The sequence below is a fragment of the Echeneis naucrates genome, chromosome 9, assembly GCF_900963305.1.
Source record: "Echeneis naucrates chromosome 9, fEcheNa1.1, whole genome shotgun sequence".
NCBI classification, from domain to species: Eukaryota; Metazoa; Chordata; class Actinopteri; order Carangiformes; family Echeneidae; genus Echeneis; species Echeneis naucrates.
The window spans coordinates 1,797,056-1,941,234 of record NC_042519.1 but is presented as its reverse complement, the minus strand read 5'-3'; the positions used below and the strand labels follow the sequence as shown (position 1 = coordinate 1,941,234).

Genomic DNA, 144,179 nt, shown 5'->3' with positions numbered 1-144,179 from the left:
GATTTGACAAAACCATCAATAACAATTAATGTGAAAAATCCATAACCAAGTGTTGGTATCATCACCAAATCTAACATTTTTGAGCAATACCTAGTCCTAACCAAAGGACTTAAAGCAACATGCTAATTCTGTTGGTGAGAGTGAAGGTAAACGAAAGCTCTGCATGGACAACTATGTGGGGCGATGCAATGATGTTTAGAACAACACAGATTTTTAAAAATAGATGTGATTTTGGTACTCCTTTTATTTAACGGTGACACTTGAGACAGACTGGAAAGCCAGGACAGAGAAAAGGGATGACATGGTTTTCACAAAATGTCACTCAAAATAAGAAAAATATATGTCCTCTCACTCACCCACAGTAACTGATTATTTGGTTGTCTGGATTTTCAAATAGCCTACCTACCAATACATCGGAGATCAATGGGAACAGAAATGAAAACTACCCATGATAAAATCAGTACTGTATCCAGAAAAACAAGTACAGTCCAAATTGAAGCAGAAATCTCAGGTTACCTCCACCTTAGAACATTTTCATTTGAAAGCCAAAATGATCTCCTAAAAGAACATCTCACATTACCCTTCACATTCACTGAATATGTTTTAGCCAGCGAAATTAGGAAGCAGATTGTCTGGAGGAACATTAAAGATAGTTCTAGGACTAAAATACAGAATTACGTTAGCAAAAACAAGGGAAGTGACATTGCGTTCACCACCACCGACCCAATCAGGGAGGGCATGGAAGTCTATGTCATGTCACGTTTCCAGAGACAGCAGTTTCTATTTGTCCAGACTACACATGATTCTTGAGTCTCGAGTGTGTACTGCTGCTGGGATAAATAAAGGCAAATCAAATCTAACCTAATCTAACATTAAAGGCAGAGGAAGAGATTAATTTAAATATAGAAGAGAAAACTGGAGCATCACATTTGTTTGTTGGTCTTTGTATGGTGCTTTGTATTTCTTTAAGATCCCAGGCCAGGATACCCCCCCCCCCCCAAAAAAAAAAAAAAAGCAGAACGTATGTTGATGCGTTTCCATTTTACTACACCATGTGAAGACAAAATTCCATCTGTTTTCACCATTAATAAAACGTATTCGTTGTTTTCATGTAGGATATTGGACATTGATGAGAACCACACATCAACAGCATGTCTCTGACCAATGTGCATACACACCGTGCCTGTGATGAATGAACCTCATCAGCCACTCCTCATGTCTCTGCAGGTTGGTTTTTGAACTATGTGGACTGGATTTGAATGGAAGGCAGCAGCAGCCTGAGCTGTGGACAATGACATGTTTGAACACCAACAGCATTATGGTATGCGTTGAGTTGTCAGCTGGAAAAAGATGGGGACTTTGGGGCATTTTTTCAAAATTTAAAGCCCTGTTTTGTTGCTAATTTTGAATAATAGAAATGCGTTTTTGATTTGAAGTGATATAAATAATATAATTGTATAGAGGATGTACCCTTGAAGCTAATTGTACTTGCCTTGTATGGACACTGAAGGGTGACATGATATTCATACAATATCATGTTCATATTCAGACCGCAGTCTCAGCACTGTCAGTTTTACCAGGTAGGTAGGGGTGTAACATGCCTTCCCATTGTGACCCAATTAATTCCCTGACTTCTCTCAGATTTTCCATAACAACCTGGAACTGGCTCTGACCTCAACTGACGTCAAACTTGCATTATATTCATGTCTGTTTTCACATCTATTGCAAAGAAAAATGTGTGAAGCATGCTGGAAACCTCTGTGGGCAGTGTGCCATAAAGCTGCTGTTCTTGGTATTGTTTTGGTATTCTCATGTCCCCCTGACCTGAACTCGCCAAACTACAGCTTCTCTCCAAAGCCAGAGGAAACATGTCAAGAGCATGTTTTAAGAGAGACAGGCAGCTTTGGGGTTTGCACGTGGAACATTTGTAATTCTAACACAGCTTCTAAGCAATTGCAAATGACCAAATTTGAATTTTACTTCACACGCACATTACATATATATAAATTGAAATGTGAAACAATTTGTGCCCACAAGTATTAGAAAGTTAATCAGCCACATAAGTGTGTCATTGGATGACTGGTGGAGATCTACACATATGGAAATAATCTCATAATTGCCCTGTACATTTACACTAACATACTGGGAAGTTTCAAACTCAAAACCAGAACAGACCTAAAAGAACAGTTACTTTAAAGTGCAAAAGCGTCACGGAGGGCAATGAGAAGCAGCCTATGTTGAAATTAACCATGATCCTCCCTAACTTTTGTCTTACAAGCTAAAATGAGAGTAGTATGTAGTCACTGAAACCAAAAACACCTGAAAATCTAAAGGTTTGTGTTATTTAAGGATATTACGATTTAATTGTGACTTCATATAGGGGTTTAATCTAATCTAAGAAATAAATGAACGGCCAAATGAAATGTCAGCATAGGTTTGCTGCAGTTTTGAGTTTAACAACAAAGCCACAGAAGGCTATGTGTGGTGGATGAATAAAATTTGCTCATACCAGGGCCACACAAAAGTCTACTTGTTTATCCCTGTGGAGTTGGGCTTTGTCATCATACACTGTGAAGTTATAGGCACTGACACTCAGAACAGCATGACCCACTTCTTCCTGACCTGGAAACACTCCACAGGCTGACCCCCGAGCCTAATGCCAGCATGAGTTGCATCAAGCGAGACTAAACAGGAAAAAAAAAAAAAAAAAAAAAAAAAGGGTGAGTCAAATCTAGGCTAATCATGAATTATAAAAAGTGAAGCTTATAAGAAAGCCAAGTGGTCAGCAACAGTGTGTTCACAATGAAGAAGACTGAGGCACCCACTGGAGAAACAAGAAATATCAAGCAAAACAAATACTGCTACTGATGATCTTTCATTCTTGATGTGCTTATCTTTATATTGACTGGAGTAAAAGAAAGTCCTAAGGCCTTAAGTGATAGCACATCTTCCATGGAGGAAATGCACCACCGAAGAACAAAGACAGGAATCTGAAGCAGCGTCAAGTGTCACTCCTTTGTGCAGCATGTAGGAAATGAAAACCTGGTGAAGTCAAATGATTGTGGACAAAGCCATATGAAGTAAACCTAGTAATATGAGGACAAAGGAAAGGCATGTGATGGGCTCCTGCCAAGCAGTTCCATATGGGTGTTGAGTTCACTGGGTCCAGGTGGCACGTGGAGCCTACCTCAAATGGGAGCTCAATCAAGGCTCTGCTGCCCCCTCTTGGCCTGGCATGTGTAGTGCAGCACAAGGCCGATGCGCTGATTTAGGAGTTGGGTTGCATAACCACTTAAATTTCATGGTCCTCTACGACATCCTGTTATCAAATTTATTATGGGCCTGCCTTGTCACAACAGAATATTACAATCACATTAACTATACTCATCTCCTTCGATAGATTTAGATAGATATAAAAACATTAATGAAATCACGTTGACATTCTTTTTCATGTATTAAGACACCATGATTGAAGTGACTGTAAAGAGCATGTAGGGGCTGAGTGAAAAAAGTCATTGACATGTAAGCTGACCAGAGCAAGTCCTATCCTCTGCTAGTAATGATTAACCATGGTACACAGAGGGCTGTGATAATTCTACTGACGAACCACTCTGCTGCAGCCATTGGTCAATTCTGCAGCAGAAATGAATGGAAGAGGTCCAAAGGGTAAAACTTGACCCATACAAGCTGTAAACCTGGATTTCATATGAAAAATTGAAGTCTCAAAATCATCATTTGAATTTTTTGGACATAAGCCAAGACAAAGGCCTGAAAAATTGAGGATAAAACTTTAAATATGAGTAACTGGATGTGTGACTCATTAAGTGACTGACTCCAGCCTTTATGAACTACATCTGTGCCCAGGACAGCTCAGTTTATTGCCCTATGAAGCACAGAATAATCCATAATAAAGCCCCATCTGCAGATTCAGGAAGAAGGTGATGCTGAAGGGACACGAACAAACTGTCATAGGAAAATGTAAATTAACAGTAGAACTTTATCCACAGGGTTAGTGGTGAAAACAGCTGTTGCTAACTCAGCTATTTGGCCCCTGACCTAGGATTTTTGGACACTGAATGGAGGTCTCTCAATTCCCACCCCTGTCAGAACATTTACAAGCCTGAGGAGACCTGCCTCAGCCCCCTTGACCCCAGCGTCACCTTTGCCCAGTGTATGCACTGAGGCATCCTGGGAGCAGAGGGAGAGAGAGTGGCTGCGGCCGTGAGTCCACCTCGTTCTGTTTATAACCCAATCAGACACACCATCATAAATCCACGTCTTCTCCTGCAGCATGCAACAATACCAGCCTTTCACTGTTTGCACAGGTTTAATAGTTCCTCTTGGGCCTTTCCACTTCTTAGCGATCACCCCCCACCCTCTTTCTCCTCTTGCAGGTTTATAAAGGGGGTGATGAGAAAGCCTAGGCTGGAGGAGCTGCACACAATCAGGTCAGCACAGAGTAACAGCGAGGTCAGCAGTTTCTGAACTGTGCCCGACCTCTGACCCTTTCATGGTGCCACCTGGTGCTGCGATCACAGCCAGAGGAGTCCCAACTGAACTTCGCCTGAACCTGGACCTTAACATTGGACCATTGCATCACCCCTAGCCCTTTGTTCCCCATTTCCTCTGAGCCAGGAATCACGTGTCTGACATTTTTATATCTCATATTTAAGGTTATGTTTCAGCCACCATAGAGGGACATTTCTGATGATGGCAGGAGAAAAAGTGCGGTATTGTAACTATGAAACAACCAACACCTCTGTGTCACAAAACACAAACACAGTGAGATGGACTTAAGATTTCTTATGCAAGAAAAGAGGTTTAATTTTTTCCAATCACAAACCTGAGGACAATTTCTTCAACCTTTTCAGTCCAAGTTTCTCAGCTAGCGAGACAGAAGTTGCTCCATTATTACTGATCTTACACTGCCCTCTGTTGGACATGATTGAAAATGCCGTAATTTATTGAAATACGATTCTAACCACGGGATGGCGCTAATTTTCTTTAATCTTATACACTGAAACTATTCTTAGGGAGTGGGGATGCCCATTTATTTGACATTTGACATACTGTAGTGTACTGAGTCGATCTGTAAGTGCAGCAGCAGAAGTAGGAACACAATGCACCAAGTGAAATTGTTCAGATTACCAACACAGCTGAGAAGTAAATACAAGAGTGTGAACTTACCCATGCTGTCGTTATGCTCAGACTCCAGTGGATGGTCACTGTAAAACCCTGAGGAAAGACACACAGAGGCAGGTCAGCAGTCAGAGACACACATAATTGAACATAAAGGTAATCTCACTTGAGACAAAGCGAAGGATATTATATCCATCAGAAGTGTCCTTGCTAAAAGTCAAAGTTTTTTTTGTTTTTTTTTTTACATTTTGTATTGAACACAGTGCATGTCAGCTACAGCTTCATAGAGTTCATAAGGTTATCTATTTCCTTCAGTGTTACACTGAAAGAAAAGTTACAATAAAGTGGGTTATCTCAAAAACATACCCAGTGCATTTCAAGCACAACTATCTTCCCTGTGTTATGTTGTCTCCTGCATTGCTGAACCAGACAGACAAATTTTAAATGTAAACAAAAGGAAAAATTCTCAATAGTCACAGTTTCCGAAGTCAGTTTCCAGGCCTCAGATAATTAGACTTGACACTATGTCTGTCTGTCGCCTGACATCTTGTATCTGTCATATGATAAAAGATACCATCATGGAAAAAAAATGTGGAGTCAAGGGGTCTACATCTTATTTTTTTTTTACACCAGGCTGCCTGTACAGGTTAAATAGGTTCATAACAGTCCCTCAGTATAGTCAAAAAAATTTTCCCCCCTAAAAAAACCTAAATAAATGACTTCTGCTTTTTAGATTGATTATTAAATATATATATGATGGCTTCCATATTGAAAAATGGATGTAGCAGCAAATGTAAAGGCTATGAAGGCTTTCGCATACATGTTTTCCAATGATCAAATGGCAAACCATCACCCACTGGTCTGTCAAATGCTATTTTGAAGCCTCAAGCTTGTGTTGTTGTTGTTTTATTTTTAAACCAGAAGAAACTATTTTTGGAGGAGAAATTAGAGCTGAGGAAGAGTGAGGGGTGGATTTGGCCTTATCTGTGCTCTGTCTGATTCTCAGGCAGGTTAATTTTTGCAGTAGTCACACCCGAATGCATACACTGCTATCTTTTATATGGAACTTTAACTTAGAAATTTGAGGTTTTGTTGTTGTATGGAAGAAGACTTCACTCAAAAGCAATTGAGGACATAAATGCAGGAAACGTTTTCCTGAGCTATTAAAGTGAGAAATTCCTTGTAGCCTTCCATAGAAACGATTCCTTTTGAAATAAGTAAAGTCACCCTCTGCTGGTCATTAAATAGAATGCAGGTTTTAGATATGCAATGGTTTCACTTTTCACACACTGAATTCTGTATGCACTTCATGTTGCCAATGGAAGGGGTGGGGCAAACTTGCGGACTGCAGAGCCAGACCAAAGGGGCCAGCAGATCAAATGTAAAACAGTAGAATGTCATTTTAAATATAGACTATATGCAGTTACATTTTCTAGAAACAACTTTTTGAAATGAAATTATATTCTTATAGTCTTAGGACGGTGGGAGGAAACCTGAGTGCTTGGAGGAAACCCACACAGACTCAGGGAGAACATGCAAACTCCACACAGAACCCGCAACCTTCTTGTTTCAGGGCAACGGTGCCACTATGCTGCCATGCTGCAAAATTCAAGTACCAACATCGTCTGTTCTCACATTCCTGTACATTTTCATTCTGTCTTATGGGAACAAATCGTTATTGCTTCATATTCGATCCCAGGTGGAAACTGGGGGCAGGACACAATAAATACAGCTCTGCCAGTGGGGTTCCCTATCACAACTGATCGAGATGGCCCAAAGACTCCCTGCTCAGAGGGCCTTGCAATCGATTTTGGAAGTGAGAGAAGCTATCAATAATGCTGTACAGGAAGAGGTTTCAAAATGTGAGGATCACATTTCAGAAAATCTGACAGCCTGACAGACACTTTGAAGAAGAGGATGAGATTGAGCACCATCTATTTCCAAAGCAAAGAGGAGCTTCAGGACCAGCATGTCAGCAGCAGGACCAGAACAAACCCATCAGCAGCTAGCAAGTGAAGTATGCAACCAGGGCCAATGCAGATAGCAGTTAGTCAAGTGTAGGACATCAAGACTTCTTTTGAGCTTTTCATCTCACATTCCATCCACAAAATCAGAACCATTAAGACAGTGTGGGATAAGTAGTGCACCACCTACCCCTATTTTATAACTCTGGGCATAATGTCACCATTGATAAGCAGCTGATGCCATTTAGTGGCCGCTGCCCCTTTACGCAGGATACTGTATACCATATAAACCTGCAAACTGACATATAAAGATCTTCCAGTGATACCACTTCCTCTGATGCTTGGAACATACAAGTCTACACAGGGATGGAGGCATCCCAGGGAAAGCCCAAGGAATGGAAGCTGTCCTGGACATAATTTGACTCATTTGACACATTATCATGTGTAAAAATGTTTTTACCCCGCACAGGCTGGGGCAGGAGCTGCTAAAGAGGAAGCTTACCATGGTGGGAGCAATACAGAAAACCAAGTCTTTACTCCCATCACAACTGCTGCCTACAAATAACAAGGCTTCACAGTTGTCCAGACTGTCATGGTTGCTATATGTGTTCAGCTTGAGTTGTGTAGACAGACCTGAATGGGTTAAATTTCTAATGAAGTTTAACTAAATAAACTAAATAAATAGTTATGAAAGACCTTGCTTCATTGATAAATTTGTTGAATATTGTCAACTCATATTTCATTTTGTTACGAAACAACAAAAAACAAGTGGTACTTTCATTCATAAATGTGATCTAACAAGGTAAAATTGCAAATATTAAACATATATGTTGTTTATATTGCTTAGAACAGGGATGAAGGAGGCATGTGTTAATGTATTTTAATTTAAAACTGTTTGATTGTGTTTTTAAAATCCCCAAAAATGTAAGTCCTTCAGACCCCAGAAAACTGCCTGAATAACAAAAGCATGAACACAAAACAAGTTAAAAGATTTTTAAGCAGGCCATCAAAGGTGGACCATAAGTATTAGATTGTAGCACATGATACATCTACCATGTGGGTCTCATTGGTACCCCAGAACAATCTGTTTCCTTCAGATTGATTACCCGCCCCCTGATGTCTGAGTTTTATTTTATATCCATTTCTTTCCCCCATCTCGGCTCCATCAGCAGCTTGGCCATCTGTGTGGCCACTGTGTGGACACACGGCATTTGCGTCTCAGTTACATGGAGCCTTGTGAGCTCCATTGCTCACATCACAGTCAACAGCTCTGATACCCGTTTCAGTATATCAGCCTCATATCAACAGCTGTAGACCCCTGACCTGACACACGCCAGCTTAACCCCCCCCCAAAAAAAAGCTCTGCTGCCCCACAATGAACAGTAGCATATGTTCTCCCTGGAGCATATCCCAACACACACAAGCTCTGTTCCACATCACACATGCCTCGCTCTCTCCTCTTCAGACACAATCATATTGACCAGAATGCAGTCAATTATTGTGTATGTGAGTATCATTGACATGGGGTGCTTATTTACAAAGACAGGCATCATCTTGACTCTCTAAAAGAAAGATCAGATCAGCAGAGCTGCAGTGATGTTGTCCTTCTGGATGTTTCTCCAACACCATCCCTGGAGGCAAGTGTCACCATTTGGTTCTAAGTCTCCTCTCTTGTCAAGATCCATCTCCCTATGTCCATGTGTTAATTAGTTTGGATCCAGCTCTAGAAATCCTTGTGGAATGATGGAGGTTACTGAGCTCTTGAATCCTTCAGTTAGCTGACAAGCTGACAAGTCGAGAGACTTGCCCCTAGACTTTGCAGCAGCTCCTCCCTCATCATGGTTTCTACTCTTATCTGCATTTTCAGCACGGGTGGGTCACTTTTACACATCAGGTCCCATGAGCTGAATTTACCGCAGCTGGACTTTAGTCTCAAGTGAAGAAACAAATGAGAGATGTTCCAGACAGACGGAACCTGAGCTAAACTTCAGGAGTCATAGAGGTCTGAGTGCTTGTTTAAATGCGAGGTTTCAGTTTTAGTTTTTAATGCACTCACACACTAAGTGTAGAGAGATTTGAGAAAAAAAGATGCTTTGAAATGGTTTTAGCATAAAGTTGCAACATAACGTGAAGAAGATGCAGGAGTCTCAAGACTGTATGTCACTACTGCTGCAGCAGAGACTGACATCACTAAAACAAAGAGATCAAGGAGGATGTAGGGCAGCACAGTCAATCAAAATATAGCCAAAATTGCAAAACGGTCTGGTGCAATATATTAAATTATATCATAATTAGATGTTACTGTCAGTATATTGGAGAGTTGGTCTCCTACACCTTATTTTCCAATTTTCTCTTGCATCCCTTCTGGTGAGATCTTAATTGTAGCAGTGTAATCCTGCAGTGTCGTCTGATATTGGACCAGTGACAGAGAAGAATGTAGATCTCCAGTGTGTGGTCTCTGTGGCTAATCCTCATGACAGCTTATTGACCATTATAGCTTGAGGCTGGAGAGGCTTTTAGCAGCAGCCAATGCAGCCAAAGCCTACTCCACTCTGGCCTATTGTGTGTTGACAAAGAAAGACTGCATCTTTAACCTTTCACCTCTAAAACCTCTGCAACCTCCAGCACAATCAGCTCCCCATCAAAATACCATACCGCCTCTTGTCCTCTCATCTCCCTCTTGGTGGATGGAGACATGCTCTCCCTCAATAAGGCATTCACCACAAGGTACTCAGTACTGTATCAGCCTCCATCAAAGCAGTTCTGAACCAGAGCTGAAACACATGACAGACCCTAAGCTACAGATCATATCCTCAAGATGTAAAAGAACATGATTAACATGTTGCAGGTTTGGTTCCTGGATCTGGGGCCTTTCTGCAGGCACCCCGCAACCCGGAAATTGATAAGTGGTAGAAGATGAATGAATGGACATTGAAGTGCAGAAATTACCCCCAAACAGAAATCACAACTCAAATTGCAATGAGAAATCTTTTTTGATTCGATAGAGCAAGATATTATCCCATATCATCCGTTAATCTATAGTCATTCATTTAAAAATAACAACAGGAACTAACCCTAACCCTCCTCACATTCATATACAAGTCATTAACTGGTCACACTCCTCTTCCATTTGTACTCAAACAGAAGAGGAGTTTAGTTTAATGATGAAAACATGGTTGACACCAAGAGGACAATTGAAATAATAATCGGAGGTAAGGTTGAAACAATGAGTTGATTAATCAATTGGTTGACAGACAAATAACAGTCTCTAACCCTTACCCTATAAGAAACTATTTTCAAATCAGAGGTGTCTATGAGCACCATAGACACCTCTGACATTCTCATACAATACATAACCTCCAATAAAAAATACCGTTGTACCATTGTGTGGTCCAAATGAGTCTAACCTAACCTAAACTTTTACACAACACTGAGATCAACATCCAAATGTGAGGCTTTGATGCACTGTATTACTATACAGAGTAACCACATTCCTCCCTGGAAAGGGCCATATGTCTGGACTTGGGCCACAACCACGGAGGCTTTAAGTGAGATTTAACTTCAGCAAATACTGAATGTACACTAAGCCCCCCTCCCTCTGAAACCTCAACCAGGAACCATTAGTGCACCCTAGGAATCCCTCTCAGTCTAGAACTCAGTCCATCAATGTCCCTGCTCTTCTGGTCCAGATGGCCACAGTTCCACATGACCAGTGGAGGGCAACGCCAACGTGTCACCTGAGTCACTTGGCCTCTACCTGCCAGGCCCACACTTACTTCAGCACTACACCCTACACGGCCTCTATCTATCACATCACACTGAGAAGGCCGGGTTTACAACACCACTTAGAGAAGGCACATGTTGATAGAGACACAGCAAAAATGCATACTCTTTACTCCCTGCATGTAAAGAAAGAACCAAACATAAACAGCAAAGAAGCCACTCAGTAAGAAGACATGTTAAAGCAGGTTTGAACAGAGCCATAATATCCACAGTAATATTTTATACCATGTTTGGGCCAGATTGATGTTTAGGATTAATTCTAATTATTATCTTTTTGATATATATATATATAAATTTTGGGACCCTTTTCCATTTTTTTACTCTCACTTTCTCAAAGATAAATACATGGTTGAATAAACGTGTTATACATTTATATATATATATATATATATATATTTTTTTTTTTTTTTTTTTTTTTTTTAATTGTAATAGCAGCGTGAGCAGCAGGGCTAATCCAGACCCAACAGAAAATAACAAATTAGGGTGCCACTGTTTTGGACATGAAGAAGGCAGGACAACATATCACAAACGCAGCAGCAAGGACAGCAAGGATACCGTTTGGGATAGGATGATGTAAGATTTCAGCTCAGTGGATCAATCAAACCCCCTCCCCAACTGCTAGATGGATGGGAGGAAGAAGCAGCCACAGATAGGCCATTGTTTTCAGTCTGTAACAGGACAGAGTGAATCCTGTGCTAACTGAGGTCAGTGCAGAGAGAGACGCCCACTCAGGACAGTAAAAAGTTCCAGTGTGTCTCAGGCAGGCTAAAAGGAGCAGATGGGGTTATAACTAAGTGGAGCAGGGAGATGTGACCACCTGGCTTTAGGATGGCAGGATCATGAGCATTATACTCCTGCTAACACCTTCTTATTGTTCATTTTTGCTCTCAAAGCTCCAAAGGAAGTGGGAGGCCTGTGGATTCTGAGAGTGCTACTTTGCACCTGGTGCAATGGGTAAACCCTAAATCAAACATTACCTTCCATCATGCAGGTCGGCCCAATGTGCCTTCTCTTTAGCATGACAAAAAATCTGGGTCCTGATTAGCAGTCTGTTTTCAGTCTAGTCAGTGTCAAAACCCCTCAGTGCTGTTTGGTGGATATTACATGTAACAGATTGTGAAGGAACTCGAATGTTGGCTTCACAGGCTGCTCTGCAGTCATCCCTTTGACCTCTACATCTCACCCTTGACCTAGCTGTGTAACACAGCACAGCACAATGCCTACTTTGTCCTCCCCACTGCTTCTAGCTGACAAAGCAAATGGCTCATGGTGCTGCCTCCTAGCGCAACTCAAGTTCACAGAGCATCCTCCATGTTCATGAGATCGCACCTCAAGCAGCAGTGGCTGATCACCCAGAACTAAAACCGTTTTCATTACATCAATCAAATGTTATTCTTATTATCTTTATTTTATTCTTTTCTTTATTCTTTCTCCTTTCTCTGCCTTTTTTTTCTGTGGAGGGGTTAGGGTTTGGTTTAGGTAACAGATGAAGCACCAAAAACTTTTCAGGACATTTGACATGCAGAACAGAGCTTTGTAAACTGAATGAAATTTGCATGATAAAATACTCATACATTATCAGTATTAAGTCCCATTATAATGCTTTCATCAATCCTAGTTAAAAAATGACAAGACTGCTCAGATGTTTAGAAATAAATGGTTTCACACCAATGTGATTGATTGTGGATCTGTATTTAACTGATTGTCCTTCTCAGGTAATTGTTTATCCCTCTATTATTTAAAGCTGCCCTTGTGCAGAGTCTAAGATCAAACAGTGAAGGGGTGAAGGCCACTTTTAAAGCCTTTCAGACTTTTTCCTAGCCTAGTCATCAGTGTATGTTATGTTAACCTAATGAATGTACGTCTTCATCTGTGCTAATCCCAGCGGGCAGCTGGGTGGAGGGTCACACTGTGGTCAGAGGGGAGGGGGCTCTGTCACCGAAGCTTGACACGCTCAAAGGAGCAACTTCCCTTTCATCATACCAGGGGTCAGAGTTTTACTACCTCCCAGGGCTGGCAAGCGTACTGCACTGTGCAAACTCAGACCTGCAGCAGCCATCTGATAATCATCATCTTACAAAGCAAACCAGAAAAAAAAAAAAAAAAAAAAAACAGAGGAATCTTCTTCTGGAGCCACAGGGATCATCACATCAGATATTCACGTTAATTCATAATTAATTTAGACTGAATTTAAAAGATACTCATATTTCATGTTTTTTAACCATGTTCTCTTTTTTGCCTTCATCTCAAAATGAAAGTGTAATAAATCACTGTTGTAGAGTTCATTATTTTATTTTCAATGTGTCTTTGCTTTAGTTTCTGTGGCTTCTGAAGTTGCAGCAAAGCCTCAAGTGGGGACAGGAGAGGGTTAATGAAGGTCTCACAGCAGTGCTGAAATTTATGTGCTGCATTCCTGGCAATCGTTCAAAAGAACATAGGTGGTGTAAAGGTCCCATAGGTTAAAAATCTCCAATGCTGTATTGAGATGATATCATACAAAGATGTATTTGTGCCTTTAAGAAACAAAAACCACCTCAGCATATGCAGTTTTACATGCCCCTTCTCTGACTTCTCTTTAGACCTCTTCTAGCAATAGATTGTAAGGACTATTTTCTGAATGATCCAGTAAATATAAAGCAGATTTAAGCCGAACAATTAGAGAAAGCAAACACTGCAAGTTTGGATTGTGTTTAGGTGGGCTGGGCTTTGAGCATGGCTTAGGGGGTTTTGTTGTGACATTGCAAACTTCGAGAAATCTTAATGGTTCATTCTAAGACTTCTGAATACAGGCTGTGTGTATTTCACTATGGACTGGGCTATTCGATACTTTCACAGTATACATAAAGAATAACGACCATTTTCATAATCAAAAACTTTATATAGATTTAAACTGTTGTATTTTATAGATGAGGCCTTGGAAAATGTGAGTCTTCTTACAATTGAGCAACAAATTGGAAAATATTGACATAAGACACATAAGAGGAAGATATTTGAACTGTAGTGTCAGTCCAGCCTCTCCACGAGTCTGTCATGACTGAGGTAGTCAGCAGTTAAAAACTTGAACTCGTGAAAAGTAAGTAAACCGTTAATGTTTGCTCCTTGCAGTGCGTTTATGTGAGCAGAGTCAATGAAAATAATTACTGTTTAGCAGATTCGTTTTAAAGAGTCTATATGCACAGTTTTGTTTCTGTTGACTGTGAAATGACCAATGAGAATGGTGCCTCCATGGTGCCTGCGGGCTCCAAATACTAGGAGCATCTTTTAAGACAAATCACCCGTAAAGATCTTCTTTGATTCAAATATCAACTTGGGTCACACCTAACCACTATGGCTACAAAGAGTTGACCCCATCCTCCGCTCTCTGAAATGGAAATAGCGTTTTTGCACTGAAATGCTCAGCTGCTCTTTTACAACCTCCTGACAACTGCATCTTCTAACTCTGCAGTTACACAGGAAAGTCATCACTGCTCAACATACCAAGTTCAGTGTTTTACAGCTCCCTGTAAACTCAACCTTTGCCCAAATTCAAACTCAAATTGAAGACGTTTACGGCCTCTGAGCAGGCTCAGTGTTGGTTGACAAAAACATGGATTGCAGAACCCTAGCAGTGCTGCACCAGCTGTCTCCCATGCTTACTGTAATGCATCTCCCGAAAATAAGGTTTATGGCAGTGAGGTGCCATCCTCCCCCTGCAGCTCATTAGCTGTTGTTAGAGTCTCTGGTTTTCCAGAATCAAGCTCACCAAGATATCAGAGAGAGAGCAGGCTCACTGATATCCAGCCTGTAGCTCATGGATCAAGTGGAGGCTGTAAATACTTTCCTGGGTTACGTGGAGGTCACTTAAGAGCACGCCATTAATGCTTCAAGAGCAACATCCCACTGACCCTGGTCAGCGTTCCCATAGCGCTTGCTGCCACCTCCCCCATGTGTCCATCACATTTCACACAAAAACAAATTCACAAGCACTGCCTTTGGAAAAATGAGAGGGCAATGCTTTTTTTAATCATTATTATTTTTCAGCCGAAACCAGGACAATGAATTAACTAAGTTAATCAGTTAATTTCCATTAGTCATTGATTGACTTGAAAAATGTAATGGTTAATGAAAAACGCTAAATAATTAATTGCTGAGTTAACACTATCCTCAGTCATTTCTATTCCAATACAATTGAATCAAGTCAATTAATTGATTGACCTGGAGAAAATTAAAACTGAAACTGAATATCTTGAATTTGAGCAGCTGGATTAGAGAAATTCCAGTTAACTAGAAGTATGCAATTTGAAGAAATATGTGTTTGAAATACAGTACAGGCCAAAAGTTTGGACACACCGACACACTTTGGGCCTCTACTGTACATGTGCTCAAGCTATAACTGTCAGTAAAAGCTTCTCCGCTATAATGCAAACTTCAGCATTACAAGTTGACTAAGGTGGTTAGAAAAATGATAAATCATTCGCTGATTTGTTTGCTGCTGCAGCTTCTTAACATTTAACAAGAGAAAAGACTGGTTTAATTTTCTCATGGCCAGGAGCAGTTTTCATATTTATTTGTAAGTATATGATAATGATGCTGTATCATGACTGATCTCAAACATGTGGGACCTGATCATCAAATGTGTCAGCAGCTTAAGATAACTAGTCTCCTAAAGGTTTCATTACAGGAATGCATAAAAATCTAAAAAAAATGCTTGATGACCTACAGATTTTGTTCACTGAGAACGACCACGCCCACACAAGAAAAATTATCTTATAGTCTTATAGTGTAGTCTAATACAATTTTTTATTTTATGATAGAGTTGTAAATAATTCTTTTTTTATAAAGCTTGTACAGTTCACACTTTTGGGTTCTGTGTGTCCCATATTAACAGAATATAGGAGCAGCAGATAGAATTAAAAGTGTCTCTTGTCATACAGACATGGGGGAGGGTTCACATTTGTACTAGTTGGTAAAATGACAGGGAGGGACCCCTCCCATCTGTAAATGAACGGGTGTAACCAGGTGTCAGGTGATAGCATTAAGGTAGACGCTCCGGTCAACGTGGATCACACAACAATGTTGTGCCACCTGTCTCTCTTAATGGTAGTAAATAGATCGTGTTAAGATTAATATCAGCATAATGGTGTAATGACAACAAGGAAGGCTTGTTTTCATTAACTTAACGCCATTTGTAACTCATCACCCTAGGCTATGCTCAGTTTGTAACAGGGTAGCATAGTTATGTGTGTTATGTGTGTAAACATAACCCTCAAGATGGGTCCAACAGCAAGAAAGGAGAGTAAAAGTGAGAGGTCAGGACCGCACGTCTCTAAAGAATCTTAACCCTAACTTTATCTGTCCAACATCACAACTCTGTGAATTGTAAAAAATATCTTCATAATTCTTATTTACAAGGTAATATAGTCAGGTAAAAACTGCTGAAAGGCACTATGCTAAATAATCAGACTGACAATTGGTGATTTTGTGAGTGCTGCATAAAACTGGAGCTACCATCCATCCTAACACAAGTTGCCTCATTCTGGGTGTTGATAGATTGTCATTTGTCTTCACATCTTTTAGGGCTGGGCAATAAAACGATAACGATAATTATCACAAAATAACTTTTCGTCAATATAAATATAAGACATGGTCGGTTTTGACAGACAACAGGAACAGCCAATGATAATGAGACGAGCCTGCCGAGCCAATCAGGCAGCTGGAATAGAGTTACAGCCACGTCAGGCTAGGTTGACACACACATAGAGAGGATAGGTGATGCAGTCGGCTTAAACATAAGCACAAGTGCAGAAAATGTTAAAACAAGCAACTGCGTCCCCGAAAAAGACACTCCAGCAGACAGCCCAAGGCTCAAAAGACGAGGACATTGTTGAGAAGAAAGGTCAGATGAATTCGGTCGTGTGGGGAAATTTTGGCTATTTAAAGTCCGACAAGAAGCAGAGTAGCATGCACTGCAAATTGTGTCAAGCTTTTGACTGGTTGGAATTTCAACTTTTCTATTTTATATTACCCATTTTATTTTTTTGTAATTGATCAAAGAATTTTGTTGTTGATTTATTTGTGTTATCCTGTAACACTTGAAGCTTCTGACTGGTCAGAATTAAGATTTTAGTTTATTATATAATCATTTTATTTATTTAAAATACAGTTCTACAAGGTCTGTTGTACATTTCATATGTTTAACTTTTGACAGAAAATAAATAATATTCAAACCAATATTAATGTGGTATCTTCACATAGGAGTAAAAAGGAACCTTAAAACTTGACAGAAATAGTTATGGGATTTATATCGTGATATATGGACTGATATGCAATATCGTGATAGGCTTTTGTTCCATATCACCCAGCCCTAACATCTCTATGATAATAAACTTCATTTACTGCTTTGGGTAAGACAAGAATGAGAAACCACACAATTTAGATTTTCCTTATCTCTTCTATTATATTTTTTATTTCATTCTATTTGTATGTGTGCATGTTTTTTAATGTTCATTTAGGAAAAAAACAAAAAAACTGTGCTGGATAAGTTAATGTTAGAACATCAAATAAAGAATACACATAATATATTAAATGTATTAAAATGTGCCCAGAATGTAGAACTGGTTATAAGAATCTGCCAGATTGGATTTAATGTTCTTGACATTGGAGAAGATTGGGGAAAGTAATATTTGAAACTGAGGTGTCTCAGGAAATGCTTTTACATTATTTTTTCCCTTGTTTTCAGAGAATGAGATTTTGTTTCAAAACTACACTGATTCATAAATTTTATTTTGATATCTCTGACAAAAAAATTAAGGCACTTATGTGTGAGGGTGATGTGATGTGACAGAATATTCGAGGATAATCTAAAACTCCTCATTTGTATGGGGTCTGTTCCGCCGTTCTGTAATGTGCTGAGTTGAGTTGTGTTGTGTGTGGGGATGCTGCTGTTGCACCATAATCAGTCCATCTTCATTCTAACCATATAAATGTGTGTTGCCTGGTAACGGCAGTATCAGAATGAAGCACACTGCCTCCACACCTCTCAGACAGAGGAGGACTTTTCTCTGTGACACCAAGCTTGCTCCTCATTTAGTCCCCATTTTACAATAATCCCATTATTTACTAATTTCAGTGCTTCCTCTCTTCCTTCTAAACTCTACATCTATGAAAAATCTTTTTTTTTTCCTGTTGTCACTGAGGTCTTGTCATTTTTGCTGATATTTATTATCAGGACCAAGTCATTGTTTTAAAATGTATTTTTTATAAATCACAGTTCATGTTTGACTTGATGGAATAAAGTATAATAAGTCACAAATATGTTACTGAGCTATGAGCTACTCACATCACAATATACAATAGATTGTCTGACTATAACGGCTACAAAGTGAGCAAAGACAAGGAAGAATGAAACATGTTAATCGCAAGGCAAATGCAGAAATGTATTTGGAAAATTGATTTTAGCCACATTTCAAATTCCTATAAGAAGATATTTTTGAACTACACCAAAGCAGGCATGATTGGGCATGTGAATTAAAAACATAAAATGCTTTTTAAGTTGGGTGTTCTGTTGAGTTTATATTTCATGATTTTATACATTGAGGCTGCTGTTTATATGTAATTTAAATTTAATATAGCAGTAAATTAATTGACATCTCTATAATACATTTTTATCTATTTTATAGTCCTTTATATTTTTCTTTTAACTTGTATATTTTAAATGTTAATAACAACACCCAGTTGATTAGTCAAATCTAGGTCTTTTCATTCAAATGTATTAATCCAGGTTAATTATTAGCACTCACTCTATCTCTCACTTTCCGCAGGCCTTTGTTCTGACAACATACGCATTGGAGAGAAATCAAGATATCTGAAATGCTTATCAGTAATGAGAAGAATTTAAATTATCCAGAAATGTCCAGAATTGTAAAACCTTTCCTCACAGCATTACAAACTGCTGAAACATTAATATTACATTCCTCAGTTTCCAATTAATTTTGTGTCTTCAGACCTGATGACTCAATGTGAAGTGCCATGTGAAGAAAGTGATTCTGTTAAAATTGTAAAAGCAAACACGTTTGGCAAATGTTTTCAGAAAGCAGACAGTTTAAGTTTTATAATTGTGAACTAAATTTAAATTGGTATTTTGTAACATGTTTGATCAGATACAGGCCCAGACACAATTACCTGACCTTTAATAGAATTGAAAATAAGCCAGGCTAGAAAATATCCACAGAAACCAAAGCACCATTATTTCGCATTGAATTATAAATCCCTATTAATCAGAGCCTATGAATATGAATTTTATTTCATCAAAGTTTACTGAAGATTAACTTCTTTGGACAGGCTTTATATTAACAGGCTACCAGTTTAATAATAATAATTATGATTATTCTTTCAGGCACTGAATGCAAAAATGCCAATATTGCCAACTAATATGGTGTGCATATTTCTAAATACATTTTGAAGAAGTTTGATGAAGTCTGAAATTGAAAACAAGAAATTTGAAAACATATCTTTGGGAAATTGGAATTTATACCTATTTTCCCCCCCCTCTTTTTTTTTTTTTTTTTTTTTTTTTTTTTTTTTTTTTTTTTAATCTTTTCACAAAACCATACAGTTCACAGAAGAACCAAGAAAATAATCAGGAACTTAAAAGGATCCAGATCCAGGTTATTATTAAGGATATATTTTTATCATTTTTAAATTAATTCAACGCTCAAAATATTCAGAGAATATTTTAATTTCCAAATCTAAGTCAATATGATTTCCCTACCCATTATTTAAAAAAAGCATCCCCACCTAAAATTAAGATGTCATGCTAAGGTGTTTGGTGATTAAATGTGTTATTTACATTTATTTGAGTTAAGATTTTCCTCACTTAACTGTTTGTTCACATCACAGATGTTTTAGTGTTGTTGATGTAGATGTTATTAGCATCTTTCTGCTATCTGAGGGAGACAATTTAAGAAAAAAATAAATTAAAAAAGAAAGGACATGATGGAGCACATCTGCCTGCCTCGACCCCCACCCACCTCCCACCACCACCTCCAAAAGCAGCCCCTCCTCCTATACTGTACTCCTCCTTGCTTATCATTCAAGTGTCACACTGGGGGGTTTTTCATCCTGTCCCTGCCCCACCCACTGTCAGCCACACTCTTCACCCTGCCCCAAGGGACAGGACAGACCCCGAAAGCCAGAACAAGGGCTGACAAGGCACTTTCTTTCAGTCTGTCTTCCCCCGCTGTGCCAGTCCCCTAAGGCCCAAACACAGATCCACACATATACTTCACCATTCCATCCAACCTGTCTCCATCCTTTTCCTTCCAATGAGTTCAATTAGATTAAAAGAAGCATACCTCTCTGAGTTTGTGTGTGTGTGTGTGTGTGTGTGTGTGTGGTCAATTCAAAGATCAATGGAAATTGAATTTATCCTTCAAATGTTGTTACTTCATCCAGACATTGGACTGAGGATTTGGCTACTGCATTCTTATAAAATAAAGATAAAAATCTTCAACAGGCACTTTTCATCACACAGCATTGGGTTCAACAGCTACTCCTTAACATCTGCAACATCTGTTTGTCTTCAACAGCTGTGGAACTAACAATGAATATTTTTACTGTCCATGAATCACCCAATTATAGTTTTATTGTGAAATTTATTTCACAAAATGTCCTGTCAGATATTCAGAAGATAGAACTGGGATGTAATGTAATGTAATTCATATAAAATACAAGATTTATAAAAGCAATTGACTGTTGAAAGTATGACAGTTTTCTACTATTATACAGTTTGACAAATCAAGTTAAAATTTGCACAGGCTTTGTTCACTCAGATTTAAATTCCTTTAAATTCTCAAACAAAGAATAAAATGAAAGTACATGCCATACAAAACTATATTCAAGTTACTAAAATGCTTGTAATTTGATGAATCCCAGTCAATCAAGAGATGGAGGAAGTCCTGAAAATGTATATATATATATATATATATATATATATATATATATATATATTTATTTATTTATTTAACTGAAAAATCTATTTTATTTTTAAACACTCACAGCTTCCTTTGATTTATTTTTTATATATCTATATTTATATGTACAATATATAACAATATATTGTTTTTGTGTCTTTGCCTTTTCCCCCTTATTTGGGGGTCACCACAGCAAGTCAGCTTTGTGACTTGGATGATTGATTTCGCTACAGTTTTTACGCCGGATGTCCTTCCTGTGGCAACCCTCCCCTTTTATATGGGCTTGGGACCAGCACTGGTTTGCCTTGTGGCTTGGGTTTGAACACGAGACCTATGCATACAAATCATGCGCTCTACCACTGAGCCTATTTAATTACTTTTACATTTCGCCTAAAATATTAGCGTAAGGTGGGTGTGGCCGAAACTATTATAAAAGAATTTGTTTTTGTATAATGAATGTCAGGGAAGAGATTTAAATTCGTTTTTTTAAAAGCCGGTGCACAAATCATAGAGTTTTGGTTTAGTTTTGTTGTTCTAATGCGTTCATCTATTTTTTTTCGCAATTGTTTAACTATTGCAATCACGCCCCAACGAGAGAGCAGCCTCAATTGACAAATCCTTCTCGTCCACAGGTAGCTACAATAAAAAAGACCAATCGACCGTTTGTGAGTCCATCTTTCCCTTCAGTCTCATCCAGCCTCCACAGCACATACAGCGAATGGCTTTAGGGCATTCTCCAAGTTCAAAAGTTCACCCTTTATGATCTCTCGGAGCTAAACCAGCCACCTCCAAATAAAAACATTCCGACCTGTTCCCAGTGAGCCCACCCCGGCTCGACAAGCACATAGCCTACACTGGAGTCATTAGGACGCTTCCATCATTGTCACTTGTGCAAGAAAAAAAAGCTCTACAAGAAAACGTCCATAATACATAACTGCAGAACTGCTGCGGGTAAGAAGCCTGCAAGTTTCACATTTTATTTTCCCAACCTGTAAATTTAATGACAGTTAAGGTGACTTGCCGGTTGCATTCCCAGTGATACGCTCACGCAGCGGTAACGCGTGCGCCAGCCGAGGAAATCCGTGATCCAATCAGGGCCGACAGTGGCTCATCAGATGGGGTGATATCTGTGTTAATGTGCAGGGTCGTGTCCTGAGTTGTGTTCGCTTACCGTTAACGGACTTGGCGTTATTTCTCTCCGGGTAGTCGAACCCATTCGTCCTCTTCTCTATCTCCATCCTCCTGCATGGGCCGATCCCGAGCCAGCCCGATGTCTCACCGCCAAGAGAAAGCTGCACACTGTAGATGGCGGAGGAGGCGAGAGTAACACCGATGGTGGCAACAGCGCAGCCTGAAGTGAATCGAGCTTCAGAGCAGCTTGGTCCTCGTATTCGGCCTGGCTGGCTCACTGTGCCGACCGCCGTCCCATGATTTAGACTGATTCCAGTCAGCGGGGAGTAACTGGGTCCACACCCCCACGGGTGGTGCGTTCAAGGCCTCTGAGGACGGTAGACAATTTCCACTTAAAGGTGGGACCCCAAGAAATGTTCAAACATTTTTTCAAGGAAAAATTACGCATTAATTAATTCCAAAGGGAATTAATTCATTTTATTAAGACTGCTTGAAAACTTTAGCACAGTATTCGTGTCGTTTTTCTGGCACCCGAGGTTGTTTCAGGAGCAGCCACCCTTTTTCTATGATAGCAATTCTTAGTCTGGCCTATTTCGTAAATTAAACGTGAATTATAAATGGATGAATGTAATTTTTTTATTAGTTAGCTTGTCTTCTTACGTTTTGTTAATCATGTTAATTACCTTTTGCTGATGTCTTCTGATGTTATCAAATTTGATTACTCCTACAAGACCTAAAAGTAGCACATGGACACAACAGAGATTATGCAACTCTGTTGCATAGGCATTGTGGGATGTGTAGTCTGCGCGCCCTGCAAGTGGGCTCCTTTTTGTTGTGAATCCTAACTTGCCGAAGCTAATACTTCCTGCTTACTTCCTTACTTCCTGTTACTTGTAGTCCAACGTCTGGAGAGCAGCAGTGGTGGTGCATCGTTAGTAGTGATGTGTCGGTCGCGAACGATACAGCTCTTAGAGCCGGCTCTTTGAAATGAACGACAGGAGCCGGATTCTGCCGGGCTCAGACTCGCTTCGTTTTTTCTCTCTTGTTTTCTGTTCAAGCTGCACGTGATTGGTCAATACATGACGTGTGGCAGCGCTGAGCAGGAGGGGGAGGGGCGAAGCTCCACACAGCACAGAGAGAGAGAGAGAGAGAGAGAGAGAGAATGGTCACTAACACATCCACATAGAGAGTGTGGAAACAGGTAGGAATTGAAAATGAGTGGCAGGAAGAGAAGCAAAATTTGCATTTTGCATGCGTTTCAATTTTTGATTGATTGATTGATCGAACAAAGGCAATGTCGAGTTTTTCAAAGTGAAACTATTATATGTAGCAGGCTCCACAAACAAACTAAACAGGCACATGAGAACTGTGCATTCATTAGTGTAGTTAAAGTTAGCAGAAACCTGCAACCTGCTAAGAGAGTGTATCTACTGCAACTATCGCTGCTGCCGCGGCTTCATCCAGACCCAGTACACCACCTACAACCACCTGCACTAGGCCGCACCTACAACACAGAGAGCTCCATGAGCCAATTTCTGGAAAAGGCAGAGACTTCAGGAAGACTTCAGAAAAACAGCATAGAATTGATCTGGAATTTCAACCATTTTCCACCATGGATGACAAAGGATTCAAGAAGCTCCGCTCTCAATCCAATATTTACAATTCCAAGCAGGAATACACTCTCCCAGAAAGTCATCCCAAATCTGTATGAAGGAAAGCATGCTTCACTGTGAGACAGGATTAAAAAAAGCCACAGCAGTTTGCCTAACAACCGAATGCTGGACATACCGAACCACCACATCCTACATGGCAGTTACATGCCACTTTATTGAAAAATAGAAAATGGTGTCCCGTCTGATGGATTGTTTTGAGTTCAGTGACAGACACACATCCGAGAACGTGTAGCCTAAGTGACAAAAAGATTGAGAAAGTGGTTTGCTGTGTTAGTGAAAATGCTGCTAACATAATCAAAGCTATTCAAATCCTGAAATGGGCCCACCACCATGTCTTGCACACACAATTGCCATTCTAGTCAGAGATGCTCTGAAGATGATGAAGTCCACTGTAGACAAAATGAAGGCAATAGTGGAATTCTTCAATTGGAGCACAACAGCCACAGAGAAGCTCAAATGTACCCAACGACAGATGGGCATGCCTGAGCCAAACAAGAGTGCATAACAAGGTGGAACTCAACTTTTCATATAGTGAAAAGGAGTCCAAGGAGTCATCTCTACCCCGGCTGTTATCAATGCACCAGTTGATCCTCTGAGCCAAGAGGAATGGGAGGTATGGCCGGAGGCATGCACTGTTCTGGAGTCAATTGAGCAGGTCACAGTGGAGGTCAGTGCAGAGAGGTACAGTGTACAAATGTCATCACATTATTAATATTATTAAATTATTATTAGCATTTTTATTGTTGTTGGATTGACTTCAAAATGTTTATCCTGTGCAAGGGTCTGCAAAGAGTGACGGCTAAGCACCTGACCAGAGTAACCACTGAGAAAGTGACAAGAGTTCGCAGCCACTTTCTGTGCATCCATGGACAGAAAGTTCCACAGACTAGAATATCGCACTGTTATCTCAGAAACCACCATGCTTGACCCAATACTGAGATACCACCAACCATGTTTCTCCCTGTTCTAAGTATGTGTACTGTACCTACTAACCATGTTTCCCAAAGTCTCTGTCTCCTTATTCCTGCCTACACCTGCTTTGAATATCCTCTCCTCCTGCTCTCTTAAAAGTTGCTGGATAAATAAATAAAAATATAATATATATATATATATATATATATATTAATATATAATATATAAATAAATATACAATCAGAGATTGGCCCTTTCATCTAATTGAGATGGGTCTTTGTTTTTATACTCTGAGCACTCATAGTACTCAACATGGAGCACTCTGCTCCATGTTGAGTACTATAAGCAAAACCAATCATGAACATTTGATGTTTTTTTTGTTTGTTTATTTGTTTTTTACATTTAGTAAGTTTACATTATTTATTGTCACAAATTAATGTAAGCAACAAAAAATCTGAGGAGCCATTTTAGAGCCGAAATAGTCGGTTCTTTGTAGTGAGCTGTGCCAAAAGAACCGGCTCTCTAAAATAACCGAAATTCCCATCACTAATCCTTCGTGCTTCTGGCTCATAAGATTGCTCACTTGGAGATACCGAGGTGTTTGGATGCCGCCTGGTGGCCCTGTAGTGATCGCGTTTTTAACCACAAATGCTTTGTGTTGATTCTATAGTTTACTCCCCATTTAAAATGTATGAAATACCCTGAACAAAATTAGCATTTGTCGGCCTATTTACTAGTATTAGTATGTACAACATCAACATATTGATACATCATACATCTAATTAACAAGGACGTTAATTAAAACAGCATACTTCAAAAAATTCTATATAAATCTTTTGGCTTAGTAATTTAAACATACATGCCTCTTCTATTTTTGCATAGCCTATCACAAGCACTTATAATTATGCACTTTGCATGTATGCACAATATAAGCATGGATACAGACACATGTATAATTGCATGCGCCTGACATAGCCTATGTTTCAGTGAATATATATATAACAGTTCCAAATTCCAGCTGTTCCTAGTTTCATAAATCATTTTCACATATGTATATTTTTTTAAGTAAAATATGTAGCTATATAAATTATATTTTTTGGGTCCATTTTTTGAGAGTTTGATTTCAATAACAGGGCAGTACGGTGGCCAAGTGGTTTGCACTGTTGCTTCACTACAAGAAGGTTGTGAGTTTGGTTCCCAAACTCCTTACTTACTGCCTTACTGTACTCCAGTTTCCTCCCGTCCAGAGACATAATATTTGGGTTAATTGGTGACTCTAATTTGACTGTGAGTGGTTGTTGGTCTCTATGTGTTGGCCCTGTGATGGACTGGTGACCTGTCCATGGTCACCCAATGTGAGCTGGAATTGGCTCCAACACCCCTGCAACCTGGAAATGGTTAAGCAGTAGAAGATGAATTAATTAATGAATGGCTAAAATACTTACATGAGAAAAAAAATGGATCAAAGAAGAGGTTAGAAGCTTAAAGGCATTTTATGTTTTGTTTTTTTTAATCTACTCAAATTTTTGGGCGATTTGAGAGTAGTGTTATTCTCCTGTGTTGGATTGTCAATTCATATCAAAATAGTTGTAAAATGATCAACTCTGGTTCCCGACATCTAGAAACAAGTCACTTATAGGCTACTTTTTAAAGACAGTGACAGTTGTAATGGTCTGTAAAATCTAGCAATTCTGATTAGATGAAAGCTCCATTATAAGGATCCCAGGATCTTTTTAGGTCCATAGGAACTCTGATGAATCACCTCGTGGAGCAAACTGGCCATGATTACATATTAGTTCATGTAAATATTGAGGTTTTGGACAGCAGATGCCCTGCTGTTGTCTCCACACCCTGCCCTGTGGTCTTCCCTATGGGAAAATGTCCAGCACGACTGTGTACCTGCTGTTTTGTAGTATGTTTGGGAATATGCACCATGGAGCATAGTATCGTTCATAAAGACATACTAGAGAGCAAGGTCCAGCTGTGTTGTCTGGTTTTGAGACCTAATCCCTTAAAAAGAGTACCTGTGGCCAATTGTGAACATCAATGTTCTAGTGTAAGAATTGGCCAGCAGATGGCGGTAAAATTGTTTTAGAATTGTGTGATGTTATATGTGTTTAAAAGTGTTAATAAGAAAAAAATATTCAATAATTGTAACAATAACAACAACGGAAACCTAAAAAAAATCAATAAGAATAGTAATAGTAACAAGTGCAAACACACAGAGAAGGCGTGTGTAAACCCCTCCCATCAGTGGAGAGCTGCGGGTAACATTGAGCGCAGCTGTGGGCCGAGCAGAGCGCGGTGGGACAGACAGGCCGCACACACGCACTGCATCCATCTACATACACTGTATGGTCCTCCCTGCGTGAGGTGGGCATGGAGTTCATGTAGGAGCGCTTCTCCTCCATATGGAATAAACGCACAGATTGGACTTTGGCTCAACTCACACTCCAGAGGAAAAATGTGGAAATATATTAACTTGGTCGCCTGTCTGCTGGCTCTGTGCGAGGAAGCGTCTTCACAGAGCAAGGTAGGGCTTCAACGCATGTATTTGTCAGTTTATCTTCCGGTTCTTTTACGCATGACTGCTGTGTCAACCTGCTTTGGTGGTGTTAGAAACAATAATGGTTAGCGTTGAATCGCAAGCTCTCTTGGACAGTGCAGTGTCCCATTCCTCAGTCCTACTCTCCCCAGCTTTACCGCTCACCTGCACCATGCTTCACGTCAGTGTGGTCGAGCTTCAGACAAAGAAGTGCATTGACCTGTATCCCGCAGTTTTCCCAGTAAGGTCATTACATTTTCAGCCAAAATGCAGCACATGTTACGGTGTCATTTTTTATGACCCCAGCTAATCTTTCCAATAAGAGTTTTTGTGTGACATGAGTAACAATAGGTTTGTGTAATGACCGGTTCATTGTGTGCAGACATGATGCCAGCTGAGTGTGGGAGAGATGGCACTCAGCGGGGTTACAGTAATATGCCCTTGTTTGTGCAGCTGCTGGACTTCAGTAACCCCTCACTCTCCCTCAGCCTGATCCAGCTCCACACACGCATGCACACTGCCCTCACGCACAGCTCACAGTATACATGAAGACACACTGTGGCCTAGGGCAGAATAAAAAAAAGTAAAAATAAATAAATAAATAAATAAAATAAACAAATAACATAAATAAAACTTTGACCGTGGATACGATTTAGCCAGATCTCTGGCAATGTGAGTCAGTGAAGAGCAACAGCAGAGCAACAGCAGAACAAGAAGCAGCGGTGATACGAGAGGTGTGGCAGCATAGGAGCTGGAAAGGTCTTTGTGTCTTAAATGTGCTTGATACGGTCGAAACCCCTTAGTTCAAATGAAGAGAATCTTAATACTACAAATTTCTGTGATATTTTAGACATTTTAGACCGAAGAATTCTTTCTTTACCCCTGTTCCCACAACAACCTGTGTTTGACCCTTTCCTGTTTCAACATGACAATCTTCCTATGCACTAAACCCCACAAAGCAATGGATTTTGCAGTTTGGTGTGACTGAGCTGCACAAAGGGAAGAGCTAGAAAATCCAGCCACACTATCTATCATCAGTGTCAAACCTCCTATGATGCTATTTGTGGCTGAATGGGATTACATTTGTGCAAACAATTTTTAAAAAATATTCAGACATGTACTGTATGTCAGAGAAAAGTAATCAGGAACAGTAGTACTAGTTGTATTGTTAGCGGCAGCTTTGGAGGGACAGTATTAAGATTATGTTTGTTGGTTATAATAAGTGTTGTGACAGTTCAACAGTAGTTACAGGTGTAGTGCCACCAGGAGCACTGCATCATATTTAAATATATACCTCTGGTATAACACCACAAAACATAAGGGGTGATACACTGCTGTGTGTAATTTTCTGTTGTGTCCTGGTGTGTCTTAAAAAGCATAATCATTGTAAGTTTTAAGTATCCCCCCACAAGGGACTTAAAGTCACAAATAATTCATTGCGTTACATAGAAAAATACACAACAATGCAAATAATGTGACATGATAAAAATAAATATTATTTTATAAAACTTTTCATAAAATTGTGATTAGTATGGAATAGTGTTGAAATAATATGAATTGCTCACTCAAATCTAACACTACTGAACAGATATTTTTAATTCCAAAATTGTATTTCTGTGAAAATAAAAGAAAAAGAAAAGTCTTGTCTTGTATTTGATTTGCATTTGCAAGTCTTGCAAAAAAAACATTGGAAAAATTTCAGGTGAGAATGTGAGAATTATGTTTATCTCCTCTACACCTCAGTGTAGATTTATATACACGTCACTAATTGGTCACATGCCCAATCATAGTCTCTGTGGCCAGGCTGTCGACATTGGAATAATCAGGAGCAGGAGCAGATAAGAACATGAGTAGGCATTACATGCCTGAGACCCGTAAAGTTATGATTAACTAATATAACAGTTAAGTAAGCAGGGATACATGCTGTTGGCTGTTTAGGACAAATAAAAAAGAAAGGTAACCACAATAAATGATTCCTTGTGCAGTACTTTTTGAATGATATGGCGAGCCTCTACAAAGTTGTAATTTATGGTGGCACGGTGATGGTGAGTTGCATACGGGCAAAAAAAATAAAAAATCACTTTTGTGCCCCCTCCCCAATCCTGATATCGGATCAGCACCCCTGATCAGGAGTATGTCTGTGTATATTCTCATTCATATGATTGAATCGAATGCAACTGGACTTAGGACTTAGGTTTGTCAAAGACGTTTCGCCTCTTACCCAAGGTGCTTCATCAGTTTGGTCTGACAGGCCGGATAGAATTATCAGGAGGCAAAACCCAGGAACAATCAGGATCATCTGGGGGTTGTAGAGAAGAAGACTGAAGAGCAGGATGCTCACTCTGCTTCAGTGGAACACCATCATGGAGCATGACCCTGAGACAGCAGCACACATGTACCAACTTATTGGGGCTACACAGTGCCTCATTGCTTCGCATGAGCACCACCCAGTGTAATACACAACATATTGCAATGCTTTGCCATTCCAGTCACACTGTATTTAATAATACTCGTGACCTTGGCCTGGATAAAGTGTCAACATCATCAGATTGCACAGTCAGTCACAGAAGTTGTTGGAAATGAGAGTGACTGATACTGAGGAAATGACCTGAGAAAAACCCACTTTTGGTGTCAGTGTGAATGTGAAGGCCTTTCCTTTAGCCATAGATTTCACCTTTAACTGCTTAATAGCCCAATGATGAACTGTATTCCCATAAATTGCCAAAACTCAGCAAAGTGTAGTCGTGTAAATAAAACTGGGGTCTTTGGAGAGATACATAAAAGAGAACTTGAAATGCAGGCCTTTTTCCTCAGACATTCATGTTTTCAAATAGTTTAGGTTCCATTTTCTCTCTTCACAGATCTGTTAAAACCTTGGCAGCAAGATTTATGATCCCATAAATAGCCTCCTGTCTAGTGCATAGGCACTGATTCCTCGTGCGTCCCCTCTCAGACTTCTAAGACATTATTTCCCTGTGGACTTCTGCAGATCAAAGACCAGTGTCCTGCTCTATATTCTGCCTACAAATGTAGGTGTGAGTAAATGCATAGGCGATTTACGGTTATTCATTTAAAAAGTCAACATTGCTTTTTCTAAGTTATGAGCTCTCACGAAAACATGTTATTCACATTGTAAAGCCATGGGTCTTCTGTTTGCTGTTTTTCTTCCGTCCGTCGTGAGGCAGGTCTTGAACAAAAGTCTGTTGGATTTCTATCGTTTATCTTTACAGTAAAATGGAAAACAAAATGCTCTTAGGCACCAAGGCACAGTGATGATAGTTTCTGGAATCAAGGTCATGGTTCATATCAATAAGGCAAGAAAACAACATCAGATCCAAACAAATCTGACTAACTAAAAACATCTGAGCTGACAGCAGCTGTGCACTAAAATGGAGATGGTAGTAGTTATTCACTTTTCCTATGCCATAACGTGAATTCTAAGAATACTGACCTAGCTTCCTTTAGCAGAGGACCTATATTTAAAGTGTGTCAGATTGTAAAACTGGATGTAAAAGAACAGGGATTTAGAGTGCAGGATGGAGGTAGAAATGGTACCAAATTCTGATTAGGCTACAAGTCTGTGTACTATCATAAATCCACCATAAACTCAAAGCAGTTATTTTTGGCTTCCATAGGTGCAAAGTGTAGCTTAAAAACAGAAGATTCATTTTCGCTGCTGAAAATATACCCGATCATTGTTTGGCAGACTGCTTCATGGTCAGGTGCATTGAGTCTCAACTGGTGGTTTGTAGAGTTACAGCAGTAGCTGACTATGTAGGTTTAAACATAGTATGAGGGATGAATGTAACTCTTAAACTGTGTAGTGTAAAAAATTTGCAATACAAATAGTAGTAATGCAAGCAAAACATTTATTATTTCTTGCTCAACAATGAATTCTCAATACATTTTGCAGCCTCTTTGTAAACATCTGTTCTAACAAATCATCAGGGGAGAAAAGCATTGGCAGATCACATCATTAAAGTAAGAGACTGAGACTGACTGAGACTGAGTGTGAGTCCAGACTCACACTCAGAGAAGCACTTCTTTGTTGATGGATCAATAACAATGTGTACATTTCACTATGGAGGATTTTTTTCAGAACAGCTTGCATCTGTTCCCGCAGATTTTCATTTAATTGTTTTAGTTGTAAAAGCAAACAAATGTGAAAATGTGTGATGTGTTCTTTAATGCTATCTCGGGAAGTTAAAAGTTGTTTAGCATATTAAGGATGTCATGAAGTCTAATTTTTGTTTTCTTGTCGTGTGCTGCAGAAAAAAAGAGTTTAAGAGAGTGCATCAACACATAAATCAAGCTGGCAGGAATGTGGATGTGTACCCCCAAAAGCAACAAATGCTTGATACACTCTGTCTTCAGTTAATTAACATCCCTCTGCTAATGCTTTTTCTTCCTTTCAAAAACCAAGCCTCATGGTTCATCTCCAGACTGAAGGCTTGGATAGAATTCCCCCTCACCAAGTTAAAACTGTGCAGTGATGCAGTGAAGACTTTATCTTAAGCAAAGTAAATTTGATTTTTTTTTTTTTTTTTTTTTTTTTTTTTAATCAGGTGGACTCTTTGGACTGGAATGTTGACCCTGGATTTGGTGTTGAGTGCCCTTGACATGATGTGGAATTTAAAGGGATAGTCTTGTCCTTTAAATTCACTAATCTCATACACTTGGTGGGCTTATGACTGATTTGAGCTGGTATTCATGGCACCTTTTTATGTGTTTGTGGGAAAATTGTTCAAAAAGCAAAAGAGGGCTAGAGGACATAGCAAGAATGGCAGGATTAATGTTTGTGTATGTGTAAGACTTTGAAAATCTGGCTTGCCACAGGGCACTGCCATTCCATATATTTGTCCTGGTCATTACCAGCTACAGGTACTGAAAGGTGGCGGAATCTTTGTTAATATGAAGCTGGCTGCACATACAGCAGGCTGTTGCTACTGACACACTAAGGCTAAAAAATGCAGCAACCACTGTGCTGCAAGTGTTTCTAGGACTCCTGAGCATAACTGGGCTTTCACCTCATCACTGTCGGTGTGTGTTTGCTGTTAAAGGCTGCAGAACTTGATCTAATGGAGCTCTCTGCAGTGTGCAAGTTCTTTTCCTTCTATCACGCAGATATGAGTTCATGTTTGAGCTGTGTCTTTTCGACCTGAAACTTGTCTGCACTTGATCGGTCAAAGCAAAGTAGTCAGACTTCAAAGCTTGTGCTAAATGCTCTCTATTCTTAATTGTTAAAGTTCTTGATTGTCTTGCCTGCTCTCATGCTGTTAGGTCAGTCTGGCATGAGATGCTGGACAGTCAGTCCTCCATACCAGCACATATGATTTGGCAGCGGGTAGACGTAGTTTCTCTGAATGGCTTTGATTGTGTCTCTTTGCTATAGAAAAGCATGCAATGTGGCAGTTTGACAGTAAATCTGGCTGGAATTTCTCAGATTTTTCCATCCATCTTAAAGCATCTTCAGCTGATATGGCTATGCAGCAGTGTTTGGCTGGGGCTGAACAATACAGCCCAGCAGGGCCATAGGAATGGTGTCTGCCAAAGAAGTTTAATCTGCTAATCCACCCTGTTTTCATGTGGTTGTAGCATTTGTTAACCTGCTGCCTTTTCACTTGACATGGGTCAGGATTGAGTTTGCTCTGCACACAGGAGTCCAACCCTGTATCAGACCCCTACCCAGTATATCTCCAGTAATGGAAGGGAAAGCACACATCCCTCCACACACCGTACACCCACGATTACTCAGCCTGCATTCCTTCACTAATGAGCCTCCACCACTCCTCCCCATTACCTTGATTAAGTCTGGTATTGCACTCCCAAAATTGCACACCCAAACATGTAAAGACTGTAACAAGGGGCAGCCATTAAATAATACAACACTAAAGCTGACATAACTGAATAAAGTTATTTATCCATCGTCCTGCACTGTAAATTGCATGTATTAGTTATTTTTGTGTATGATGATTTTTTTTAGATTTGAAGATGAATGGTCAAAATAATCCTAATCATCCTAAAATATTTTTGAGGGTCAACCTCTGCATTTTCACCCTCTAACCTCTAACCTAAACGTAACCCCAAAAACATCTTGTAAGACCCTAAATTTGATGAATAGAGAGCAGAGGCAAACTTCTGATGGAGCCATTTGCCTTGACCGGTTGGGTTGCGTGAGTGTCTGGAATATTTATAATGTTTATATTGCTTCAATGGCAACTTGGGCCTGGACAAATTAATTGTCCAGGCCCATATGTCAAATTAACTCTTACTATGTACTTTAAGTTTACTTCTTTAATTGATGTCCTTAAAGTCATGTTGTTCTTGATCCAAAATGCCCAAGCAGTTCTACAGATGACATCCACATTTCTTATATGATGAATTTGTTATTCTCACTTATATCCCCCTTTATAATGTTCAGTCCTCCATCTGAAAGACCATCCCAAAGCTTTTATTTTAATAGATTTTCTCAGATAAGTTACTGGACAGAAACATGGTGGCTTAATGTTGCACTTGACTGAGTTAATCTGAAAATGTTAATATCATGGTAGTATTAATAAATTTAAGAAAGTGCCATATTCTTTCATTTTGTTCAGTTTTCCGATTCAATATTAAATAAAAAATACACTAACTGACTAATAAAAGCCACACAAAAAAAGTCTTCTGTTATATTCAGAACCTGTACAGTATAAGATAATATAATGACAGAAAGCAAAAATGGATTAAAAAGCAAATAATAACAATAATAATGTTTCAAGTTGCAATGTATTTGTTGTCAGAGCAGTTGGTGCTCATTGTGTGGTTTCACCAACTTGTTGACAATGTAAATGAAAAATGCTTCTAATAAATTAGCAGTTTCACAAATATAATATATTTTTCAATCAGTCTTTTAAAGAGACCCATAAATTTGAAGAAAAACAAAACAACAACAACAAAAAAAAAACAAGTATGAGCTCCTCTTTCCCCTTTTTACTGGGGGCAGCACTCATCATATGTAGGGAATTCCGAACCATTTAAAGTTTCAATGAGCTCCTGAAGCCAAATGTGAGCTCATCATGCTGTACTGCCATCATCAAAAATTAATGTTGTTTAAGGGTATAGGTCAGAGAAGACAATTTAGTATTTCTTCCAAAAAGATTTTAATTGCATCCCTTCGTTCTCAACAGAGATCACCAGGTTTATTCATACTAAAGAGGCAGCTTGTAATGTAGCAGTACTCAGGCTAGTTTGCACATTGCCTGCGCTTCGTCTGTGGGACAGCCCTGATTTTGATCTCAAACCTGAGCAGAACAATTACCACTCAACATCCCTGTTTCTTTTATTTTCACTATTCTTTATGGACTAGAGACTGGACAACCCTACGGACATGTGTAAACTAATCTTGCCAATGACATTCTCTTCTCCATGGAAATGTATGTCAACTTGTGTCTCATACTCATATTCAACTGTGTCAGCTTTAAATTTGGATTTTGCATCAGTGTGAATACACCTTCCTTCAGAGTCCATTTGCAACACAAGGCACTTGCAAGACCTGTTTTTGGATCTGCCCTACAAGGCTTTAGTGTCTTTACTCTCTTAGAGTAGTTCACCCTCCCCTGTCAAATAAGGGTTTTAACACAGTGACGAAATTCTCAGCCAGATCATGACCCAAAAATCTGAAGATTTAAGCAGTTAATCTGTGTAGTTGAAGTTTTATGTAAAAGCTATCTCCACTGTATGCCTGCTTGCACTTGTGTCTCAAAGGAACCCTGTGGAATGTCTGCTCAGGCTTTGCTTCCTGTTTATTAAGTAAGCCATGAAAATGGCCTGCCAAAGCTCTATCATCATACATGGTAACCAAAGGCCAGCTGGTGATGCAGGAGTCTCATGAATTTATTTTATTTTTTTTTTTTTTTGAGGGTTTCCTCTGAGACACACAGGCTGAAGTACAAAAGAAGGGAAGCATGTGGTTATTTTTTAGTATTACTTTCCTTCCCTTGCTTTTGTTTTCCTACATCACAAATGGATTTATTATTCATGAAAGTCCAACAGGGGTTACACCAATAGAGTAAATGGCTGGAAGGACTCACACTGCATACAGCATAACTGTATCTATTGAACTCACAATTTATGTGGTTGAATAACTATCGCATCATTGATATCCAAAGCTAATGATTTAAATACATACAGTACAGGCTAAAAGTTTGGACACACTTTCCTATACTATGTATAGGCATGTACACTACTGTATGTAGTGTACATGCCTTAAATGCTTTAAAACTTTAAATATTAAGTGAATTGTGTTTTAAAAATGGGACACTTGTCGTTCCTTCCCTCAGATCTTTGGGGAGACTGAGCCTGTCCGGATGACGTCAGAGGGTTCAGACTGCCGCTGCAAGTGCATCATGCGTCCTCTAAGCAAGGATGCCTGCCTGCGGCTACGGAGTGGCAGCGTACGTGTGGAGGACTTCTACACAGTTGAAACGGTCAGCTCTGGATCTGACTGCAAGTGCTCATGCACAGCCCCACCATCCTCCCTTAATCCCTGTGAGAACGAGTGGAAAATGGAGAAGCTGAAAAAACAGGCCCCTGAGTTACTGAAGGTGAGCTGATACAGCATAAAGCCACCATGTATGTAACATTTATGTTTATGACATGTTCCAAATTATTCTGATGTAAGCATTTGTCTGTAGAAATTTTTTCATAATCAGTCTGTTGCTTTCAATATTATTCCTGGGAGTTGACAGAGAAATCTCAAAATCCTACAGGAGCTCTTAACAATATCTGTCCTCAGGGGCGAAAACAAACACTAATGTTAACCCTTTTTGTCATGTGTTTTCTTCTGTTGAAATGAGCATGCCCACAAGCTAGCACAAATCTTCTTTGTCACTTTCCAATAGCGACTAATTGTAGCTGCAAGTCTTTCCTCCAAATTTTCTAAAATGGTAATTGTCAAATTGTATGTTTTTTCTTATGCAATAGGTTTTTTTCATGGGTTATGGTCAGAGGAAATGGTACAACTCTCTGTATTACAAAGACAAAAATTGCAAAATCTTATGTCAATACAAGATACCGATAGAAAACATACAAACAGTAATACTTCATACTACACTTTGCATTGTTCACTGTAACTGAAAGAGCAGAACTGCCAATTAAGAAATGTCTACACATTTTTATTGATTTTTTGGTTAATTTCACATATGCACGATGAGCTTCAATAAGAGATCCTACAGGCCTTAATGTCTGTAACATCCCTGCAAAATAACCCTAACCCTGGTCTATGGGGATATCTACTGCACCCGTTGACCAGTTAGGCTGTAGTAAGATAGTACCTTACGTATGTGTCATTTGGTGAACACCTCTACACAGACCTCTACACATACGTACAGAATGTATACATTTGCATAGGCTGCAGAAATGAGGCCTATGTGCAATACCAAACCAAAGGGATTTCCATATTTTTCATCTGCATGCACGTTAACCATTTTAATCCAGCGCATCTCTCAAGGAAATTATTATATTGAAAGAGAAGGAAGGGGGAAAAGTAATGAAGACGGATCCATATCAGTGTCAATAATGGTAATCAAATAATTAAAGAGGTCACTTAAGTTATTACAGTAATGTAGAAGAGGTACATAGGGCTCATAAGGTTAAATTTAGGAGATGGTAACTAATGTCAATTCTTTTCCTTTTATGGCTTGAATGATCAGCTCCAATCTATGGTGGACCTCCTCGAGGGAACTCTTTACAGCATTGATCTAGTTAAAGTTCACTCCTACATCAATAAGGTGGTGTCACAGATGAACACCCTGGAAGAGGTAGGCATAAAAACATAACCACTGACATCGTCATACTCAAAGATTTCGCAGGAGACAATATTTTGTGAAGAACTGTCTTTTAAATAACCGTTAATATATTTTTTTTAAGTTCTAAAAATGTCTTACCTTGCAGACAATCAAGATGAACCTTACACGGGAGAATGAATTTGTGCGGGACAGCATGATGAGCCTCACGAACCAGTTTAAGAAATATGAGAACTACTCCAACGTCATGATGAGTATCAAGAAGGAGATCTCCAGTCTCAGCCTGCAGCTGCTGCAGAAAGACAAAGAACAGGTTAGAGATCAGATTTATACTTCATGATGTGTTGCAGACACAGCGCTTCCAATTTAGAAGCGCCATGCTCTACAGGTGACCAGCCTGTTTCCAACGTTTGTTTGTAAAAGAGAAAAAAAAACCTAGCTTAACCTAGATTTTATGTCCATAATTACAGAGGCAGATAAATACTTAGCATTATTGTAGAATTATTTAACCCAGGAATGAATGCTGATTGTAGCCTGTGTCATTGCAAAAGCCTAAAATGAATAGGTCATAGCATTTATTATGAACAGTGGAAAAGGGTCTTAAGAGTTGAGATGATAGCAATGCTGTGTGCAACAAAAGATAGCTGGATCATGTCTGTTGACTCAACCCTGGTGGCAACAACTGTGTCTGCAGCAACAGGCCTGGCACTGAAAATCATAGACTGTTACAATATTTTGTGTTTGGTATTGATCTTCGTGGATATATTATAGGCAGCCACATGACAATATGGCACTACTTCCAAGTATCATGTTCTTTGAATATTTTGCAGGACACTAATGAAGAGAAACCCAAGGTGTCTATAAAACTACCGGGCAAAAAGACTCCAGCAGCCAAACAAAATCCAAAGTCAGTCAAAGAAAAGGCTATGAAGCCCAAGAAAGAGGTCATTAAACCTGGGAAGCCTGTCAAGCCTGACCCCACAGCCAAAGCCAAGGTCATTGGACACCAGCCTGGTGTGGTAAGGGGCATCACGTACTACAAGGCTGCCAAGATGAATAATGACCCCAGAGAAGGTGAGTTTTCAGCATTAAGAGGACACTGTCCAAGTATAGTCGTGTGTTTATCGAAAACCATCCTCTCTGTACTTTAAGAAAGTTTGTAGCCCCATCTGTGTGTGATCCCCTGTGAGCACCGGCAATGATCCTTAATGATTTCTTCGCTGGCCAGCAGCTATGCTTATCTTAGACACACAGAAGACCTTTTGTAATTGTATTATATTCCAAAAATGGCAGTATGGAAATTTTGTCAGAATATTGTTTTACAACAAATGTGAGATAAAGCTGTTAACTTAACACTTAGCTTAATGCAATAAAACAGGGAATCCATAGCTGTGTGGCACATAAGAGCCCCTCAGTGTGAGATTTACCCCTGTGTTGTTTTAAGCAAAGTGTTCCTAGTCTTTGCAGGATTTCATTGCTGGTGCATATTCAGTGAGCAGGAAATCCAGATCTTTTAATAACAAAATACTTGGAGCTGATGGAATGTTGTCTCAATGGAACACTGCCATGTCCATGACATGCCTCAACTTCACTGCTCACAACAATGAGTGGGGACCCTCACAAATGCAGATCAAATATTTCCTGACTCCTTCCAATCCTCTTTACGTCTAGCTGAATGAATAGGTATGCTGCGTTTGCATTGGGCACACGTACGTCATGCTGTCAGACTGCATGTTCTTCCATGTATGTGAAATTTAAGGAGCCAGAACCTTCTGTCACATCACCAGACCCAGTCAGCTGCATCTCCAGCAAAGATCATGAAGCAAAAACCTTTATTATTATTCATGCATTAATTTTGGGAAGGTCAACACACTGCTGTGCGTTCTCCTGAAACACCAATCTTCAACTAAAATTAGAATGATTCTACTGGGAGCTACCCGGCTATAGTAGCTATTCTCTATTGCTGAGCTTGAGTTCTGTATTGTCAGATATACAAAATGAGAAAGTAATCTTTAACACTCATTTAACTTGTGTTATTTTGAACATTTTCACCGCTTTAGCTTGCCATCATACAGGCCTTTTCTTTGGAACTTTCCGTGCATTATGAACTCTACAACACCATTCATGATAATGAAGCAACAATTCTGCCATCTTTGACAATGATAAAGGCAAAAGCAAATACTATCAACTACTGAAATATCCTTTCTGCTGTGTCAAAATACTTTAAGAGGGCATTTCAGCTGCAAAGTAAAAAGTCAACAAAAACGTGTGTCCCATCTGCTTGAGCCATGTTAATCTACTCAACTATTTTATATATCTTAATATCTTTCTATTGCATCCTATTGTGAAAAACCTTGAATACAGTTTCTGCTTCAGCCTTCATCAGTTCCATCTGCTCAAAGAATGTCTGTCAGTAAGATCCACTGCTGTGATCATATCCATATGACATTACAGATGGGAGTCTGGGGACCAGAACTGGTCTTCATACTTGCCCATCCCATCCTGCGCAGCCACTCTTTGATTTAGAAAAAAACAAAATAAGAAAACAAGGAGCAAGATTTTGTCCAGTGTGTTTTTTGATGTTAATTATACATTATATTATTATCATATTATTAAATATGTATAATGTATACATCTGTAACTATATTTAGATATAATAGGATGCTTATTTTTTCATTTTACTTTAAATGAATGATATCACAGATGTGAGCTGTTTTCCTGCAAATATAAAGGTACATTTATTTACCTGTTCCAAATAGGATGAGTTAATCCTTTAATGGCTGAATACATTATTATTTACCCTTTTTCAAGTAAAAAAAACAATGATGCTAAATAACTAGACTGAGTGGTTGAATAAATTACTGAAGAAGATGAAGAAGAAGAAGTTGAGCTGTTTTTCAAGAGTGTTACCTATTTGTTAGTTTGAGTTTGTTGTCAGCTACATTTTGTTCCAGCTTCCACTGATTAACTTAACAGCAACGCTTTATTAAGGATGCATTTTTTTAACACTTTGATGGTGTTACTGTAATATAGCGCCTGTACCTTCTTTGTAATAAAAACAAATCATAACTGTAGGTTCAACTGTATTTTCTCCAAATTGCCCTATGTTTTTATTAAAAAGATGAACGCTGCCTCAGTAAGCTCAGAAACCAAAACAGGCGGGGATGAGCAGTTTGGAGAAGGGAGGCAGGAAGTAAGTATTTTTTGTGTGCTGAATTGATAATGAGGTGTCTTTGATGTGGACCTCTGGATCACAACAGACTTTAAGACATCTCAGGGAGCCACATTCTGTATGGACTATGATAGAGCTGAGATTGTTCCAACACACCACAGTCTTACCCTGCTCCCATGTGACCAATACTGACAAGAACAATTGGCAGTTTGTTCACAGCATAAATATAAATAGTATCTCTCTGATTCAGAACTGTATGGCCTTGTTTGCCCTTCTAGATTTTCAGCAAAAACTAAAATGGTATTTTACTTGCCTGACTCTACACTTCTCCCTAACAGACCACTCTGCCAAATCGTATGGGGTCCACCATGTCACTGAAAGCCAGTCTGAGGATGGAGCCGAGATGGTGCTGGAAACTATGAAGGCCACTGTGGTTGAGCCCATCACAACCACTGCAGCTCCAACCACTCCAATTACCACCACCCCAACCACTATGAAAACAACTACAACTACTATTGCACCCAATACTCTTGCTGCACAAGGTACACCAGCTTTTGAGAGACCAGCTCCAACCATAGTGCTGGTGCTGGACAACTCCAACAACAACAGTCGGCCCACTCTGCACAGAGCTGGTACGTAGTCAACCCCCCTCTGTATCCTGCTGAATTAACAGGCAAGAAAAGCCTGTAGCTTTATTCTGAGTGAATGGCTGCGAAATCAATCATACTGAGTCTACATTCATACCAAGTCAGTGTTTGGCTTGTTAAGTACTCTACTTTTTTTTTTTTTCAGGGAAGATCCTCAACTGTGAAGGGACTCTTGGCTCTGTTGAGCAACCAGAGAAGCATCACAGTTATGGGCGGAATGAGGGAGCCTGGATGAAGGATCCTCTCGCTAAAGACTCAAAGATCTATGTCACCAACTATTACTATGGTAATAACCTGGTTGAGTTCAGGAACCTGGAAAACTTCAAACAAGGTGTGCTCCATTCTTCTTCTTCATAATATCTGTCAAGGCCAAGTGCCCACCAGGCTTTAATCAAAGTCTTACACTGGATGTTTAAGGTTTTGATTTTAATCTTAATTACGTTTCCCATGCAACTGGCATAAAGTGTAGTCATATAACTAGAGTCAAGTTCCATTGGACCTTGTCTCATCACTGAGTGGGAGACAACTTTGTCAAATAGTTATCATTGTATTTACTTCATTAATAAGTGTTGTTTGAGATGTTCAGAACAGGTCTGGCCTTTTCAAATCCCTCGCAGAGAAGGGGAAGACAACTGTCTGCATTAATACAGTCTTCACTATCAACCATGTAACCCAGCACACAACCATGTAACCTTTGTTAATACAGCACAAACTTGATGAAACATTTAAATACATTAACAAAGAGGGAAAATCCCATATATAGCTTATCATTGCAAACACTTTCATTGGGGTGCAAAGTGGTTTCATTTCAGTGTTAACATACTGAATTTTACATACTTTTCATCTTCTAACTGGAAACATTATTACTGTTCCATTATATTGGTCTGGCTGTGGGATAAACTAGTTTTAAGTTTAACTTTAAGTTTTCTGTGATATCATCATTGACACTGATTCATGCTGATTATCCAGCAAGTGCTGTGAGACTGATGAGATCTCTGGAATGCAGGTCTTGGTTGCTTCACAGCTCCAGTGGGTGGGAAAAAGCAACTCTTTCCACACCCAGATCAACTAAGGAATAGGATTACACTCTCTTAGGGAGTTATGATCTCCCCTCATGGGACTTGGTTTATTGATCTAGATGTGTTTGGACAATGGGCTTTCTTATATATGAGATGTCCTGCAGTGCAGCTGTGTGCGAATGGCTGAGTATCCTGGTGAGTGGTTGTGATGCCTCCTGTTCCCTGACCTGCTCTGTCTTTTCCTTTAAACTCAGCGAAGAGGGATTAAAAGTGCAGGCCAGTCTAAGAGATTGGCATGGTGTGTGTCTGTGTGTATGTACACATGGAGTGTGCGTGTTTGTGTGTTATTCCGTATATGTATTCTATTCACACTTCCTGAGGGTAAAAGGTTAGAACAGCGACTAGGATGTGATTAGAAAATGACACCTACAGTGCACCATGTGTTTGCTCGGAAGTTAACTCCTAAACAAACTGTGTCACTGTCACGTGAAGCCAGTGTGTACACAGTCTGGCATTGTAAAAACATTATCCTTGGCTGGCAGAGGCATACTGTTAAAATAGCATAGGCACAGCTACATGTATGCAGCTCAGAGTGAGCACAACTGCACTGCAGAATAATATAACATAACAAGCAACTCCCTGTGTATAATTCTGTCTATTGCTCAGCAGATTATTTGAACAGTAATCATAATTTTTGTTCATAATCATAATTGTAACAGTTTTAAACTGATTATATTATAAACTAAATGTGTCAGAACACTGCACACAGTGTTAAAACAGGTATTGGCAATTTATTGTAAGATGCAAGGAATTTGGAGCAGGAGGGGTAAGAGCCAGAGCGCAGAGCACACAGAGTTGGTTGATGGATGCCCAAGGGGAAAGCAGGTGGTGTACAGGGCGAGACTAGCTGACTGTTGGGAGGGGGGAGAAGATCTTCAGGCACAGGCAAAAAACACAAGTAGCAACAGTCAAACAGCAACAGAAGGTGACTAGTCAGACTATGTCAGCCGTAGCATTAGTACTATGCAGGTAACAGAACAGTTCGGTGGGAATGAGCTGGGCTTTGTACTGCAGGGATTGATGATTTGATGGTGAGCAGGTGAGCTGGTTGATGAGCAGCAGCTGTGCATTTTGATGGCAGGAAAGCTGGTAGGAGGAGCAAACCCAGTCACCCTCTCTCTCTCACACACACACGTACATAGGGAACCAAGAAGAAACACAAGCAAAGGGTACACAGAAACAATAGGAATGAGGTAGACGCATGACAAGCAGTAATAGCACCCTGGATTATGTTTATAGCTGAGCATTGTTTTGGAAACAAGCGAGTGGTGGAAGCTATTCACAGGATTACTCAAGTTTTCCATTTTGTACACAAGCCTATATGTCTTTCCAATGAGCTCTGAGTATAAATGCTAACACAGTGTGCTTCTGTATCCCAGGCCGCTGGAGCAATCTTTTCAAACTTCCTTACAACTGGATTGGAACAGGCCATGTTGTTTATAATGGAGCCTTCTTTTACAACAGAGCCTTCACTAAGAACATCATCAAGTATGATCTGAGGATGCGGTACGTTGCAGCCTGGACACTGCTGCATGATGTGGTTTATGAGGACACCACCCCATGGAAATGGAGGGGCCACTCAGATATCGATTTTGCAGTGGATGAGAGTGGCCTTTGGGTGATCTACCCCTCAATGGACTACGACTACAGCCAGCAAGAGGTGATTGTCATCAGTAAACTGGACCCTGGAGATCTTTCCTTGAAAAAGGAAACGACTTGGAGGACTGGTCTGAAGAGAAACTCTTATGGGAACTGTTTTATCATCTGTGGTGTTTTGTACGCTGTCAACGTGTACAACCAGAAAGAAGGTGAGGTGAACTATGCTTATGATACCCACACTAACACGGAAGCCATTCCACGTTTGCCTTTTACCAATGAATACTCCTTCACCACCCAGATTGACTACAACCCCAAGGAGAAGGTCCTGTATGCCTGGGACAATGGTCATCAGCTAACATATCGAGTAAAATTTGTTGACCAGTGAACACAGCTAGGTTACGCAACAGATAACCTCACATTAGACTTGCCAGAGTGGCACCTGTAGAGGAAGAAGATGCTCAGTATTTGACTGCCTTGAAACAGGCACATTGGACTAAACAGGACAAGACTACACCAGCCTACCACTACCAATTCATGCTATTCAAAATCCTGACCTCACAGTGTACCAAATATACATGCTTCAAATATGTTTTGGGATGTGTTTGTACATTATGTCAATAGAATGGGGCAGCGAACAGTGGAACTAATCCAACAAGTTCAGTTAAAGCGGACAGGTAGAGTGCAATCATATATCTTATGAAGTGATAGTTTTGAATAAGGCATGGAAGCTGCACTTCACAAACACTTAAGATTAGAGGCTGATTACAGAGAGCAAAATTCTGGAATATAACCATAATATTAAATTTTGTATGTTGCTCCCAGCCTAGCAGAAAATCAGAGAACCTCTTCACCAAAGAAAATTAGTTTTTTTTTTTTTTTTTTTTTTTTTTTCTAATTTCTACAAAGACACACTATACAAATAAAACGGAAAATGTATTAAATTTTGTATTTGGGAAAGGCTCTGGTGTTTGAGGAAGCTCTGAAACAAAAAGAAAGAAAAAAACAGCAACAGGGAGTGATGGAAAAATTACCCCTTTCCCGATCAAACACGTGCATAAGCATTAAATATAATTAAAGGAAATGGGTGCAAACCATGATTTGAGGGGTTAGTGATTACTCATTGTCCCTCTTAGCAACCAACATTAAGTGTGACTGTAAGTCTGACTTTCAACACTTGCCCTGAAAGGCTAGTAGTTAGCCATTACCTTCAGAGCAACAGTAAACTAAGTTCAACAAGTAGTTGGTTTCAAATAATTTTTACACTGTTTTTCACTCTGCCTTCTGGCATTTAACTCACCCCGGGAAGTTATGTCTTCTGGAAAACGTGTCATTTCTCTTGCCCATCTGCTCCATCCTATCACCAAGCACTTTGAGCATGAATCTGCTTTGTTTATTACTCCGGCCTCTTGATACTTCCTGTCTCTTTACCACAGATATTGTTTTGAGGGATGTGTTTTAAAAATTGCACGTTTCTAATCTTATGACTTTTATATTTGCATTGTTTGCTTTGACGATTGATATCATGCATTTTGTCAAAGTCCAACGCATGTTGTGAAATTTCTGTTGTTGGAAAAAGTATGCAGCTTGTGTCACTGTTAATAACATTTGCATAACCACTAAATTTGGTGCTATTATTTTTTACATGAACATTTTCACCAAAATGCTAATTTTTTTAACACCAGCGGTCATAATATTACAGGTTAATGCCATTGCATTATCAACAATAACACCATAAATCATTAATTATTTCTTTTATTTGATAGTGACAAGCAGTGCAGAGGAAAGCTATAGTGGCAATGGTAAGCTTTAAGGAATACAAGCTACACTATTCATAATTCACAACTGCATTATGGATTCTGTTTTGTTAAGTTTGTTCATAAAAAGCATGCTGATCGTAATAAAGGATGTGGTCAATTGAAATGCCTTTAGACTTAAATAATGCCATGAAATTTAAGACAACACTCAAAAACATTTGTGTGTGTGAGATAGATAGATGAAATTAAATGAATGATGAAATTCAATGAAAATTCAAGCATCCAGAAGCAGCAGTACACAGAAACATGAAAAAGAAAAAGAAACCTTACAAGAACATTGTAGATTACATTAAAAGCATGAACATTATTCAAATCCAATTCAAAATTAATCAATAACAAAATTCAAATTAAATTAAATTGAATGGCCAGGTGCAAGATAAGCACAGCGCTGTTTGTGAAAGTGACAAAACACATAAAACCAATGTTTGCAATACTAACTGAGAGACTGTCTGATGGCCAGGGGAACACCCGAGTGCCTGAGTCTGTTAGTGAAGCAGAACTGACTGTGCCATGAAATCAAATTTCCATATTGAAAGTCTGAACTCTAAGTCAGCGATCTGCAATGATCAAAAAAACCCAAGGGATAAGAGTCAAACGTTTGGCTTGATCTCTGCCCCAAAATATTCTGAATGATGCAGCTTTGGGTCATGGTAACACAGGTAGAGCAATATTTCTTGAGCAAGGATTTGAGCATATTCATCTTAAGCTTCAGGTCAAGAGCTGAATCATGGGTGTCGTAAATCCCTGCATATGGGCCCCATTTAAGAAAATCAAGAACACCTCCTGTGCTAAGGCCTTTTTTAGACATAGCTAATGAAGTCCATTAATGACTGTGCAACAAGTCAGTGGGGTTGATGAGGGCACCAGTAATGTCCAGTCATGAACTCTGTCACAAAATGTTGATTTGTAGTTAGGGAACAATCATGTTCGCGTTAGCTGTGGTGATGAAGACTGACAATTCACATGACCTATGCTGCTTCTGTTCCAGCCTCATGGCCAACACAAAGGCTCTCCTGTTGCTAAATCAGGGCTCAACTTGATCTTGTTCACATCAGCAGGGCCTCCCACTCATCATATACCATGTAAAGCTTTTGTCCCAATGTTACATGCCACTGTGTCATATTCATGAAGTAATTGGTGTAATGCAGGAAAACAGTCTCCTCTTCCACCCCTACTCAGGCCTTTGCTCCCTAACCCTTTTTTTACCTACCCTTTTTTCTACTAGCATGCACAAATACACACTGCAACAATTCATCAGGACCTGTGTGTATTAGTTGGAATATAAAAAGTATAAGCCCTTAAGCCCTCACATTCATCCAAGAACATAACAGAATCTTGATATGTAGACCTGAGCTACATCATTTGGACTCAAGTCAGTGAGCCGTGACTGAAATTCCTAACTTGCCTTTGCACCTGGAATGGCTTTACATCCTTTCTAAAACAATTGCATGCCAGCATACATCAAAAAGTATAGAAAAACTGGGGAAAAAAACTATTTAGAGAATTCCGTCATCGGATTCACAGAGTTACAACATCAATACACCTTTCAGATTCAGTATTGTTGAACATCCTTGGCATGAAGAAGTGGCATGATGATGGAGATGTCATGGATTTCTGCCAATCACACTGAAGCTCTGTCTGTCTTGTGTCCTTTAGCACGGACTAATAAAGACTGAGAAGCACTGCAGTGTGATACGTTGATCCATTAGGATGCTGATGTTTGTTTGTTTTGTTTGTTTTTTTTTTTTATTATTATTCTCCTCACTAGCATGTTGCAAACACACCAGAACCCATATTTATATGGAGAAATTGAAGAGTGGAGAATACTTCAACATAACTTTAATTATTGCACTTGGGTCTGTTTGCTCTCACTAAGGAGCAGTCAACAGCAACCATCCTTTTCATAGTTGCATGACAACTTGCTTGACTGAAATTCTGTCAATCTTCCAAGCTTTATAAGAGCTCATTTGTAAAGTCAGGCCTGGGGGTCTAATACTAAATAACAATCCAATTATCAAGTGCTTTTCTCTCAGTTGGTCTCTGAAGACTGGCACGCATTCAATCATGTCTCACGCGCTTTGCAACTGGGGCTTTCCTGAGGGGTCCAGGCTAATGATGGAGGAGCATACAAGGCCATTGTATGAGATACAAAGGAGGCCTTTCGAGATTAAGAAGGAGTAAATGTGTCGGGACTTCACATTAACATTTTGTAGCTGAAACGCAGCCACAGATGCCCAAAACACCTACAGATGGCATGTGATGGAAAGTAAAAAAAAATCAGCGCATAAACAATGCTCAACGAATCTTGTTTGTTCCATAGTACAGCTGTCCTGATGAAGCGATCAACTCTTGCCCCTGCTGGGTTTGGATGTGACAAGACACCAGGTGTGTGTTTTGGCAAAAGAATGAGGCCCATCTGTTCACTATGGTGACATGAAAATAAAAATGTCAACACTCAGTAACAATGCTGCATCTAGACATACTCCACAGCCCTTTACTGTAGGAAGATACAATTGATGGATATTTATTAAAAGGTTCCTGCTTCTTATTCATGCACTCAATTCAAACCAGACCAAAACCCCAGCAAGTGTGACAGCAGAACCTCACAAAGAAGCTTGGGAAATACAAGCAGATGAACATGTTAGGGGAACCCTGAGACTAAATACACAAAGAAGGCAAAGGTAATTGGTTACAAGTGAATGTAATTGCAGTGGGCCAGGCAAGGAAACACACAAGGTCGGGAAGTTAAAACAATCATAGACACAAAATTATTAGGATAAAACAGGAAATAATAACACAAAGGGATATATTACAGCAGTAGCCTCCTTAAGGGGTGAAAAGCAGACATCCTGAAATAGTTCAAACACAGCAGGGCAGGTGGAGCTGGTTCAGAAGGAGGAATCCAGGAACAGGAACAATGAAAGATGAGACAAACTCCAAATCTAAAACAAAGTTTGTACACCCATATACATATGGACACCAGCCCCTTGAGAGTATCATAAAATTAAGACACACACAGAGTTCAGAGTCAAGTAATCGGCATCCGTTTGTCTAAAGTTCATGCCCTCAAATTTTGGTTTCTCCAAGTCTGCAAATTTCTTCAAAGACTATGGAAGATCATAGGGACAGAATATTATATATAAATACATCTTTAAATCATTACTTAAATGTGTTATTAATTAATTAAAATACCAGTTCATGTAATGTGAAAATATATATAATTATTTCACTATGTATTTAATTATTTCATGGTACTGTGTTGCAGCACTTCATGAATTAATTTTACCTGTCAAACTCACCCATCAAAGTCAGTGGGCGGGACTAACGTGAATCGAGTCTAATCAATTGCTTTGTTCAGAAGCCTGGATGTCTTTGAAAACATGGACGATGACAATGTCTTCAACTTTCTCTAGAGTTGGTCAAAGACATTTTAGACCTTGCAGAGAATGTGGAAGTGGGACCTGCTGACCCAGAGCATGTAGCGTGTAAAGGAGAGGAATTTACTGAAGTTGTTAACGTTATTTCCATAGCTTCCGACCAAGATATTGACCGCGAATGTAAAGGAAGTACTCCACGCTCCATTTATTTATATATTTCTTTCTGTTTGATCCTCCATACAGACCACACTGACACTGTTTATACTCTTATTTTAAATACTTGTTTTAAAGTAAGTATCAACAGTGACAAGAAGTGACAACCACTCACATTCGCATTCACACCTACGGTCAATTTAGAATTGCCAGTTGAACTATACATGCGTGTCTTTGGACGGTGGGAGGAAACCGGAGTACCCGGAGGAAACCCACACAGACATGGGGAGCACATGCAAACTCCACACAGAAAGGACCCAGGCCGGGAACCGAACCCGTGACCTTCTTATTGCTGTGGTCTGACCTCCTTAGTTAAAAGGTTTCTCTCACCACACAAACAGTTGCTGTTCCTTTAAAATCAGGTGGAAATAGACACTGAACCTTTAAATTTCAGAGTTTTCCAGATATGGATGAAATTGGGATCACCACAATATTGACACTGAACAGCACTTATTGATTTTCTCTATTTCAATTTTCATATTTACAGATAAAACGTCATTATTTTGAAAACAAAAAAAACATTATTGTGATTCCATGGCATATCTAGATTTATGTTCGGTTCTGACTGGAGCATTTCAGATGATGACTACCACAGAAAGCTTCTGTTTGCCTAAGCAGTTTGAATGTGCTTTGTGGATCTGGGGAAGGCTTACAGCCATGTCCCTCTGGGTATCATGTGGCAGGTGCTCTGGAACTATGGGGTGGATGCTCAACTGCTACAGGCCATTTAATTCCTGTTCGATCAGTTGCCCATTCCTGGTTAGGGCTGAACTCTGTCATGGGTGCCTTTTGTTACCAGTTCTGTGCTCATAATTTTCATGGACAGGATTTCACTGTGCAGCAAAGTGGTGGAAAGGTCCAAGTTCAGTGGCCTTGGGATTCTGTCTTTGCTGTTTGCAGATGACATGGTCTTTGCTGGCTTCCTCAGACAGTGATTTCCAGCTCTTGCTGGGAGGTTTGCAGCCAAGTGTGAATCAATGCTCTGGGATGCCAGGGTCCTCAGCAAGAAAAGGGTGTGGGTGAGGGGAAATTGAGCTGTCAATTTACCAGTCTATTTCCAGTCCTCACCTATGGTAATGAGCTGTGAGTAGTGACCAAAAGAAAGAGTTCACTAATGCAAGATGCTCCGGAAGGTGGCCGGGCTCAACCTTAGATATAGGGTGAGGAGCTCGGACATTTGGGAGGGGCTCTAAGTAGAGCTACTATTACTATCACTACTAATGCTGATATGACTACTGATGCTACTTCTGTTACCTTTGCTGATGTTACTATTGCCACAACTGATCCTTCCAGTCTTAGTTTCACTCCTAATGATTGATACTACTTTTGATTCAACTTAGTGATACTTACAACAGCTATAGTATTGTTACTATCACTACTACCAATAATACTAATACTAATTCTACTATTGATGCTACTGTTACTATTTCTAGGCAAACTGCTTCAATGTTTTTTTACTACAGAGAGTAGCACTGTAGGAAAAACATCAGCTGCACTTTGTGACATTTTAATAAAATCTAATCAGGTTTTATTTATATAGCGTCAAATCATAACAAAGTAGCTTATGGGTGCTTTATATGTTTAGAGAAAGAGTTAGAAAGGGAGATAGTGAGACGTGGGAGAGTAAGATGAGAAGGAGAGAGGGAATGATAGAGAAAGAACAAGAGCCGATGGAAAGAGAACAATACTAAAATACAAGTATAACATCCAGATGTAAAGAGGATTATTGACTGATACCACTAAAATGACATAAGTAAATATCCAATATAAGTAAACTCAGGCTAGGAACAGTACCCACAACCTTCTTGTTTTGAGGGGAACAGCGCTAACTGCTATGCCACCATGCTGTCCTAAATATCAACAGTAAGTAAAAATAACATAAAAGTGATTATTAATGGCAGCTAATGATAACTAATAGCAAATATTTACTAATAATAAATATTACAGCAGGTGTTGAACAGGAACATGGGCCAGGAAGGGAAGAAACAAATTTATTGGCATGTTAATGTCACATAAATGTTGCATAATATTCTAAGAGCATTTATGAAACTGTAGAATCTTGGTGTACTACATGCTTTAATAACGTATTGTGCCTGTATTTTAGTTTTGTTTTTCTTTCGCACATCACCTTGAGATCCTGCAGAAAACCTGTGCTGTCTTCCACAACCTGAGAAAATGTTCCTACTTCCTCCTCTGTACTTATTGAATTTTGCACAAAGTGAATGCCATTTCACGCAGGCTTTGAGACATAACAGTTCCATCCAGTCAATCCTTCAGTACAAAGCTTGTTTCTTGAGGAATGCCGGCTTTGTGACAGCAGCCAGGGCAATAAACAATGTGACTATTGTGGTGACAATCAGATCTTCCTTTCCTATCCAGTGCCACCTCTGTATGCACTACAGACACAGATGTTGTCTGGGGTCTAAAGGCTGTGACATGTACGTCACAAGAGCAGCATTCACATAGACTGTATTTATCAGATGACTAATAACTTATGAATCATTACCAGAAATTAAATATTCTGTTTACGCCCATGGTCTTTCATACTGTCAAAGCCAGGTGTTCTTTTACAAGATCCTATTTCTAATGTGTTATAGCACAAAATGATAATAAAATATAGACTGAGAATGATAATACACTTGTACAAACAAAAGTGAAAAAGTGGCTCTTTTGTTCTTTTTTCCATCTCTGCCATCAGACACAGACCAGCATGGCACCACCCTTTGTTTGCTGGGAGGCATATCATCAATAAAGCAGGATAAGATAAACGGTCAATTATTCATTTATTTATTTATTTATGTTCACACTATTGTTATGGTTTTATTGGGATCACTATGGAGGGTTAGGTTTTGGGTTATGGTTAGGATGAGAGAAGGAGAATGAGAGGGAGAAACAGAGGGGGGAGAGAGAATGAGAACTGAATGAAATAGAGCACAGCAGAACACAAGCAAAACATACATATGTAAAATGATTTAATAATTTATACTACTACTAAGCACATTAATATTAGTTTACTGAAATAACAGGAGGATCTTAAACTATAGTAGCAAGGGCAATTCTAGGACCTCTGACCTTTGAGGAGGCTCAGGCCCCGAGAAGCAGCTGACATCTGCCCTTTGACACAGAATTAAGAGGCTACTGAATTTAATCCAGTTTTTTCCAGTTTTCTTAGAAAAGGCTAAGTATGTTTATAAAAGCATATATAACAAGAATTTTGATTATCCAACCAACGACCTATGTACAACGTACCACTAAATCAGCCATTTCATCGAATGAGATTCTAAATTCTAATTCTTAAACCTATAATGTATAATATTAATGATTGAGGATGAGTAAGTATCAGCTTTTTGCACTATCACTACATATTAAACCTGACACTATATGGCCTAACCATATAGCTCATTGAAAAGTAGACTACAGTCACATAGGTACATTAATAACAATCACAAAAAAAAAAACAAAACAAAACATTATTCTACCTCTTCTTCTTTCATATAAAAAAAACTGTTTCGGCAGTAATAGTACAGTAACCAGACATTTCATGTCTGAATATCTTGCCAGTGGGCAACAATTTAACTCTTTGCAATTGAATAGCTAGCCACAAGCCATGAGAATTTAAACGTAAGCAGAGGCATTCATAAAATCATCTTGTGATCAACTGCCATTTAATAGACATCTGGTTGATTATGTCAAAGTCCTAAAATAAAGCATATCTGGTTATTATTGTTCCAACACACAGCTACCCCGCAGGTTATCTGCCCTGCCTCTACAGTTTAGTGCTCTCGGGCTGCATGTTTTGTAAAACAGGAGGCGCCCACTCACCAGTCAGAGAGGGATGTATGCAGGTTGTGCTTGATTTTACTGCCCCGTTTGAACCTTTCACCATTTTCCCATCTCCAAACAAAAGAGCTTTGCAAAAAAATGATGCACGATTTTAGGGCTAAACAATAGGTTGGCTAAGGCAAGTTTTGGATGGGCTTGAGCCCCTCTAAACAAGTGTATAATGTATACAACTGTATAGTAGTGTTATAGTTTTTCTAACTGTTGAAAAAGAAAGCCATTTTTCAAAACATTAAGGCCAAATCTCTGAACAATTAGTTTGTCACTCAAAACAGATTGGAATTTCTCATTCATTCAAGCAAGCTGTACATTTCAATAAATGTGTGGAAAAGAGTCATTACAATTCTCACAAAACAATAATAATGATAATAACAATAATTGATTAATTATTGGTAGATTTAATTAATGCCTAATTAGTACTTTGGTAAGTATTCGGGAGACCGGAGGTCAACTCCCCAACAAGGAACCATGGCCACAAGCTGCCCAATAGTGGTACTCCTGTGCCGGTCCGAAGATAAATCGAAGGGTCAAGAAAGGCACCCAGTTAAAAATTGTAGCCAAATCAATCATGCAGGTCACAGGAAGCTGATTCTCTGTAGTAACCCTGTACAGGGTAAAGCCGAAAGAAAAAAAACTGTATATTTAATATTTACTATTTTTAAAAAGATCATTGTAAGTTTCTATTTCAAATACAAAATTTATATTTAACGCCTTCTATTTGACTGCCTGACACTGGTCTTTTTCTGTCTGTAGTAAAACATGTTACATGTGCAGTTACTTGACCTCAATGTGAAAAGTATCTAAAAATGTTTAACAGTACCGCTCAAACGACAATTAAATCACTTTTCATTTTGGCTGCACTGGTCAAGCATCTGACACAAAAAACTTTGAAAATGTAAATGAAATGTTTTGGGCGAATTAGTAGATTAGTAGTAATATAAAATAGTAATTATAGTTAAATATTATTATTGCATGATTGGGAACATGGGGGCAGTGGTGATTATGTAACTGCAGAAGAGGAAAGAGCTAGAGATGATTAGAGGTAAAAGCACAAAATACGAGAGAGGGAAGACACAACTGTATGATTTAATGCATGGTGAAATGAGGGAAAGTGAAAGCTTAAAAAAATTCTTCAATTTAGATTCTTACTATTGGTTGATTGATCTCTTTATTTTTAACTGATGGATTTCTCATGCAGTAAACACACTGCTTTTATTATAATAATAATTATTATTATTATTATTAAATCTTTATCTCCCAATTTACAGCAATACAGCTCACACTCTTGGGTAAGGTTTCTGATTCTGGAGTGGAGCTGACCTCTTAAAACAACAGCAGCTGGGAAGATGAATATAACCTTCTTGCTCTTGGATGCATGAGCCAATCCTTGTCCAGACCAGTACTAACACTCACACACAATCAAATGCATCCTCACAACCATCATAACCTACCTCAGCCATCTATGACACTGTGATAGGAACAAGAAAACAAAGTAAATATCCAATTTCAGAACTCTGGTAGCCAGCTTATGCTAGCCACCTACACACTGGGTCACCTTAGACATTTCAGAATGTCCTTGGTGCATCTTTGAGAGCATGGTTACACCCATGACAGCTAACATGATGCATCGAAGCCAACTGCTGCTTAAATCAATTTTGCCCTGGTGTCAAAGGGGGGGAAACCCTACGTAATCCCCTCTGGCCAATTCACACAGACACTGATCCAGCAGTGTAGATCAGTTTCACTGCTGTCTGTGTCAACGGTTGACATTTTTAATGGACTTAATGCGTGTAGATCCACAGGGACCTTTCAAATATTCAACACCTAATGCTGCTTCTCACAGATGTCAAATTACCAATGCCCAAAGTGTAGAGCTGACAACAGACAGCCCAGCCAACTGACAGTCTGAGATGCACTCACAATTATACATTGCTTTGTTTAGCTGCTCTTGCAACATGTTCCACAATGATGTGCAGTTTACAGTGAACATCATCTGTGTTCAAGATGTGGTTAATATAATTAGTGCAGAATGTACAGTATTTAACACCCTGCACACACATGTAGAGTGTTTTCTCTTTTATGGGTGGCCCTATGGACTGACCTAAGAGAACAAGCATTCAGAGGAAAGGAAGCAGCCTGCAGTCGGCCTCACGTAGAAACCTTAAAGCCCCCTCACAGAAAATATTGCATTCATAAATGCACACACACTTTGGATAAAAAAGAGCTATTATTCTTTCTCCAGAGACAAAAGGAGGGGAGAGACGGCCAAACTTCCGGGGTAGCAGTGATTTAACCCATCACTGTGGTTGTGCCAAGCATATCAATGAGAGGAACATTGGTTCTATATCCTGCCGCCCACTAAGACAAGGGTCACATGGCAAATTTCAGCACGGCAAATGAAATGAAAGTCAATTTACTGCCAAATGTTGACATAGAAAGCTTTATTTCACTTGTAGAACAGACAGGAGGGTAGGGAGAGCACAAGAGACATTCTTTCTGGGGAACAGTGAGAGTTGTCTTATGAAGGAAATGGCAACAGAGGAGTAGCAGATACTGACGGAACTGTAGAGAGAGGAGTACAGAGATACTTAACACGGGAAACAGTCTTTGACCTTACATATCATTCATTAAACAACAGCACACACTGTTCCTTAACTTGTTGTCACAGTCCAAACACATGAATGTCTTTTTAAGGTTTATTGGTGACTCTAAATTGTCTGTAGGTCTGAGTGTGAGTCGTTTTTGGTCTCTGTCTGTCTGTCTCTGTGTGAAGGCCCTGCCCAGGGTGTACCCTGCCCTGCCCTGCCCAATGTAAACTGGGATTGGCTCCAGCATCCACACTAGCCAGAAAGCATTAGAAGATGAATGAATGAATCCAAGTGTCTCTGACCTCATAACATCCCTCATTATTTTCATTCCTAACTACACACACACACAAGGACATACTGCTTTTATGGCTAAAGCACCTTGCAACCTTAATCGTGAAAACTAATGTCTAAACAGGGCCCCCAGTGTCAAATGGGGGTTAGAGCTTGGACTTCAGTTCAGCTAACATGTAACAACTAGTCAGTGTGTTCAAATAAAGAAAAGTGCAACTCATTATAGGACTACACTGTGATGGCATAGCATGACATCACTTGACTACACAGTTGATAAAATTGATAGAATTCCACAATCATCCTCAATGAGAGAACAACAACATATCACACACATAAGGAAGCATCTGCTGGTCCTTCAATCAGAAAAGTTTTTTTTATTATTTACTTATTGTTGTTATTATTATTATTACTGTCTGCATTTGTCCTCATAGTTTAACTATTTCATAGTTAACCTTTTTATGAGATTGATAGACCCTTACTTTTCTAGCTAAATATTTTATTATCTCAGTGCGTGTGACCATCACCAGTCCTGCCTGGAAGCTAGTTTATTGATCTTTATTGAGTGAAATGACCTTTGCGTGTCAGGGAGGGCAGTGCTACACCTCAGTGAATACAGGGGGGAGCAAAGGACAGACAAGATGCAGCAGGATGGACAGGGTAAGGGAAGCAGGTGGTGCTGTTATAATGGAGTGATGGTTGCTGTGGTTTTCCTGTCACCTCACTCAGGATTATGAGAGTCCAGAGGGTTTCTGTGTAGATCTCTGGAGAGATGGGAGTCCAGATAGGTGAAGGAAACGAGTCAAACATGGGACACATAGTGATTGAAAGAACTGCTCAGCCCATTTTTGGCAGGATTCCTCAATTCCAACACAAGCCAGCAAATAAAGCCATACATGCATCACTAGGGCCCAGGCTCCCCCGGCCCACTACCCACCGTACAGGAGCACAGGCCCCACCAAACCCAGAGAGCCACCACAGCCAAAAAGCATGCCACAGCCCCCAGAGATTGAGGGAGGAGCGGGACATGAGGGCCCCCTTTTCCACCCGCCACTGCCACCGCCACCACAGACCTCAAGCCCCACCACCCACCCAACCACAAATGACCCAGAGGCACCGTATCAACCAGAGGAACCCACCCGGAGGCCCAAACAATGCCCTGAAGGCAAATGCCGGCACTCAGAAAAGTTCATCACTGAACTGTACATCACTGAACCAGTTCATCTAGCCTATTATGCCAAAGTTATCTTCCAGCTACCCAGCAGCAATGAAATTCAGTAAAAAGTTAGTTAAATAAAATGCTCCGGTCAGTCATGCTTATTGAGTCACAACACAGACATACTGTGTGTTTTTTAGAGAACTCCAAGAGTGAGCAGGTTTGCAACAATGAAAATTTATTGGCTGCTAAGAACATGTTTTAGAGCATTTCCCTAACCTTTCCCTAACCCTAAATGCTTGTTTTAATGACACAACACATGAGGCAACAATAAAAAAGTAACAGAGCAGATGATCTGGGTAAACAGGCCTGTTTCACTGGAAATTCCCTCAAAGTAGCCACACACAAAGCCAATCCATCAAATGACTTCCAAGGAAAATGGCTAATATTTATTTTGCTTGAGTGAAAAGATCATTTATGTGATGACCACTGCTTCAACATATTATTCAGATGCTTGCACATAACAAAATACCAGTTGCAGTTGCATATTTCCTTATAATTATACCACACAAAAACATTTTCAGTAGCTACTGCAAAGTTGTTGGTCTTGCTGGGGTCACTTACTGCAGTGTAAGGTCAACATCAGCTGGTGAAATTTGTCTTGTAAACAACAAAGGTAGTTTTCCTTGTTTGCTGCTGTTTCTCGCAACAGACAGTGACATTGATGGTGACAATCGCAGTGACTGTAATAATGTGAAGAAAGATTCAGTGATGGGGCGAAAAAGTAGTCATTGTGATAATTAAAACTACAACTATGTCCAGTGTAACTATCTGGTGTAGCATTCTTTAATCCCTGCTCTGATTTTCTACAGAGGGAATTATTTGAGTCTGTCCACTGTTTGTTGCTGGGGAAGTTATACACACTGGGTTTATCTGAGTGTTAGTGAATCAAGGTTGCCTGCTCAACATCTGTGAAGACATGGGCTTTGCCTGCAGCTGTTGTAAAGTTTGCTGATGATGGAACCAAAAAGTGGACAGCAAAATGAAAGAGTGGCTAGCACTGTTGCCCCACAGCAAGAAGGTTGAGGGTTAAAATCCCTTCTCTTCTGTGTGGAGTTTTTTATGTGGCCTGGTGGATTTTCACCTACAGTCCAAACATCTAGCCTCTACATAGACATCTATGTTGAGGCTGATTGATGAGTCTAAAGTGCCTGTAGGTGTGTGAAAGTGAGTGGATGGGTTAGCATTGCTTGTCAGTTGTGATTGGTTTACTGCCACAATCCCAAAGAAGCCAACAAATAAAAGCTATATATAGTCCCCTCTTTGTTCTTTGTTTTTTGTTTGAACCAACCCATTTTTAGGTGGGCAAAATTATTGAAACATGTGACTGTCAGGTGTTTCTTGTTGCCCAAGTGTTGTCCTTTAGCTTGATTGTTTAAATATCAAATAGCTCTGAATGACTACGGCTGGTTTTAGCCTTGGGTTTCACCTGTAGAGACTGCATTTTTTTAAAAAAAAAGGATAAACCAACATGAAGGTGAGACAACAGGCTGTGGGAGAAAAGCAAACCATTCTGAGGCTTAGAAAAGAAGAAAAATCAATCAGAGCCATTGTACAAATATTGGTCGTAGCCAATACAACAATATCCTGAACTACTGAGGTACATTAAACAGGTCGGCCAAGGAAAACAACAGCAGCTGAAGACAGAAACATTGTGAGAGCTGTGAAGAAAAACCCAAATACAACAGTCAGTGAGATGACCAACAACCTCCACAGTGCAGGAGTGAAGGTATCACAATCCACCATCAGAAGATGACGTGGAGAGCAGAAATATAGAGGCCAAACAACAAGATGAAAACAATTCATCAGCAGTAAGAATCGGATTGGAATATGCGAAGAAGTACAGAGATGAGCTGCAAAAGTACTGGTACAAAGTGTAGCGAAAGAAAGGATCTGCTTATGATCCAAAGGCCATCTGTGATGCATGATAGAGGTTGTGTCATGGCTTGGGCTTGCATGGCTGCTCCTAGTACAGGCCCATTAATATTTATTGATGTATGCAGCAGAATTAATTCAGAAGTCAACAGAAGTCTGTCAATTTACAGAGAAATGCATCCAAACTAATCGGGAGGAAGTTTATCATGCAGTAGGACAATGACCCAAAACACACTGCCAACATAACAATAGAACTCCATCAGGAAAAGGAAGTGGAAGGTTTTAGACTGGCCCAGGCAGTCGCCAGATCTTAACCCAGTAGAGGATGAATTTCACCTCCTGAAGTGCAGACTGAAGGGAGACACACCCCGAAACAAAGAAGAACTGAAAGAGGCTGTGGTAAAAGCCTGGAAAGGCATCACAAATAAAGAATGCAACAGTTCGGTGATGTCAATGGGTCGCAGGCTTGATGGGGTTATTGCAAGCAAGGATTATGTAACCAAATATTAGATGTCATTTACATTAAGGCTATCTGTTCCTTTACTTTTGATCACCGAAAAATGGGGTGCTCTGATACAAAGGTATGTCTTAAGTTGTTTAACACATGTGAATGTAAATATCAGGAAATAAAAGCTGAAATTTGGAACTCGTGAACTCATGTCTCATATTCATCTTTTGATCATAAACCCAAATGTCTTCAGTCAGCAACAAAAACAAAGGAATTGGTCTTGCCCTTCCAACAATTTTAGAGGGGCCTTTATATTATATGAACACTGTTGCCCCAAGGTAAGAAGGTCGCAGGTTCAGTTCTGGGGCCTTGCTCCTTTCTGTGTGGAGTTTGTATATTCTCCACATGCCTGTGTGGGTTTCCTCCAGGTACTCTGATTTCCTCCCACTGTCCAAAGACATCATGTTTGGGTTAACCAGTGACTCTTAATTGTCCATAGGTCTGAGAGTGAATGTGAGTGGTTGTTGGTCTCTGTCTGTCTCTGTCTAAACAGGGCCCCCAGTGAAATTGGCAGGTGGGAGAAGATGTATGAATGAATGAATGAATGAATGTGATTTGATTGGATACCTGAACATAAAATTACCTGCTGAGATATCAGTATATTTTTGTTATGAAATACACTGAGCGGGAAAAAATGAAAAAGAGTGTTTGTGTGCATACATGCATTGGTTAAGTAGGACATGAGGAGTTTGTTTTGGATTCCACTGTAGTTTCACACACAAACATATATCTCTCCACTGTGGCAATCACTGCACTGGTTTGGCTCTTGTTCAGGAATCACAACCCTTGCTCTCCCTGCAGAAATAACCTTACAATGAGAAATAAATCATGGGACTGGTCTTGGACTATATATGCAAAAGGTTATTTTCTCAGAGGGCTCAGATGTCATCTGTGAAAGCTTTGCCTTTGAAACACAAAACATGGAAACATGATTTTTTTTTTTTTGTGAAATGCTGAACCCAGAGTGCATTAGGGGTTTTATAACATTCATGATTTACTGTTTATACTCACAGAAACACAATGCATCCTTCATATTAGAGGCTAATAACAAGACCAAACATTTACTTCAATTTTATAATCAGTACCTCTGGCATCAAAGTGTCTAAAAACTAATTTTTTATTTAATTGTTTGCATGTCAGTGACATCACCCACAGAGAAAATCCAAAATTCAAATAGAGAGGCCCCAGGCCTGAAGGTAAGGACCAATGAACTACTATTGTAGTTATATTTAGCTTTTCTTTTAGCATTCAAATTTAAAAATGTTATTTTACAGCAGATCGAAGAGAAGGACTGTAAAGGTCCAATTTTTTGGACCTGTTCAAGTTGGATGATTTATAGCATTAACATCTAAGGCTTTCTCAATGCTTGATTTTGAGTCTCAATTTCTGAATAAAGGATTTGGGCATTTCTCTGGACTGACAGCTTTGGTAAAATAAACTTCTGTCATGGAATAGAATTTTGTCTGCTTCATACACATTGAGCTGGTGACCTGTGGAGTGAGTTGGGGACATGGAGTTGGTTTCTCTGATCTGCCTGTAAAATTCACCACACACCTTGGGTTTCTGATATTATATTTAGAGGGAAGTCAATCTCTTTTTTATCATTCTGATAGTATTAAACTTAATAACGTGGTGATATATTAACATGCTTTATGTATAAAACCTTTTAAATAAAGTCCCATTTTTCCACTTCATTATTTTTTCCCAAAGTCAGAAGATCTTGTGTCTTTTAATTTTCATGTACTACAAGTTTAAACACTTTCTTATCACATTTGAGCTGCCACAGTGCTATTGCTTCATTGCCCACAACTTTCAGCCACTGAGGGGGTTACAGAACACCAAATTTCTCCTAGTTGAAGTCACACAATCTCACAAGAGGTGTAATAAAACACCGTGGAGACCCAAAAGGGATGGGTTGGAGTCCTGACCCAGTGAGGCTTCATTAGGCCCCCTCCCACAGAGAGCAATTTGTCCAACATGCCAAGTCTGAGAAAACTACAATGATGTCATGGTACAGAAGAGGAAAACCCCATAAAATATGTTGAGAGGGAGAGCGTGAAGATCCTTTAGACAAGGGGAGCTGTGTGGTGAAGTATTTCCATATTCACACTCGTTAGCTAACATTGGGGCTTTTATCACAGGCGAGACTTGTGAGGAGGAAGGAGAATTAAGGAGGTCATTGGTCAGGAATGGCTGCAAATGTGAAAATTGAGGATAGACTTGAATTTTACAGATGTAATCCACAAGTGTAGAATATATGTCATACAAAGTGTTAAAAATATGTCAAAATGCACCCACTCCAATATAAATCTGATTTGTAATAAAGAGAATGCACAAAGTTGCCACAGTGGAGATGTCTCCAAGATTGCAAAACACATTTTGAGTTTCGAAATGTCATTGCTTCACAGATCTGTTTGGAGGGTATTTTGTTGTCAGGCATCTTTGTGTTAGTGGAAGATTTGGTGGCATTTCCAAAGTCTAGACAAATATACAGGGGAGGTAACATTTATGATCTTCCAAGGATTACTCCTGACTGTACAACAAAGGTAATGTTCCTCCTCCCGGGATTACTAATGCAAATCCATTTCCACACAGGAACAAGTGATATCTAGTGTTTTTTGTCAGTGCAGTGGTGCCAGCTACACTTTTATGGGACTCTTATTGTATTTAGAGTAATTTCTCCATTTGGAATAAACTGAATATAGCTGTCTTTTCAGGAATAATCTGTGACAAAGTCATGCAATAGGTTTTAATTAGACTTTCATGTGGTATAATTTGTAACACGTATGTTTAGTTGCTGCGAGCTATTACGTCAAATGTGCTGCGACAGCCCTCAAAATGCGCTCCATTTTTTTGGTATGAGTTGAGGTATGAGTATGGTATGAGTTGCCAGATTGAGTGGTTTTTCCTCTACATATTAAGGTCTGTTTAGATGTAACAGAACAGTTGTATTGTTGTATGCCTGAAGAAGAAGGTGCAATGACAGAAAGATTGCATTAAATTGATAAATGCATAGTGTATGAGTGTGCGGTTGCTGTTTTTCTGGCATGTCATGACAGTCAACCTTCAACCCCCAACCCTCCCGAATTTTACCCATTCTCACCTGGTCACCCTAGCCACACCTCATTAGCAGTGCTCATGCTGTGATGCTGTCTTCAGAGCCTCCTGCTTTCTGGTTTGTCCTGTCCCACATTGGACTCACTCTTATCTTCTACTGCTTATTCGTATGTACTGTAAGTAGAGAAGAGGTACATATGTCTCTTCTATAATGACTAGGCTGGGCAAATTTCATCTGAAAAGTTATTCTGACCAGATGTGGGCCACATGTAATCATTTCTTCTGGCCTAGAATACCCCAGGGCCCAAATCTGGCACGTGTTCAGCAACATTTTCAGATTCTCCTTCCACATCTGGATAAAAGCAACTGAGGGGAGCACCTTACCCACAGAGAGAAGTTAATGGAATCAAGCGTGTTCTCTTCGTTTTAGTCTGGCAATAGACTGCATTTATTCCACAACATCATTTTTCTGTCTACAGGTTAAAAGTGCACGTGATTATGTGGGTATACAAATCCAACCCCTCCCACATTCTCCAAACAGCTGGAGCCAGCATGGCGACTAGTTTAAGATTTGGTCCTCGTTACCAGGATAACAGCAGATACTGTAGATGATCAGACATTTTTACTGGACAATGAAAATCAATTTTTTCTTAAAAAACTTATACTTAACTTATAAAACTTTAAAGCTTCAACATGTATGAGGAAGACTTTCTAGGTCCATGTATAGAATATTGTTTGGAATATGTTCCCTCTCTGTAACAGCGTGAACCGCAGCTTTGAAGGCAAAGGACTGAAAGGCATATTATAACCCTTCACTCCAACAGCACCTTTCCCAGCAAATGGCTGAAAGCTGTTAAATGAATTTCCCAGTTGGATTGATGAAATAACTCTATCTACCTAAAACAGCAGATGTCATATACACCACTTAAGTCACTGAGAAGAACTGTGGTTAAATTCCTTGAAGGGCTTTCAAGAATATGAGCTATTGTGCCACACTAAGGCTTTTTCTTTTGTTACCATGACAGAAGACAACTATTACAGCTCCCCCCGCCTTCTCCATCACAAACAAGAGATCTGCATTTTACAAGTGATGGTTTTGGGTGAAAATTGTCTTTGACAACTTCTTCAAGAATTAATTCGCAACCAAATCCAGTCTTCACATGATGCACACACAGAACACTGCATGCAGCAAATCTTCTTCTATACATCAGGTCCACAGTCATAAGGCCTCATTATCCTAAGAATTATAGGCTTGGCAGTGTTGATAGTTCTTTCTAAAAAACAAATAAATAAAGCTTACATACCTCTATTTGATGTTCTAATTGAAGAGAGATGACAGAGGGACAGAGGGAGATCAGGGACATCCATGGATAATACACCAAGCAGGAACTAAAAAGCTGCAAGAGAGAGGAATTTTAAATCAGTCTGAGATCAGAAGGGAAAAAGATGAAAAACTAGAAATATGGCAGAAATGCTCAACACTTATATGAATCATTTGCTGAGGTCTTCACAGTTCTCAGCCAACCAATCCTACAACCTAAACAACCACATCTCTCTGGTATGAGCCATAAATGATTTGAAAAATTCAACACTGTTTTGGTAAACGTCTTCCTACTGTGGACTTTGTTGCTCTATGAACTACACATCACCACAGATTTTCCTTTGCTTCTGTCATCATTACAGGAAATATTAGAGCGATCACCTTAGAGCAACACCCAACTTTGGTCACTATACCTGAATGCTCCTGGTGGACAGTTTTATAACACTTCTGAGACATTCGGAGCAACACATTTATCATGGTCAGCATCATATAGTTTAGCTTTTAATTTTTCATCTAGCAGTATTTGTCCTGTTTCTCCTTCAACTCTTTGTCTTCAATCTAATATAAATCTACCGATTTCAGATTAAGTAAGAGGAGCCTTCCTGTACATGGTGGGAGGAAGGAACATTAAGAACAGGCCATGTGGTTCACACATTACATGAACATATTGATTCCAGCATACATCCTGGTTTTACTTAGTGGATGCAAACAATAGACCCAGTTTTTTCTTAGGAATGTTTCAGCTCCATAACTATAAATCTACTGCCATTCCACGATTTTGATTCCAAAGTCTTTGAAGTCTTTGTCTTTATATCAATCATTCATTCTATTTTACAAAATCCAAATCCAATAACACTGGAAACAACCAATTAGAAGATGTAATGATCTGAAGTTTTAAATACATTTTAACACAAAAAAAAATAGTTTATTGTCTTTTACCTCAACAATACAAAAGTCAATAAATACACGTGACTCTTGTATTCTTATTGTAGACCCCTTTATCAGAGCACCTCTTTCACCAAGATAACATTTCTATAGAAACACGGTTTCCCTCTGGATGGTCAGGGACATGCAAGGTGATTATCAGTTTTTGTTTTAGTTTTTTTTTTTCCTTACAAGGAAGTTACAGCATTCAGCTCTTAGACTTGCATGATTGATTTTTCCAGAGTTTTGTTTTTCATGCTGCCACCCTCCCCATTTATCTGGACTTGGGACTGGCCAAGCCCACCATTGGTTTGCGCTGTGAATGGGGTTTGAACCCAGAGCCTCTGCATGGAACAGATGCTCTTTGTCACTGAGCTACGTCCCCAGGCTCAAGGTGATTATCATTTAAGTCCCTCAAATCACTTTTACCATTTATAGTCCAGGTCAACATCAGTGTGAGCCTTTACAATGGAAGATAATGTGCAGTGATACCTTTTGGCATGTTTTTATTGAAATTTTTACTTTTTACCTTAAACTTTTGAAAAAACATTTGAAGTAGCCTATAGCCTAATTCCTGTGATTCTTCTGTGAACTGTGAACTGAGCCGACCCAGTAGTTATATTTTTACAGTATAATCTTTTTCTCAGTCTTGTTTGCTTTCAGTACAAGCAAAGAGTTAATCTTGATGGGTTGGGCTACAAAATGATCTAACAGGTGGATCCTCTGTTGCTGAGGACAGTAAGTATGCATTTAATTAGCCTTTGACATTGAGCAGTCTAACTGGCTTCTGTGATGCAATCCTCAACCCTAAATTGGCTGCCACAAACATATGACAGTCTTTTTGAAGAATGATAATACAACTTTTTCAGTAAAAATTATGTAATCAGCTGACCAGCTTTTGCGAAGTTTAGTTTAGTTTAGACTTGAGAAATCCTCATTATTTCTAGCCAAAGCATTTCATGTTCAGCATTTTTCTCGTCTGGTGTTTCAGTGTTCCTTTGGACTGTAAAAAATATTCCTCATGCGAAGCAATGACCAGATGTCATTAACAGAAATCCATGTTAACTTAGAAGTATGATCAAAATTCATTCATTCATTTGAACTGCTTATCCGTTTCCAGGTTGTGGGGGTTAGGTCATCAGTCCATCACAGGGCCAACACACAGAGACAGACAGACAACCACTGACACTCACACTCAAACCGACACAAACAGACACAGAAAGTCCCCAGGCCAGAAACTAAACCCGCAACCTTTTTATTGTGGGGCAACAGCGCTAACCACTGGACTGTCGTGCTGCCCTATGGTCAAACTCAAAATCAGTTTGTATTAACACAGAAAGCAGTTTAGCTGCTCAACTCTATAGTCACAATAAATCAAAGCTAAATTGGATTTGTGAGAAAATATCACCTCTGTCTGTCCAATAGACTCTGCTGTTTCCTCACATTGTGAACCAGTTGAAAGGCCTTTTAATGAACACAGACACAGACATACAGAAAAAAACAAATCAGCTTCCATCTGCCTGCAAATCATATCCAGACAACATATGGATCCCGTTCCCAGTCATGGGCAGGGGCAGCTGTTCCCATTCATGGTGGCTCAAACAAATTTTTTAATTCCATTGCCAATTGACAAAAAGTTGCTAAAGGTTTCTTTATTTTCATTCCCCTTCTGTTGTTTTGATTGATGGCAGTGTTTTCTCTGGAATAATTGCCTTTTGGAAAAGACTAAAAACAGACACAGTGATTCAGGTTTATCAGCCAGTCCCACACTATGGTATTTGAAATGTTGGCCAGCTGTAAATATTATATCCTGGGTGTGACTGAATTCAAAGCTACATCACCTAGTGTGACTCATGTCCTCCCAGAAACCCCCACAACCCCCAGGACTCCTAATGAGCAGCCGAGTCCTCAAAACTTTTAGAACTTCATGTGTATTTGCCTTCAATCTCCCTGTCAGGATGAAGATATGGACTCTGAAGCAGAGATGAAGTCCACGCTCTTTGTGGCTGTTGGCTTGGGGTGTAAACACTGCTGCTGTGTGTCACTGGAGAACATACATCTGCATAACACTTGTGATTTGCTCTGTGGATTATAACTTTCACATCACATTTCAGAAACTGGAGCAGAGCTCCTAAACTAGTCTCAGGAGTGAAGTCAGAGGGGTGGGGGAGATGAAAAAATATTTTCCCAAGCAATTAGAACAACTGCATGAGAGCATGCCCACTGTGTCTCTTGTATCCATGGAATTGGGCCACGAAACATAAAAAAAAACCTAAGAGAATGAAGTTACAGGAAGTGCTGTGAAACATCAGTGAAGAGGTGGATGGGGAAACAGGGATGTTGTGGAGAGTGAGCGTTGTCGGCGAACACACATATGGTCCCAATCTACCAAATGTGTAAAAGTTACTGAGTCAAATTAACTCTTGGGGTAGAGTATTTTACATTGCACTAAGGAGTTTTTAAGTCATAAACCCTGAATGAGATTACATGAAGACACTATAAGGTGATTAAAAAACTACTCTGCTGATTTAATGATTTCAGCTGGCTCCTGTCGGTGCCAACATCTTAACTGGATCTGGAACCTGGGGAAATCTGTCCATCAAGATGTTATCCAAAAGTCAACTTTTTAAAAGCAAGTAGAAACCTACTGTGACTACTCCCACTGGTTTATAAAAGACATATTTGAAATATGCTCTGATTGACATTGTCTTCGTTCATTTCCTACCAAATCTATACTGGGCATTATGTGGCCCGTTGTGCATTTAGGTGCATGGTTGCACAGTGTATGTGTGCATGAGGGAGTTTGTTTGGAGAACAGGTGTGTGTAAGTCCTGGTGAAATAATACTGGGCACTCTGATAGTTCATTTGGTGACAACAATCCCTGCAATATATATAGGCCTGAGGTTTTGTAGTTTGTAGGTTTAGTGTTAGAGAACCTTGTGGTCCTGGTAATGATGCTTTGTAGATGAACCAGGACCACAAGGTATATGTAACATACCTTGTGTTTTCCTTTCTAGTTACTTATCATGGCATCCACATAACCTACTGAGACCCAAGCTTTTATTTGGTATGGATGTTGGTGGGATCTGTGTGCCATTTAACATGCTTAGGCGACCGCAAAACGACCAACACGCGCATCCATGAAATTAGCTCATGGGTCTAAGTTAAGCAAAGTGAAGGATAACAACAAGAACGCAAAATGTAATGTCCACGTATAAGGAGGCAGGTTCTTAGGAGGATAATAAGGGTTGTTATCAGCATCTTACCAATAGTGGCACATGGACAAGTCTTTGGTAGGTGGGGCTTTGAGTAGAGGCAGCATGGCGGTGTAATGGTTAGTGCTGTCGCCCTACAATAAGAAGGTCAGGTCTTTTCTGCGCAGAGTTTGTGTTTTCTCCCTGTGGCTGTGTGGGTTTCCTGCGGGTACTCTGGTTTCCTCCCACCGTCAAAAGACATGATGCTAGGAGTAACTGGTGACTCTAAATTGACTGTAGGTGTGAATACGCGTGCAAGTGGTTGTTCGTCTCTCTGTCTGAAAAAGCAGAAGATGGATGGATGGATGGCTTCCAGTGGAACAGCTTATGTATTTAATGAAGAACTATTATAATTAGCAAGTTTGAAGAGTTGTCAGTGTGGACAGCTGGCTACAAGTGACGAAGAAAACAACAGGGTGTATAGACAAATGAATGATACGTAGAAGCCAGCTGAGGGATCACAGAAAATAGGAGACGACAGGGCTGGTTGAAGCAAGTCTTAGGGTGGGCAGGTGATTGGGCTGGAAGGAAAAATGCACCAGTAAATTCAGGCCAAAAGCAGACGTCTGGGATCCAAAACAGTCCCAAAAATAAACTGGGGTCAAAAACGCAAAGACAGGGTTAAAAAAAAATTTCAGATTATGCTATCATTAAGACAAGAGGCCAAGAGCGTTACCACAAGGGATGAAACAAACTGGCAGCAAGTAAAGGATAAGACTGGCTTATAGCAGCATAGGTAAGTGGCAAGCAAACAGGCTGATGTGAAGGTGAGGGAGAGCAGGGGAATGCAATAGTCCCATCCAGCCCCAGGGAATAGCAGACAACACAGGACAACCTACAAACGAACCACAGAAACAGGAGACGTTCCGGATCCTGACACTAGGGGGATGGAGGATGGATGGAGTGTTGGTGGAGCAAAGAGATCATGTTGGGGATTGTGGTAATTGTACCGTGAGGTAAGGCGGGGAATTTCCATGGATGCATTGGTGTGTGAAGAGGGATACTTTTCTCAATCCTAGCAGGATCTACTATGTAGACCTTGTATAGATATTTCTAAGTTAGTTTTATTTCTTAATTGGTGCAGAATGCTAGATATAACCTACACAGCTTAATTGGAGGATTCCCATCCTGTGATCAGTGATCAGCACCAGAAAAGCTAAAAATTGCATTTCATAAAAAGGGTTGTTTGTACAATATAAGAACACAAAGCAGCTGTGAAGAAAGAGAGTATGATATAAAGAGTATGTGAATAGACAAAAAGACGGAGAAAATACTGCATATTCATTTAATCAACCCAGATTTTAGTTAAGAACCTGTGTTTTTAACCCTAGTCTAACCCTAGGCTCTTAAACCTAGGTGGCATTGTTGGCTTTTGACTGATACATTTTACTTTAAATCGTTACTTTAATTATAGCTTTTTTTTTTTCTAATTTCACCACACATTCTTTGTACTCCTCACCTGGTTGCCACCATTCATTGCATGCGTTACATGCATGTGTTTGGACGGTGGGAGGAAACCCACGCAGACACAGGGAGAACATGCAAACCCTGTACAGAAATGACCCAGGCTGGTGACCGAATCCGCAACCTTCTTATTGTGAGTCGAGCCGATGCTTGACACCATCTGAACCAAATAACCAAATAACAATATGACATAGTTCAAGTAATCCATGTCCTTAGTCTGCATGTCTTTAGCAAACTGTTTGTGGGCTTTCTTGTGCATCATCTTTAGAAGAGGCTTCCTTCTGGGACCACAGCCGTGCAGACCAATTTGATGCAGTGTGCAGCGTATGGTCTGAGCATTGACAGACTGACCCCCACCCCTTCAACCTCTGCAGCAATGCAAGCAGCACTCATACGTCTATTTTCCAAAGACAATCTCTGGATATGACACTGAGCACGTGCACTCAACTTCTTTGGCTGACCATGATGAGGCCTGTTCTGAGTGGAACCTGTCCTGTTAAACAGCTGTCTTCACCACCGTGCTGCAGCTCAGTTTCAGGGTGTTGGCAGTGTTTTTATAGCCTAGGCCACCTTTATGTAGAGCAACAATTCTTTTTTTTTTTTTAGATTCTCAGAGAGTTCTTTGCCATGTTGAACTTTCAGTGTCCAGTAGGAGAGAGTGCGAGTGCGATAAATTTAACACACCTGCTCGGAATTCACACCTGAGACCTTGTAACACAAACGAGTCATATGACACCAGGGAGGGAAAATGGCTAACTGGGCCCAATTCTGACATTTTCCCTTAGGGGTGTATTCACTTTTTTGCCAGTGGTTTCGACATTAATGGCTGTGTGTTGAGTTATTTTGAGGAGACAGTAATTTTACAGTTACAAGTTACACTGACTACTTTACATTGTATCAAAATGTGAAATTTCTTCAGTGTTGTCCCATTAAAAGATATAATTGAATGTTTGCAGAAATGTGAGGGGTGGACTCACTTTGTGAGATACTGTAAATGTTAAGAATTTTGTTCTGGTCTGTTGGGACAGCAGACATGTGTTTCCACATCTGTCTGTATACTGGGTCATGATCAGCCTCGCCTTTCAAAGTACGATAATCCAAACTGCAACCCTTACCCTTTGCAACATCACCCTTCTTTTTCTTTCCCTCTCTCACTCACTCATCTTCATCCGCTTTATCTGTTTCCGGGTCCCAGGGCTGCTGGAGCCAATCCCAGCACACATTGGGCGAGGGGCGGGGTACACCCTGGACAGGTCGCCAGTCCATTACAGGGCCAACACACGAAGACAAGGGAGACAGGGAGAACATGCAAACCCCACACAGAAAGGACCCAGGCTGGTAACCGAATCCGCAACCTTCTTATTGTAAGTCTACAGCGCTAACCACTACGCCGCCGTGCTGCCCTCCCTCTCTCACTGTGCTTATGACACTTGCTGGGACAGGCTTTTCAGTACTTTTCTATTAGTGCAACAACAAGTGCATCCCAGCAGTTTCATCACTTTGCAAAACATCTCAAACGTGTCAGTATTTGCAATTCTTTTCTTGTCAAATTAATGCGGTTTTGTGAATTTGTATTTCTTGTAGTCCACTATACTCGCATGACTTTTGCCCATACAATGGACTTCACACTTTCAGGTCTCACAGTAGGTGTGCAGCTGCTTCTTGTTCTGAGTCACCACACATGGTTTTATCTCATTGCATATGTAACAAATGATCCACCACACACTGTGTTCAGGAGAGATCTGGACTCCACCGCTGCTCTGGGAAAGGCCTGCCTCAACAGCAGCCTGTCGAGGAATGGAACAGGGGATGAAACTGTATTCAAAGTTCAGTGATTTTATCTTCTGCCTTACAATGTGGGTTTTAAGTTTTAAAACCACATATTTCATCATTGGTTTATTTTGGTTACATTTTTGCCTGGTGACCTGGACTTGGAATATATTTAATTTATTCCCTAATTTGGACATATTTTGTTTCTCAGACATCACTAATGTGGACCAAACCATTTCTCAATGTTAATACCAGTTGAATGTCTTAACCAGTTCTGAAGACTTTTCAGACCCTATTAGACTTCAAGAGAAACAAATGTTAAAGGAAAAAAATAAGGATAAGGGCAAATGCCACAAAATGGCATCATGAATACTGTAATTAGCATAGCCTAGTGAGTTACCTTCCATTTAGCCTGGTTGGCAACACAGATCACCCAGCTAATATAATGCTAGAACAATCCATGTACCATTAAGGTTGAGTATTATTAATAAGTTAATTGCAGTAGGTGTTGTAGAATATAATCAAATCCTGTATTTAAGTGCCTTTGTAACTTGTAAAATTAAAGTGACCAACTCCACAGTAGAGACAGAAGGACACTGATCACTAGATGTCACTGTTTCTTCTTCCATCAAAGCATCAGGTTTTCTCACTACAGACAGGAAGAAGCTCAACAGACTGGTCTGCTCACCACTAAAAATAAAGCATGGGATGTGTTTCTATCTCAGACACAGAGATCAGTGATCAGTTTCTGAAGTGTCACATGAAATTCCTCTGCTGAAGTTGAGGGATAATTTTCTTTTTGATGACTGGTTTGTGTCTAAAATGTTTTTCCTGTTTTTACATTCAAAATCAAATGTATACATTTATATATATTTTATTTATATTTTAAAATATATTTTATATCTGACTGACCATAACTCAAGCCTATTCTCTGTTTGTCTCAGGACGGTGTGTGTGTGTGTGTGTAAATGAGTCTACTAAAACAACTTTTTATAACAGTATGAATACTAAATAAATACTACAATGCATCTGTATGAAAGATACACTCCTTGCGTCGTATCTGCTCAGTGTTCCTGTGAATGGTGTGTGTGGGCCCAAGTGCAAAAGAGAAACAAGGCAGAAGTACCAAGTCCATAAAATTAGCTCTTTAATCCAGGAGGCAAAAAATTGTCAAATTTGAAAAAGGCAGGCATAATCAGGCAGACCAATAAGGCAGCGAACAAACAAAAATCCAAAAGGTCGAAAATACTAAAACCGGTCATACACAGGAGGCAAACAAATCAGAATGCGAGAGAGTTTGTATGCGGCGGTAATTCAGACAATATGGCACAGGAGGGAAGGGGAGCACAGTTTAAATACACTAGAAGGAAATACATGCAAATTAACATTGCCATTGATCCTGACAGTTACATGGCAGATCCCAAGTTCCTTCACCACTAATCTGACTGACTTGCCCTTTTTTGTGACTTCATATCTACTTCAATCAGCAGGTACACCCATCTTAGTCCTTCTTTTCCACAGCCTGGGCATGCTGTAAAGTGATGAAAAAATGTTTTTAGTTTTATGTAAGGTGATGGTTTTACCACTTTTAAAATATATGCTACAATGCAGCCTACCCTGGTCATCCATTGTTTATCTAATTGTATTGGCATAGTATTTTGAAATTAGCAGGGGGAAAATATATCACATTTTGACTGAGAAGCTACGATTTAATCTAGTCACATGATTTTATCTGTAATTGTGTAAATACTAAACAAAATTTCATATTGGTCCAAAAAACTACTTTCTAATCTCAAAATCTTTTTTTGCTTGTTTGTTTGTTTGTTTTAGAAACTCTGCATGCACCCGTTTCTAGTCTTGATAACCACCATATGAGATTTGGGATTAAGTTGGTAAACACTGAAATGATCATATGAATCCTACCTCTTCACTAATTTGTGTGTTACAACTCCACCCTTGTTGCAACTACACCTAACCCCCCTACTCAAATCATGGAAAAAACAAACTTCTGACTTGAAAAAGTGCAATGGAATGGTCATTGAAGTTGGAATTCCAAGTTGAAAACTTGGGAAAGATCCTTGAATTTGCTGATCTGCTGTCACAGCAATATGGCAGGGCACACACTAAGCAGTGCAGAGTTGCCTTTCCAGTTTCTATTCAGTTGATTTGTGCTTGACAGAAGTCTCTGTGAACATGTTGCCTACCAAGTGAACATGGATTTGGAATACACAGATGAATACTTTGTTTTCAAAATCCACTGCAGTTTATTTTACACACTGTAATTAATACAGACTACAACTTTTTTTTAAGAAATAAATGTAGTCTGCAAAAAAAACTACAATCTCATTCACAATAAACAATAATCAATCAAAAAAAAATCACCTTAACAGTGTAATTATTTTCAGAGTAACAGTTTTTTTTTTACTCTGTAACAGCATTCAATATTGCTCTAATTTTTTTTCAAAAATATCCTCTCTGTGCAAAGAATGTGTTCATGCTCTAAAACATGAACTGAGACAAAAAAAAAAACCTTTCTCTTTCTCCACTCCAATCCAAAATGCAGCCAGTGTCTTTGACTTAAACTGCAGCATAATTTTTGAATCAGAGGTGACGTTAATGAACTGGTCTTCATCTGTGCTGAAGTCAGTGGGTGGTGTTACACTGAAGGGGTCATCTTCTTCTTTTTTTTGTTGTTTTACGGCGGTTGGCATCCAGCTTAGTTGTGCATTACCGCCACCGTCTGCTCCAGAGTTTGGGTCAGACTGTAAGCTTACAAGAGAGTGCTTTGACCTGAGCTCTGTCCTCCATTTTTAATACCCCCTTTGGTGTAAACTCATTTATTCCCAATTCTTTTATCTTATTCCTCATTGCCACTCTCTGCATCTGCATATTTACTGCACCTGAGAAGAACATTTTCTACAGACTCCTCCTCCTGACATCCCTCACGCAATCCTGTTTGGTGTTTACCCATTACTTTCAGTGTTTTATTTAATGTACAGTGTCTCAGCCTTAACTGTGACAATAGAATTTCTTCTCTTCTTGTTGGACTTCCTGCCCTTTCGACTTTCACACACTGCCCCATTTTTATGCTTCTCTCCAGATTTCACATTTGACCTCTGCCTTACTCAGGTTAATATTTATTTCTGTGTTTTGCTTTTTTTACTGCCAACTCATTTACCTTTCCGTTCCCCCTCACACCAATATGCACTGGTACCCACATAAACTTAACTTGTCCCCCCTGATTTGATATTTTTGTGACTAATTGGAGTATTTCATATAGGTTGTCTTCCTCACCTTTCTCCCATATCCCCACAGCTACAAACTCTTGCTCCTCGCCTTTATCAAGAACTCTGTGTGGAATCCCTTGCTTTACAAATGTAGCACATCCCCAACTCTGTTTGTTCTGTCCCTCCTCACCACTGTGTATCTGCTAAGAATAAAATCTAGAGATGGCTTTAACCAGGTTTCTTGAACACATATCATCTCAGGCTTGACAAACATTCCTTTAATGAAATGCTTAAATTCTTTTCCATTATCAAACAAACTTCTTGTATTCCACTGTAGGAGAAGTGCCATAATTATTATTAACCAACCCATGTTGCTTCTTGGCTCAACTGAGTCCACTTTTTCATTTGACTTCAGCTGTACTAATAATTACTCCAGGAATGAATATTACCAAGGCCCTTTTGTCCACATCCACTCTAACACTTAAGTTTTGCTGCTTCTCTCTCTTATCTGGTGCTTCTTGTTCTTTGTTCTGCTCTGTTGACATTCTCACAGCCTCTGCATATATAATTCTCCTCTCTGCTCTCAGTTTTCGAATTTGGTTCTCCTGTCTCATTACCTCACAGCCCCCAACTGCCACACTATGTGCTCCACCAAAGTTGCAGCATTTTGGTTGCACTCCCTCCCCACATTTTCCATACTCGTGATTACATCCGCATCTGGCACATCTTCTTTGCTCCTAACAAAAGTTAGTAGTATGTCCGCACCTTTAACAGCTGTAACATCTTAATGGTTTCAGTACATATACTCTTACTTGATAGCTTGTAAACCCCAACAACACCTTCTTTGGCACAGTTTTTTCATAAAATTCAATCACCACAGTCTCACTGTCCCTTTGTACCCCCTTTTTTGTAGTTTTCATTCTTTGTACGCTCATTATTTTTCCTCCTTTCATGCTCCTCTTCAGCTCCTCCATTCCCACTCAGTGGAACTCCTGTGATAACTCCTTTGCACATACCTCCATGAGGTAGCATGAGATTGGCCAGAGAATTGGAGCAGCAGGGGCGGTGTTGCGTTTGCTCTACCGCACTGTTGTGACAAAGAGGGAGCTAAACCACAAGGCAAAACTCTCTATCTACTGGTCAGTCTTTGTTCCTACCCTCACCTATGGTCATGAGTGATGGGTCATGACTGAAAGAACGAGATCGCGGGTACAAGTGGCCAAAATGGGTTTCCTCAGGAGGGTGGCTAGAGATAGGCTGAGAAGTTCGGCCATCCGGGAGGGACTCAGAGTAGAGCCGCTGCTCCTTCACATGGAAAGGAGCTAGTTGGGGTGGTTTGGGCATCTGATAAGGATGCCACTGGGGCACCTCCCATGGGAGGTGTTCCTGGGATGTCCAGCTGGGAGGAGGCCGTGGGGCAGGCCGAGGACCAGGTGGGGAGATTATATTTCCACACCGGCCTGGGAGCACCTTGGGATCCCCCACTCAGAGCTGGCTAATGTGGCCGGGGAAAAAGAAGTTTTGGGTCGTCTGCCGGAGCTGCTACCCCGACCCGGCCCCGGATAAGCAGATGAAGATGAAGAATAACAATATTTCTCTCCACAGTTGTTTGCTGCAATTGACCAAGCCCTTCTTCCTCACTCTCATCTTTCTCATAGTTACCTGCTCTTATTCGTTTATATCCTTGGTTTTCATTTGTTCGTCCACTCATTTTTTTTTTTTTAAGCTGAACGTTGAACCCTGTTTATTAATCTGCATGCTCAGTTTAGCAGTATGTGTACATGGATTTCCTCATCAATACTTTTACAGGACCACCCCCATCCAACCTTCCGTCCGATCTGCCTTCCTGAAGGGGTCATGGAGCCACTCGTATACTTTAGGATCCTGCACTGGAAAATGGTGGAAGCCCATTTTCTCACCTAGTATTGAAAAAATTCACGATTCGCCAGCACTCGGAGGGGATCGATCTTACGGTATCGATATATCAATACCCGCACGTCACCTGTTTTTGTATCAACTACTCAATTAAAGTATCAATTAATAATGAATAAATACGAAATAAAAGTGCATGTGTCAATTCAAAATATTTTTAGGTAACTTACTCTAGTGTTTTGTGCCAAAACACCTCCCCAGCCCGCAGCATATTGAACTGGTCCATCCAACTCACGTGACCAGAAGAGCCGAGAGTTATGTGTTTACATCCTGCTAGCAACAACAAAGCAAGGAGCACGTGCATTTCTGACGGAGAATACACATGACTTAGAGTGATTTTTGTCAATGTTGCAAAAATGTAACACCGGGTTACAATGAAAAGGTCCCAGCCCTGGATGATGAGCCCAGGTGATCTACCCCAACCCTGTTCTGTATTAACCTGTTTTATGTCAATTTAATTCATTTTTAAGATGATATCTTTTGATTTTTTTGAGTGAACAATAACTAATTGGCCTTTGTTAAAATTTAAGTTGTGATATTTGTAACCACTAAGACGCCATTTCATGACAGGTCAAAGCAGACTGCACCTGCTGTGGAGACAGAAGACGTTTTATGACTGTGGTTATGTTGCCATCTTTTATAGTGTTGTCTGCTAGAACAGCAGCAGGAAGGAAAAGATTAATGGACTGGTGAAGAAAGCTGACTCTGTCCTGGGCTGCAGCCTTGATTCTGTGGAGGTAGTAGGGGACAGCAGCGTGATAGTGAAAGTCATCAATCATGGACAATGTCTCCCACCCACTAAATGAGACATGAGACATGAGACTTCTTCACCCGCAATGCGTGGAGGAAAGGTACCGCAGGTCCTTCCTCCCCTCTGCTGTCAGACTTTACAATCAGCTCTGCTCCCAGTAGACCACGTGTGCAATACCCTCCTTACCATCCCATCACAAATGCACCATATTAATTTATACATCTGCATTCATATTTGCACTGCCTTTCGAATAAGTACTTATACCTGTGTATGTTTATTTTTGCACCACTACTGACTGGTTTTTAACATACTTTCTTTAACACTTTAACATACTTTAACATACATTCTTATTTGCTTTTATTTAATTTTATTTAATTTTTTTTTATATTTTCCATTCTTTTATTTTTATGCAGTTCACTTATGTGCACCAAGTGCACTGTATATGTGTGTATGTGTATTGGGCAGTTTTATGAATTGCACTGTAATCAGGGGATAGTTCACTAGGATTTTACTTCATTTGCCCCCGAGGCATCAGTCAGGATACACAATTTCCACCAGTACATTAACTTCCCCCACAACATTGTTACACCATACAATTATCATCTACATTGCATAATATAACACAGATAATAATCTATGCAGCCATATGAAATGCTCAACGAGCTTAATTAAACATCAAAGGCAGACCGCTCTAACTGCATGAGCCGCAAAATACAGCTGCACCCATGTTGGACTTATATCTTACATGGTAATAACATTAACATTACTATCAGAATAACACACGGATGCTTAAGGCACATTATGCCTAATGCTTATATTGCCCAGTGTAATAACTTGTAATAGTATTAGCATCAAAGTAGCAACAAGGCTAACACCATATAGCGACCGTCATAACAATACTGTGCATCAAACAATAACAATGCAATAAACATCAGGAATAATACACTATCACCTCATCAAAGGCGCACATGAACAAACACATCTCTGTCTTAAGTAGCAAGAACTTCTGCACAACTTTAGAGGTGACTTGAGCAGGAGCAGCACGATAACAAGAAGAACGACGTATCAGTCAACATACATAACAAAACGCTCACGCCCCCTAGTGGCCACAGAGCGTATAACCCAACATGGAAAACAACAGAGGTGAGGTATATCTGGAGCCTTTCTAACAATGTGTATCCTGCTGCGGTCAACACTGTGAATTTCCCCATTGTGGAATAAATAAAGGTAAATATAATCTAATCTAAAATTGTCCTTGCCATTGTTTCCAAGTGTTTGCTCTTGGAGGGATATGTTGGGTCTCTTTAACATCTCCATAAAGAGTTTGCTGTAGTGTCTTGATGTAACTTTGTTATGACATATAAATACATCGGATTTGATTTTGATTTGATCATCAGTTGAGGTGACAGACACAAGCCCGGCAGTTTGAGCAGGCGAGGATTCTATTTCAAAGACTCATGCATAATTGAATGTTCTTACTAAGATGATGTTTTAAGTCGTGGATTCTTAACCATGGGGCTGCAGCCCAAGCATGGGCCGTGAGCTCCACCTTGAGGGCTCCAAATAAAAATCAGTTTCGCACCTTTGGGCTGCGATTGCACCGTGAGTCGGACAATTGTTGACATAGCCTCAGACATAGGCTAAAATGCACGAATGCTGCACTGCTGTGGGCTTTTGGACACTATGCAGAGCATGTCCAACAGCTCTATCACACTGAGGTGAGATAGACGGTTCTCACCTGTTCTCAATGTTCATTTTTACTTCAGTGTGGGCTGCATGTCACATGTGGTACACTAAAATTATGAGGACGATTGTGTTTATTTTTTAGAACTATTGTACAATGTTTGAGTGATTTATGAGTACTATTTTTTATTTTTTCTTGTTCTTTCTCCATCCCTCTACCCACCCCACCATTCTTCTCCTTCACGCTCTCTCACTGCCTCTCTTGACCTCACAACCCTTTCGGGGCACTAGTGTTGATGGGTAAGGAGGGTGATGTATGCCTGCCAACTCTAACACACTGTCACCGGTTGGTAAAGTGCAGAGTCCAGTTACTGTCTATCTCTGTGTGTTGCCCCTGTGATGGACTGGCGACCTGTCCAGGGTGTACCCCCCTTGCCCAATGTGAGCTGGGATTACAACTGCAACTCAGAGAACTGCAGACCGCCACAAGTGGCCTGTATTCAAACTCTTGTGATTTTTTATCAAGCCAAGCTCATTGCTTGAAGAATAGTGTGTATTCAGAAATTTCTCTTCTTCGTTTTACACAATATTTTGTTATTAATCAAATTGGTGATTGTTTGCTAAGTTCATTAGTATTTTGTTCCTAACACTGTAAATGTCCCTTGAATTGGAGAACAACAGAATAGCCAAGTCTCCAAACCTATCAAGAAAATATTTATTAAATCTACAAGTCGACAAAATATAACCAAAGACTAAACCAGTGGCTGTCAATGTTTCTATTTTGTAAAGAAATGTTCAAGACCCATGTCCAATGTAAAAAATAAATATTTCTTCCTTCTCCTTTCCAGGCTTTTTCTCATTACCTCACAGATTTATCTCAGATCCCTTGAATGGGGCCCAATCCTCTGGCAACAACTGATCTTGGCTGTTCATACAGGTGTAAAAGTAGCCACCCCAGACAGCTGTGACTTGTTCTAACAATTCTAACAATCTAATGCCATGGCATATTGATGCTGGTGATACTTTTAATGACTTTCACTTGAAATGAAATATGGCAGATTTCAACAATATGGCATTGTTACTCCACCACTTTTGTGACAATACCTGACACATTACCTAAAAAAAACTCACTCAGGGCTACATAAGTACAACCTTTACTTGGCTTCTACCTTTAAATTATTTCCTTTGCTGCATTCACTTGAGTTTAAGCCTCATGCCATAACTGATATGGAGATGTGAAACACCCAGAGACTCAGGAAACACTTAAATGGGAAGAAACAGCCTCTTCCGAAATTAAATACTTGTCTTCCCCTCACTGTGTGATCCAAGGTAGAGAACAAATTCATGGATAGCCATGTTTCCAGATGTATCTGCACATATTCTGCTTTCGCTTCAGTGTCACCATCATTTCATTAGCAGTGGAGATGCCAGTATTTGTGTCACCCTCATGCAGTATGCTGCGTAATCATGATTATAACAGTAATTCATAATCATTTAATGACTATGAAGGGAAACATTAAACTGACCACTTTTGTCTTTTACACTGATTTTATTTCATCAATGGAAAAAGCTCTTAAGCTTTGACTGCAAATTTGCGAATGGAGTAAAGGAGATTTTTCCTCTGCTGTTTTTTGGTGCACAGACTCTCTTCGTGCTTGTTGAGCCGACGGCGCAGAGCTCTGGTCTTTTTGGGTCTCAGGTCCAGAGGTTTGTACTTCTTACCCTGAAAGAAACAAGACACATTTTTGGGAGAGTCGAAACAAACTTTTTCAGAATGATGACTAAAGCACTAAAAAAGGAAAGGGTTGATCTGTAAAAGAGCCAAGCATGTTTCACATTCAGATGAAATATTAGTTTAGCTGTTTTAATGCAGCTTTTCCCCAGGAAATGATTATAAAGCAATCATTTACACTCAATAACCACCTGTTACTAGGACATGTCCTGAGCCTCACAGTACTTCTGATGAACAAGTTCCTTTACCTGATAAGTCTGTCAGACACATTCCTTAATTTGTAAAAGATGGACAATGTGTCTGTTAAACTGACAGACATTAATTCATCGTCATTAAAATACTGAAATTTTCAAACTTCCTTTATAAACTTAATTTTAATGGTCTCTGACAAAGCTAAAGGTAACATAACAGTTGGCACTGATGTGAGGAAGATTAGTTTCACCATCTACAGGGCTTATTGGTTATTTTTGGTGTGTTATAAGAAACAACCTTAGAAACCAGTGAATATACAATACATCCTCATTCAAATTTATGTAGTCATTGTGAACGTAGTCAGTACTAATAAGAAACATTTAGGTCTCAGTCTTTTGGTAAGCAGTTGTGAATGCATCAGCAAAACATCAGCTCAACAAAGGTATCATCTTAGACCATGGGACTGAAGATGAAAAGCCCAAGTCCCAAGCAGGCATGCATCTAAGCAGAATGAGGGAGGGGAAAAAAAGAGAATGCTAGTTGCGCTCACCTTGTAAAACTTCCTCAAGTTCTCCTTCTGTGTCTGGTTGATGACAGTCAGGACTCTGGCAATGGACTTGCGGACAACACGGCTGTAAAGAAAAGCAAGAGACAATTAATATATTGCAGCCATATACAAGTGTTAAATCGTATGAAAACGTGCCCAGTGTAAACCAAGGGATTAGATCCGCATTATTAATCCCACAATTCTCAATAGACCTTAATGACTTTAATTACACAGTGCCACAAAAGCTTGTGGCACTGTGTAATTAAATTCATCCAAGAATGTTAGCTTCAGCGTTAAAAAGGGATCCCTTACACAAACGTGTGTCTGACCGGCTTACTGTGTGCAGACCAATGCCTCTTTCTCCATCCGCCTCAGTGCTAAAACAGACTCGGCTTAAGTGGAATCTAGCTCACTAGCAGAAAGATGTGCCGGAATGCTGTAAATATAATAGGTACTTACATCTTGGAGAGCTTAGATGCGGCTCCGCCGGTGACCTTGGCCACACGGAGCTGGGACAATTCATTTTTTAGATCGTCCAGCTGCTTTAACAGCTCTTCTTTTTTCTTGCCCCGCAGATCTCTTGCCTTGATCTTAGCCTGTGCCGTGACAGGAGAACAAAACATGTTGATTGCAGCACAACAACAATCTCAATCAAGAAACTCGATCGCAGCAAAGAGCTCCTCATCCAGACACAGGCCAAAGAGTCCAATTGGGGTTAGCAGCCAGATATAGCTAATACAGCGGTTTTCATCTTGAGTATCACTGCTGTCTGTAGCTATCTATTAAACCCATTAACAAAGGCGCCCACCCCAAAGAGGTGCTATCTTCAGCTGGTTTGTCGCTTGTCTACAGCCTGCCATAGGTTCATTAGCGCACGTTTAGCCACTCGTGTTAGCACCGACGATCGGTTCCTGCGCTGTACAATATAAACGTTTTTCTCCATTCCCGTAGTAGCTTGCTAATCAACAGGTATGTGTCCAACTATCTTATATGTTTATGTGCACGTACAACACACATTTGCCGGAATTTGTTTGAGATAAACGTATGAAAATGCTAAACTAAAGACTGAGTCTCAGTATCTCACCATCGTCCGTCTCGCTGCCCTGTTGGAAAGGCCGGACGCACCGCGTGCTCAGGAAAAGTAGCTTCCGGAGAATTTCTTCTTCGTCGGTTTAGTAAGCGTGCAAACAGCGCTACGGGCGGGATGAGCGGCAGGCAGGCAATTGAACATTGTGAGACTCTTTTAGATTAGATTAATTTATTTGAATATGTTTTAAAAAAGAAAAAAAAATGACATCGTACAATAAATGAGCAATGAAAAAAAAGTCACCTGAAGAACATAAAAAACATAAAAGCAACTCAAATAATAATTGTAAACTATGTTCAAAAGGGGTAAGAAGAAGTTTAGAACTTTTCTAGTCCAACCCCCTAATTTTTGTCATGCATCGATCATAGAAAATAATAATAATAATTTAGTTTACAGTCATCATTGTCTGTGACTTTTATGTTGGTCAACTTCAAACAACTCATTCCCTTTTAAACAGAACAACAATTAAATAATCCAAATGAGTACACCAAGCTTTCAAGTTCACCAAATGAAGAAGATGGTAAAGCATTTCTTATGGAGAATACAGTATAGGCAAATGCATTGTATATCCGTATTATTGTTATTACCTTATCATTATGAAATAATGTTTAAAAAAAAAAAGTAAAAATCAACACAAACAAGTGTATGAGAAACATCTCCAGAATGCATTGCAACACATCTTTAGTGATGTTTCCTAGGGTCATCAGGTGTTTTTTCAGGTGTTCCATTTTCATCTTCTACACTTTTCTGATCTGCGGGGGGTGCTGGAGCCAAGGTTATGGGTTAGGGCGGGTACACCCTGGACAGGTTGCCAGTCCATCACAGGGCCAACACACAGAGACAGACAGAGACTAACAACCACTCACACTCACACTCAGACCTATAGACAATTTAGAGTTAGCAGTTAACCTAGACATTCATGTCTTTGGATGGTGGGAAGAAACTGGAGTACCCAGAAGAAACCCATGCATGCACGGGGAGAACATGCAAACTCTGCACATAAAGGACCCAGGCGGGGAATTGAATCCATGACCTTCTTCTTCTTCTTTGCAGCCCCTCCACTCTGCTCACTTTCACTCGCTCTTCCACTGCACCTGCTTGGACCTCTTCCTAGAGTAGATGGTGTCTCTCCTTGTCCTAGCCTTGCCAACCTGGGTATTCAGGAAGAAGCCTATGCCTGACCTGCCTGTTGCTCACTTGCCAACCAGTGCCATTTGCCACAGGTCTGACTGCCACCTAAACCTCCTTCACTGCCCTCCATTTCCTCCCTGTCCTGTTCTCACCTGAAAGCAAACTGCTTTGTAGGTGAAGGTGCTTTGTAGACTCCAAAGACCCTTTAATTACATGCCAACATGAATTCCTCTGTAAGGCCAGTGAAGTGTAGCAACAAGGTGCTATGTGTCAAATGCAGCGCTACTTCATGGGAGGCTTCATGGGAGGCCCAGCCACATCCAAGGGAAACCACTGATCTTTTCGAGGGACTAAACGTTTGTCAACGGGAGCCACATAGACCAGCAGGGACCACAAGATGCAAGCAGGATGGAATGTTGGTAGATTCAGGCTTTAAATATATCAGGCAGACAAGACAAAGTTGTCAACCATGGAGAGCCAGGTTCCAAGTTCTTGGATGGACTTCTGGATGGCAACAGTCTTTCAGGTTTGCATCAAAGAGTTTTCCCAAACCTTTGACTGGTTGCTCCATGTTGAATAGGATGACACTACCTGAGATTGAGGGTGGGAATTTGTCACTTTCCCCCTCTTCAGCACAATGGACCTTGACTCGGAGGGTTTGAAACTCATCTGTGCCAATGTGATTCCTAGTTCCTAGGCCCTTGTAGGATCAACCTACCTCCTGGGGCTGACATCATTGTGGAGGTCACATCGTCCACGTTGCTCTGATTTGGGGCTACGGGACTTGGGACACCAGACTTGGGCAGGGGCTGTCCGCACTCAACCTCAGCTGGCTTGACCACTATATTCATTGCAAGGCTGAAAAAAATAAAAGCCTGCAGCGGTTGCTGACCGCTATCTATCTTGATGACTTCCTCAACCCCCTTTAGACTCGGTACCCTCATATTGAACTCTTTTCTTGGAGGGTCAAGGATGTTGAGTGCTTCATTGGGTTCCAGTTCTTGTTCTGTCATTTGTTCGCTCAAGGTGTCCTATAGGAAGCCACTCACTTCCTCTGTTGAGCATTGAGGACAGCCGCTTTTGTTATCCCTCAGCAGTTGTTCGGTAAAGACAAAGGCATTATGGCTGTTTAATTCCTGTCTCTTCCCTTCCTCTTTCTCACCAAATGGTTCACAGATTTGCCAGTGCTTGCCGCTCCTCATCAACAGCTTTCTTGGTCTTTCTTGAGTATTCAAAGCTCTTGGCAGAGGTGGAGGTTGGTGGCCTTGTGGTTCATGGTATATTAGGTCGTCTTGGTGTTTTTCTTTTCTATCTGGCCGAACCTTTCTTGAGGCGTAGTTGACACTCATGGTAATCATTGTACAGAGTTGACTATCTGCATCTTCTTTGGCTGTGGCTTGAATGGTTTTCAATCCGTTTGCTGGCCAGGGGCCACTTGATCCTACTTTGCTAGGGAGGGGAGGCTCTGGTACATTGAGCGACTGTGTTTTGTGGGTTGCCTTAAGAGTGACAGAGCTAACCACTACATCGCCGTGCCGCCCCTTTCCATAGCTTAAGTCGTCAACTGACTATCCAGTAGGCACCAAACTTTTTCTGGTTGTCATCTGGTCTATTCCGAGTAGTCACCAGCCATGCCAGGCTTTAACTATCATCTCCTGGATGTACTGGGGCACATCCATCTGTGATGATGAAAAACTGAATAACAGTAACATTTATTTTCTTTTACTACAATATTTGAAAATATAAGTACCAAGTATGTAATCTAAAAAAATAAATAAAACTATTTTAAAAGGATAAATGTGTACAGGGCATGTTATGAAAAAAAAATCTATGATTAATAGTCTATGGAAATGAAGTGTGTGTACTAAAAACAGATGTTAACATTTGACAAGACATGCATAAATTATGATTGTTTTTCTTAATAAATATGCAGGACCTCTCGTCAGAAGATGTGATTTTGCCATTTTATATTTATTATTAATAAAGATAAGAGACAGACAGCAACTTGGCAACAGTGGATTAATCATATCAGGTAAAAGACACAAAAGCAGCAGTGATTGTTGTGTTTCAGGGTTTACGGCAGACTCAGGTTCAAAAGTGCATACGTTGTTTTTATTGATTCTTACTGAGACACTCAAGGGCAACAACTAGCCAAAACATCTCGTTGCCAGCCCAGGATGATAAAACAAATATGTTGCTGTGTCTTAGTGTAAAAAAAACTATCCCCAATACACTACCTCAAATGAAAAACAGATGCCAGCAATACAGTTTTCTGTGATTATACAAACTGCAATGATGAACGAATAAGAAAAAAAATTGTTAAAGAATGTCTTTCAGGATCCAGTTTAACAGCAGACATGGAAATGATGTAAAATAAATATCTGCATGTTGTGAATCAGGATGAAATTGAGTGTTGAAGTGACAAGGGAAACATGGTCTTTGATGATAAATACTGCAAACCCATCACTTCAAATCATTTTAATCCATTGATTTATAAAGTTCTCAATGCACACTGTATGTACATAGCTCTATATATAAATATACACGTGGAATGTTCTTTCACTTACATTAGCAAAGGCAGGTGTAGATAGCGCATGTCCTACCGTCATCATTTACATAACATTCAGCAATTCTATCACATTTTTATTATTAGCCACATGATGAAATATCATCCATATCATTAACATTGGCATTAATGGACTTAAAAAGTCTTGAGGAACAGCCTGGTACAGACTTTTTTTTTTTTTTTTTTTTACCCTGAACTGAGTCTCACAGGCAGTACTTCCAAATTACAGCGTGTTCTCATTTTCTGGTGAAACATTATACTTGCGAGTCTGCTACTATAAGTGAGAGAGGAGGTACCTGGTGGGAGTTCAGATAGGAGGCTCAGTTCAGAGTAATAACAGTCCAACAGCCTAAAAAAAGCTGCTCTGATTGGAGTCAGATTCTGCTGACCATAGATATATCAGAACATCAATCAGCTGATAACTTTATTTTGGTGCTCAGAACACTGCTGTTCAAATTAAAAAGATTTTTTGCAGAGTATTGGTCTGGTAGTTTATGAAAAAAACTTTGTAAAACTCTTAAACATCAGTGTTACCCTTTAGCTTAAATGTACAGTTTTCATATTATGATGCAAGGCTAAGAGAAATTATTTGACTTGTAATTTTAAACTCAGCCCACCACTATTGTTCTGCAGGGGATTCAACAGACAACAGGCCCAGCCTGGATTCCTCAGACATAACAAGCACATGACATCCAGACACAGACTGGTTCATTCCTTTGAAACCGATGTGAGCAGTGAACACTTGACACCTGATTTCAATACGCCAAACTGGCATAAAAATTAAAATCACACATTTTCATAAGTTAATTTCATATTTAGGAAAAACCATGTTACAGACTGAGAGGTACTTCAGCAATTAGAGGCTGTACTATATATCCAGTGAAGATGCATCATGCCAGGCAAAGTCTGATGTCACCTGTGCAGTTTGAATCATAAATCCCAAAATAGAAGTCTGTTATTAAAGTCTGTTTCTGATGTTGCCTCTCACCCTACATCAACTGACTTCTTTTCAGTTTTCCAAGCCTAAAATCATTACATCTGCCTCAACCACTCATGTGAAAATAAAGTCAGTTTAGAATCATCCAGTCATAATGAATCAGTATTTAACCCTTAAAAATGTGCAGCCCTTCTCTTTCACACCAGAGCAGAAGCAAACGATCCTTCCCATGCAGTGAAAAAGCAGCAGAATGCTGCTTAAAAGTTTAAAGCTGGAATTTTTCTTCAGTGTTTGGAGCCGCGGCGGAAGGGCCTATTCCTCCTGGAGGCGATCCCTTTGTTCCTCTCTCCCAATTGCCTCATTTCATTCTGCTGCTCATCAACTCCAGTTAATTGAAGTCCCAGATATTGATGGCCGGACGATGCCTTTTGGAGAAGGCTTGGATCCAAACCAGGACATCTAGACCGCAAAACATACCACTGTCCAGGTTAGGGCTTGAATTCATGTACAGTATCTTTCTAAAATGTTTGGTATCTTAGTTGGTACGCTTATCAGTTTTGTTTAGTTTTTTGTTTTTTTTAAAGGGAACAACGATAACAAAATAAACATACACGGAAATTGGCACATGGCTGAAATACAACAAATGCCACTTACATGAAGGATGACAGTTAAAAATAGCTAACAGGATATAAATAATTTGTGTCATATGATTGCAACAAGATTAATTTAAACAGAATGGTGGTAACATAATATTTTCTCCACATTGTCACCCAATAAAAAAGGCTTGGCTTCCAAATATCACTGATCCTCTGGTTTCTGTCCAGTTCTTCATGTCACCCTCTGACTTTTTCTTCTATGTCCCCTTCTCTACTTTTATCTGATGTAGACATATAAACTATATAACCAACAGCCATCAGTATGATACACTGGAACTGTCTCTGAGTTTCATCAAAGTCAGAATATTGAACTCTGTTTTATAGTAGGCCATCCGCTCTGTAACAAATGAATAATGTAATCATTCTGACTAATTACTGCTAGAATCTCAAAGCCTGAATACCATTTTGACAGTTTTTTCTCATGTGTTAAAATCCAGGAAATAAAAACTTGCACTTAAGGATCTCAGTGATTTAATGATGAAAGTCATCCAAGTGACAACCTCACATTAATGTTTTAATTTTACGTGATTTCAGTCACATGTGCATCAAGACAATATTCGGTCAGATAAAGGCAATGTAAATTAAATTTTAACAAGTGTGGGAAGGGTAGAAATTTATAACATGTACAGTTTCATTTTAAATGTAATCCATAATAAAGTGAAAACATCAAAAAGCTGGTGAATGTGCCAAGTTATTGGGTCAATTAAGAAAAATTGTGATAAATGAAGATGGAATTTCTTTTCAGGGTCTGTATTTACATCCCCAGGTTCTGGTTCTGTGATTTTTTTTTGTCCTGGTTATGGTTGCATTTCAATTTAATTGTACAATGACAATAAATATATATTCCATTATTTTCTATACTGTAAATGTTTTAAATTTTTCCAACCTGGTCACAGTGACACTTAAATTTCATATGTATTAAAATAAAATTATTCAGGGCAGTCATGCATTTTGACATCAAACATAGGAAGCAGTGGACTACCACAGTATCAGGTACACAAACCTTATACTCCAGAGTTTGCTTCAACATGTCCTCCTCCTCACGTGTGAAATTGAGCAGCACAGACACAGCTCGTATCAGCTGGTATGCCTGACAAGACACACGACAAAGACTAAGGCTTAGTGAATAACATGTCAGTCAATTAGTTGTTACACACCCACAGTTGTGTAGTGTTGCTGACTGACCTCAGCATCTCTGGATGACATAAACTTAAGGACAACGTGTTTGAGATACTCAAAGTTGATTTCTCGTGAGTCATTGAGGTCTGCTGTGTTGGTCACGGTAGTTGTGGTCGTGTATGAAGGGCTTGGGGCAGAAGGTTGGGGGGGCTCTGGACAAACCCTCTCTGGCCTTTCTGCTCGGCTTTCAGGATGCTTCTCCTTCAATTCACCATCTAGCTCTGGCTTCAATTTCTATAGAAAACAGAAACATGGAAATATAAGAGCGGTGAGTTAATGACATTTTTCAATATGAACAAAAAGTGCACAATGAAAATTACGTTTAAAACAGATTGAAATGTCAACTCTTTGGCAGACGGTTTCTGTGACTATGATCCATTTTCTGTTACCAGTTCCTTCTGCAGTGTCCTCTTCAGTTCTGCCAGTCTCTGCTGAAGCTGCCTGATGGTCTGCAAGTCAAATACCACACAGAGTGACTCCAAGCATATGCACAGAATCTGCCCTGGGGTAGAGCTGTAATGTTATAAAATATTTAAGAAACAACAGAACAGGGTTATTGAGGTGCCTGACCCTATTCTTGTCACTGAGCTGCTGTTCTAGTTCTCTGTTGACTTTCTGAATGTGATCCAGGTCATCCACTGTTACACTGCCATTCTGATCCTCCTCACACACATCAGGGCTGTGAAGCTGCTCCGTAAGGGTTTCCACCTCCACCTCCAGGTACATGATCTGGGCCAAACACAATTCATGATGTTGGATAAAATTAGTGATGAGGTGGGGATGCTACACATAATGTAGACATGTATGTGCATGACATTTCGACGGCATGTGCAAGTTCTGACCCGTGCCTGGCAGCTATCCAGCTGCTTTGTCTGATTCAGCAGCTCTTTTCTAAGGCTGATAAGCTTTGAGTCTCTGTCCTGCTCCATCTGCTCCAGCTGAGCTTGTAGATGCTCAACTTCCTTCTGCAGCTGAACCAGTGATGTATGTCGAGACTGCACCTCTACAACACACATATACAAACAGATTTTTTAGTATGGTTAAGTTTAAAGATGTTTTCGTCAGGCCTATCAACCACAGGTACAGTGATGTCCTCCAGCAGTCCATGCTAACTCAAAGAATTATTGTGAGATCAGTCTGAAACAGCAAATATGTTCACAAATAGATTGAAACCTGTAAGCTTCAGAAGGGCAAGGCTTAGAAACTTTAGGAAAAATTATCTCTGCCTTGTTGTGTGTGTGCGCATACCATTCTGGAGAGTTTTGATGTTTTCTTCTCTCAGTGATAGCTTCTCAGTGAGAGTGGAAACTTCCTGCTCTGAAGCTTGAAGATAAGCAGTCAGCTGTCCAACCTGACATACAGGAAAAGTAGCTGTTTCATTACAGTAACACTGAGTCCCAAACCAGCTCTTCAGTGCTCTAAACTGGCTGATAATCAGTGAGTGACTCAGTCCAGATGATAGACATAACTGCCTATGTTAGCTGTTGCTTTCCTGTTGTCATGAAGACTGTGGGGTGTTCTGTTCACCCACAAACCTGTGTGTGCAGCTCCTCTTTTTGTCGTCTGGTTTCCTCCAGAGCTTTGGCTATTTCTGTGCTGGATGACTGTCGACTCTTCAGCTCTGTCTGAGAGTACACATACCAACAGGTAGTGATGACAACAAAACCACCTGATCCAGGAGCATTATGGTTTTCCTATCCCTGCAGACCTATATGCTACATATATATTTTATAATTGTAACTTTAATTGATTTGACAATTGTAGCATAATTTCAATAAGAAGTAACTGTACAGCCTGTGAAAATGTATCTCAAGACATGATTATATGGTACAACTGTATAATTTATATATGTCATGTTGTGTATTAAGTGTCTGAACCACAGATTTTAGAAATTGTTTTTACCCTGCATTCATCCAACTCTTCTGTCTGTTGTCTCAGTGTGGCAATCACATCATCCCTCTGCTTCTCTAAATCAGCCTGACACGGGAGAGAAAAATTACAAATTATGCTTACGAATACTCAAATTTCCAAGTGCATGCTCCCTCACTGGAGTAGATACATTTAATTATTCTTCTGAGAAAAACAAGCAGTCATTACAAAGGCTTACCAGCATGATTACTACTGACAGTTAGACCTTGAACATGTGATGGATGAACAGAGATGAGAAAGAAAAGAACATACCACTCTGTTCTGCAGCGTCTCTTTGTGTATCTCTAAAGACCTGATGCTTTCCTCCAATCGACTTGCATTCTCCAGACTTTGTTGCTGTAACAAACTGACCTTCTGATCCAGAATAGCTTTGTCTGCACTCCACTCTTCTTGCTGGTCAAAACACACATAAGCATCAGAATCATAAATACTTTATCCCCAGAGGGAAACTCTGCAGTTTGGTATGTTATCTTCTAAAGGTTAAGGAGTTCTAAAGTCTGATGGCAGTGGAAATTAATGATTTTCTGTATCTTTCTGTCATGTATCGTAGATGGATTAACTGCCCACTGCTGTGGTGTCTGTGATCTACTAGGATGTTATGACGTGGATGGTCTGAGTATTTTTAGATGGTTTCAGCCTTCCTCTGTTTGCATCGCTTCACCACAGCCCCCAGTAAATCTAATTTGGTCTTGATCACTGAGCCAGCTCTTTCCATCTTTATGTCTAGTTGTCTTGCATTCTTTTGTTTAATGCTACCACCCCAGCGGACTGCAGCATAAAACAATATACATGTGCATGACTAAACGTACATACATTAAAGGCCCAATTTTATTTGATCGTTTTGACCAACAGATTAAAAATCTTTATTCACTCAAAAAAGACTTACTCCGAGGACATAGTCACCCGGTTTGCTTGTAATAGAGCAGGAAGGGAATAAAAATGCAGAGGTTTAATTGTGTATAAAATAGAATCTCTTCAACATGTCTCTTGTTGCTTAACTATATAATTAACCCATGAGAAGAAATTAGTAGAAATGAATCCTCATTGGTTTGAGTGTTAAGCCAGTTGATGATTGAATACAAGCAGAGGGGGAGAAGTTGTTTTGTAGGACAATACAATTTTCAAAACTGGTTATTTTGTGATATGTATTTTGTATGTAATTAAACTGGAATGATTACCAGTAATGGACAGACACATTTATGAATGATCTCTTAAGGAAAGACATTAAAGTTTATCCTGAGCTTTAATAACTGAAGTACTGAACAACTGCGGAAATGATGTGACCTTCCACTAAACATGACTGGTAAATTTTGTGGTATTTTGTGTGATGACTCTGGTTGGCCTAACCATTTTCTCCATATGTTGCTGCGTCTCAGTGACCTGCTGCTCTGCACACTTTAGCTTTTCACTGCTCTCTGTAACCTCCAACTCAAGGTTAGCAACCTGAAACACAAACCAGAGCCAGTGATTGATCATGATCAGGCTCCATCTCCTGGAAAGTATCACCACTGAATCCAGAGAAATTTGTTTTCTTATAAGTTCACAAGGTGAAGAACTTAATCTCTCAGTTGTCAGTTGCAGTTTCCTTAAAAATGTCTCAAAAGCAACAAGTCATTTCTTAAGTTACTTTAAAGTCTAATACTGGTACAGATGATTATAACCCCCACTCGTGATACTAAGAAGTGCATGAATCAAAACTTTTGATAATAATGTGCAATTACATGTAATGTGTGACTGTGTAAATTTCTGATGAATTAACAAGTCAGTCATGCACTGATTATGTCTGTTAGCTTTATCCACTCGGTTCTCTGCTGTTTATGTAACTTGAGGCTCCGATTCAGCCACATTGTGGCTGAAACTTTGACTCATAGCTCTAAACACTAAAGCAGCACATTGCAAATAGAGAGGGGCCTTATCATATATATTTTCTGTTATTTACAACACCAGTGTGTCCATTGTCTTACTTGGGCATCTGTTCTCTCCTTGTAGGCCCTGGACGAGTCATCTTTGTGTCGTAAGAGAGTCTGCAGTTCAGTGATACTGCAGCTCATTCTGGAAACCTGTAATGAGAGTGCTTTGTAGCTATTAAAGTATGAAAGCTGTGGAAACATTTTAAAAATGATTATTGTGTGTTTACATTAGATATGCATACAAGCATTTTTGCTGGGCACCAGCAACTTTTCAAAAGGGTGCTGGTGTTGTCACTGAACTTAGTTTCAGTCAAACAATTGGTGATAAAACAGGTCAGCCTGGTAACCAACAAAATGGAATAAAATGGAGTTTGTTTAGTCTATTTCTAGTCACAGATTTATGACATATTTAATAGGCGGTAAAAGGTTGTAAAGGTGCTATTGTCATAAAGCCAAAATACAAGCATTTTAGTTTTTTGAGGATATGTTAGGATGAGATGCTCACTTGCCAGAGCCCGAGCAGTCATTGTCAACATTTGAGACTGAGACTGGATTAGAGGTTTAAGTTTAACAGGATGTGAGTGCCAATAAATGAAGGCATGGTTATGTTTTTACCTGGACTGCTCAGTTGGGCACCTTGTACAGCTTCCCACATCTAGTTATAAGGCAAGGGTTTAAATCATGGATTGGTCGGAGTCAACCAAAGGGCCGCATGTGGCCCGCGGGTCGTGAAATGCCCAGGTCTGGTTTAAATAGTTGTTGGCTGCCAGTGTGATAGCTGGAAAGGTTCAGAATCCCTACTGGTTTACCTGAGCCTCCAGGGTGCTGACAGTATCGGCATGGTTTGTCCGAACAGTTAGAAGCTCCGCTCTGGTCTCTTCCAGTGTTTGCTCAAGGCTGAACTTCTGAAAAGCCAAAAACAGCACTAATAAAGAGATAGTCTGCCTCTTTCACTTCCTGTAAATCAACAAATTATCACAACAAGTAAATGAGATATCTCTAGAATAGAACAAAAATATAAATAACTAAAACTAGTGGAAAAAACTGAGAGGCATCCCTGGGCTCAACTCCTAGTCTAGATGGGCCTGACCTCCTGAAGAAGCTCCTGCAAATGCTCGTCCTGGCTCAGGTTCCCCTGCAGTTGTCTCTCAAGGGTGGTCACTTTCTTCTGAAGGTCCACCAACAAGCGGTCCTTGTCCTCCTCTGTCACAGCAGCCTAATGATGAAAGGACATGCCCAAGTACATCCTCAGAATCCTCATCTTTCAAACCAAAAAATTCTCAAATATCAGTTTTAAAATCAGGAATATTTGTGGTTTTTCCAAATGGCTGAAACATGCAGAAACAAATCAGTAATAATCCTGTCATGTTTCTCATTCTGAAATATTTTATTTGAATTATTGGCTCAATAAGATTATCATGGATATCTTATAATCAGTATGCACGGACCTTTTGCTGTTTTAACTTCAGGGAGTCGTGTTCAGCCTGTAGATCATGGAGGGACTTCTCTAAAGATAATACCATGCTCTGTGACTGAAAAACACAGCAAATTTTGCTGACCAAAATATCAGTGAATGAACTTCTTTGGGATAAATATTTTTAAAGCGTGAATGCTTGACACGGCTTGTGTTCCCTAGCTGACCTTCTGGAAGTCATCAGAGACCTGAAGGATGACTGACTGCAGCTCTTGGCATCGTCTCTCCAGCCCACTCATCTTCTTGTCTGCCTCCTCTCTGAGCAGCAGCAGCTCCTCTCTTCAAAGATCAACCAAATGAAATGTTACCTCTACTTTTTTTTCTTTTTGTACAAACAGGCCAATATGAATTTCCTTTTTTCTTTTCCCTTTCTAAATCTTTGAATCATAACCTGTAAAGCTTACCATGATTTCAGGAGAAATGCAATACAATGGCTCTGATAAAACTGTCTTTATGAAACTGTACTCAAAAGGCGGATGTTGGTATAAAAATATAAAATAATGCAGTTGTTAGACCTTTATATGACTTACCGCTCTATTTCTAGCTCAGAGTTGAGTCTGCAGCTTTCCTCATGCTGTTGCTCAAGATCCTGAAGTTTCCGTCTTGCCTCAGACAGGCCTCTCTTCGCAGCCTGAACCTCTGCCTCTTTCTGCTGGAGCTGGAGCTCTTGCTGGTTCAGATGCTCCTCCTTCCTCAGCAACTGGTAAAAACAATGAGACATAACAAACCATGCTCTAAAAGTACTGTGATGAACCCAGTTGAAATAAAACAATTCCAACACATAAAGAACCTTAAAGTCTTCTTCTACACACTTGGACTATCGCTGGCTAGACTAGTATAAGAGGGAGCATGCACTTGGAAAGTATAATGTATGTCTTCATTCCAGTCTGTCTCTGGTTTTAAAAATCAGGTGCTCTAGGCATCATTGTTGTTAAGAGATGCTGAAAATCCAAACAACTAAGTCCACTTGTACGCACCATGTGTTTAACTTTAGCCAGCTCCTGCTGCTGAAAACCTTCCAGTTCATCCAGGTCATCTCTTTTCTGGAAGAGTGCTAAGCTTTGCTCCATTGCCTCTTCGAGACGGGCTGACACGGCAGCCCTCTCCTACATAAACACAACAGTTATACACTAACACACACCAGCTTCGTCCATTCTCAGGTTGTAATTTAAAATGCTAAGATACCCTGTGGACATTTCAACTCCTGGTGGTGCTTTGGAGCAATTTTCCAATGATTCCCAATTTTGTTAAGCTCATGAAAGCATGTGGTGGGATTCATAGTCAGGTGTTTCAAACTGTCCCATCTGCAGTAATTTGGTTGCAACACACACAAAGGTATGCGGCAGTGCCAGACTGGTAGCAAGTAAAGACAGATGTCATTAACTCTGGATTTAATATGAAAGAAAAATCAAGGGAGGAAATGTCAAACACACTGAATGTTTCAAACACTTTGTCAAGGGATCCCCCAAAACAAACACACTAAAAATCAGATGTACCACACCAAACAGGTTAAACGTGACAGCAGCTGCTTTGTTGCGCCACTGGTTTTTCTTCCATGTGGAGAAAATAGTCCCATTATAAATCTTCAACATCCTTACAGAAAAGCATGTAACTGAATAGACTTACCTTTTCTGCACTGGCCATTTTCTCCATCCATTCCTGCAGGAAAACAGAAATGTGCAGGTAAATAACAAAAACTGTAAGTGCACAAGCCAATGTGTCCTGTGCTGTGCGGTGAACAGAGTGAAATTTACCTGATCCTTCTTCTTCAGCGCTAAAGTCATCCCCTCTGCCATTTTAGCCCTGCTTGCCTGGTGAGATTCACTCTGCTCTTGAAGCTTCTTTATGGATGCTGAGCAGTAACAGTGAAAGAGAGAAACAGAGGAACACAAGAAAACGACAGAAAGAGGTTTGGGTGCAGCCAGAAAGAACTTAAGTATCAGCTAAGCAAGTGGTACCATTAGTAGCTGTGAGAGTCTGATTAGGAAGTGTGCTCATCTCAGAAGCAAAGACAGGCAAGATGAGCGATGAATGGCAACTGACAAGGACTAAACTGCAGTTGGTTGACATTTGCATCACAACGTTTAAGATATTTAACAGAAAATTACACCCTAAGGTCGTGAAACAAAAGCTGAAGACTAATGAAAGCTACATCATCATAACACCTTATGACAACTAATAATCAGCCATTTATTTTATCAGGAAAAGCCTCATTGACCTGAGAGAAATGATTAATCCTCTGGTAAGCATGAAACTAAACTTACTTAGCCTACTGCTGTCCACAGGGCACAGCTGTGTTGCTTTCCACATGTGCTGTTATACTGCCCATTGTTGGAATCTCAGAAACATCTACTGCATTACCAATCATTTTGTTTTCCAAAATATCTGCAGTTTTACAATCATATTTGACTTAGTTTAAGTGTGAAATTTAACAGTTTACATTTACTATGAGACATATTGATCCATGCTCTGCTTCATTGACTTGATGCTGCTGCTTTATGAGTGAAACAACAAAGTCAAAAACTAATACAATGCATCATCAAATATCAATGTTATTGTCAGTGAAGATTTTTTTGGGGGGGTATTTAAATGTTGTGGAGACACTGATTTTCAGGCTGTGGATCATCAGAGAATCCTCTCCAGTGGACACTACTGGGCAGAGTGTGAAGTTTCTTTTGCAATTAAAAGTCAGAGCATCAAAGATTTAGGATTAACCTTCAGGACCATTAATTCAGAATGGACAGTTGCAGACAGTAGGTATTGCAAAAAGTCGAAGATATTATTGCTATCATGATCACCATCATCAGATGCAGAAATACCAGCATCTCCACAAGAATTCAACACATGATGATACTTAAGTAAGGTTCACAATCACCTAACCGATACCACTGAAGGAAATGAAAAGGTGTACGCTAAAGTAGAAGTGAAGGAAAGAAGGAGCACAAACAACCCAGCATGCTGAACAAAAATCCTGAAGAAAGGTCTGAGAGTGGACTTTTACATTCAAGGGGTAAAGTATCCATTTCTCCCAAAGTAAACTTGTACTACTTAGCATCTAGAACAGAAACCTATCTTCATGGCAAGAAGTGATAATGTGCTAGGTGATGGTTGTTGCAGCCGACAGATAGATGGGAAAGGAAGCTAAGTGGAAGGAGAGTAGAGGTACGTACAATCCTGATGCTTTTCTAATGCAATTTCAAGCTTGTCCTTGGTCTTCTGCATAATTCGTAGCTGCTCAGCGTAGTCTAGTGTTGGGAAGTAGGGTGATGGGATGGGGTATTAATAGCACACACACATAAACACGCACACAAACCGACCCACACACAAACGTTGAGAGGAACAGGCAGATGGAAGTAAAGAGAGAGGCAGGAGAGAATATAAATAAAGGGAGAGGGAGAAAACAAAAGGGACAACATGATTGAGAAATAATGGAAGGCAAAACTACTAATAATTTTCTTATCTGAGAAAAACCATACAGGTTAAAAGGCTGAAAGTTAACGTACAACCCTTAACCTTTTCTCAGGAAGGGACTAAAGCTACCCAAAGGATGGAAATTAAAAAACACCCTACGTTGATCCAGACTAGCATTTTACATGAGTTGAACTGGTGCAAACATTTTCATTTTCAGAGCTTTAACAATTATGCACTTTCACCCATTTTCCATCTGTGCTTCTGATATTGTTCAATTGTATAACTGATCACAACTTATTAATCACATCAACTGATTTTAATGATTAAATATTTAACGCAATACCAAACCAATACTTAATCACTTTAACTGCTTAACTATTCTTAGCTTGCTGTTGGCTATTTAAGCAATGGCTCACAACAAGCATGCACTTATTATACTACTCTTCCATTAGAGGCTACATTGTTTCCAATGTGTCTTTTTTGTTTTTTTTAGGTTCTTAATGTTAACAACCACAACTAGTCCATTTGTTTTTCTTTCTATGTTACTATGCTTTCTCAGTCATGGAATGATATGGGTTTATGAGAAACACTTCAACAACTTCACAGCTGATGAATATGCTTATTACACAACAGTTATGAATAAATCAGATCGCACCACACTTGTATGAGTTATCCAGGAACTCTCCAGGGGTTGGAGACAGACTTTGTGTTAGTGATTCATGTCTTCCTTAAGATTCTGTTTGTAAATCAGAACAGACATCTAAACTACCTTCTAATGCTATTGCTCCTGCAAAGCTGCTCCTTCTGATGTACCTTCACTAACGTAAGATAATTCATTCAAGATTTACTGTGCCAATGGGAATTCTAATTCTAATCCTGCCTCATCACAGGGACCAATGCTTCATCCAGTATTATATATTGCTTGGGTGAAGTCTGAATGTTTTATTCTTTTCACTGGTGTTGCAGATGATTGATGCTTTTTGCTCATCATACAAATCTTCCATTGTGTATCTCCATATCTCTGATGGTCTTGTAAACTGAAACACAATTATTCATGATGGAAGTGTGAGAAAAATAGATGTCAAAAGAAAAGTGTTATAGGCTACAGATTGTCCCATGATAATTGTACCTTTATTAACGGGGAAAAATAACAGTAAAAAATGTTGGGTTGAACACTGCATTGGTTAAGGCTTTATCAGAGTTGGCCGTTTGATATGTCCGATGTTATTATATTAGACTGGATGTGAGCTATCCTTTACAGTCTTGGTAATCATTCATTTCTGTAATCCTGGGTGTACTCTGCTGGAAGCAACAAATTTTGTCAAATTTAGTCTAGCATGTGCTACCTGAGAGTTTAGCCTCCAGCTTCCGGATCTGATCATTTCTCCGAAGGAGCTGTGCAGGCAGGTCATCCTTGGAGCTGCTGCCATCAGATGCCTGGAGAGAGAGACACAGCGTTAATGTACAGCTTGAAACTGGTCATAAACAGAAATTACAGAGTTGTGACATTCAAGTTAGGTATGTAAATTCAGCCTGTAGCATGTCATTGGTTGTTAAGATTAGATAGGATGAGATGAGACTTTTTTGAGCCCAATTGGGGAAATTTTATCATTACCACAGCTCTGTACAGACAGAATAGAATAAAATCTAATTTCAAATCAAAGAAAGAACAGAGATACTAATTACAGAAAGATATGCTTGATATATATATATTTGTGTGTGTATATGTGTGTGTATAAATATAAAGTGCATCAGTGGTGACAAAGAACGGTTTGAAGGGACGGACAGACAGCAGGGTTTACATGTTATTGTATGAAGGATCTGCAAAAGCGCTCCTTCGTACAGTGTGGATGAATGAGATGACTGAAGGAGCTGCTGAGAGCACCCACAGTCTCATACAGAGGGTGAGAGGGGTTGTCTAAGATGGATGTTAGTTTTTGTAGCATCTTCCTCTCACACACCTCCACCACAGAGCAAGACCTTCCCCTGCAGACTACACCATAGAAGATGGCAAATGCCACTACATAGTCATAGAACGTCCTTAACAGAGTCCTCCAGACACCAAAGGACCTCAGTCTCCTCAGCAGGTGAAGTGGACTTTGGCCCTTGTTGTATAGGGCAGCGATGTTAGTGGCTCAGTCCAGTTTATTGTTTAGGTGAAAACCCAGGTGTTTATAAGAGGCCACTGTTTCAATGTCTTTTCTCTGGATGTTCACCAGTATTGAGTGCATAACAATGGGCCTCTGTATAAATAATGATTAATAAATTATAATTGCATGTAAAATTAAAATATTTAAAATCAATAGCACAATAAAGTGGTTTTGACTACTATGGTTTTGACTACTTTCTGAAGACAGTATATTCAGATGGTAGTACTCCTGAGTATCTTCACTAAATAATTTAAGCTCAAGTGGAACAGAGACATGGTTACAGCCTCAGGGGTTTGGCTTACCCCGTGGGAGAGCTTGCAGTTTGCTTTAACACAAATACATATTACCTTTACAAACGAAATATGACCTCTGAATAAATCTTGGTGAAAATGACTGGGCAGGGCTGGTTGGTCTTCAGGCTGAATAAGATATTATCATGCCATCAACACAAAAGTTACCATCTTTACTTTAGAGCAATGTCAGTCACACATAATCCTGTCAACTGACTAATGGCAGTTACTAAAACCAAGGTTCATATCATAACACTGATTTCAAATTCAAGGACTATGATGCTACAAACCTAAATCACACATGACAAGAAAATTCAGCCATGGTTATTTGATAAAGTTGTAATGAAAAATTACAGCCATTCTAACAAAATCTCAATTCAATGCCTAAAGAAAATCTTTCAGTTAAAACACTGTGGTGTGACAAAGGAGTGTAAGGTTTTCATGAAGCTTGATGTATTTTTAACTACAGTTGTTTTAATTCTGTTAGTAGTTTGTCAGATCATTAAAATCTGAGTTTAAATGATTTAGCTTATAATGGTGTAGTTTATTTTTATGTGAGAGGAAGCTTGCATTAATTTTTTGGTGGTGAAAGTTGTTTCCAGCTGGGAGCAGGTAAGAATGTATGAAACAGCTCTTGATGAGTCAAAGAAGGAAGTTTAATGCTGAACTTGTATCTCTTAATAGGTTGACTGGTAACCAGCTATTAGTGCTAACACTGAATATGCGGCAACAGCAAAACAAATAGCTTATATCAGTCTACGTATTTATACATATGTGTGTGTGTGTGTGTGTGTGTGTGTGTATATATATATATATATATATATATAAATTTTTAATTTGTTAAAGCCAAATGTTTTTAATGTTTGTGTTTCACAGAGTAAATGATGCTTACAATAAAGAAAAGTGAGCATATCAACATGCTCAGGACTGATGCTTGCCCTGCGCTTCAAAATAATGTATCTTGCAGCAGAACACAACCTCTCTGATGTTGCTGGAATACACAACCAGGTCTTTGTAACCTTTTCAATGTCATGTTCAATCATCATGTATGTCACAAAGCATCCTTGTGAAACACAGACAATAGCGGAACCAATGTTTGGCAGCAACAAAATTAATCCACCAATTAGTTTCTTGAGTAATCAATTGAGTGATTACTCTATTTCCATAAGCCAAAAAACTATGAAAGTTACTAAGAGAACATGGTGATGCCATTATCCTATTCCTTAGATATTACATTTACTGTCATATTAAAATAAATTAAAAAAAAGTCTTTATCAATCCACTCATCTATTATAACCATTGTAACTTCACAAAAGTACAACCATCACTCACTGGACTACCTCTTTAAAATCCATGGACATAATATATACTGTCTATCGGAATCAGAAATAGTTCATTAATCCCATTAGGTAAATTATTTAAGGTAGCATAATTCAAACCAGTGTACTGTTTATAGAGCTAAGCATGACAGAAGCACGCAGACTAGCTCAACCTTCTTTTCGAATATAGATTGTGAATATCATTTGTTCATATAATTTTATCATACTGAGTCACTCATCATATTTTGATGAATGAATCATAAAAACATTTTGTTTATTAGTTTCTACTTCAAATGCTAATAGGTAGATATCTGAAACCTGGGCTGGTGACTGGTGACAGTTGCACAGAGTACTTACAAAATCATCACCCGAGTCTGCCCCCACTGAGGTGATGGATTCCTTACTGATGGTGCGTGGTATACGAACGCCACTCCTCGGCGCTGTGGCTGCCTCCTCTGCAATCTTCTTCTTTAACTTGGCGAACATCTCCCTCCTTTCAATATCTCTTTGACTGCAAATTGTGATATATGCAGAGTAGGTAACCTCATGTGACACCTGGAGTCTAAGGCTCCATTTTCTGAAGACTGACAAGGAACCACGTCCTTAGGCAGTACCACTCATAAGAAGTTGAATGGGACATCTCATTCTGCTACATCTAGAAAAAGGAAAGAGGAACTTAAAATGCCAAGTTTGACTTGACATGAGCAAAAGAAAGGTCAAAATCACTTTTTTGCATCCATCCATTATAAAATAAGATAGGGCTTTACAACCACAGGAAAGGAATAGAAGTAAATAAAGTGACATATACAGTATCATAAGGTGTGTGTGCCCCTCTAACACATTCCAGGTATAACATATAGTCTATTTTGTTTCATGTAGTCAGTTACAGTAAAGTTCTAGTATATGGAAGTTGTTCACTGATGTTATATGTTTTGATTATTGTGCTCCACACAGAACTTTTTAAAATTTAATACTGAAGTAATTGTGCACGTCATGAAAAAAAAATATGGAAGTGATGTAGGAATAGTGACAGAAAACAAAATCAGAGCTTTAAAAAACGATTCTTCAGATTTTTAAACTATATGTTTCCATGGCTGAACTACAGTGAGTTTCAACTTAACTCAGTCACCTGGCTAATGTGCTGATAGGTTAGATAAACACTCTTTTAAGTGTTAATCACATTGACAAATGTGCGATTACACTGTCGAACTATGGTTTGACACACAGCTAGTCAACAAAGTCTTCTAGCCAAAACAATGGGAATTAACGTTGCCACCATTAGATCACGTTAGCTGTCGCTAGCTTGCTCCTTATCTGCTGCCGTCTGAACTTACCATATCACTTTAGAATTATATCCGTCCATGGTGTTGTCGGGTGGGTAATACGTGTACTCTACATTGTCCTCTACATACACCCAAAGTACAGCTAACGTTGTGATTGTCGACGCTGATTTGCTACCGTTGTCGAGTCTAGCAAGCCAGCCGCAGTTTGCTATGGAGCTACACGTAATCACCCCAACACAGATGACCGGTGACGTCAGGGCCAAGCCTTTGTTCATTGGCCAGAAGCAGACAGGTGACTGGACATGTGGGCGGAGACATGAGTGAAGTGGAAAAGTGTAGCTGCTGCAGTTCGCAAAACGTGCCGCCTATTGGCGAGAAAGTCAACAGTGAGTGTAGCAGTTTGAACCCGTGTCAAACTGCAAAAGTAGCACTATTGTTAATATTATTTTTGCCGAGGCAACACACACCTTAAAACATTATGGGTGTTGTCTAAATTTGTGTATAACACACATGATCTGTCACTGTAATTATGCATTTTCTTCGGACAGTCGGATTTTAAAGAATTATTTTAATCATTTCTATTTTAATCAAGTCTTTTACAAGTAAAGTCCCGGTGTTTTAGGAATTTTTTTTCCTCTTCCAATATTTTTTTGCCTTACTTTTTTTGCACATTTTACATTCGCAAATGTTTCAGAATTATCAATACTAAATATTAAATTTAGCTTAGGCAATTTTTTTTTTTTTTTAACACATTTAACTTGTTGCCCCACAATAATAAGGTCGTGGGTTTGGTTCCCGAACCTGGAGCCTTTCTGTGCGGAGTTTACATGTTCTTCCTGTGGTTGAGTGGGTTTCCCCCGCGGGATAAATAAGTTATAACATTATTAACATTGTGATTGGAGAGGTTTTGTCAGTATATTAATATGTATTATTTATGGCCAGGTGCGGTTTCTTTTGTCCCCTCACCCAGGTACAGCCTCAGTGGTGACAAGACCAAATTTCTTTAGTAAATACAGCATGGTGAAACAGAAAAATAATAATAATTACAGGAGCTGATTATAAATTTGAAAATTAGAGAGATTTTGGGATACCACTGCAATCATAATCCTGCAATTTACTTACCTATTATATTCCTCACACATCAATCCTCAGGTTTAAAGGTTTATTTATAAGACCACATAGTAACACACACCGTATAATATTGAATGTAATCAGAACAGATTAAAATTTTGCTTGTGCACAGTGCTTCATTATCTTACATCCATCTTATTTACATTACATTAACAAAATAGAACAATTGTTTAACACTGCACCTGCAATTTACTCAGCAGAGTGTATTTTAATTGCAAAGTGAAACTGAGATTTATACGTATAAACATTTTACAGATGACAGTTGCTTTTAATGGGTACATGGATACAAATCAGTACAGTAATACTACTGAACAAATTTACTTGGCTGTAATATCTCAATTTGGTTTGAATTGCACAATAATGGCATTATATGTACAGAGTGGGAATAACAACTGACAGTTGGCACTAGAAGTTGCACTTTAAATACTCTAAATGTACTATACAAAATTCATATGGTTTTAGAAGTGAAGATGTCATTGTTTCAGTCAGTATGGATGCACTGAAATGTGTTGGTTCAGATTCAATGTGCTCACAGGAAATAAGGTGTTGTTGTTCGGGGTGGAATAACTCTCTCTGAGTCAGGAACTGCTCTGAAGAGTTTTGGCTCTCTCGTATTTGCATCTTTGAAGACCATAATGGAAGCAATGTTGCCGCAGCGATAGCAGTAATTAGGAGCCGACCACACCGTGACCAGTTTCTCATCAAACATGAACTTGTAGCCTTCATGCACAAGTTGATGCGCACGGCAGATTAACTTCAGGTTGTTGATGTGAACAAACTGCAGATTTTGTGGTAGACAGAGAAAGAAAACTACATTAAAAACAAAACAAACACCAAGCAGAAATATATATTTCCCTTTTCTTTTTTCTCTTATACCTATAAATTCTGTACCTACAAGGTGACTTCCATAATCTAATGCTGTTTGCATCATATCAAGAGAGATGGAAGGAATTTTTAAAACAACAAATGCTGAACATTTTACTAACATTCTTAACCACTGCTAACACCATTTGATATGCAGCCACATTTTCTAGAGTCACAAGAGAAGGGAAATGAATAAAACTTTAAGGCAATGAGAGTCAGTTTAAATCCTTTTTATAAACTGCGCTTTTAAAATATTTAAAAGAGGACACTGAGGTAGTTTCTTCAATTCTCAAATGGACACAATGGCACAGCTGAATTTCCATTATAGTATCCACGTCGCATTACCCTCAAGCCCTGAGCTTCAAACTCAACATTTGAGCAACATTTGAGGGTAAAAAGTGTAAAAAAGAGAATTATAATGTCTTTTATCTTCTAAGTACCTTCCTTCATTAAATCTTTAAATGAAACAGTCCTGAAAAGTGTTCACATAAAGATTGTTTGTCTGATTCAAGAATACAGGAAGTTACAATAGTTGAGCCTGGAAGATATAAAGCATGAAATACTTCACCAAAAAAGAGGAAAGTTTGTTTTGGTGATGGTATAAAGCCTTTGATGACGCACTTGTGGGAGTTTAACCCTGATGGACAAGTGTAGACACTGCAACCAACTAAACATAGTGTTGAACTCAATGACTTACCTCATTTGTGACCTTTGCACCAAAGAGCCATCCAGCTCCTCTTGGACTAATGGCCCACGTGTCCACATCCTCAGGGTCTGACCACACCAGATCACAAAATGCTCCTTTGTGGGGGATCTCCTGATTCCGCTCAATGGTTCGTATTTGATCCAAGGTTTTAATGTCTGGGGAGAGACCTCCGTGAACACAGAGGATCTGCTCATCCATTAGCTGACAGAAAAACAATACAAAATAGAAGAGTTAGGACAACACACGTAAATCTTATGAAAGCTGGGAGAGCATGACCTCCTTGGTTCAGGACCAACACCAACTAATGTCGTCCTTCAGAGGGTCTACTAATGTAACATTTTCATACCAAAAAAACCTGTTACTGGCTGACGCATGACATTAATTGAAGCAAGTTGGATTTTAACAATTAAATGAAATATATGTTGTGCAAAAACATGCTGTCCTTCTAAGAAATTATTTCTTGAGAAAGTATCAGTCAGTTGCTTGATTTAATGATAACAATGATATCTTACAGTAATATGACCATTAATGAGGAATGATGTGGTCAAATATAATTTTTTAACATCTACCTTAATCTGACAATGACTTCAGTGACACTGTGTTAGCTTAGAATAATAGCAACATTACATACTGATTGTGGCAAAATAGTGTGAGATGTTCTTAAACCAAACTGACGGGATACAATGCAAAACATAAGACAATACGAAAATCTGAGAAATATATCAGTAGTTTATAGTTGACAAGTTTAAACTGCCTAAACATAAAAAGCACCATTGCATATTGAAAGTCAACACAATGTTGGGCATGTTGGTTTCGGACAAAGGTGCAGGTGAATATACAAAAAAGAAAAAGTTAAAGTTATGTACAGGTGAATATCAAAATAAAACAGAGACTAAGTTTCCATGTATGTGCAGATTTATCTATCTCGGCAAAGCCAGAAACTTAGTGACTTTACACAACATTTAACCTGAATAAACATTATTTGTGTGAAAAGCCAAGCAGCAGGTAAAGGTGGTTCATTCTTTTCATCTTGTGCAGCTCAGATGCAGTATGTGCAATATCGCATACTACAAATGACTAAACATAAGCCTAATTCAAGGTTTTCAACACAAGGGACAAACAATTTACAGCTCCCATCCTTAATCATCTTGCTTGATTTGAGCTAATTCACGCTTGACATTTCAATACTCACAGCTGCAACTGTTAACATGTCGAACACTTTGGTGCAATAACGCCATGCATTTGCATTCCCATACTTAGTCTGGCACTCATCTGTAAAACAGAAAAAAGCCCTTATTTTAAGTGAAAGGGTGTGTCAGTGATAATGAAGTCTGATCTCCATCCTACGTGAATCACATCACCATAAAAGCCATAAACTTGTGTGATCTGCCTGCTCTCATGGTTTCCACGCAGGAGTGTGATGCGGTCAGGCCATTTAGCTTTCAGGACCAGGAGATAGGTGAACGTCTCTAAACTGTAGTATCCCCGGTCAACAAAGTCACCCTGTAGAGGACATAAGAGTAGTACCAAGATTTTGCCCAGCAGTTAAAAAAAAGCCAAAAACTAACAAATTTAAATATACAAACCATAAATATGTAATTAGTGTCTGGAACCTGGCCTCCAGTTCGGAAGAGTTCACAGAGATCATAGAACTAAAACACAAGGATATGCATCAGCTTTTATACACTGTGATAACAATGTTGTTATTTTTTATGTTTAATTATTATTATTATTATTTTTCGGTACCTGTCCATGTATGTCCCCACATACTGTTACCGGAGTAGATACAGGCTGAACATTTGACTCCTCCAACAGAAGATCACAAACATAGTCACATAATCTCTGTGTAGATAAAAATGAAAAGTTCAGCCGTCAGTCACCAACAGTATTCAGTGCTTTGAAATTAGGGTTAGGGTTAGGGTTAGGGTTCTGAAACCAAGATATGCATAATTATGTTTTTAAAACATGATTTACTTAATTGTGGGATCTGTTCAGTGACACCAAAACTTAACACACTCTACGGAACAAACCTCACTGCAATGTGTTCATGCAAATGTGACCAGCACTGAGTGACATTCCTGAATCTGGACCAGCAGTAAGACTTGTTTTGTTGCCATGTATAAATTTCAGTAACGGTCCAAATGTACTGAGTCAATAGCATACACTAGAGTCAAAACTTTGGACAGTTTCCTATTGGTGAATTTCCCCTTGGGGATCAATAAGGTTACCCATCTATCTATTAATTTGAATGAGAAAGCGTGTCCAAACTTTTGACTGGTAGTGTATATACATTACAGTCAGGCACAGGAAGGCCCTTTATGTACACGAAGCACGGACACAGAAAATGCTGTTAAAAAAGATCAGGAAATTGTGGGTAATTGTAACAAGATGGTAGCCAGCCCCTGACTGACAGCACTTGAACCACTGTGCTGCCCTGTATATGGGTCTACTTGAGTGTAATATAATAAAAATATCTGATCAGTATGATTAGGTACCCATTAGTGTTGAGCATGTAGCCATTATAATAATTTCAAAGATAGACGCGAACAAACCCACTATCCGTGTAATAGCGTAATAATTTGGTAATGAATGCTGAGCATTCTACTGGGATGTGTACATGGTCCTCAGTTAAAATTTACTCTAACTATGATGTCACATTGACTCTCTTGCCTTTATTGTTGAAATACTAACTGCAGCGCTGAATTCAAATTTGTCTTGAAGTTAATATTAACCTGCTCACTCATGACTCTCATGAGTGAGTCAGTCAAGTTTCCGACAACTTCAAGATATTATACCATTGTATGAGGGCTGTACGTTATCCCACGACTCTCGGAGCTACGTTTGTTAGATGCCCTGTGTGATTCGTAATCAAATCAGGATCCGGAAGATTGACGTGAAATGCACACTGACAACAATCAGCTGTTGACCTAATGTCACAGTCAGTAATAGCAAGCAACGAAATAACTCGTTGGCAAAAAGCATAACTAGACTTGTATCGCGCTAAGCAAAACAAACTACTTAATTAACAGGTTCGATCATCTAGCCAAAAGGTGAAATCAGCAATCTAGCGCTAGCTAGCTAAAACAAATTTTAGCTGAAGCTAACGTTAGCGAATTACGATGTTACAGCATATAGCAGCCTTGAGCGAAGGTTACAACCAAAATCTGATCATACAGTTTAATCAAGTATACTTCTTTAAGGACACTTTTACCTTCAGGTCATTTTCTGGAAGGTATTTACACTGTTTTGCAATCTCTGCATATTTATCCAGATCTAGAGGCGCCATGGTACCGAGAGACTCGTCATACGCTAAGGACTGCTGCAGGGATGACGTTTTTGCTGCCAAACACGGAAGTTAGCCTCGTCCTGGTTTTGTAGACAAAAAAACTTTTCTTTTTACAACAAAAGTAAGACCTATGAAAAAGTTCACAGTAATTTTGTCTATCAAGATAATCTAGACCCTAACCCTAACTCTAACCCCTAACCTTCTCGTTTTTAAGCTAGGCAGAGATAAGCAACTAATGACAAAAACCGACTTCCTTGAGGGTCGCCTGATTTTTACGTCACCATCATTAAATTTCCTACAATTTCTTTCGTGCGTCGTGTGATTTTTCAGTGTGATGATGTTTGACGTTTCTGACAATTTCTGTATTCCAATTTAGCCGCTTGGCAACCACAGTTCGGGAATAAAGGCTCTGTTTTTTGTTTCCCGTATGAGAGTTTTTCTTGGATTACAAGACATCGTGGGCTTTCTTGGGGTTGCTGATTCAATCAGACATAATGAAATACAAAAATGAAATTCAATATATATATATTTATGTGCAATATTGTCAAGACACGTAAAACCCCAAACCAACAAAACTGGGTACTTCATCTACGGTATTTAATTTTAAGATTTATCGATCTTGTGAAATCTACATTTTCTTACATTGATATCCAAAGAAATCAAAAGTGTAAAAGACGTACTTTTGCGTCTTTTGGATTTTTTGGCCTTTGCCATAGATGGAATTGAAACATTACATGGTAACGCAAGGTATGGAGCGTGGATTAGATGGTTCAGTATTCACGTATAAAAACAAAACAAAACACACAAAAAAACAAAAACAGCTCTATGGGTGCTCTAAGAAAGACTATTCAATACTATCAAAGATACATTACATAAAATTTGTAAAGTATTTATTGAATAAAGGTGTACTGTTGAACATATCTTCTGTCAGATTCGTATGCTTTTTCACTTTTTTCACTTTTTCTTCCTACCTTTAATATCCTGTGATGTGTTTCTGCGTTGTGGCAGTTCTATTGAAAAGCATATCATTTAGTCCAGTCGGTAAAGTCTATGTTCCATATCTGATGGAGTCTTGAAATTATTGCTTCAACTATTATATGGCTTATTGTATATCAAACGTCTCCCACAGGCCATTAAACGCTGTAAAACCCCCTTCTTTTCGCCTCTTTTCTGATGCGTTTGCACTATTACCATCATTAATGTAATGTAATAATGCTCTTTATTTCTGTTTTTCTTTTAAATTGATGTGTGACTATGTTTTCTGGAGTCCTTCGCATCATTCGAATTTACCCTCTACTGCCATCTAATGCCTAACAAATACAAATACAACTTTATGTGTTCACAACTATTGAAAATAAGTCACTTGTATCATTACGTTGGGATTTTCATTCATATCTTCTACCGCTGATGCGTTTTCGGGTCACGGGGGCTGCTGGAGCCAATCCCAGCCAACGTTCAAGTCTAGGGCAGGGTACAGAGTAACGTGAATCATTGAGTCCACCCAATCAAAGTCCGCACCGATTTTATACTGTTAAAACCACTGATTTGAACCGGGGAGATTATAATCTTCAAGGACATTTTTAAATTACTAATTACCTTTGCGAGACCAACGTAACGTCCTGTTTTAATCTGAGTGTCTGTATGTGTGGATGTATGGATGTCTTCTCTTTGTTAATGTGTAAAGCACTTTGTTGAAAACTCTGTTTGAAAAGAAGTTTGATTGGTTGGTTGAGGGTAAGGGTTGAATAATTTAGTTCTATCTAAAGCAGCGCAGCAGACCTGTAACTCAGGTAGGGCGGATTCTCCCAGCGCTGAGCGTGTGAATGCTCTGCTGCTGACCTAGAAGTGAAAAACACGGAACACGGAACAGGAGGAGTCATGAATCACGAGATCGCTCCTCTCGCGAGAGGAGTCAGGATTTAAATGCCGTGAATCTGAACAGAGGGATATTCTATGAAGGAAGCTCAATAGAGCCGGGCTGTCTTTGGGTAAGATGGGTCAACAAAGCCGAAAGCTCCAAACAGAGATAACGAGTATCACGACGGTGGTTATCAACTTGATTTGTCGACCCAGGCTTGCCTCGTCAGGCTCCGTGCGCGTTCACATAACAGGGACGTTTAGGCATCATTTGACGCCATTTCCCCAGAAAAATTGTCCGATTACGTGCCGCATATTTCAGCCAAGACAAGTAGATTATGATAATGGAGAGCTATGAAGAGTTCAGACCGATAAGAACAGCTAAAAGCAACACTGTTTCTACAAACTAGGCAAGAGAGGAAGCCTAACAAAAAATTTAGATCGTGTAAGTTAATATAGCCGATATAATATATCATTATATAACTTAAATCAAAGTGAGAGTACTATCATTTGTCTTATTTGTAATAAAGCAATTTTCTAATTGGTGTTCTATTAGTTATAGTGCCAGCAGTGCAAATCTGGACCAAGCACAAAAATATAATCCAAAGTGGTATGTATTTGTTCTGCATTTATCCCTCTTTTAGTGTAATGTAGATGATACACTGCGTAATATAGTGTTGAAAATGTTTTAAAAATTAGAGCGAAGACTGGAGGGGCCCACTCCAGCAGATTACACGGCCTCAGAGGAGCTGGCCCTTGCAAAAATGAAGGGCGGCCGGTCATGGAGGGGATATTCAATCAGACCCTGGTGCTGGAAGCTCCCAGCAGCAAGTTTTTGTCCAGGGTACGTACAAGTGCTTTGGTGGTAAAATGCTAAATGCATATTCATTGTTTCTCAGATGAGAAAAGTCTATTTTACAGTTGGAGGAGACACATTGGTGTTGCTCAAGCTGACAGCACGCACCCAAAGTTGTCATGTACTCTTACATGAACACTTCAATGTCCTATTAATACAGGTTGGAGCAGACAATTCGAGAGCCCTCTGTAAAAGGAATCTAGAGCTAGATAATCAGAAAAAAAAAGCTTGAAATCAAGAAACTAAAACTCGATCGAGCAACTGGAGTAAGGGGAAAAGGGTACTGCAGTAAATGCTACTTATTTAAAATGTTTTGTTAAGCACGATTCATATTGTATACTTAAGACTTTTCCAGAACTTTAATAAATATTAAAACACTTCCTGTGTGTGGGCGGGGGGTGAAAAACTGCTGCTGATGGCTGCGTTACTGCAAATGCATGGCTTCGTTTGGTCCCCTTACTTACATATGGTCAGCAAGATTACATATGTAACAGAGAATCTGTATCGCCTTTAAAAAATGTCGTCAGAAAATGCCAACGGATCACTCCGGTCTAGCTCTCTCCCTCCGAAGAGTACATACATACCAATTCTTGCACCTAAATCCACTGGGTTTTCCTAAAACTGCGAGGCCAAGTTCAGGGAGGATGATCGGTGAAGGGGCGGCGCTTTTTATAGCCGACTTTAAGCCGAAAGTCGGAGCAAAAACTTGTCGGTACAAGGTTATGTTCGCAGCATAAATTACCTCGGTGATACAGCCCGCATAAAAGAGAGCCGCCTTCGTGACATGGGAAAGCTTAGCTTTGGGCTCAACATAGCTCGCTAATACACCCCTCAGGAAAGTATTGAGTGTTTGGCACCTGGCTTCCGTAAACAGGTGATTGACAGATCACAGCGGGGAGGGGGAAAAGTGATACAACAAACCAGAACTGCTGTTTTTCCCGCAGGGCTAATATGATGATAAACATCAGTCCCTGCAGTTACAGTTGCACAAAAATTACACGTTGTTTTGTCTCCTCTTTGTAATTAGCTAACGGTGGTAGGGATGAGTCAATGACTGAGTTAGAGATGAGGAATTAATGAGTCAGTGAGATGACTCGAGTTTTGAATAAATCGATCAGAAATCGCATATCACTAGAACAACCGCTCACACGCACACCTACAGGCAATGCAGACCCTAACCCTAACCCAATCAACCTCAACATGCATGTCTTGGGACGATGGGAGGAAACCCACGCAAGCAGGGGAAGAACATGCAAACTCCGCACAGAAGGCAACAGGACTAGCCACTTTGCTGCCCAATGAAAAAACTCTAGTTTTTATAATTAAAAAAGTATCAGTGTGACAAAAAGGCCAAATCCCCCCTATGACCTGAACCATCATAGGCCAAACCCATGTCCATTGGTAAGAGATTGAGGCAGATCGGGGTAATAACTGCATGACAGTGTGATGAACTTTGTTTAATTCATTCAGGCAAAGTCTGCAGACGCAGTCTTGAACTTACCAGGATCACACCTTAAAGCATTTGTGAGTTGTTGTGAATATGTCTAATTACAGGTTCTTTAAAGTGTGGCATCCATTTATTTCATATCAATTTACCAGTTGTATATGATCATTTCCTGCCAACATAGTTTAAAAGGTGATTGCAGCCTTTGTTTACCTTTTCCATTTTAGCCTTTAGTCCCTGTTGAATGGTGTAAATAGATTTTTTTTTTTTTTTTTACATCAAATTTTTAACTGCATGACCATGATCAGGGTTGAGGGGACAATGGAGAGAATCCCCACTGGCATCGTGAGCGAGTTCTTATTTTCAATTTATGTATTTGCAGTATTATGCATTCTTTGCTGATCCTCATTTTATGATCATGTGAACTGAAAATAAAGTAAATAAATTTGTCAAGTAACTTTGTAAGTCGGTCAGGCAGGACATTTTGAATTAGCCCTTCACCGCTATTGACTTACAATTCAGTTGCCTACACCATAGCAATCAGACAATTAACACATCATTGTACAACATAGACTAAAATTTAAAGGCTCATAATCTGATAGTTGATAGCAACAGATACTAAGTCATTGTCCTTTTCATACATATATTAAAGCTGTCAGGGGATTGTTAGTTGTTTCTTCTACTTCTTAGAGTGGTCAGTGAGGACTAATTGATTGGATGAAGGCATTGTTGTATTTGGGTTGCAAGTTGACAGAGCTGAAATAAACAAAGATGGTGGTAAAATTGAAGTTTCCTTCACCATGATACCACATTGATTAAAAAAAAAGTGACTATATTTCAAAGCACTGGTTTTTATTGGTTTAATCCTAATATGTAGTTAATTTGAGCTGATTTGAGTTTATCTCTGTATGGCCATTGTGCTCAACTCTGTTTTTTTGGCTGCAGAGAGAATGTCATGAGACAGTCCAGAATGAATGCCTTATCCAGTGCATGTGGGTCTTCAAAAATTGGTGACTGTCCAAGGTTTAAGGACAAGTGTCTGTCTGTTAAAATCTGGACCCATTGGTGTTACCAGAATAATTGGTTTACTGTTCGCCAAAAGTCAGGAATGTAAAAATAAAATCTGACCAGTCAACATCTATATGACAAAAATGTTTCCAAGCTTTCGCTTTGAATGGAACAGGATCTTCCTTATAATATTGAATATTTTTAAATGTCTTGGACTGTGGGGGCTATGTGTTAAAAGGTTAAAACTCAAAACTGTAGTTGAGTTTATTACCACTGCCTTGAATACTGGCTATTGTTGTTTGTCACAATGCAATAAAGTAGTCCAGAATACATTTATATTTCCTCTAATGTAGATACAGTGTTGTACTTTGCAAGACATAAAGGTGGTACGCATCTCTGTGGCCCAGTTTTTACATATATTCTGTTGTTTAATTTACTTCTATCTTTAAGTGGGGAAACAGTTGCATTATTTAATCCTTAGAGTGAATTATTAAAAGAACAAACAGCATTTTTTTTCTGCTAAAATGTTAATGTTTTAAGAGGACTCATGTATTAAGGCCAGTATTTGGACTAAAATAAACATAAATCACAATGAAGGTTTAACATTATTTAATCCTAAATAACTGTTGCAGTCAGATGTTTGTAATGTCAGTTTATAAAAATTACTACATCAAAATAATTTAAAAAGTTAATATATGTAACAAAAGGCTGTTTTGCCATGTTAAAGGCTTTCTACGTGTTCACTTAAGCACAAGTACTTTGAAGGTAGGAAAAGGAGGCATTAAAAATAATAAATTAAATCAAATAATATGATATGTATGATAATATAATAATATCATAGCAATAACATAAAAACATTCCAATGGCTAAAGCCAACAAAAAGCCAAACATATTGTCACTATGCGAACAATTTTCTATCATTACTAATTTGATTGCACTAGTCCAATGATCAAGCTAAGCTGTATTCGATCTTTTTTGATGTGTTTAATTTGGTAATGTGCACTTTCAGGCTTTCAGTTTTCACTTTCACTTTTTTGCCATTTTGTGGGCGTGTCAGAGGGTGGTGACCAATTGGCAGAAACCATCTAAACCTGAATGTAATGCACTGTATTATAAATGTATTATAAATTTGGGTAGGGTTAACCTCGGGTTAACCTACCCCATGCCTAACCTCATGTGTGTCCACGACCAGGGCGTTCAGCCCCGTTTTGATAAATTAAGCGTGTTGCTGTTATAACTGGGCTAAACGTGTCTATGCTGTCAGCATCACTCTATTTAAAAATTAAACATCCATTGTCTGCAATGGTACCAGTTGTGCTTTTGTAGTTTTCGGAGGAATGTTTTAGAATTTTATCACTTAAATCTCCACGGGGCGTTACGCCAACGTTCAACCAGCCAATGAGAGAGCGCTCTTGAACAACGCTCCCCCTCCTACTCCTCCCCCCTTTCCTCCTAATGGCTGAAAGGTACGTCAATCTCGATCGGTTGATGGTAGGTTGCGGAGCAGGTGAAATGTTGACTGAGGTTCATAGGGCAACAATCAGCAGAGTACGCCGCCTGGGGACATCAATGGTGGAATACGCATCCATTCAGAGAAAGGTCTGAGAGAGACCGTTACTGCGGCTTACATGGAGAGCTGAAACTAACTATGAGGTTAACGTCTTTAATGATGTACATATCTCCAGTCCTCATATTTATTTTGTGTGTGTATGTTGGATTTTTTGAAGCTGCACCGCGCATCAGCTCCTACGATGCGTCGCAAATCTCCAGGAAGCCCGGCTCAACCCCTGACACCTGGGATAGCGTCCAAACCGACATGCCTCGTACATCACCCGAGAGGAGGTACGCTCTCGGGCCTCTAACCGGACTCACACCGCGGCCTGCCATTGTCTCTGCTGATTCAACCGCAGCTGAAAACCCCGTATCTAAAACCACATTTCAGCCTTCTACAACGGACTACACCACCACCACAACCACCGCTGCCATTACTGGAACAATTGCAACCTCTAAAGAACAAATAATGGCGCCGGTCTTTAGATTAACCGGTGCTCGCAAAAGATCCACCGATGCACAATCGTCCCTCTTTGCCCCGGAGAAAATGCTGCAGACTGTGGTGTCTATGGTTTCCCAGCGCACCACAAACGACGCATGGGCTGCAGATAATATTGGAACATCTGTTACCTCTATAGAGAATAGTCAAGGTGAGTATCTGAGAAATAAATGGTCACCATTCGTCCCAATGTTTCAGTTTGTAATTTGGAAAACAAAAGATGGAAGGGGGAACTTGGCCGCATAATGTTTTGCTTGCTTGCTTGTTTGTTTGTCTTGTGTGTGTGTGTTTTTGTTTTGGTTTCTTTCGTCACGTTTATAACACGATCGGGGGAAAAAAAAAAGTCACACGTAGTGACAAGGCAGCTCGATGATCGCTCTGTGGTTTTTGACGCAGAGAGCGGCCGAAAAAGCTAGTCTGCAACAATGGACAGACCTTCAGGTTTCATGGTGTATATCCTTTCACTTCATCCGCTAATCAAAATCGTAATAAAAATAATATTAATAATAATAACAATAATAATAATAATAATAAACTATATATGTATCGTAAACAGTTAATTTTGTGTGGCTCTGTATTCTGTACCAGAGGCCTTTATTACAGGATGAGGGTGCCACACATGAGAGGGCTGGAGAAGGGGGGCTTTTTGGGGGGTGTAAGGTCGAGCCTGTTGTTGTTCACTGGATTCATCGTGAACACAGTTATTGGCGACAGATTAAAAATGATGTATGTTATTTTGGCAGGGAAATGCAAGGGAGGTGCTTAAAGAGCTGCTCCATCGTCTGTTGTTGTTTGCATGGTATTAAATGAACCAGGCCATCTAACCAAAATGGCCAGGCAGCGCTAAGCCATGAATGAGCAATGACAGCGGGGCCCCTCCTCTCACGTCTCATTTCTCCCATGTGGATGTGTTGTTTTCCAGCTAGCACAACAGCTTATGGTTCATGGCTCCTGTACAAAATGGTCCTGAAGTGGTTGTGAGAGTCACCTGGAGTTAAAGGGCTTTGTGAGTTTGTGTACGTGTGAGAATTAGCACGAGTAAAGGAGGAGAATGAGCTTGTTCATTTTTCAACTCTCTGAGATATGAAAGGAAAAATGGTCTTACATAAAGTTAGTCCATCAAAATGCCCAAACATCCTCCCAGACATAGTAAGGACCCTTTGAACAAGAACCCAAAAATGGTTAACAGTTGATAGTGGACCGTCAAGGGCCCAGTTCAGTCATGCTTGTTGTATTGACCCTTTGTTCCGCCATGCTGATGAAAACATGAAACTTTATTGCAATGTAACAACAAAAGCCACTATTCAAGGCAGTGGTAATAAACTCAACTACAGTTTTGAGTTTTAACCTTTTAACACACAGCCCCCACAGTCCAAGACATTTAAAAATATTCAGTATTATAAGGAAGATCCTGTTGCATTCTAAGTGAAAGTTTGGAAACATTTTTGACATAGATGTGGATTGGTCAGATTTTATTTTTACATTCCTGACTTTTGGCGAACAGTAAACCAATTATCCTGGTAAGAAGAAACTACTGGTTAAAACATGTCAGATTCTATTTGATTTAATTGAAATGATTTTGGAAGAAAGAAGGACAACGATTCATTACTCAGTAAAGTTAAAATGTTCATTGACTGATTCATTAAAGCTTGAATCCTAACCTGGATGTTTTTATGGTCCAGAAGTACATCCAGTGAGTGACTGAGTGCGTAAGAGACTAATAACATTCCACAGTTAGTCAACAGAGTGTTGCACTTTTCGTATTCACGCTGTCTGATGTCTGAACGAACATCTTAAACTGAATGCTGTATATTAACTTCTAAAAATATTCCAATTGTTCATTGATTACACTCAATATCATCTGTATTTTGTTTTCCTACAACAGTTTCCCAAAAGATCCCCAGAAAGACATTCATAAAATAATTGTTACACATGCCACATTTGTAGTCACATTTTCAAAATGTTGAAATATAGGAAACAAATTCAAAGATTATTTAATGCTTATTTTGTTTCAGCAATGGTTGATTTGTAAACAAGAAAAGTAAAACAATTTTTACATTTTCAATTAAAGTAATTCTTTTATTTTTACTATGGCTTTTGATATGGATAGAAACATCCGGTATAAATACTTCTCCTCACATAGTACATAGTACATAAGAACTCCTGTAAGATTCCATCTGAATTGGCAACAACCATCTGATGCTCATTGTATGTAACTAAAAATTAGATTATTCAAATTTAACGTTTGAAAGTCACCCACAGAAAGAAACTGATACCTGAGAAGTCAGCTGAGAAACAGGACAACAACATTCACAAGGCACAAGGGGTCATTGGGGATTTGATGAGATGGCAAATGGTTCTAGATTTTTGTTTGTACTCCTGTTGCATTGTAGTTACTGAACTATGCTGTGTAAACCTTGCCACATTTAAGAATTACAGAGCTTCTTATTCTAATATGAGAGCCAGACTAGAGGGCTCATGTTTTACTGGGTTGGCTGAGAAGTTCCTCAGGTTCTGTATGGTCCAGGAGGATCCTCATGTTCTCTTTAATGTGTTGAAAGCTCATGAATCCAGTTTGAGTTTCATTTATAACCTCACACAAACCTCTTACTAATTGACACTTACAGCTGTTCCAGAGTGTGCTATAATGCACATGCCTTTCTTTACTCTTCTAAAGCTATTTCGCTCACATATTTGTTTAAATGTCACAAGAATCAGTAAAATATTTACAGCAGATCCATTCACTGTCCAATCAAGCAAGATCATTTTATGTTATCTTGCTAAAGTCAATTATAAATTTTTTATCATTGTTTAAATGAAAATTATATATTGATCATGTCCACAGAATGTGTTTTGGATCTGTACTGATCTGTACTGTACTGAATTTTTTCACGTTAATGATGAACAGGGAAAACAGCAGACAGATGAATAATAAAATAAATGAATGAAAAACTTTAGTTGTAGCCCTCCCTTCGGCTTTCCTGTCAGTACTTAGTTGAAATAGCTGCATGTTTAGCATTTCAGTTAGCCAGTGTGAGATCGGACTCAGAGCTTTACCTCAAATTAAATAACACTCACATGACAATATCATATGATCAAAGGTGTTGCCTTGCTAAACTATAGCATACAATCCCTGGCAGACCAACCGTTTGCAGATATATATGCTTCATTTTATCCTCATGTATCAAATATTTCTCATTACTGAAAGCTGTTCATGTGGTTTGACGCCTGAAACAAAATAGAAAGCAGCATAATTGTCTCAAGAAAGAAAAGAGTTTGGAGATGTGACTTATTCTCAACAACCTTGAGTGACAGAATCTGCATTCCAGCCACGCAGTCACACCACTTAATGGCAGACAGAGATAGGAAGAAGGTGAACTTTGCCTCAGTTTCACACAGGCCAGGGCTGATCTACATCATACCTGGTATGAGGTTTCACAGATCAGTGCACAGGGGCCCTTACCCACAGCAGTCCTTAAGAATAAACTGGAGTATATGTGTGTGGTTGGATCTTGTTGAATCTGAGCTGTAATCAGAAGTGACACCTCTTTAATGCAGTGGTAAAGAGCCTGGCACTGTTATTCACACATGTGCATCAATGTAGGTCTTTTTACATAAAAGTGCCACTAACAGTGAGAGGAACATCATATGAGTGGAATGCCAAGGCAAGAATACATTGCAATTTGATTTCATATCTGTCTCTTTTTGTTGGCTGTAACATATGGCCAGGCCTGCAGTCATCACTTGCCACACCTAACCTAAGATTAAATAAATATTAGATAGCTGCTTTATACTCTACAGGGTCATCCTCATGCCAATTATTACATCATTCAATTTGTTGAAGTTTCATAAGCTTGAACATGAAATGTACAACACACACATGGACTCAGGACACATGGACAAGGGTGAATTCTTTGACATTAACATTGTACTCAATATAGTTTACTGTCACATTTTATCTATACTGTAACTCTGAATTCTCAACTTAATATTTAGTTATATTTCAAATTTGGTGGACCACTTGTAATGACCAAATTTCCCCTGGAGATGAATAATATTTTGATTCTAATATGAGTTTCGGGTTTAGTGAAATCAGTACAGCATGCTGTTCTTTTAGCACGTTGTACTTGGGAAATTCCTTGGTTGAATTGGATAAGATAGTTGTGAATTCACAAGGAAGTATTAAATCGGTTTTATTGCAGGGCTTGTCGTACAGCATAACTCCAAGGGTTGTTGTATCTTTGTATGGTCATATAAGCCAGGAAAAGATCATGTGATGTCAAAGCTCCAGTCTTTGGCAGCAGTGCACCCTGTGAAATTTAAGTTTTTATTGATGCGTACCACCTCACCAGCGGCTTCTCTGTTTGCAGACACAATGTATGACTGCATGTATCTGTACAGATCAAAAGGTAAAGGAGTGTATAAACTGGCAGAGGGTAAATTACCCACCACATGCAATGTCTCAAATTAATCCTGAACACATGGCTCAATTAAAGGAAAATAATTTACAGGGACTGGTGTAAACGTGAAGTCATGTTCTAAGTGTATGAATGTCTTGTGCCACTGGGCCATGTCACTTAGCTGTGTCAACCGCGATTTGAGTTTGAGATTCTGTTACACAATGAAACCATGTGCAGAAAGGTCACCAAATCACCAGTCATCACAGTGTGTTTCATAGAGACAAACCACTAAGGCTGGCATTCAGATCTGCCGGCAATTTAGAGTTGCCAGTCTGATGTGTGTATGTCTTTGGACTGTCATACTTCTTGTTATGCGGTGGCTCTGCTAATCACCATATAACTCTGCTGTCGAATTTAAAATGTACACAATCAAAATATTCTTCATATTGTAACATGTCAATGCAATCTTGAACACTTTTGTGGGTTAGTAGCAGTAATGCTCATCACCACGTTGTTAAATATAGTCTTTTTCAAAGTTTTTCGCTTTAACCTGTTTAATCCCAAATTCTCCCTACAAAATAGGTACATATATTTCAATCCTTACACCTCCCTAACACATTATGTATGAATTTTTACGTACATATCTATTTAATCCTTGGGACCCTAAACTGACCCCTACCTGAATTGATTTGTGCTTCCTAAGGTTTTATTCAATTGCATTTACTGTGTTAACCATGAATGGAACTTTAGTGAAAAAAATATTCACGTTTTTTGTTGAAGACCAGGACCCACTTCAAGAAACATTGGTTAAATGTGTTCAAGAGTCTGATGTTGAGGGAAAGATCGACGAAAGGCCCAGCTACTCATGTTTTGAGTTTTTAACCCTGTGATAGGCTTTTTTTTTTTACATAACAGCTTGGTCAAACACAATGATCCTGCATCTCATGAGGACCATCGTAGACTGAAATTATTTCCATAATCAATAACTCTGTCTAAGGCTATATTTTAATTGACAAACATTACATTTATTATTATATTTAATTCATAGTAAATTTATATTATATAGAGATTACACACTGAAACCCTGCTGTGTTTTAGATTTTGTACATGAACACTTAGTTGGTTTTGATGAACCTTGTGTACCTTGTTTTTTTTTTCCAAGTTAGAATCACTAGAGGCGAGTTTTACATTAAAAGTATTTACTGATCATAAAGGGTGAGTAAACATACACCCACAATAACACCTTCATAAAGGGAAAATGATTCAATGAAATAATTTCTTATTCATACTTGTATAGTTATATCACTATATGTCTCATGCAATATGTCCCATCTCTCTCTTTTTTTCCAATGCCGTCATCCCTTCTCACAGAGAGCCTTTGTAACTGCAGCAGTGGTGGTGAGGGGATTCTTGATCCAGATGAGTGTGACCATGGCACCGGTCAATGTTCATGCATGTCAGGCTACACTGGTTTGCAATGCGAGGACTGCGAGGAAAGGTTCTTCACCAATGGTACCAGCGGCTGCCTGCCCTGCGCTTGCGACTCATTCGGTGCAGTAAACCTCCACTGTGACAGGTCAGGTTGCCTTCCCAAATCCTTCCTCTTCCTCTGGCAGCCAACTTTTAGTTTTGTTTTAACAATACAAATGAAGACAACATTGTTCATGTGCTGTATTTGACTCGAAAATGTTTCTTAATCACATTCATTTCATCCTCATGTAGACTTGATTTCCAACCATGGTAGTGGTCAAAACTTCCTGAAACAGCATTTTTATATCACTATTGGATTAGCTTACCCTCAGCTCTATCAGCTCTCATCTTAGCTGCTTTTCCCAAACTGTTTGGGTTTTATTACTGCAATTTGAAACTAGCTGTGACTGAGCATTTACCTGCATGGCTCCACATATTAGAGACACCTTGTCAGAGAGGGCTTTAGCCGGCAAAAAGCCTGAAAAATAGGGTTAAAGCAGAGCGAAAACTACAAAGTTTGGCAAAGCTAGTTCCAGAGAAAAAAATGAGAAACTTTATTTCTGGACCATTTTGTTGGATTGCGTTGAGGCCATTTGCACTTATAGCTTTATTAAGTCAAAGAGAAGATTCACTCAGAAACGGGTGGAAATGAGGATGATTTGTGTGTCAGTCATGCTATGACCTCATGCAACGTGTATACAACTGCCCTCAATGTAAGACCATCTCTTTTTCTTCAAAGATTTTTTAGCATTTTGATTGTATGCTTTTTCTGCAGAGCCATTGCTTTGTTTTTTGTGCTCGATGCTATAACGGTAGGGACTGTACTCCTGGAAAAATATTATTATTAATCTTTCCCTGAAAGAGCCACATTGGGACTCTAGAAGATGTATACTTTCTAGAGAAGAGCAATGACTTTGTGGTTATCTCTTAAACACTATTGACCACAGTAAAGCAGGGTCATTGTTTGGGCATTTGTGGAGGCAGCTAAATGTCCAGACCTTGCTACACCTCAAACACACCACAGACATGACATGAGCTATGCCTGCAACCACAGACTGCATAAGAGGGTGAGGAGTAATGTAAGAATAGGAGGTTTTCTTTCTGCCTCTGAACAGGAATGCTGCCACATCTATGTCTACTATGTCAGGAGGATTTGTTTTGAGATGCTACAAAGTGTACCTTATAGCGCTTACATAAGAGCAAATAAAAATGCATATAGTCCTACAGTAGAAACACAGATTGTTAGCCTCATGTGGACTGTTGTGTCTAGGGCGCCATAGAATGTAAGCGAAGAGGGTGGTGGAAAGGTGGCTTACTGCACTTACTAACACACCTGACACAGTCCTTCTCAGACAGCCTAAGCTCACTGCTGCTAACCCTGTTAGCCTAGCCCTCCTTAGCAGCTAATCACCACACAGATTACCCCACCCCCACCAGTATGCTACTTTAGGTGTGTTTCCCATTAAGTATTGAATGAAGGTGGAGCCAGTTAGTGCCTCACTTGAATTCAATTGTTCTGTTGCAAGGATGCAAATAGTGTTGGTGTCTATGTAAGGATGTACTGCAGCAGAGCTAAGCGTTGCAAACATGCTGGTGATTGGGAGGTATAATGTCTGCTATTTTTACGATCGTAGTATGGTATTCCAACATTTGCCATTTAGTAGAAAGAAACATCTGAAACTTATGATTATAAACATCAGAAAAACAACAATTTATTCATAAACCAAAGAACCAAAGGCTTTGTGTAGTTGGCAAGATGTTTCATTCAAAGCCAAAATATGACTCTAGTACAAGTAGAGAAGTCATCCTAATGGACAATGAACCCCTGCTTGATGCATCTGATAGTTAGAGAGAAACTCAACTGCCTCCTATCTCCACAGCCATGCTTGTGGCCAAAAATTCAGCAAATGGGGTCTGATCCAGCCAAAGAAGTGCATAGTGGGTAGATGAAGCCATGTGATGGGCATGACCCAATAAATACAGCACTGAACACATGAACATTACTCTTATATGTAATTGTTGAAGTGTGAGAGTGAATCTAAGACAGCCTTAGATCTTCCTTATGTTTTCACCTTCACACTGGCTACAGTGAGATGGGCCTACTTTGTTTGAATGCACTGAAACCTTTAGCCTCTGAAGTGTGTGTAAGACCATGATCACACTTAGCTCATTCTGAATGTTAAAGGTTATCTGAATCAGTGCCTGCCTTCAGTGTTGATGTGATTTATCTAAAAAGTCCCTCTTTGTTTTTGAGCCATTGTTGTTTTTTGATGGAACATTGGTGTGTGGAGCCAAATACACATCACCCAAATATAGATGACATGACATTGTCAAAGATATTTCCAGCCAATAGAACCGACTATAATGGAAAACTTATTTTCAGCTGACAGTTCCTTCTTATGTCAGAAAGAATGAGTTCAGTTGTAGAGGAAGTCTTTTGTGTCTTTTTACAGTGAGAGTGTACATCTGACATAATTGTTTGTGTGGTATTAGGTAAGGCACATTGTGTTTGTTTATACTTGTGACTTAAAAAAATATATAATAATATTTTGACCAAAATATTCTGATAATTGGGTAATTCCAAAGGATTCACATACTTTTTGCCACTGTACTTTGGTACCAATGATAGTGTGTACAAGGTGATCACAGATGGATCAATTTATTAATTTATTTAATTTAGAGTTTTTCAATGGCTAGTATTAGGAGGGCAGGGGTTATATGTTGTGTTATATTTAATTTACAGGTTCTAACAATGTATATTTAAAGTTGGTCAGTAGCTGTTTATATAAAACAATTTTTTTAGCACAAGAGGTCTTTTTTTTTTTTCTTTCTATTTTCTTTTTGCCCTTTTGGTCTTTGTAAGATAAGACAGCTTGAAATGTGACATTGGGGGAGAGAGTATAGAAGGACATGCAGCAAATGGCATAGGGTCAAGTGTCAAGGTGGGGCTTCTAGCGGAACGGCTTACTTCACAGAGCAAGTAATTATTGTTACTAATTAGAAGTTTGAAGATTTTAAGATCAAATCAAATCAGATTTATTTGTATAGCGCCAAATCATAACAAAGTTCCATCAAGGCCCTTTACATATAGAGCAGGTCTAGACCAAACTCTTTATAAATTTATTTAAAGAGACCCAACAGATCCCCCGCACTTGGTGATAGTGGCAAGGAAGAACTTACTTTAAGAGGCAAACATATATATATATATATATATATATATATATATATGTCAAAATTTTTGTCTGCACAGCTTGTAAGACTTAAATTACTCTACTCTAATTCTTATTTGTCTATCTGACCCTTACATTTGAGTGGATGCGCAAGCTTTTTTAATGTGTGACAATTTTTTGCCTCATTCTTCAGCTGCAGTGTTTATGGTGTGGATCTACATCTCTAATATGGATGCTTTTTTTAGTGTGCCAGTGGGTTTTGCCAGTCTCAGAAAACGCTAATGCCTCTGAGGGATCCTCTGACAATTTGTGCTCTTAGTTCAATTGGGGTTGTCCACAAATGGTGAGAGAATTAATGGCTCAGAGGGCCAGGCTTTTATACTGACTGATAAACTTATATATCTTTTTTGTAAGTCAGCTCTGTGACTTGCACAATTGAGTTGGCTACAGATTTTATGCCTAATGCCTGCAACTCTCCCCGTTTATCTGGGGTTGGGACTGGCATTAGCCTAGCACTGGTTTGTTCTGTGGCTAGGGTTTGAATCCAGGGCCTCTGCAAGCAAAGCACGTTGCTCTAAAACTGAGCATAAGCTTCACATTGACTTCTTCATATTAATTTCTCAAGGCGAGTTTTAATCATGTATATAATGTACTTGTGAAGATATAGTAATCTATTAATAGTAACCTATATTTTTCTACATTATAATATGTAAAAGTAGCATTTTTTTGCCATTCTTTGTTGGAAAATGACTTGAACTAAGCATTTTCATTTGCATTAAGTACAGTTGTAACAAAGTCCTCTTTGCAGACCCACGCACATGCTCAGAGAAATTTATCCCAAGAAATCTGCATTTACTTGACTTCTCTTGAAGATATTGTCCTCTGATTAAGTTTAAGCCATTGTTTAGGTCTGAAGGATAATCAGGCTTCATTTAGATTCATACTTTTTTATGATTAATCAGAGAAGAAATCGCAAAGCAGAGAGCAAAGTATTAACACCAGAATCCTCAGAGACTAGTATCAAATAATAATAGAGTTAACATGATTCATTTGTTAATGTTGTTTGTTAGCCTGTAATTATTGGTGCCTGATGCAGTTGTGCTAATGTTGGCTCTCTGTACTGATAAGATTTCAGTTTTATGTAGGTCTGCCTCACATCCCCAAATTTTCATATGAGTATTTTCTTGTATTGGTAACGTACCCTGACTGTCTGATTTTATGAGACTGTCAGGTGTTTGTTGCAGTTTAAAGTGGAATTACTCAGTCAGGGTGACGACTTATTGTTTCACTTACAACAATTAGGCATAACATTATGACCACTTGCCTAATATTTTACTGGTCTCCCTTTTGCTGCCAAAACAGCCCTGACCTATGGAGGGATGGGCTTCACTAGAGCCCTTGAGGTGTGCTGTGTTATCTGGTACCACAATGTTAGAAGCAGATCCTGTAAATCCTGTAAATTGTAATTGTGGTCTTCATGGATTGGACCTGTTTGTCCAGCATATCTCACAAATGCTCGATTGGATTTGAATCTGAGCAATTTTGAGGTCAAGTCAATACCTCAAAATCCTTGTTGTACTCCTCAAACCATTCCTGAACCATTTTAGCTTTGTGGCATGATGCATGGCAGTACGGCAGCATAGTGGTTAGCACCCTTACCTAATAACAAGAAGGTCGGGGGTTTGATTCTTCCCTGCAGTTTTCATGTTCTCCTCGTGCTTGCAAGGGTTTCCTCTGTGCACCCAGTTATCCTCCCGCTATCCAAAGACCTGCATGATTAGGTTAGTTGATGACTCTAAATTCCCTGTGGATCTGAGTTTGAGTGGTTGTTCGTCTTCGTCCATCTCTGTATGTTGGCCCTGCAAATGACTAGCAACCTGTCCAGGGTGTACCCTGCCCTCATCCAATGTGAGCTGTGCTCCAGCACCCACTGCGGCCAGGAAACACATAAGTGGTAGAAGATGAATGAGATAAATGAATAGCATGACACATGATCCTGCTGAAAAAGGCCATAGCCATCAGGGAATACTTTTTCCATGAAAGGGTGTACACGGTACACAACAGTGGGTCTCAAACATTTTTGGTCATTCCCCACTTTGAACAAGTTGGGGAATGTTGCCCCAACAAAAATCTTGACAAATTACATTTAATTTTATTGAACTTACTAACACCAAGTATATCAGCCACATTTTATAATGAATCAAAATTAAAAACATCAACACCAAATTCAAAAAGAAAATGAAAGTGAAGTTGTGCCATCATAACTGATATCTTGAATCAAAAACAAAAAGTACAATAGTCAAATAACTGAAATGTTTCATTTGCAATCATTTGCAAAAAACATAAACAAGAGAACTTTCCCTGTATTAGTGGCTGCAATGTGCCTGTTTTGCACTGCACATCCTCTCAAAACAAGGTTGCTGGCATGAAACTGCCACTCTCAAGTCATGCTCAATGTTGAGCTGGGATCTGTATGTCGTTTTCAGAGAAGCAACAGTCTGTCGTGTGTGTGTGATGGTGCTGGCTCTTTTGTAGTACGTGTCACACATGTATCCATGTTGCTCACAACTACTTGCTACCTTTTTGTACTGCTGTAATTTTCATGTGCATTGCATGTGGGTGTTTTGTTTAGAGTGAATTATCTTTATTGTCAATAAAGAAAAGCATTTACAATAAGATAGGCATGAAATTGAAAATTTCCTCCCATTTGTCGCGCCCCACCTGTCATGTCTCCGTTCCCCACCAGTGGGTCGCGCCCCACACTTTGAGAAGCACTGGTCTACAACAATGTAGGTGATACGTGTCAAAAAAGCATTAACATGGAAGGCAGGACCCAATGTTTCCCAGAAGAACTTTGCCCAAAGCATCAAACTCCTTTCACCGGCTTGCCTCCTTCCCATAGTGCATCATGGTGCCATGTGTTACCTATGTAAGGAACACACATGCACCTGGCTACGTGAAGTAAAAGAAAATGTGATTCATTAGTGCAGTCCACCTTCTTCCACTGCTCCGTGTTGTAGTTCTGATGCTTTTATGCCCATTGTGGGCACTTTGGGCAGTGCACATTGGTCAACATGGGCATCTTGACTGGTAAGCAGTTAAGCAGCCCCATATGCAACTACATGCGATGCACTGTGTATTCTGACACCTTTCTATTCAGCCTTTTACAACCAAGATGGCTGTCCATCTCGACTTTCTGCTTATTTTAACCATAGAGTATCCAGAAAGTGTCTCCTCAGTAAGTAATTTTGCCCATTTTTCCAGAATGCTTTGGTCTATTACATACCACAATATATCATATGGTATGGCATGTAAGAGACTTTGGACAATTCCATTCTCCCAACTTTGTGGGAACAGTTTGGGAATGGTCCCTTCCTGTTCCAACATGACTGTGCACCAGTGCACAAAGCAAAGTCCATGAAGACATGGATTGATGATAAATTGAGAGTTTGGTGTGGATGAACTTGACTGGCCTGCACAGAGTCCTGACCTCAACCCGATAGAACACCTTTGGGATGAATTAGAGCAGAGACTGAGAGCCAGGCCTTCTCATCCAACATCAGTGTGTGACCTCAAAACTTTAGCACAATTTAGCTCAGTTGCAGTTGATTCAGAAGCTGCTGTATTTGACAGTAGATCATTACTAGTTGTGGGCAGGAGGGGATGAATTTTTCTTCGCTGAATGTTACAATTTTATTTGTAAAGAAGCCAATAAAACCATTGCTACTGAGAGTTAAAGGAATAAATGGTTTAATTTAACTGTGAATCTCTGTTAGCTTGGCTACAGTGCTGATGGAAGAGAATCCTGGGGTTTTTTTTCTATTAATGTTGATGAATAATAGGAATTCCTGGCATTGCTTTGGAGGGTTTTTTTTTTTTTTTTAAAATTAATTTTTAAGCCTTCTTTCTAGGTTTGATTAAATTCTTCTCGGTTTGAAATATACTCCCTTTCCATTTTCTGTAATATCAAAACCAAATTTGGGAACTATACCATAACTCTCTGGAATGAAACAGTGAGCAAGCCTCCGTGGTTTCATTACTTTCTTCGGAGGGGCAACAGTATCAAGTGATGAACACAATGAGGCCATAGTGTTATTAGTAAGCTCATCGACCTGACATCAGTGAATTGAATTTACACATGGCATTTAAGCAAATAATCATGGAATGCTCTCCTTAAATATTACTTGTGTAGATTATTCTGAGTATTACTAATGCTGGTTTGAAAGGCCAAGTCTATGCTTTGCTCATGAGCAGTAGACATCTAAGGGACAATATTTCCAGAGTAAAGGTACAGTTTATTTCTCAGCTCATAGGTCTCTTAAAATGACATGCATTTTTTCTGTCTGTTTCATTGGCTTTGTCTTTTTCTTCTGCATCTTTCAGCTCAGGGATTTGCGTTTGTAAGACAGGAGTATATGGACCCAAGTGTGATGAGTGTCATCCAGGTTTCTTCCACTTCAGCAGTACTGGCTGCCGGCCCTGCCAGTGCCACAACCACACCAGCTACTGTCACCCACAGTCTGGTATGTACTCTGAATAAAAGCAGACAGCCTGTTAATTCACCAAACACCATCTGTAAATCAGCTCTGATACAGGGGCTTTCTTCATGTCTTGTGTTAGAGTCAATCAATCAAACAGATTCCTATTACTTCATGGCTTCAATACTATGGCTTTGGAGAAGCCCATCTGAAGGCTTGGGCAGGGTTAATAAAAGGGTTGATGGGAGCTGTAGACTCATTATTCACCTTGTGTCAAATAAATAGGAATAAACTTCTGTAATCTCTTATACCCGGAATTTACAATACAATAATGTAATTCAATATATTATAAACATATGTAATACAGCAATGTTAAATTTGGGTTATCAGGTTTCAGAAATGAAGAACACATGTTTAGAGAGGTGTCAGATAAGACAATTTATTTGCAACGCTTTTGTGCTTGACATTTGTCAAATGGTTTTTAAACATGATGAGCAATCTGAAATGTTGTGTGGCTATAAATTGGCAAAAAGATTGTCTACTGAAGGATTAGAAGTAAAACACTCAAAATAAAGTTCTAAATCAGACATTGCACAGCTAACAGAGGAATTCTCCTCAGGTATAAAAACTTTCAAAACTAAAGTGACAGCAAAAGAAAGGAGAAAATGTGAACAGTTTAAGGGGGTCTGGTGGTACTTAGTTGTTTCAAGAGCCATATGTCTTGCGATTGTAATGCAGGGACAGATGGACTCCTACAGCCTCAGCATTCACAGTCCTGTGGATTAACATTTTAAGTCTAAGAGTTACAACCCTGGCCTTTGACGAAATGCACTGAGTGAATACAATAAAAAAGTGACAGGGACATGGGCAGATTGTTCCTGCACTGATCCCCAGTTCTCATCTGAAACAATTCATGCTGAATTAATTGTTGTTATAACTTAAAACACCACCAATGTGACCCTCAGAAAGCGTGCAGAGGTGATTTCTCTGTTCAGTGTCTCCTGTGTTAACAGCAAGTGATTGTGTGGATAGAAGGGGAATCTGACTCAGCCAGGTTTCTCCAGGTTGACTTAGTCATATCTAAAGAGCATGTACCTGTGCTTATGGAGGCACAACAACAGCTCCACCTCAAGCATCTTGTACAAAGGATCAACCACAAACAGCACAATGGTGGTAGCAACTTACCATTATTTACAATAACAACAGATAATGACCCCAGTCTTAGAAGTAAATGAAACTTTAGAAACAAAACAACAACTAATAGCACACCAATAGTTTCAAATTATTGATGTATCAGTTTCATCTCAGTCAAGAAAAAAGTATGTTTTATTAAACAGCTCAAAAGGAAAACCTGCAAGCAAGACTGGGAAAGGGTAAAAACACACCTCTACCTCTGCAGTTTCAAATTAACACGTCATCTCCATTTTCATTTATACTTAATAGTAGTTCTATTGTTAACAGAACCTATGTATAGTTAGTACATAGAAAATAAATTGAGTTTTGATCATCAGTGAATGTAAATATTATTTCGTGGGTCTTTTTGCTGCATGTCACATGTTCAGTTTCATGTCTTTCTCAGATTGAGCTTGCCATAATAAAACCAAAGGCCTTGTTTTTTACAACTGATAAAACACAGCAGTGTGTGCTGATAACCTTATGAGGTCCAGGAGGGAAAAATCCCAGAGGATTTCACAACAGATATAAATGATCAAATTTAGTTGGAAATCAATAAATGGTAAAACAAAAATATGATCCCAGAGACCATCCTTATATTGGTCTCTGGGAACATTATTAGTGAAAGGTGAGAAAATTAACAGATTGATAGAACCACCTCTAATCTTATCATGTGACTGTTGTCCCCCAGGAGTGTGTCTTAACTGCGAGGGCAACACCCAGGGCTCCAACTGTGAGGAGTGTAAACCTGGTTTCTACCGCAGCCATGGAGCCTCTTCAACTGAAGCCTGTGTACCCTGTCCCTGTTCCAACTCCACCTCCACAGGCACCTGTCACACTGGTATGTCTCCACCACACAAAAGACTCACAGAGAATCACTATATGTCTGTCACATTGGCTCAGCAGGATTATCTTATACACACCCACCATGTAATCACTGTTGTAGATGATGTGTTTTCATTTGATTGGAAAGGAAATGTGTTTATTGATGCAGTTTTGCAGGAGGCATCATGTTGTCTACTGTGTGCTTAATATCAGGAAAAATGTTATTAGCACAGAAATATTATTACTATTTGAGATGGCAGACACTCCTCCACAAAGTAGGCTCAAAGGTCTAAGTTAAGCAATTTTAAGTATAATGGCAAAGAAAACCAAAATGTAATGTCCTCATATTAGAATTCAGGGTCTTGGCAGGGACAGGGAGGATAATGGGCTCTTGGTCTTCAGGGGGCCACCTCAATGAGGCCCTGTGAGGGAAGTAGCTCCTTAATTAACACACAGCTGTTGATTTGGTCAAATCAAGCATTTTGGTAGTTTCCAGACAAGCACAAGATTTTTCAGAAAGATGCTTTAAACCAAGAAAAATTCAAAAGCACTTTAGAGATGCAAAACTATTGGTGCTAAGTTTAGCTGGTCTGCTGATTGATTATGTGAGGAAATAAGCATGTGTCCCTTATATTTGTGGAATACTATAATCATTAACATTTTCACTGATGTTGATTAAGATTTTGCATATACTGATTTATTTTTGGTACCTCAATACTGACTCTGACACACACATATACATTCAGATTTTCAATATTTCAAACTTATTCTATTTTTTTCCTCTCTATGCCCATTTTTTGTCTCTCTGGCTCCTCATACACATGTATTTGTTAATAGCAAAGTGCTTTTTTGCAGGAAAATATTTTTGTTGTTTAGGCAAAATCCTCAAAGTTGACTCATCACTGAGTTTGGCATTTCACTCTCTCAGGCTATCTTACCTGTTTTGCCCCATGTGGGGCAGCATGGGGCTGAGCTGACTTGGGACACTGGATGAAACTGGCCATTCTAGTGTCACTCAGGCAGCAATAGGCAGCTATGACACATTCTCTGCCTAAGCAGCAGCACCACAGCTGTGTCACAGAGGACATTATCAAAACAGCCTTAGTATTTAGTATAAGGGCTCAATCCCAGGGGATAGATTCATTCTAAATGTTCTGATGAGCCTATTATTGTGTCCCTCCACACTAACATGCTAAGGTGAAATGGAGCATTGCACCCATTTAGAATCTGGGTCACACACATTACATCATCCGTGAATGATTTTATTTGTCAACAGTGCAATAGAATGGCTCAACTGTTAATTTCTTTTGCTTTTATTTTATTTGTGTTTGTGTAAGACAGTGCACCATGCACCATGCACCATGTTTATCTGTCACAGTTTAGTGGAGGACAGTGGATAAATAGCAGGTCAGGTCCTCTGTGCAACTCAAGTTTCCCCCTCATTTAATAACCTAGTTAACTTTCAACCCCCCGCGGAGATTAAATCAAGTTTATTAGGAGCAGCCTTCTCAGTGCTGTAACTCAACGCGGCGGCATGACACACTAGAGTCCAACTTTTGGATGTCTCCGGGTAACTGTGTAAATCATTCAGCAGTGAGGGCTCTGCTGGAGTCTAAACATAGAAAAGTCTAACACAGATTGGAACCATTTTAATCCAGTTCCTTTAATCACAATTTTATCTTCCAGTCTAATAAAATATTATGGTCAATAAAGTCAAATGCACAAGATGAACAGGATGAGTATGGAGGCCAAGCTGCTGTTTGAAAACATCAAAATGTCGTTGGTAACTTTTACCAGTGGTGTTTTAGTGCAATGATGTTCAAGAATTTTGGAGATGAAAGGTAGGATATGGATCTACAATCAGCCAAACATCTGGATCTGAGATAAGTTCTGTGGTACACAACCTGAAGATAAAGTCAAATTAATAAAATCCAGAATGTGCACCTTAATGATTGGAAAAACCACATTAAACAGCCTGGTAGGTGTCGGATGTAAAAGACAAGCTGAAGGTTTAGATGATGAGCTATAGACCACAAAATCACAAAAAAGATCTAAGTTTCAATGCTATACTTTGGTACAAAATAAACATGATTATTATATGAAGGATCATATATTAGAATACATTTTTACTATAATTATGAGGTTAGACTTAGACTTTGCTTGCCTCAAAGTAACCACCTCTGGCTTTAACAACAGCATGCCATACAAGTATTTTTTTTGTTTGTTTGTTTGTTTGTTTTTTGTTTGTTTTTTTACGGTATATGTAGGGAATTGCAATCCAAGCTTTCTTAAATTCATCAATGAGAGATTGCTGATTCGTCTTCTGACTGATCGATCCAACTCCTACCACACAAACTCAATTGGAGAGATCTCTGAAGACTGAGGGGCCAAACCATCTTTTGAACAACACTTTCCTATTCTTTTTTGTATAGGTAACCCTGACAGGGCTTGGAAGAGTGCTTAGGGTCATTATATTGCTAGATAACAAAATTTTGACATACAAGTCTTAATCCAGGTGGAACTACATGATGCTTGAGGATGGAGTAGTACCTTCCCTTCATCATGATACCCTTTACTTAAAACAACACTCCTCCTCTATCACCTGCAAAACATCCCCATACCATGGCACTACCACCTCCATGCTTTACTGTGGCTGTTATGCATGGTGCTTTAAGATGCTCACCAGTATTGATATGTTTATTCTCTGCTTTTGTAGTAACCCTCTTTATTCCAGACCTTTTCTATCATCATAACTGTCAGGTTATGCAAATGCATTTCCTAGAGAAACTTCATCTGTGCCTGTCATATGAGCTGCACATTTACATATTGCAACGGCTTTTGGCAGCTGCACTGCTTTGCAGCAAGCCTGATAACAGTTCAGCATGAGTTACTGGTTTACCTCTAGAGGTAATCACACCTCTGTTTTTCCAGTACTGTACAAAAGTGTGTACTGTAGCAAATGCATACTAACTCTGCAGCTTGTGCTGAGTAGTGGGAGGGTAATTGTTCTGCTTTTAACACTGCGTTTTGTGTAACTACTGCATAGCCTGTCTGGGTTTTCCCTTGTTCATTCTTCTTTGAGGAACCATCTACAAATAACACTTCTCCTCTTTCTAGTGGTTGATCTTTAAGATCTGCTCTACTTTTAGCTGTTTGTTCGGCTAATTCTTGACAATCGTGTTTCACTCCATAATCAGGTACTGGCAACAATGTTGCTGGGATTAAAGCTGTGCATCTCTCTATTGTTAAATAAGGTGGGGATAAGAGAATAGACATACACGACAAGTGATAGAAAAGTCATATTAGTTTGTAACAATAGTGCTGAGACTGCGTGCTGTACTTTTAGTACAAGTGGATGAAACAATACTATGGCTGCACTCGCTTCTATTGCTCTGACACAGTGTGGTAGCGCACAGGCCACGCTATCTAGTTTTGACGAGAAATATGCAATTGGCTTCATTTTAGCACCATGCTGTTGCACCAGTACGGAAGTCATGAAGTGGCCTTTACAGTCCACCATTTGAATAAAAAGTTTACTATAGTCTGGTAATGCTAGCGCTGTACTGGACACCAACATTTGTTTTATCTTACAGAATGCTTCTTCTGACTCTCTGGTCCAGCATAAGGGCGAGGTCATCTTTAAATCTTCTTCATACATTAGCTTATTTAAAGGTGCGGTTTTGTCTGCATAGTTTGGTACCCAGTTTCTGCAGTAATTTGTTAGGCCCAAGAATGACATCATTTGCCTTTTTGTTAATGGGTTAGGAGCTTGGAGGATAGCGGTTTTTCTGTCTTCCGCTATTGTTCTTCCTCCAGCACTCAAATTGTGTCCTCAGTATTTCACTTGCGTCTTACATATTTGGAGTTTATTTTTATTTACTTTATGCCCTTCTTCCGCTAAATGTTTTAACAGGGCTAGTGTGTCTGTTCTACATGTTTCCATATTAGGAGATGCCAACAAAACATCAAGATTTGACTGTTTTGTGGAGTTTGGAACTTAGCCATGCTAGCGCTCATTACCTGAGAGTAGATAGTAGGACTCTCACAGTAACCTTGAGGTAATCTCGTATGTGTGTATCTTCGGCTGTCAAAAGTGAATGCAAACCAAAATTGACTATCTCTATCCACTGGTACTGAAAAGAATGCATTGCTTATATCAACTACGGTAAATACCTTATCGTCTGGCCTCTTTAACAATTCTTCCTCATCTTCAGTGAGTATCATTATGCCTGTCTGTCCTTGGGGGTCTCTCAACCACAATGGTTCTGACTCGGCTACTTTAGTTAACTTTCCACTAGCAGATCGCACGGTTACACTTTGATCGCTGAGCTTGGCATTTGGTATTATTTCTTTGCATGTTGTTCTACACGCCCCTGTATCACACAGGAAGACAATGCTTTTGGCATTCACATATAAAGTTACCTCTGGTTTTGCCGTGTTTAATGCTAGTAGGTCTTGGAGATTTAGGATCTCCTCAGCTCCTAAGGAGTCCTCCTCATCAATTTTTTTTATCTGACTGGCCTAGTCATTTCAAATTGCCTGATCTTTGTGGACAGTTTCTGGCAATATGTCCCTCTTTTCCACAACACCAACACTATCTAGAGTTTTGTTGATATCCTCCTCTGTATTTTCCTCCTCGGCTTCTGCCTCTAAAACCTCCTCTTCCTCTGTATCCACCACGTCCTCGGCCTCTGCTTCTATCCTGGTAGAACACCTCTCCCTCTTTTTCCTCTTCTCTCTCCTGATAAAACACTCCCCTGTCTTTTCAACTTTTTTCTCCTTAATTACTTTTTCTGCATGGAGGGCATGGTTAACATAGTCCTCCATGGTCCCTGTAGCGAATCCTATGTAATGTTTATTAACCCAGCAACGTATTCCATCTCTCGATCCTGCATGGAGAGCATTTTTTAATTGTTGCTGGAATGCTCCATTTACATTCCCATCATCTTGCAATCCACTGTGGATTTTGAATTTAGTTGTCATTCTTATCTTATATTCTTCAAAGGGTTCATCATATGGTGGTAATTCATTTAAGTCTGGGTAAAGTCCTGGTCCTGGTCCTGAGGGAGCTGGACCTGCAGCTCCCCCTTCGGCCCTTTGGCCTAAGTCTCGGTCGTCTCTAGGTCGTGTGCTAGGTCCTGTCTCATTATCTTCTTTTCTCTGATACATTAAGTCTTTTTCACCTTTATCTTTTTGTCTGCATTCCCGCTCTTTCTGTTTTTTCTTTCTCTTTGTTCTGCTACTTTCATCCAGTACTCTGTTTCTTCATAACCTTCCTGCTTCGTTTTTTTTTTTCTTAGTTTTTCTTGTAATACCATTATCTTTTGTGTATTTAATTTTCCGTCAAAATTGTGTTTTACGATCCATCTGTCTAACTTTTTATTTTTACATGGATCCTGTTCTATGAATTTCCAATCTTGACACTGCATTTTATCTCTTGGTTTTTCTTTACTCGACCCCTTCCCCATTTTAATCATTTGGTTTGACCTTTGCAACACCTAGGGTATTCTAGAGGTTGATTTTTTTTATCAGTGGGGTAGTCTCTCAATTTCCTGTTGTGGCAATTCTCACTTCAACTCTTTAGAGTGGAGAATTCTTGCCTCTGCATCCACACCAGTTGACTACTTACAAATCCCACTGTTTTATATAAGACGAAATACCTAGTGGTATGTCAATCTCCTTTCACACTCACATTCACTCTCCTACTCGGACATTAAGGGTGCACACCAGGACTCCGTCATCCTCTGCAGAGACTCCCTTGGTCTCTTTATGGGACTCTCTTGGTCCCTCTTATTCTTTACCTGCCAGTGTCTAGAATATTCAGGGCTTGTTTACGCGCAATGACCCCTAGTCATTCGCCGTGGCCACTCACTCTTTTTAAGTCAAGACTCAACTCACCTCCGTTGTCTTTCCCCTCTCGGAATCCCATCAACCTTTGAATCCCAGCTGGCGGGCCGATACTCAGTCCCGGAAAGGGTTTATTTCCGGACTCACTGTTTTTGGAGTCCGCCGTGGCCACGGTTTTCCTGGAATCCACCCCGCCCGCTGGAATCCTCCGGTCTGTTGGTATCCGGCTCAAAGGACCAAATTAATGTTCAGGTTTAAGCCACCTAGAACATTATTAAACACACAGGGAAGAAAGACAAAGGACAACAGTGCTCATTTTACTTGCAAGGAGAACAGACAGAGATATGCTCAGTGACATTCTCTACCTGCTCTGAAGTATCTCTTCTGTTCTCTCCCTTTTTATTTCCTTAGGGTGGTCCCTCGTTACAAGACGTTGTAGCTCTAAAGGTGGGAACACACAGCTGCAACGTAGTGAATGAATAGACGCTTGTTGTATGATTTACAAGTTATGTCACAAGAAACACAAGAAATACATTGAGGAGTTAGTTTATAAATGAAGTAATCTCGCTTCGACATCCTCCCTTTCTTCATAAATCTTCTTCGAAGGTCATTGCTTATCTTCAGAGGTATGATCTCAGCTCCTGCTAGTAAAAACACAAGTTTCTGCTTTCTTGCAGGGTTAAGTAAAAGTTGAGCAGTACTGTGATAATCACTTTATGTACATTTATTCTAACAATAACTTTCAGTTTCTCCTAGTCTCTTCAGGGTGCAGTGAACTCCTTTGTTGGACACCATTAAGCGTTTTGCAATTTCTCTTTCAGTGTATCCTTCTTTCCTCAACGTTTAAAATCTGTACTGTTTTTCTTTACTCATCTGTTTCTTTATAGCCATTTCTTCTGTCATTTGTCAGCAATATGAACACAGTTGATATTTATTGGGATTTTTGTGTGCAAACTTTCAAAACCCAAAGAGCTAAAGTAAATAATGTAAACGGTGATATGTTTTTTTACTTTTGTTGTCTCTGTTTTAAATCTTTTCAACCCTAAATTTAAGCCCTTTGTTTCTTTTGTTAACATTTATTCAGTGATGGTTTGGTAACATCAAGCTATACCTAAAGGTAAATCATGGTGATGTTCTGTAAGCAGGTACATACAGAGAGTTGCAGCAGTTATGAACTTAGGTGTATCTGTGATCTCTGTTCTTGTGCAGATCCCAACGGGTCTCCAGTCTGTGACCATTGCCTTCCCCAATACAGCGACCCATACTGTGACACTTGCAGCACCGGGTTCTACAAATCATCTGGGGCCTGCATTCCATGTGATTGCAATGGTAATGCAGACCCTCATGGCCCCAGACAGCTCTGTCACCCCGACACTGGCCGCTGCCTCCGCTGCATCAACAACACCACCGGCAACCAGTGCCAGCTCTGTGCTCCTGGATTCACAGGGGATGCTCAAGCCAACAACTGCACCCTCACATGTAAGATTTAAACACAATGTTTCCTTAACCTACTTTACATGCTAAGATAGTAGATGGTTGGGTCCGACAATGATAACGTTGCCTTTCCCAGCAGACTCTTTGATCTGTCAAATCAGGAAACACAAAAGTTGGGCTAATAACAATGACAGATATGTTCAATCAAAGTTTTCTGCACTGACAGAAATGATCAAAACAAAGATATCATAATCAACCAAACTTGACAGTTTACTTCACCTTTAAGTGTTAGTCTAAAAGCTCTGCTGTTGCTGCCGCAAGTTATCATTACACATTTCTTATCATTTCCCATTGTTACTTCTTCTCTTAAAAACCCTACTTCTATTTACTAGTGCACTTGTAGATTCACTATTTATATCTGTATGTTTTGTTTGCATTTCCTATGGATTCTTCTCTCCTCCTGCTCTAGTTCTTTTTCTATACCTCTCCTGAGCCCCCCATCTCCCCCACCTTTCCTTTCCTTGATGCTCACTCTTGCTTTATCTCTCTCACTGCTTCTGCTTTTGTCTCTGCTTCTCCCCCTCTCGACCTCTCTCTCAACCCCATCAGTCCAGGGAGATAGCTGCCCCCCCTGAGCCTGGTTTCTGCCTCTTAAAGGAAAATTTTCCTTGCCACTGTCACCAAGTGTTTGCACTTGGAGGGATATGTTGGATCTCTTTTAAAGAGTTTGGTCTAGACCTTGACTAAGTGCTTGCACCAGGGTTATTCTCATTCAGCTGCCCCACAACATTTTGGTGCACTCCCAATTAAATCAAATCAAGTTTATTTATATAGTGCCAAATCATAACAAAGTTACATCAAGGCACTTGACATATAGAGAATGTCTAGACAAAACTCTTTATAAAACCCCAATGTGGGTTTTAGTTGTACAACCTGAACAGGACACATACAGATTACTGCTGGTCATATTCAAATCCTATTTATCAGATAGATATCAGTTTGTTCATGTTAACAATAGCTCCTCCTCACGCATGATAGCCAGTTATGGAGTCCCTCAGGGTTTGGCATTTGGACCAATCCTCTTCACTCTTTATCTCCTTCCTTGAGGCAACATTATCGGGAAAAACAGCATCAGTTTCTACTGTTATGCAGACGACACTCAGCTGTATTTATAACTGAAGCCAAATGAAGTTAGTCAGATAGTCAGACTGCAGACATGTCTTGAAGACATAAGAATCTGGATGACCCAAAACCTTTTACTCCTAAATTCTGACAAAACGGAAGTTACTGCATTGGCCCTCAGAGCACCTCAGAGAAACCCCATCTAATCATCTAATCTGTCTGGATGGCGTTACTTTGGCTTCCAGCGCCACTGTAAGAAACCTTGGAGTAACTTTTGACAAGGACATCTCCTTTGTCCCTCACATAAAACAAGTCTGTCGGGCAGCTTTCTTTCACTTGCGAAACATTAGGAAAATCAGAAAAATCCTCTCTCAAGAGGATGCAGAAACACTAGTCCATGCATTCGTTACTTCTAGGCTGGACTACTGTAACTCATTATTACCGAGATGTCCAAACAAATCTCTGAAAGGCCTTTAGTTGATTCAGAATGCTGCTGCATGAATATTAACATGAACTAGGAAATCTGAAATCCTTCTGTTAACATATTAAGCTCTCAATGGCCAAGCTACATCATATCTGAGAGAGCTCATAGATCCTTACTGTCCGAGTAGGCCACTCTGCCCTCTAGATGGAGGTTTACTTGTGGTTCCTACAGTCTCCACGAGTAAATCTGGAGGCAGATCTTTCATTTATCAGGATCCCCTCTATGGAACCAACTTCCAGTATCAGTCCAGGGGGTGGACTCTAGCAATTTTCAAGACCAGATTTAAACTTTTCTGTATGATAGAGCTTATAGTTAAAAAAGTTAAAGTCCTATAGGCCTATACTGCTGGGGGAAGGGCTGAGCATCTCTCCCTCTTCCCTCTCCTTCTCTCTCTCCCACTCTCCAAGCTCCCCCCTTGCATGCACTGACATACTGTAATTTCCGGACTATAAAGCGCACCTAAATATAATCCGCACCAGCTAAATTTAAAGAGAGAAACATTTTTGAACATATATAGGCCGCACTTGTTTAAAAGCCGCAGGTGTCTGAAATATGGGAGATAATGACATGTGGCAGGAATTAGGTTACACAGAAAGATTTAGCCTTTTCGTCAGTTCGATCGACTTTAACTTGAAAGCTGCATCATATGCATTGCTTCGTGTGTTTTCCATTATAAGGGTGTGTGCACGAAGTGCAAAATAAATGACTGATCTGAAGAATTTAGTGTGGGTGTGTTTAATTTGAACAGTTTCATTGGTCCACTGTGACCTGTTGGGTAATTAAATGTAACGTTAAATGTATTGGCGGCACAAAGCTCGTTACCCGTAAAAATCCATAAATTAGCTGCAGGGTTCAAAGTGTGTGAAAAAAGTAGCGGCTTAAAATCCGGAAATTACAGTACCAATAACCATGTTTCTCCAAAATCCCTGTCTCTCCCGTTTCTAAGCATGTGTAACTTGTTACTAACCATGTTTTCCTGAAGTCTCTGCCTTTCCTAGTTCCTCTCCTCTCTCTCCCTGTCCTCATCCTGCAGGTGGTGAATCATCACTACTCCATGTTCCTGCAACACCTGCTGCTCCCATATCTTCATGAACTCCATACAGCATCATTTCTGTGAACTTCATGCAGTATCATGTTCCTGCCTACACCTGTTTTGAACATCCCTTGCTTCTGCTCTCATTCTCTCCCTACTCTACCCAACTTTATCTTAGGGATGTGCATCTTGTCGTTATGTTAGATCAGACTTGTGTTTTCTTCAGACAAAAGGTGTGGATATTTTGTTACCTTCACAGTTTTGACAGTAAACTTCCATCTTCTTCAGAAGCGTCTCACAACGTCACACGTGATGTGCCTTAACGAGAGATCTTCCCAGGTGTAGTCAGCCCAGCCAACCTGTAAGGTTCACCAGGCTGACTGTGCCCCCCCTGCCCCTCTCTCTCTCTCAACCCAACCGGTCAAGGCAGATGGCCCCCCCTGAGCCTGGTTCTGCTCGAGGTTTCTGCCTCTTAAAGGAAGTTTTCCTTGCCACTGTTGCCAAGTGCTTGCTCATCGGGGGATCTGTTGGGTCTCTTTTATAAACAGTTTGGTCGAGACCTGCTCTATATGTAAAGCGCCTTGATGTAACTTTGTTATGATTTGGCGCTATACAAATAAATCTGATCTGATTTGATTCAGATATGAGATAGTTATGTTTTTTTACCACAGGCTACTTGAGTTAAACATCCACATCATGGAGTCCTGAGCACGTTCATGTTGTGCTCATGCTCATGTTGTCATTGCTTTTCTCTTCTCAGCTCGGCAGCTTGTTCCCAATCCTGGAGGTACAACCACAACAGAAACCATTCCATTGACTGCATCCCCCACCTCAATCTCTAATACCAGCACCACATTGACCTCTTCCACAAGGAGAGGTATCCCAGCCTCCATGTCCAGTGGCAACACAAGCACCACATTGACCTCCACCCCCACCACCACCCAGCCTCTATTGACAAGTCTAAACAGCCCCACTGACAACACTACAGCAGCCTTGACAGAAGTCTCCTGGACACAGTTCAACATCATCATTCTGGCAGTCATCATTCTGGTGGTGTTGCTTCTCCTGGGCTTTGTTGGAGGTGTGTACACCTACCGAGAGTACCAGAACCGCAAGCTCAATGCCCCTTTCTGGACCATAGAACTGAAAGAGGATAACATTAGCTTCAGCAGCTACCATGACAGCATCCCCAACGCTGACGTGTCAGGCCTGCTGGAGGATGAAGCCAATGAGGTTGCGCCCAATGGCCAGCTGGCACTCACCACACAGGGCAACTGCTATAAGGCTTAGCACTTCATCCATCCCCAAGGTTGACACCTAGATTTACAGACGACACATAGCTGCTGGAAAGTACCAAATACAAAGCTCCTTTATGTACAACTGCTTGTTGTTGCCCAACGATAATACGTAACACTTTGTGTCTGATAAGTGTGATCAAGCGGATCTGATCAAAGATATGAAAGATGTTCCACTTCTTTTTCTTTTTATGATTTTGTGTGGAATCAGTGTGGATCCAAAGAAAAAAAGTGTTTGAGCTTTGCCTGCAGAGGGTACTGTTGTGCAGATTAGTTGTATAATTGGTATATGAGACAGGTGGAAAGCACACACAGTGTGCCGAAAAATCAAACTACAGGAGCTTAGCATTTCAGATATTTTTTAAACGGACTTTTAACTGTTTAAGTTATAACTGGATCAGCTGGAACAGTGATCTGAACTGAGACAATGATTGTTATTTAATGTATTTTTATTCAGTTCTTATTTATTAGTTGACCTTAAATTCTTGGGAGAAATGCTGCACATATATAATGTATTTATTTATGGTGTTTTATCTTAACGTGCTGTTGAATGGTAATTTGGATTGGCTGATATGTTTTGTATAATTTATGTGTTTTTGGAGAGAGTCATGGGAAAAGATGAGGGCTGCTGGCACAAGCATTTTAACAACCTCACCTTTTGTTTATAGCTTCCTTTCTGTCAAGGCATGCCAGCTCACCTGAAGTATTGCAGAGGAGTGTTCCTTCTGAAGACGCAATCACCACTTGTAAACTTTCACATCCGGCACTACTACAGGGCTTGTGTAAAATGTCATGACTGCTAATTTAATCTGCTCTTTGCTGCCTACCTCAGCAAAAAACATTTGAAAAATGTCCCACATATGTCAAGGCTAGTTTAGGTGATTCAGTCTCAGGCTGGGTGATTATATCTAAATCATAAACAGTATTGTGTATTGAAAACTACAGTGGCACTCACACTGCAACTTGTATGCAAACTAACACAAATATATTCAGAAAACACAAAAATTTTGGCATCATTGTAAAAACTGGCAAACTTGGTTGAGACACACTTTTCACAGCATGTATGATTAAATTAATGATGATTTCTGAATTTGTTTGGATAACATCTGTTTTAATGTATTTTAAAAGTTGCAGTGTTAAACCCTCAGAGCCACTTAAAAAGAAATAGCTTGCACATTGTAAGAAAAAAAAAAAGCCTATTCGTTGTAATCATTTTAAGTTAAGTTGCATCAACTATGACAAACAGTAAATTTCTGTTAAATCAGTGTAATTCAGAGCTACGCACACAATCTTAGGCATGGATCTTCTGTGTTGTTTTGGTTACCATTGGTGGGGTGCACTTCTTTTTACCATGGTGAATGATGAAAGGCTAATAATGGAACTAACTCCTCAGGTACTGGCTCTTTCCCTAATGTGATCACTGTAAATATAATTACTGTACAGATGAATGTGAATAGTAGCACTATTGTTGTACAGGTAGGATACTGTGTGTACACTGTCACTCAAAAGCTCCCAACCTCTCACTCCCATGTCGCAGTCAGCCAAGTATTTTTATTTATATTTCTGATTATCAGTGGTTTTTGCCATAATCTCAACTGCTAAATTCATTCAGAATTTAGAACAAAGAATGAAAAGATGTAAATAATACCCCAACGTCAGAGCTCAAGTCTCAAATAAAAATGGACTTAACTGTTGTCTCTGTGTTTCTCACATATCTTTTAAGTCACTGCCACATGTAAAGGACCCCTCCAGATATAGGTAAATGGAAAAAGTATTGGGGCTTTTGGTGCTTTCATGCCTTTATTCTGACAAAAGTAAGTGCCTGAGAGATGAAAGACAGCATAGTAGAACCCAGGATGCTGCAATAACAGGGCTGGAGCACTAACCACTCAACCATTTGTGCTCTGAAGTAATGTGACAAAATACTATGTATGTACATCATATCCAACAGATGTCTGCAACAGATCATAGACT

The 144,179-nt window shown here is 39.5% G+C and overlaps 5 protein-coding genes and 1 long non-coding RNA gene across 9 annotated transcripts in view; 3 read left to right on the top strand and 3 right to left on the bottom strand.

Moving 5' to 3' along the window:
• LOC115049051 (uncharacterized) overlaps nucleotides 1-2,721 on the top strand; it is a 13,630-nt gene extending 10,909 nt beyond the window's left edge. The window contains exon 3 of the long non-coding RNA XR_003841103.1: nucleotides 1,116-2,721. This is a non-coding gene — a long non-coding RNA (uncharacterized LOC115049051). The remainder of the gene's footprint in view (nucleotides 1-1,115) is intronic.
• A 24,145-nt stretch (nucleotides 2,722-26,866) lies between these two features.
• Nucleotides 26,867-46,714, top strand: olfml2a (olfactomedin-like 2A). The gene is made up of 8 exons (XM_029510718.1): nucleotides 26,867-27,085; nucleotides 35,416-35,679; nucleotides 36,787-36,894; nucleotides 37,028-37,192; nucleotides 37,710-37,953; nucleotides 40,390-40,683; nucleotides 40,844-41,029; nucleotides 43,157-46,714. The coding sequence occupies exons 1-8, from the start codon at nucleotides 27,017-27,019 to the stop codon at nucleotides 43,759-43,761; spliced, it is 1,935 nt and encodes a 644-aa protein (XP_029366578.1). The 5' UTR covers nucleotides 26,867-27,016; the 3' UTR covers nucleotides 43,762-46,714.
• A 33,294-nt stretch (nucleotides 46,715-80,008) lies between these two features.
• Nucleotides 80,009-82,107, bottom strand: rpl35 (ribosomal protein L35). The gene is made up of 4 exons (XM_029510783.1): nucleotides 82,035-82,107; nucleotides 81,410-81,546; nucleotides 80,954-81,035; nucleotides 80,009-80,202 (listed from the first exon to the last, which is right to left on the bottom strand). The coding sequence occupies exons 1-4, from the start codon at nucleotides 82,035-82,037 to the stop codon at nucleotides 80,053-80,055; spliced, it is 372 nt and encodes a 123-aa protein (XP_029366643.1). The 5' UTR covers nucleotides 82,038-82,107; the 3' UTR covers nucleotides 80,009-80,052.
• A 3,788-nt stretch (nucleotides 82,108-85,895) lies between these two features.
• On the bottom strand, nucleotides 85,896-102,504 carry golga1 (golgin A1). Of its 3 annotated transcripts, none has more exons than XM_029511464.1 (24): nucleotides 102,324-102,504; nucleotides 101,347-101,644; nucleotides 98,577-98,667; nucleotides 96,990-97,064; nucleotides 95,574-95,671; nucleotides 95,446-95,478; nucleotides 94,797-94,925; nucleotides 94,350-94,519; nucleotides 93,987-94,098; nucleotides 93,794-93,877; nucleotides 93,436-93,561; nucleotides 93,155-93,250; nucleotides 92,400-92,495; nucleotides 91,783-91,878; nucleotides 90,688-90,828; nucleotides 90,409-90,483; nucleotides 90,042-90,131; nucleotides 89,755-89,857; nucleotides 89,349-89,509; nucleotides 89,077-89,235; nucleotides 88,896-88,955; nucleotides 88,513-88,740; nucleotides 88,331-88,417; nucleotides 85,896-87,130 (listed from the first exon to the last, which is right to left on the bottom strand). In XM_029511464.1, exons 2-24 carry the CDS (start codon nucleotides 101,473-101,475, stop codon nucleotides 87,050-87,052), a joined length of 2,520 nt encoding a protein of 839 aa, XP_029367324.1. In that variant the 5' UTR covers nucleotides 101,476-101,644; nucleotides 102,324-102,504; the 3' UTR covers nucleotides 85,896-87,049. The 3 variants fall into 3 exon arrangements, with proteins under 3 accessions (XP_029367324.1, XP_029367323.1, XP_029367325.1); XM_029511463.1 differs by having other exon boundaries at nucleotides 101,347-101,500; XM_029511465.1 differs by lacking the exon at nucleotides 94,797-94,925 and having other exon boundaries at nucleotides 101,347-101,500.
• A 915-nt stretch (nucleotides 102,505-103,419) lies between these two features.
• Nucleotides 103,420-108,453, bottom strand: LOC115048398 (serine/threonine-protein phosphatase 6 catalytic subunit). Of its 2 annotated transcripts, XM_029509842.1 has the most exons (7): nucleotides 108,185-108,450; nucleotides 106,720-106,815; nucleotides 106,560-106,625; nucleotides 106,335-106,476; nucleotides 106,166-106,245; nucleotides 104,965-105,174; nucleotides 103,420-104,181 (listed from the first exon to the last, which is right to left on the bottom strand). In XM_029509842.1, exons 1-7 carry the CDS (start codon nucleotides 108,257-108,259, stop codon nucleotides 103,933-103,935), a joined length of 918 nt encoding a protein of 305 aa, XP_029365702.1. In that variant the 5' UTR covers nucleotides 108,260-108,450; the 3' UTR covers nucleotides 103,420-103,932. The 2 variants fall into 2 exon arrangements, with proteins under 2 accessions (XP_029365702.1, XP_029365703.1); XM_029509843.1 differs by lacking the exon at nucleotides 106,560-106,625 and having other exon boundaries at nucleotides 108,185-108,453.
• Nucleotides 108,454-114,964: 6,511 nt separating this feature from the next.
• Nucleotides 114,965-143,899, top strand: si:ch211-158d24.2 (multiple epidermal growth factor-like domains protein 9). The gene is made up of 6 exons (XM_029511658.1): nucleotides 114,965-115,625; nucleotides 121,246-121,450; nucleotides 128,898-129,037; nucleotides 130,857-131,006; nucleotides 138,047-138,316; nucleotides 141,671-143,899. Exons 1-6 carry the CDS (start codon nucleotides 115,073-115,075, stop codon nucleotides 142,198-142,200), a joined length of 1,848 nt encoding a protein of 615 aa, XP_029367518.1. The 5' UTR covers nucleotides 114,965-115,072; the 3' UTR covers nucleotides 142,201-143,899.
• Nucleotides 143,900-144,179: the final 280 nt, after the last annotated feature.

Bases quoted from the DNA above. Each gene is read 5' to 3' on its own strand.
- LOC115048398 (XM_029509842.1), bottom strand. From the start codon at position 108,259: ATGGCGCCTCTAGATCTGGATAAATATGCAGAGATTGCAAAACAGTGT. The intron at 106,626-106,719 runs GTACCGAAAAAT...CTTGTGTTTTAG, and splicing joins GTGGGGACATACATGGACAG to TTCTATGATCTCTGTGAACT. The intron at 104,182-104,964 runs GTAAGTCATTGA...CAAAATCTGCAG, and splicing joins GTGCAAAGGTCACAAATGAG to TTTGTTCACATCAACAACCT.
- golga1 (XM_029511463.1), bottom strand. From the start codon at position 102,352: ATGGACGGATATAATTCTAAAGTGATATG. The intron at 94,520-94,796 runs GTGCGTACAAGT...TGTTTTTACCAG, and splicing joins TGGCTAAAGTTAAACACATG to TTGCTGAGGAAGGAGGAGCA. The intron at 89,858-90,041 runs GTTTGTGGGTGA...CCTGTATGTCAG, and splicing joins AAGAGGAGCTGCACACACAG to GTTGGACAGCTGACTGCTTA.
- rpl35 (XM_029510783.1), bottom strand. The intron at 81,036-81,409 runs GTAAGTACCTAT...TTTTCTTTACAG, and splicing joins GCATCTAAGCTCTCCAAGAT to CCGTGTTGTCCGCAAGTCCA. The intron at 80,203-80,953 runs GTGAGCGCAACT...TGTTTCTTTCAG, and splicing joins ACTTGAGGAAGTTTTACAAG to GGTAAGAAGTACAAACCTCT.
- olfml2a (XM_029510718.1), top strand. From the start codon at position 27,017: ATGTGGAAATATATTAACTTGGTCGCCTGTCTGCTGGCTCTGTGCGAG. The intron at 37,954-40,389 runs GTGAGTTTTCAG...TCTCCCTAACAG, and splicing joins GAATAATGACCCCAGAGAAG to ACCACTCTGCCAAATCGTAT. The intron at 40,684-40,843 runs GTACGTAGTCAA...TTTTTTTTTCAG, and splicing joins GCCCACTCTGCACAGAGCTG to GGAAGATCCTCAACTGTGAA.
- si:ch211-158d24.2 (XM_029511658.1), top strand. From the start codon at position 115,073: ATGAGGTTAACGTCTTTAATGATGTACATATCTCCAGTCCTCATATTT. The intron at 121,451-128,897 runs GTCAGGTTGCCT...TGCATCTTTCAG, and splicing joins GTAAACCTCCACTGTGACAG to CTCAGGGATTTGCGTTTGTA. The intron at 131,007-138,046 runs GTATGTCTCCAC...GTTCTTGTGCAG, and splicing joins CACAGGCACCTGTCACACTG to ATCCCAACGGGTCTCCAGTC.